This window comes from Mesoplodon densirostris, chromosome 14, assembly GCF_025265405.1.
Source record: "Mesoplodon densirostris isolate mMesDen1 chromosome 14, mMesDen1 primary haplotype, whole genome shotgun sequence".
In the NCBI taxonomy this organism is placed as follows: domain Eukaryota; kingdom Metazoa; phylum Chordata; class Mammalia; order Artiodactyla; family Ziphiidae; genus Mesoplodon; species Mesoplodon densirostris.
Genome location: NC_082674.1, coordinates 76940304 through 77084482, shown reverse-complemented (window position 1 = coordinate 77084482; position 144179 = coordinate 76940304). Strand labels below are relative to the sequence as shown.

General features: G+C 47.3%; 1 long non-coding RNA gene across 1 annotated transcript; it reads left to right on the top strand.

The window, feature by feature from the left end:
• The first annotated feature begins 42646 nt into the window (after positions 1-42646).
• LOC132501991 (uncharacterized) lies at positions 42647-123899 on the top strand. Its single transcript, XR_009534374.1, has 3 exons — positions 42647-42806; positions 44815-44927; positions 122691-123899. It is a non-coding gene; the product is annotated as an uncharacterized LOC132501991 (long non-coding RNA).
• Positions 123900-144179: the final 20280 nt, after the last annotated feature.

Sequence of the window (144179 nt, the reverse complement as noted above, 5' to 3'; positions counted from 1 at the left end):
GGTTGATTGGTTGATTCTAGTATCTAGAGGGCTCTTCCTCCCTGGGTTCCTAGTAATGACTAGACTGCTGGCTGTCCAGCCAGATGATGAAATAGGAGTTTTTAAGGCAAAGACTGCATGGGTAGTATTACTAAATATAGCTCCTGTGTATGTGCACGTGTGTGTTTCTATCTCGAAAGTGCTTTGCAAAGTTACATAAACACTTGTATGGAAGTTGTGGTGTGCCCCGAGAAAAGTATATTTGAAAGTATTCCTTCCACTGGTAAATAAATCTTCCCCAACAATTCAGCCTTACCACTGCTAGTCACGTTTGAATCTCCTTCAGCTCTCCTCTCCTGAACCCCTGTTAGGAAAAGGGCTCCCCGAGTGTGGCAAATACTCCCTGTTTCTTTTTTTTTTTTGCGGTACACGGGCCTCTCACTGTTGTGGCCTCTCGCGTTGCGGAGCACAGGCTCCGGATGCGCAGGCTCAGCGGCCATGGCTCACGGGCCCAGCCGCTCCACGGCATGTGGGATCTTCCCAGACCGGGGCACGAACCTGTGTCCCCTGCATCGGCAGGCAGATTCTCAACCACTGCGCCACCAGGGGAGCCCTCCTCCCTGTTTCTTATATTGAGTTCAAACAGGAAAATTCTAGTGTTTACTGGAAAAAAAAAAGAAAAAGAAAAAAGTAGTGCCTACTTTATATCTGTTGCACCACACTGGCTTAAATGACAAAACAAACACAAGCCCTGGAAAGCTGGGCCTCTCTTAAAGAAAAGGTTGTGAAATTACAGGGTTCAAATTAGGCAAAACTTTCAAATTCTCTAAGAGTAACATGTTGGGGTGTCATTTAGATCCCCCCCTCCCAGTGCCTGTAAAAATAGATTTGTAGCTTGATTTATGCTGGTGTTTGTAACTTCAGCATGAAAGACGATCCCCTCTGATTCCTCCTTAAATTTAAGGAGAAATACATCTTTCCATCAAATTGAGACATGGAAATAATGTTTATTGAAAACCTTTGAGCATATTTGTCTTAAAAAAGCACTTCCATACACTCATCCATGGCCCATTCCTCCCCATTTTAAGATGGAGAAGTGAAGACTCAAGAGTGGGCAAATGACTTGCCCCAAAAGACCCAGTTAGGAAGTGGCAAAGCTGGTACTCGGAGTGGGTTTATTTAACCAAACTGTTTAAAATGTGAACTTAGTTTGTGAACCAACCTTATGTGGTTGGTATTATTGTCCCCAGTTTATCACCCATCACCAGGCCCAAGGCAAAGTCATACAACTAAAGACCAACAGGACCAGAACAGGGGAGATAAACGCTCCTGAGCGCTTTAGGGTTTGTGCATTTCCTCTCCTCCGGGTCCAAGTGCAGGATGGACGCGAGTAAGGAACCTACTTCCAGAAAGGGGCTCCCCTCTGAGAGTCGATGCCTTTCCCTCACTCTGTAGGTCCAGAAGGCTTGTTCTGTCTAGACTGACACAGAAACATACGGCTCTCCTTTTTTCTGTGTCTCATCACAGAAAGGAGGTACGAAAACTTGGGAAATGGGAGACCTCCCTTTTCTGGAGTCGCCAGCAATCAGCTCCAAGAACCTGAAAACAAACCCTCGGCAGGGAGCGTGGAGGCCTCTGTCGGGGATTCTCCAAGTCTCTGGCGTGGTGGCACAGTGGCCAGATGGTCCTGATTCAACATCGGGCCTGTGTGGATGGCACCCAATAGGGCATCTTGGGCAAAGCAACGCGGTCCTTCAGTCCTGCAATAAACCCTCGTCCCGCTGACAGCTCCTTCAACTGAGCGCGGAACAGTCGGTGAAGGTCAGATACAGGATCTGTTCTTCTCGCCCATGAAGACACACTCATCCCCAAAGTCAGGACCTTGATCACTGTGGACTGACAATGTACTGTGAAGAGAGGGAGGGAAAAGCCTTTCCCTGAAAGTTCCCATCCATCACTGAGTAAACATCATAAATCTATGGCAGAAACAGGCTGCCTGTACTCCAGTTAGCTCCTGCTACAATTTTAGCTTCCAGGCTTAATGCCCTAAACGTGAATGACGTCGTAGCCCAGCACAGGTCTGATTAAGGAGGTGACTTTGCCAACCTCAGGGTCAGAGAGGGGCTCCCCGCTCCCTTCCTTTATTCCCTGGGGCTTAGTAACCACTTCAGCAAATTTCCCCGTTAAATATACAAGGCAACTGAGTGCAATAAAAACTAAAGGATGCGGCGGGTAAACAAACAGCGTCTCTCCGGGCAGACCTTGCTAGGTGACAGAGAGCAGGTCTGCTCCGTTTGCCCTCCAGAATCCTAAATGTCCCCCATCACGAAGGCCAGCATAAACGTGGCTCACACCTTGCTTCTGCCCACTGGCCGTCTTCAGTCTGTGGGTTACACTGCCAGGACCACCTGCTTCCCAGGCGGTCATGTGGTCTATCCATGGAGTAGCTGGATGTTCCCTAGGGACGTGCGACGTGACGGATGCCCACACACGGCATCTGAGAACGGGGCTGAGGGTCACACCCAGGAGGTGACTCGAATTATTAGCACGTAACATCCCATCAGGAAAGAACGGGGCTTTTTGTCTTGCCCAGATGGTGCCAGCCCCTCAAATATGATTACGGGTCCCTTGAATCATTCCTGGATGGAAGCCATATTTGTTGAGCTCCTAACGCATGTTGAGCCACTTAATAAGAAAGGCTGAGTCTTCTGTGGGGTGGCAGAGGGTCTCTGCACATGTGATCTTATTCACTGTCCGTAACAATCCAGTCCAGGTGATGAATTATCTCCATGTTTTTCACCTGAGATCAAGCTGAGGCTTATTATGGGTTGGCAGTAATGGAGCTGGAATCTGAGCCCCACTCTGACTCCAAATTCAACATCCTTCAGCAATAAAACTTTCCTCCCTCCCCATCCCTGTTTCTATTCTCATCCTCCTCACACACACACACACCCCCTTGTGTGGGCCAGTAATACCAACAACTTACCACAGCACAATGGCATTGGTCCAAATTATAGGGATTTGGAGTCTAAATTTTCCATGATATTGAGGCTTTATAGAGTCAATATTCGAAGTAAGTTTTTATTTATTTATTTATTTATTTATGGCTGTGTTGGGTCTTCGTTGCTGTGCGCGTGGGCTTTCTCTAGTTGCGGCGAGCGGGGGCTACTCTTCGTTGCGGTGCGCGGGCTTCTCATTGTTGTGGCTTCTCTTGTTGCGGAGCACGGGCTCTAGGGGCACGGGCTTCAGTAGTTGTGGCACGTGGGCTCAGCAGTTGTGGCTTGCGGGCTCTAGAGCACAGGCTCAGTAGTTGCGGCTCACGGGCTTAGTTGCTCTGCGGCATGTGGGAATTTTCCAGACCAGGGCTCGAACCCTTGTCCCCTGCATTGGCAGGCAGATTCTTAACCATTGCACCACCAGGGAAGCCCTTCAGGTAAGTTCTGATTTTCTCTTAAACCAGGGTTCGGCAAAATTTTTCTCTAAAGGGCCGAATAGTAAAGGTTTTAGGCTTTGTGAGTCTCTGTCATGACAATTCAACTCTACCATTGTAGCACAAAAACAGTAAGAGGCAATATGGAAAGGAATGGGAGTGGCTGTGTTTCAATAAAACTTGATTTACGAAGACAGGCAGTGCCCCAGATTTGGCCCAGGGGCCACAGGTTGAGACCCTACAGCTTGAAACTCAAGCCATCATTAAAACACCCTAGGGTTTTAGACACTGGGTCTGTCTAACCTATCAGAAGCAAGGCTGGAAGCCAAGGCCCTTGCAGTAAGGAAGCAGAAGTTGACAACTGTTTAAGAAGCACTGCGGCCAACATTGCTACTATCCCCAGATAGCCAGACCAGCAGGTCTCAACATGTGTTCCACAGAGAGATAGCAACAAGCATTTTGCCAGAAAAGAGTTCTCTGAACTATTAAGTTCTGGAAACATTGTACTAGAGAATTAAAGTTTCCATTACTGAAAGACTTCTCAGGGCCTTTTATGTGCTAATAATCCTATTAATCTCCAGGAAGGGAAAACAGTTCAAGTCTCCCCTTCTGGCCTGACCTTGTGTACAGTCCTTTGTGTGTAGAGCATGATGTCTGCACTCTGGGAAGACTGTTCTAGACCCAGGTCCTAAAGTTTTTCATACCGTCTTACTTTTCTACCTCTTGTCCCACCTGTTCCCACTTGAGGGAACACACCTCAGTTGCTACCATGCACACAATAACCCACTTCATCCTCAGAGCAACACTGCGGTCTGGTCAGGGAGTTTGGACACTGTGTCTCCCATGACCCAGTGGGGATGAGCTCAGCGTGGAGGGTGTGAGGAGGACAGGGTTGGCGTGGAGGCTGGTGCATCTCTTTCCTCAGCTTGAAGGTCTGGTACTTATGATCTGCTAGAATGTTCCAGAACCTCAAGAGTCTCCTGTGCTCCTGGTTTGAGAGACTAGGTGGAAAATCTCCATAAGAACACAGACTCAGAGCTTCATGAAGCCTGACACAGGAACAGTTGGCTTTAGCCAGGAAATATAGGGACTCTGATGGGAGCACGGATACGGGACATTTATGCCTGGAAGGTCGTCACCTCCTGAGACCTCGGTGAGAAGGCAGGACTTGAGGTCAGGAGTCACTGCCATTGTGGAGAAACCATCCAGGGAGGGTAGTTTGGGGCAAGACTCTTAGCTCTGAGGAGCTTTTGGTGCATCATCTCTACAATAGAAATGCTGATGCCTGCCCGCCTGGGCTCGGAGCATGGGGGCTGGTGGGGAGGTGTGTGAGACAGCTTTGCAATGAAGGCTGAGTGATTGTTTGGAGGAAGAGTCTGGGAGCAATTCAGACCTTTCTGGGTCCTTCTGAGGAGCTAGGCATTGTGGCAAAGCTTGGAATGTGACTTACAGGACAAGCTTCTTTAAGCATATGCTTTAGTCGCCAGCTTTGAGCCCACTCTTGAAAACTAAGCAGTGAATAATGAGAGGCCTAAAAAGCTCCACCCAGTCCGAAACGACCTCCAGCATATGGAACGCAGCGGTTGATGGGGGGAGGGCCTCTGCCACTCCATGGGGCAGTGGTCAAGGGGTTCCTGAGCCTTATTTATAATGTGTAGTATTTTACGAGGAGGCTGTGAATTATTTCTGTAATTGAAAGTTGGTTTTTAAAAAAGACAAAGGGAATCAGGAAAACAGATGTGACTTGAGGCTCAGATTCATTTCCATCTCAAAAAGATGGGCGAGTCCTATGAAAATGTCCTTAGATTTGTTGATCTGTTGTTATCACCCCGTTTTGTTTCTCTCTCTCTCTCTCTCTCTCTCTCTCTCTCTCTTTTTTTCCATTTGTGTGGCCACCTGACTTTCCTAGCGGTGATTAGTAAGAAAACTCCTAAACTGAATCAAAACAACAATGACAAAAGCAAAAACAAAGACCCTAGTCACCAGCAGCACAACTCAGACCCTTTTGGCTAGTGTGGGTTTTCCACGGGCCGTCTTTGTGTTTCAAATGCACCTGTTTCCTTTTTTCTTTCTTATTTCCCCGAGAACCACTGAGAAGCCCTCCCTCTTTCCCAGGGGCCCAAAAGGACCTCCCTGTGGTGGGACCCACAGCCTTGGGGCCATGCATTTCTGGCAGAGCTGGGGAGCCCCATCCTCCTTCCCCCCACCTCCCCACCCCAGGATGAAGGGCCTTCCCAGGTGAGGCTCGCCCTCCACCCAGGCAGGTGCCGGCTCCTAAAGCCAGGTTTCAGGGAAAGCCTTTTGTGGCTCTCTCCCTCATCCTTGGTCTTTCAGAGGAGACTTTTTTTTTCTTTTTTTGGCCACACCGCAGCAGCCTGCGGGGTCTTAGTTCCTCCGACAGGGGTGGAACCCGTGCCCCCTGCAGCGGAAGCGTGGAGTCCTAACCACTGGACCTCCAGGGAATTCCCTCAGATGAGACATTTTATGGGCAAAGGGACCCCCTTCTTATGAGGAATCAGTCCACAGGGAGATACTACCCCTATCAGTGGGGCCCTTGTATCTCCTGCCTAGAAAGTACAGTCCCCTGTTTCCTCCTGGGTTGTGAGAAATGGGTTCTAATCCTTCCATTTCCATAGTCTCACCTCCCCAGCGTCTCCATTTTACAAATGAGAGCTTCCAGGCCTCTCTCTGACCCAGGCAGGCAAGGTGAACGTGGCCTCCCCTCACCACAGTGCGCCCGGAGAAAGAGCGTGCAGGTTAAGAGCCAGATAGGCATGAGTTCAAATCCCAGCCGTGACCCTGACTAGCTGTGTGATCCAAGGCCACTCACCCAACCTCTCTGAGCCTCAGTTTCCTCATTTCTAAAATGGGGACAAGACCAAACCCTGCCCCGTGGGGTTGTTGCAGGGGAGAAGTGACGCAGTGCCTGTGCAGGGCCCGGCGCTAGTGCCCAGTGGAGGGGTCTCCGAGCGGGGCCTGCCAGCTCACCAGGAAAGGCTGCGGCCCGTCCATCCCGGGGAGGCCGTGCCAGATCAGAGGGAAGCTCAGCAAGCCACTTGAAAGGGACCTTGACTCATTTTGTGGTAACTGAATGTGCAGTTCAGGAAGTGCTTTGCAAGAGCGAACTGGGCTCCAGCCGCCCCCTCGTACCCCTGACCTCTGCTCCGAATCTTCGGTGTGAGGATGCTGTTCCCAGCAGCGTTCCCGGCCTGAGCTGGTGCGCATGAGCGTGGACCGCAGGGCCCGCGCATGCGCACTGCCAGCCCACTGAAGGCTCGCAGGGGTGGGGTCCGTGGCTGGAGGACAGCCTGTCCCACCGCTTGGGTCCACCCCTGAGGCCAGGCGCTCCGCTTCCTGAGCCTCTTGTAACTGGCGCTCCCACGTGTCAGCCCAGCGCCCAGCACTTGACATTTAATAGTCACAAGCAGCTCCCCTGGCAAGTACTAAACTTCTCACCACTTACGGATGGGGAAACTGAGGCACACAGAGGTTATGAAATGCCCAGGCACATGGAGGATGATGTGTCTGGAGCTGGGATTTGAACCCGGGGAGTTGGACTGCAGAGGCTGCCTCTTAACCTAGCCGCTGGCATCTAGAGCCTGGCACAAGGTAGGTCTCAGTGGTTCCTGATAGGAGTGGAGATGGGGCCACTGCACGTCATGTTGTGAGTATGGCGGGAAAGAAGGGTGTAGGGTGACCTCAACCCCTGCTGCTGTTTCCTGGTGGGTGGGGAAGGGGCTGTGAATGTGGAGGAACCTCAGGGCATGTGGCAGGGTCCCCTCTGGCTCCTGGTGGGCTGCCCCCCAAGCCTCTGGTGTCAGCTGCCCTGGGAGTTGGCATGGTCATGTCCACTGCACCCTCTTAGACCCTCCAGAACCCCGGGCTTCCCACTGAACACCCCAAGGACACCGGCAGCAGGAGCCCATGTAGTAGGTACTGAGGCCATCGGAGAACCATGTGGTGACCTGCTGGGAAGCTGGTGCCACTGGGGACCAGAGACTGGATGAGGTGGGGAACCTCTGAGAGGAAGAGGCTGCCTGGCCGTTAGTCCTGATCCATCCAACCCCATCTGCCATCCCCAGGCTGGCCACGTGGGGTTTCCAGGGAGAGGGAAGTGTGGGAGTGAAGTGACGTGGGAAAGTGGGTGGCACAGAATTTCAGAGCTGGCCCCCAGGCTCTGAGAAGAGCAGATCCTCCTCTGTCCCCTGCCTCAGAGGCCTTGGGGAGGGAGAACTCTGTACACTGAGCTGTACCCCTGCTGGGAAGTCAGGGCCTGTCGTAGTTCCTCATTCAAGGCGCACACGCTTATTCCCAAGGCAGTTAAAAACCCCAAGTTGCCCAACTTGGTCCGGGGAAGCCTGGCCCATCGTCCCACACATCCTTACAGCCCGAACCCTGGCTGCTGGCCTCCAAGGCCAGACAGTGACCTGCATCCTGGAGTCCACGTGTCGAGGAGGAAGCTGCCATTCTGACGGCCCAGAAACATCTGTTCCCCATTCGTCATTGTCGAGCTCTGATGTCTTTGGGGGCTAAGTTTGAAGGACAGTTTTTACTGTTGTAACCAAAAAAGCAAAAGGAAACAAACAATTACAGGCCTCCTTTATTTCAGAACTTTTTTGTGTGTCAGTAGAAAGCCATTCCAGTAAACAGGAGCTTTGACCAAATTACCCTCCCCCATGATGAGTCGCTGGGGCATCTCCTCTCTCCTCTCCCCTGCTTCACACCCCACTGTGCTGAGAAGTGTCGAGATAAATACATTTGGGCTGAGACTGGAACAAAATGAGCAGAAAATGTTTCATTTTCACCTGGGCTTGTCTGTGCATCTTTCAGAGGATACCTGTGATGGGACCAGTGTGCCTGATGCTCTGGGATCAAAATGCCTTGAGTAACAGTGGCTATTCTCAGAGCAGCGCCATCGTTTACCTCTCTAGCCTGTAGCTCAGCTCCTACTCTGATCTGGATGTTTCCAATACACGCTTGTTCATACAATGGATACGCTAGTTCAGACTCAAAGGAACTGTGGCGTCACCCAGATCAGCCCTGAGAGCTCTTACAGCCTTCCCACCCTGGGCCCTGGCAAGCGTGAGTGTTGCCAGATTCAGAGCAGCCATAAGATACCCTGTCTGCTGGAGGCTGAGGGCAGGTGAGCCATCCTTTTGGAGCTAATGAAGGACCACCGCTTGTCCCAGGGCTCTACTGAGCCCCGGAGGACTCTCCCACTTAGGGAGAGGTTCTGGGTTGGGACACTTGGAGGATGCTCCCCAGCAGGAGGCAGGGTCTGTGTTGCTGGGATGTGACAAGTGAGCCCCTTGGTCCCTCTTTACTTTCCTGCTTGTCATGCAAAGTGTTTTGGTTTCCTGTGGCCGCTGTAATACCCTTGGTGGCTTAAAACAACACAAGTGTATTCTCTGACAGTTCTGGAGGCCAGATGCTCAAAATCAGTCTCACTGGGGTCAAGGCGAAGTATCGTTCTGTTTTGAAGGCTTTAGAGGAGATTCAGCTTCCTTGACTGTTCCAGCTTCTAGAGGCTGCCTGCAGCCCTGAGTAGTACTGATACTTGGAGAAGCCTAGTTACAAAGATGCAACCAAACCCTGTCAGGAGAGCTGCAGTGTGTTCGGGGCTCCCCATCTCTGTTGCGTCCAGTTTCCTGTGGGGCAGGGCCCCTTCCTTCTATTGTAATATCTTGGGGAGGGGGATGGTTGCAAAAGCCACACCAGAGCGGGAGGTACCAGTTCTTCCCCGCCTCTTTTGGTGCAGCCGGTGGGGGACACATCACCACGCTCCGTCATCGGGATGCTGTTTTCTGAGACTTGGGCACTTACCTTGTTCAGCTCAGCAGTGCCCCCCTGACCACATTAGTCCTGCTTCGTGCCTGTTTTTGCCATTCTCTTCTCTTCCCTGCCCATTCCCAAACCCAGCGACCCAGGCTTCCCCGTGATTCAGGGAACTGCCATTTTCTTAGCACACAGGCCCTTTGTGATGGAGTTCAAAGATGAAAATTCTGTTGCTTGCACTCAAGACCTCTGATACAAGGATTGTGTCTGTCTACTGTGTTGAGTAAACGGAGGATTCATTTTAGTGCCATCTTACAAATGGCTTGATGCGTCTTGGAAACCAGGTCCTGGCATCAAGGCCCCGGCTGCTGTTAAGGAGGGGTGTGCCGGGGGTGCTTTGCAGGGGAGGGTCAACGATAGAGGATGGAGTTGGCTTTACTGATCTCTGCCCCTGCTTATCTATTGTACAACAACAGGCTCTTCCATTACATACAATAGCATCATTATTGCCAGAGCTGGGATGGGGTTCAGAATATGCTACTCCAAACTAGCGCACCTGGACGTATCGAGTATTTTAAGCTGAAGGGACTTGAGAAAATGCAGCTGGAAGCTTACTCTGCTCTCCACCCGACTTGCCTTCTTCCCCGAAACAGGTCATAAAACCCTCATGTGAGAGGTGCCCTCCCTTTACCTGGAGGAAAAGAGCATCCTTATCTCTAAAGACAAAGAGACGCCAAGAAGAATTCTAACAAACAGACCTTGTTAAGATTCCCCCAGGTTAATACACTCATACTCCTTCACCTGTCATAGTCCTCCATGCCTGGATACTCCTCATTAAGCCCAGCACAAAACACTCAGGTCTAACTGTCACTTTGGGTCTTCATTTCCTTATGAAGGCTTCCAGATCACGGAAAACTTCTATTAAATAAATGCGTATGCTTTTCTCCTGTGAATCTTTGTCTGTTTAGTTTTCAGACCCCAGGACCCCACAATGATCAAGGAAAGACTTTTTCCTCTCCTTCAGCCCTATATTTTCTCATTAAACTCCCACTTACCCCGCTACGAGCAGGACACAGAGGATACAGAAGCGGGCATGAGGGTTGTAACGGCAGGCCAGAGCCTTAGTGAATGCTGGCAGCGTTTTTGTTTAGTTTCATCTCTGATGCACCTCAGTGTGCAATGCATATTTGTTGAATGAATGAAGGAAGGGAGGTTGCTGTCCAAACCAGCCTTCTTGCTGGTGGACCGACGTGCCCATCTAAAGCTGCAGGCACGCTTCAGCAACAAACCCCCAAACCCAGCTGAAGAGCAGTGAACATTGCTCATTTCCTTTTTGTTCTGTTGGTATGTTTTACCCCTCCAGGACTTCCATGGACCAGAAACAAAACCAAAACTCGAATCCCCAACTCAGGCTTTTAACTGAAAGTAAGAGGGCTCAGAAAAGGGCAGTGAATATTGGTGCTGTACAGTTTTCAAGCATTTTGGAATGACATACATCTAAAGAAAACAACAACAAGAAGTAAATATTCTTTATCATCAGAATGGATAGCTGTGAAATTTATAGGTAACTTACAGTTGTTAAAAACTCTTTCTAAACTATGGGTCTTCCAGGAAACTAACCTGGTGTCCTTGGGCTGGAGGTACCAAGAAAAGCCAAGAGAGATTAATTGTAGCTGAGATCCAAGGAGTCATGGGATGGGATGGATGATATCAAACAGAACTCAAAGTCAGGAGGACTGGCTGAAGCAGGCAGGATGTAGGTGGAGGCATCCACATCAAGAAGCCTTTTGAACAGAGGCTCTAAGTCAGGAGGCAGCTGCCCTGCGGAGAGGGACAGCCTCTGACCAACAACTCTTGACCTGTTGGCAGGGTAACTGAGAAATTTCCTGAGATACTGGGCTTTCCGTGCTAAAATGGGGACAGTCTCAGGCCAGCTGGGATGGTGGGTCACTCAAGTTCCCATCTGTCTCTAGCATTCTCTAGTGATGAAAGAGCCTCGGTCCCTGGGGCCACCAAGATGCCCCTGTTGTCCACTGGTTATGCTTGGGGTGGGAGTGGGGTGAGAATAGGGTGAAGGATCACCCTACCATCCCCTCCTGGAGCAGAAGGGCTTTTCTAGGAGTTTGGACTCTGGAGTGGAAGGTGAATGCTTAAAAACCTTTAGGATTTCATGGGAATATAAGATTTTCTATTTAACAATAAATTTTAATATTCAAAAAAACGCAGACACGTTTCTCAGAGTTGGGACTGAGTTGGTGTAGATAATACCCTTTCTCAGGGAAGGACTGGGGGTATGGGGTTAGCAGATGTAAACTATTATATATAGGATGGATAAACAACAAGGTCCTACTGTAGAGCACAGGGAACTATATTCAATATCCTGGGATAAACCGTAATGGAAAAGAATATTTTAAAATGTCTATATGTGTGTAACTGAGTCACTTTGCTTTACAGCAGAGATGGGCACAACGTAAATCAACTATCCTTCAATTTAAAAAAATAATTTAAAAAAAAAGAAAATATCCTTTCTCTAGAGGTGAAACTTCACTGGAGTTCATTTGAATTTCAAAGGGAGCGCAGCTTACTTTGAGCCAACACAGCTCAATGAATCCTACTGTGGCATGTCTTATTACCAGGCGTACACCTCAGTGGAGAGGGACTCTGGAATCTAGATTTGGAGTCGTGAGGTCTCTGGCCACTGTTTCCCCTTCTCTCTTCCCAGAGGCTGCTTCTCTCATGGCCCATCTCTCATATTTTGATCCTCTAGAAATGCACAAATAACTCAACTGCATATCAGAAGTGCAAAACAATTTAACTTTCATCTTTTTTTTGTTGTTCATATCTAAGCTCATCTTGCACTCAAAGCCCCTTTCCTATTGGTAGCAACAAAATTTTTCATTTAACTAACTGAAGAGTCCTCAGTTTCTACTGCTTTAAAACTTAGACTCGGTGAGATCTAAGATTCTGATGTCACCCAAGGTTTCTTTTCCCCTTTTCCTTTTCCAAGACATAGTCCAGGTACCAGAAGTGGACCTGTGTGCCCTGTCACATTCAGAAAGGAGTGTCTGGCCTCCCAAGGAAGCAGAGTTCCTCCCTCCTGGTCTTTGGTCATCAGCCTCTGACCTCACTGTGTCCCCCACCTTGGCATCTATGTCTGGGGTTACTTGTGGGCTGTTCTCACCATGGGCACAGCGCTAAGGGCTGCTGTGACCTGTGTGTGTCCTCAGATTGGCTGGGAAGTCATCAGTGGTAGGATTATACCACAATTTGTTTATCTAGTCACCTGTTGATGGCAGTTTGGGCTATTTCCAATTTTGGAGTCCTGTGAATAAAGCTGTGAAGAATATGTGCAAGTCGTTTCGTGGACAAATGTTTTTTATTTTTTTCTCTGGGGAAAATACCTAGGAGAAATACCTAGGTCATACTGTAAGTGTATGTTGAATTTATAAGTAAAAGCGATTGTATGTTCCCACCAGCAAAGTACGAGAGTTCCAGTTGTTCTATGTCTTTGCCAACATGTGCAAGGGTCAGTCTTTATAAAATTTTAAGCATTCTAACACATGAGAAATGATATCTCATTGTGGTTTTAATTTGCATTTGTCTAATTACTAATTATGTTGAACACCTTTGCATGTGCATATTGGTCATCTGCAAAGTGTCTATGCTTGTTCTTTGCCTATTTTTAATACTGGATTGTATATCTTTCATTATGGATTTATAGCAATTCTTTATTCTGGATACAAGTACTTTGCCAGCTAAATATATTGTGAATATTTCCTCTCAGTCTATGGCTTGTCTCTTTTTAAAGAGAAGAATTTGATGGGGACCAATTTATCATAAAAAATTTTGATTAGGGCTTTGCATGTCCTAAGAAATCTCTGCCTGCCCCAAGATTGCAAAGATCTTCTATGTTTTCTTCCACAGGTTTCATAGCTTTAGGATTTTACTCTTAAGTTTATAATGGATAAACCTAAATATGTGCTGATTAATTTTTATTTGGAGATTTTCTAGATACTCTGTTGGTGATTTCTAATTCCCGTGTGGTCAGAAATACATGCTGTATGATATCGTGTAGATCATAGGCACAAACAATTACTGGTTATCTCTAAAAGAAATTACAGAAAGACAAAAAGGTAGTCTTTTATTTTGCTCACATGTTTACCATTTTTGGTATCTTCTTCCTCTGTTGAAGACCCAGGTTTCCTTCTGGTGTCATTTCTTTTCAACCTGAATAACTTCCTTTCACATTTCCTGATGAAGAATTCTCTCAGCTTCATTTAATTAAAAATGTCTATTACCTGAATTTTTTGAAGGATTTATTTAACTGGATGTAGAACTTTAGCATTAATCATTTCATTATCTTATCATCCCGTGATCTCTGGCTTCGTTGCTTCTGATAAAAAGTCAAATGTGATTCATCTTTGTATCTGTGTCATTTTCTTCTCTGGCTGCTCAAAACTTTTTATTTTTCAGCAGTTTAACTATGACATGCCTTTCTGTGGTGTGTGTGTATGTTTATCTTCCTTCGAGTTTATTGAGATTCTTGGGGTTGACAGGTTAATGTTTTCCATCAGATTTAGGACGTTTTCAACCATATTCTTTTAAATACTTTTCCTGCCCATTTTCCCTCTCTCCCCCTCTGAGATTCCAATTACACATTTATTAGAATGCTTGGTATTGTACCAAATGTCACTGAAGCTCTTTCATTTTAAAAAATCTGCTTTGCTCTGTGTTTTTAAGATTGGCTAATTTGTATTGGCCTGTCTTGTAGGTCACTTACCCTTTTTTCTGTTGCCTCCAAGATGTTAGAGCTATCCACTGAATTTTTCATTTCTGAGTCTTGTCAGTTCTGGAACTTCCATTTGGTTCTTTTTAAAGAATCGTTTCTGTTGCTCTGCTGAGATTCTCTACCTCTTCACTCATTATGGCAATGGTTTCCTTTAATTCCTCAAATATATTTATAATAGCTGTCAATACTATACATTTCCCGTCTGCTAATTCCAACATCTGGATTACCTTGGAGTTCTGTTGATTGATTTTTTTCTTGAGTAGGGGTCACATTTTTCTGTTTCTTTGAATATCTAGTAGTTTTTTAATTGTATACTGTTTTGGTGGACAATGGGTTTAGAGATTCTGTATCTTTTGTCTTGCTTTGATGATAGCAGGCAGTTAATTATGGCATATCACCTTGAAGTTGTGGAAGCTTGATTTTAAATAATTTTTTGTTGTTGTTGCTGTTGGCCGCACCACACGGCCTGCGGGACCCTAGTTCCCCGACCAGGGATTGAACCTGTGCCCTCTGCAGTGGAAGCTCAGAGTCTTAACCACTGGACCGCCAGGGAAATCCCTGGAAGCTTGATTTTTACTCTTTAACATGGATCTTTTTTTTTTTTTTTTTTTTTTGCGGTATGCGGGCCTCTCACTGTTGTGGCCTCTCCTGTTGCGGAGCTCAGGCTCCGGACGCGCAGGCTCAGTGGCCATGGCTCATGGGCCCAGCCACTCTGCGGCATATGGGATCCTCCCAGACTGGGGCACGAACCCGTGTCCCCTGCATCGGCAGGTGGACTCCCAACCACTGCGCCACCAGGGAAGCCCTAAGATGGATCTGTTTTGATAGTTTTCTTATTCTGAGGGAAATGTCTTTAATCCTGGGACATAATCTTGGCTCCCCTCCCCTCCCCCTTCCCTGGATATCAGTAGAATGTCCAACATGTTTATGAACTCTCTCCTGGAAAAACTGGCAGGATTCAAACTCCAAACTCGGTCTCTCATTAAACGGGCAGCAGTTAAAATCTCTATGCAGCTTTTAAAAGTTTTAGCTTCTTTCAGGATCTAGCTCTGCAATTCCCAGCCACTCTGGCAGCCCTGAACTCTGTCCTCTGACACTTCAAACAGTTAAGATTGCAGCTTTCCGCCTGGCAGACGGAGGAGAGCCTTCAGCAGAAAACTGTCTAAACATAGATCTCATCCAGTGCGGTTCCTTCTTTCAAAGTTCAGAGTCCCCTGCGTGCTTCTGCTTGCTCTCCAATGCTTCCAAATCGTTGGTTTCTGATATTTTGTTTGGAGTTTATACTTGTTATCTGCAGGGGGGTTGGCCCAGTAGGAGCTACTCTACCATCATCAGAACTAGAACTTCTTCTATACCCGTTTTAAGGATTTTAAAATGTATTGCAAAACTGGCCTTCACAAATATTGTGCCAAATTACATTCTCACTGGTGGTGGGTGAGAGTCCTTGATAGCCTGCCCCCTTGGCAGCCAGAATTTCTGAGGCTAAATACCATGGAATGCCAGAAGCTTAGAGACCACCAGATACAGTAATTCCTGGTTCAAGGTCCCTGGATCCCAAAAGGATTCATGAAGGTAGTACAGGGTGGAAGGGCAATTTTTATAAGTTACAAACACTATTTCCAAATATAAAAAGCAGCGTTACCCATAACTAAAACTTTAAGCGACATTACTTTTGGTTAAAATGACATATTTTTCATGGAGACTTTGGTTTCTTTTTCTAGTCAGGACTTCTGCTTGGTAGTTAGTTATGTTTTTGGCCAATCCAAATTGGCAAAATGCATTATTACTGATAAGCAAAGTGTGGCTTTTAGGACATAGGAACCTTGGGGAGAAAGTGAGTCAGAGGAATTGCTGGTGGCCCTGGACCCTTTGAGCAGTGATGGGCGTTTCCTGCAGATGAATTTAGACTTCATCACTGGATCTCTCTTTGCCTGGATAGCTTTGTTGGCCAGAGCTTTAGCCCCTTTATTTACTGAGGCCCAAGGGAGCTCAGAGAACTTTGCCTGGAGTCGCACAGACTTACTCCCACTGTGGATACAGAGATCAAAACCCAAGATCAGCCTTTGTTCTGAACACAGAGACACATCTTTTTTTTTTTTTTAATAAATTTATTTATTTTGTTTATTTTTATTTTTGGCTGTGTGCGGTCTTCATTGCTGCACGCGGGCTTTCTCTAGTTGTGGTGAGCGGGGGCTGCTCTTTGTTGCGGTGCACGGGCTTCTCATTGCAGTGGCTTCTCTTGTTGCAGAGCGTGGGCTCTAGGCACGCAGGCTTCAGTAGTTGTGGCTCGCGGGCTCTAGAGTGCACGCTCAATAGTTGTGGCACACGGGCTTAGATGCTCCGCGGCATGTGGGATCGTCCCGGAGCAGGGCTCGAACCCGTGTCCCCTGCCTTGGGAGGCAGATTCTTAACCACTGCGCCACCAGGGAATCCCCTACAGAGGCACATCTTAACTGTGAAGGAGTAATTCTACTATCTACCATGGTTCAGAGAGGAAAATAGAAAAAGGTAAACTCAGAGAGGAGTATTTTGGAGAACTGTCTTGGGAGCCTTTTAACAGATGGGCAGCTGCGTTCTTTGAAGTGCCTGTGATTCCCGTGTCACTAACTTTCAGAGGCAAGAAAGATCCGGTGGAATCCAGGTGAACAGATTTTCACTGAGCACGGGAGCCACTGTATCTTACCAGGTTTTCCTTTATTTGCTACAGTGTTCATTTCATATATTTTGATGCTGGATTTGGCTTTGTGTGTGTGGCTTCACTTCAGTCCTGCTTCCTAGATTTCCAAAGGCAAACACTTGGCATCTTTCGTAAAAGCCGGAAATGACTGGAGCCATGTAAATACACAGATTGCTTTTGCTTTTATCACTCCTCCAACATCCAGGCAAATGTTACATATTCCTTAGTCTATATTTTCTGTAGCCAAACTTAGGTTTATTTCACCACGTTTTTTTTCCAGGGAAATCAGAGTCCCCCATTGGAGGCAGTGGTCATGAAGCCATGGAGACTTTTGTCAAAGTCTTATTGCTTCAAAAGGACTTAGGGCAACCTTTAATTGCCTCTACCCAGAGAGATACGAGGTGCCTTTTGCTGCGTGTGTACGTGTGTGTGTGTGGTCATGTGTGTAAGAGTGAGTGTGAGTGTAACAGGCCAGGCCTCTTAGCCATTTTACTTTTACTTGTGCTCTCAGAAGGCCAGCCGGCTAAGCAGGGTCAGGTGAGTCCAGGGCACTCCTGCCCGGTGCTGTAGGGAGCTGTCTTAGAAATCCAGGACCCAGTTCAGCTGCCTCAGACCCATCTCAGGGGTCTGGGATTGGGATGACCAGCTCCCCTGGGAGGCAAGGAAGCAGCCTCACAGGAAGGAGAAGCTGGTCAACCCGTGGGGTGGAGAGGCCTCTAACCTCCAGGACACCATAGGTTTTTATCCCCTTCACCTCAGGAACAAACCCTTTCCCACTTGTTTTCCATCCCGCCAGGCCAGCGCTGTCACAAAGAGGGAAGACCCAAGGGCCCCATATCCTGGCGCTGTAGCCAGGACTAATTTCAAGAGGACACCTTGGAGACTTCCCTGGTGGTCCAGTGGTTAAGACTCCGCCCTCCACCGCAGGTTCGATCCCTGGTCCGGGAACTAAGATCTACATGCAGCATGGCCCAAAAAAAAAAAAAAAAAGACACCTGGAATGGTGCTGGGACAGGGTGCAGCGAGGGGGCAATAGCCCTGGAGAGACTGGCTGCGGAAGGAGGGGGCCGGAAAGGCTTCCCAGAGGAGGGGGATTCAGCCATCTGTGATGAAAGGTGCAGGACACCGGCCGCAGGAGGCCTGGAAGGCTGTCTCTTCTCCACCTTGAACCCTGTGAAGTCAGTCAAATCCTTCCCTTCTCAGTCTTCTATCCAGAGAACAAGGCTGGAAGCACATGAGGCCAGGGGCCCCTCCAGTTGTGCAATACTAATCCTGAGGGCGGGGCAGTTGCAGATAAGATGTGAAAGGGGTCTGTTCTTGGTCCAGGCCTTGCAGCCCTCTGAGCAGGATGCATGATTCCTTCTGGGGCTTCAGATCCCCTCGAGCCATCTCTTCCTCCTCCTCGACCTCGTCCACTCTCCTGCAGCTGGAATTGAGGGAGCCTTGCTTTCTGCCTCTGCTTTGTGCTTGTCACCACTTGTGACAATTATATGTGGGGTGAGAACAGGACCAGGGGACCCTTTAGACTTTAGGCCAGTCCATTTGGATCTGTAAATTGTGGGGGTTTTTTCTACTTTCATCCGAGCTCTTCAAATAAAAAGATTTGAGAAGCTGAATGCTTTGGACTGCCAACAAAAATAATCAACAATTTATAATAGGACTAGAAAAGAGTTTTATTTGAGCCAAACTGAGGACTATAGCCCAGAAGACAGCCTCTCAGATGACTGAGGAACTGCTTCCCAGAAGCATGGTTTTCAGCACAGTTTTACATGTTGTCAGAACAAAGAACATTACATGAGTCGGGGATCCATTCCTTCAAGGTACCAGACCAGGTCACCGTGTACATAGTGAGTCAGTATGGCTTTGGCACCTGGGAAGGGAGTCTTACCATCAAAAAGGTACCAGCATGGGTGTCCCAGGAAGAAAGGCATTTGATCTTTATGTTTAACACGGACATTCTTTACTTTTGGTCAACGCACCCTTTTCTTTAATAATTAAAGCAGATGTACAATGTATGTTTGGTAGGCTGCAAACAGGCTGTTTTAGTCAGCATAAAATTCAAGGTAACTCATATATAAGCCAGAACAGCTTCCCCATACCTCAACATATGAAAATTTCTTTTATCAGGACACATATAAAAATATGTGTGGGCTCTGAAGCCAGACTGCCTGGTTTAATCCCAGCTCCAACTCATACTAGCTGTGTGACCTTGGGCAAGTTACTTCACTTGCCTGGTCTTTGGTTTCCTCATCTGTAGAGTATGGCAATAATAGTAGCTATCTCATCATTATTAGGATTATATTAGCTATTATGTATGAAATTCTTAAAAAGTTTCTGGCATGTAGAAAGTACTATATAAGTGTGAGCCATCATCATTTTTACATTATTTTGCTTCCTTTCTCTTTGTTGATTTCACATTTCTAATTGCTAAAAGAGATCCCAATTTTCTTTTCATTTAGGTGAAAGGGAAGTTTGGCTACCTCCTGCCTCCTTAGCCCTGGCCTGTACACACTCTTCACCTTTGCTTTTCTTGCTGGAGCCAAAGACACAGTTGTTGTCCCCGTGCCCAGTTAGGGGCGTTGAGACACAGAGAAGATGTACTTCCTAGACTGTGGTTTGGGTCCCTGTACTGTCTTTCAGCTGTCTTTTCAACTCTGTGTAATTTTTGTCATCCTCATTATCAAGGATATTCTTTTGTCATAATTATTTTTTTGAAAATTAACATATGAACATTGTAAAAAACTTCAAGTACAAAAAGCCCCCTAACCCTTGTCCGAAGGCTGATTTCCTTCCCTTGACTGGTAACCACTGTTACCAGTTTCCTGCATGTCCTTCCAGGCTGGTTCTAGAACAGCATTCATTTGTTAACATCTTCTCTGCTTACCAATCGACGCCATTGGTACAGGTGTGTAAATGAGTGTAGGTGTACAGGGCTGGGTGAGAATGACCTCTGGGCTAAGTTGCCCACCTCCCCACAGCCAAGGCCATCTGCAGGCACCTGCAAGCCACCAAGGTTACAGGCCTCGGGCCTGGGCCTTTCTTAGTCCAGAGGAATTCAAGAGCCAGTTCAGTGAGTTGAATGTCTTGGCACCAAGGTCATTGCCTGACCTTGGAGCCCAGTTCTAAAATCCACCCTCAGCCTTTGGTCTGACACCCACAGCCTGGTTCCTGAACCCCTCCAGCCTCTTCCCTTGAGCCTGGCTCTTTGACCTGAGAGTTTGCTCAGGAGCTCACCCTGTCTCCCTTCCAATCTTGCCCAGAAACCCACACGAGAGACCAGGGCTGACCCACCGCAGCCACAGCCCACCCCTCGTGTCTGGTCCCCCTTGTCTCTCTGAGTCACTGGGCTCTCTCTGCCAGGACCCTTGCTGGAACCCACTGACACTGCCCCTGTCCTGCACTGCCACTGATTCTGTGGGCTCCACACTCTATGGGGAAAACTCCCTCTCCCTGGCTTGTTGCAACCCCAAGCACCTTAGAATTCAACACCTAACGGTGTGACTCAGAGAGATTCACTTAACCTCTATGAGCCTCAGTTTCCTTATCTACAAAATGGGCGTGATATTCCCTACATACCTCACAGGGTTGGTCCGAGCCTAGTATTTAAGTGCTTCTATGTGGATAGAAGTCCCTTTGGCTTCCTTCCACCCACTTCGTGGAGATATCGAATTTCCAGGTCCTATCAGCTCCCTCTCCAAATGGCCCTCATGGCTCGCCAAGCTTCAGCCTTCCATTTTGATTTAAGGATTGAAACCAGTGAATTTCAGGTGACTTCACTTTCATACCTCCCAGACTGTTTGGCCATTAGAACAGTTCCAGGAGAAGATCATCTCTAAGTTTCTTGGAGGGTGGGGAGCAATGACATAATAATAAAAATGGAGGTCAGTATTCATTGAGCGGTAACTGTGTGCCAGGTATTCTGCCAGGAGCTCTATGTGAATGACCTCACGAATCCCTGTGACAAGCTATGGAGGCAACTACTGCCATTGACTTGTGATTGAGATGCCCAGATAGAGGCTCAGAGACCAGAAGGGATCTGATAAAGTTGTGCAACTAACAGATGGGAGACTGGCATTTAACCTGTGGAAAGTCTCGAAGATCAACTAATTTATTCAGAGCTTGCAAGAGGAAGGGGGTCAGCCACCATCACTTGCATGTGGCAGAAACTCAAAGACAGACAAGGGAGCGGGAAAGCTTTATAGTGGGGGAGAGGTGGGAAGGGATTGGAGGCTATTGGCCTGGGGGGTCTGGAGACGGGCTGTATAGGACGGGTCATCCCATGTGAGGGATCACGTCTGACTTTCTCTTGGTGGTCCTGTGTTGGAAGTGGGCATGAAAATTAGGGAAGCTGCAGTGATTCATCAGGTCCTGGCCATTTTGGGTGAGTGTTACAGAAGTCACTGTTTAGCTTCCCGGATTGTCAAACAAAATAGGAATCTGGGTTCCTGTGAGTGTGACTGAACGCAGGCTCGCTTCCTGGGCTGTTTACTGCGGATAAAGGCTTGGTTCCCTGGGCAGGTGGCTGCAGGTGATGAAGCAGAGTCTGTGTTTATATACGGTCTGGTCATTGTCCATTTGGATATTCAATCTCTTAAACCCAGAAAGGAAGTCGAACTCTGTATTCTTGGAATCTGGAAAATTCCATAAGGGCCTTTCCAAGAGCATCTCAGAAGAGAGCCCCAGATCCTGAAGCTACCGGGAATCAGCCTGTCCCGAGCTGTTGAGCACCGTGGCTCCCACGTGGGCAGGGTTCTTCTGCTTCAGAGGCCTGATATTCCACCGGCTTCCGACAGCGGTAGCTGTAGCGTTTCTCGGGGGTCCAAGCTCCTCTCCAGCCAGAGGCCACGCACAGGGTGAGGTTAACGGCCCCACCCCCTGGGTCTGCAGAGACCAGCTCCCCAGACTGGCCGACTCGCCTCGCCTAAGGCTGCCAAGACGGTTTCTACTGGGCACGTTTTCTGTGTGGTGTGTTTTTCTTTCTTTGGGAGCTCATAAAATTCCCCCGTCTGCCCTGGGCCTCTCGGTCTTTAATCTTCAGCCTCTCCTGGAGCTGTCCCTATTTCTATTTAATTATGCCTGTTTTTTTTTTTTAATGGAAGTTTCTTATTGACTTTTTACGAAGGTACAGAGACGTGGATAGATTCCAACAAAAATGAAATCTTTATGGAAGAGTCATCTCTCTCCTGGAGGCTCCTGACAAATGTTCCCCCTTGGATACCTAGACATCTGTACATATTGGTGGGGAGTTGGGGGCAGGGGAGATAGTCGATCTGGTCTTGGCTGGAGCTCAGCCAGCCGAGTGGCAGGCAGCTGAGCGGGTTATTACTACAGAGGGAGTGGGGTACAGCTCAGTGGGGGGCGGGGCATGGCAGTGACCTGAGACACGGAAGAGGAGAAGTAAATCTTTCCCAGGTACAATCCCTTTGCCTCGGTGGCAGCTGAATTAGCACTGCTCCCTGATCCCAGGCAATCTGGCTACATGACTGCACAGGCATGGAGGTGACACGTTCAGTGACCCCTTATTCAGCATCTCCTGCCCTGGTTCCCCACCCCGCCTGGCCTGAGAAGCCTTTGTCTTTGGGCCTAACACCAGACGTGACTGTCTGGGGTCACTGGCTTGTTTCCCTTGGGCGAGCTTCCCAGAGTGTGGTCTGGGGACGGCTTGGGATCCGCAGATGGTTCTCCAGGGATCAGGGGCCTATACAGGGTGTGAGTACTTGTGCCAGGAGGGGAAGGAACAATTATTCACTTACAAATCAGTATTAGAAACCACACACACTACCTGCCCGGCCCAGATCTGGGCACCAGGGACTTCAAAGTCATGGTCCCTTGTCCCATGGAGCTGACATTCTTGAAGGAGGAAACAGGCAAAAATAACAGGCAAAAAAGTCAAGTAAATATGTAAATGACGTGACGATTTCAGATTGTGGAGAGAGCATATGGAACAAACAGGGAGAGAAGAGAAGGCTGTTGGAAACGAGGAAGGGCATCTGTTATAGACAAACAGGGAAGGCTGCCTGCTGACACTGGAGACGAGCAGGTCTCAGGTCAGGGGAGAAGTGGTCCAGGCAGAGGGGCCGGCACGTGCAAAGGCCCTGGGGCACTTGTGGAGTTGAGAAACAGAGAGAAGGTGAGGGTGGCTGGGATGGTATGAGCCCCCCGGGGAGTAGAGGGAGGTGAGGCTGGGTCAGGTCTGGGGGCTTTGTAAACAAGCCTTCCTGATTAACAGCTCTTATTTCAAGGACAACATGAGCCACTGAGTGGATTTAGGGAGTACAGACGTGCCACAAACTGATGTTCATTTTAAAGATGCCATTTTGGCTGCTGGGTCTCTGGAGAATGGACTGTAGAATTGTATTAAAAGCAAGATGCTGAGTTTTCGGAGCTTCGAGAAGGCAGCAGGGGTTTTCTGCTCTCAGGGGATTTGGGGAGGAGGGAGATGTTGGGGTCACTGTTTCTTCAGGTTGTTTGGGTCAAGAGCTGTTTCCTTAAACTGCAAGGCTTCCTGCAAAACTTGTCCCCAGCCTAAGTTTTGAGGACAACTGAGAAGTGATAGTTATGTTTGCCTCCCTGCAAGTATATACTTTCAGGAGAGGACACAGCACTGTAGACCTCACATGTAAATTTTGTCAAGGAATGGAATCTCCTATGTGCGTGACAGCTGTCTACGCTGTAGGAGGAACGGTCATATACATCCTAATAAGGGAGGAAATGAACATATTTTAGCACCTATCGTGGCAGACTCTATCCCGTGTGTTAGGTCTTATAACTACCACCACTGCCCTGAAAAGTACTGTTAAGTATGAGATCTGGGACCAGAGAGGTTAAGTAACTTGCCAAAGGTCACACAGCACTAAAAGGCAGAACTGGGGTTTGACTCAAGTCTGCCTGATTCCAGTGCCCTTGCTTCTGTCACTCACCACGGTGAGCATCCATGTGCTCCCTCCCATAAATACTGTCATGGTTCCTCAGGGAGAATGAAGATCATGGCTGGATGAGGCTAGGGCACCCTCGGGAGACCCTTGTGTCTTCCTGCCATGGGCCCAAGAGCACAGAGCCTGCCTGAGGCCTGCAAGCTTTCAAAAAACATGCTTGATACTGGCACAAAAAGTAGCTCCAAGGTGTAAGAAGAAAGCTGCAAGACCAAAGCTAGGAACTTAGATCCATAAAGAATAAGAAAAGCGAAAGGTTTTATTTTACCTTCATTTCTTCCTTCTTCCACACTCATCTCTGCCTTGTGCAGCCCCAAGTTTCTGACCTGTATCACTTTCCTTCTGCCTGAAAAACTTCTTTACACATTACCTGCAGGGCAGATCTCCTGGCAGTGAACGCCCTCTGTTTTTGTTTGAGAAAATCTTTCTTTCTCCTTCGCTTTTTTCCAAGTAAATTTTTATTTTGAGATAACTGGAAATTCACCTGTGTTGTAAGAAATGAATCAGAGAAGTCCTGTGTGCCCCTTATTCACAAAAGTAACATCTTGTAGAACGATAGTAGATATCACAACCAGAGTATTGACATCAGTACACTTTTATGTATACTCATTGGTGTGTGTGTGTGTGCATGCGCACGTGCGTGCACATGTGCACATTTAGTTCTGTGCATTTGTATCCCATGGGTTGGTTTGCGTATCTATCACCACAGTCAAGGTATGTTTTATTTCCATCACCACAAGGATCTCTCCTGTTGCCCACTTATAACCCAAGTGCACTCCTTCCCACTCTCCCCACTTCCTCAACCCTGCCAACCAATGGTCTGTTCTCTTTTAATAATTTTATAATTTCAAGAATAATATATAAATGGGGTCGTGGTACATATGCCTTCTTTGCTCAGTGTAACTCTCTGGAGATTCATCCATGTTTGTTGGGTGTATTGATACCCAACCTCCCTCTTGATTGCTGGGTGCTATTATGTGGTGTAGGTGTACCACGGTTTGTGTGTTTAACCACTCATCACCAAAGGGCATCTGGGCTGTTTGTAGTTTTTGACAGGGAAATCAGGGAGAAAGTGGTCCAAGAGAGGATGGAGAAAGAGACCCCACCAAACCAAAGCAAACCAACCAAGAAACAAAAAAAAAAAAAAAAAAATGAGAGAGAGAGAGAACAAACAAGGCTGCACAGAGAGTGAGGATGGAGAGAATGACAGGGGGGATGGGGGTGTGGGATGGAAGTGGCTGCTCCAGGAGGGGCCATCGGGGATGAAGAGAGAAATACATAGAGTGGAAGGTCATAAAATATATAATCACGCCCCCATAGATCCCTTATTTGCAGTAAGACTCATATTCTCAAACAAACAGGAACTTTCACGATGGACTCTTCTTTTGGGAAGAGGAAGCACAGGCCCTGGCTGCATGTACATGCGACACGCTCCCTCGCTCTTACACATGCACTTTTGCAAGCACACAGTTTTTCACGTGTGCACGCAAGGCCAGCCCCAGTGTAGCAGCGTTCTGAGGGGCCCTGTCTCCTCCTCTTTTAAGGCAGATGTTTTGGTAAACATCAGGGAGTGGTCTTTTCTTGTGTAGATGTCATATTAGTAGCTCCTGGTCACCAGCCCCCTTGCCCACTGATGCTTCTTGGGGGTTGGGAGGCGAGGAGGAAAGAGCCATATTCTTGGCATCCTGATTAGAACTTGGAATTTAGTGCCCACTAGAAATAATGCACGGGGCATGGAGTTTTAGAATTAAGTCTTTTGTGGAATGTCATAGGACTCTAGTCACCCCAAAACATTGTGTCCATGGGAAAATGCACCTTGAGTTCCATCTTGCAAATGAATTTTTATGGGCTTGAGTGTTATGTAAACTCTTCATAGTATCCTAGTGATATGTATTTATTGTAAAAAAAGAACTTCGAGGATAAAGAAGAAAGCAAATATAACCCATAGTTTTTTACTGCATACATTTTTTTTCCTTACAGAAATGTTATCATATTGCACATACTGCATCATATCTGGCCTTATTTGGTGATTGTGTGAGGTAGAATTCTAAATATGGCCCCCCAAGATTCTATGTCTAAATCCCAGAACCTATGAATACCATGAGTTATCATGCCCATGAAAATATTACCTTACATGGCACAAAAGAACTTGGTAGATTTAATTAAGGTTATTAGTTAGTTGACTCTAATATAGGGAGGTGATCCTGGATTATCTGGATGGGCCCAAGGGAATCCCATGTGCCCTGAAAGGCAGAAGGAGAAGTCAGAGAGTCTCGAAGCATAAGAGGGATTTGATGTACCACTGCTGTCTTTGAAGATGGGGCCACAAGCCAAGGAAATGGGGGAGGCCTTTGGGAGCTGAGAATGACCCCAGCTGACGGCCAGTAAGGAGATGGGGATCTTAGCCCTAGATTCACAGAGAAGAGAATTCTGCCAACTTTAAAGCATCTGTAAGCAGAGGCTTCTGCAGATCCTCCACATAAGAGCATAGACTAGCTAACACCTTGATTTCAGAGTGTGGGACCCCGAGCAGAGCCCCAAGTGAGCCCACCCAGACTTCTAATCTATAGAACTGTGAGATGATAAATGGGGGTGTTGTTTTAAGCTGCCAAAGTTTGTGATAAATGGTTATGCAACATGAGAAAATGAATCCTGTCATAAACCACAAGCATTTTCCATGCCAGTGAGCTTACTTGACATGTCTTAGTGGCTGCAGAGTATTCTATCACGTGGATGTCCCATACTTTGGTGGGTGTCCTTTTAACGACGGACACTAAATCATCCTTGAGTTTAACACACTCACCTGCAGATGAGACTCCCAAGCCAAGTCCTCACATATCTCACTCTTATTTACTGGGCAGAGGGTCCTAAGAATCACCCTCCCTATCTGTGGGCCCCAGCCGGAGTAGACTAGGTTCACTATTTCCAATGTGTGCGGGTCTTGCTGACCCTGTGCCCTGACTTCAAACAACAACTCAACCCATGCCCCGCCTCACCTTAGTAGACACACTTTTAAAAAAGCAGATCCTCTAAACGTCTACTTACCGTCAAAAGGAGTAGCAGGGACCAGATTGATCCTCTATCATGAAACAAACAAAAACATGGCAGAGCTATATGAATCTACAAAAAGTTACTAGAACTGACCACTGAGTTCAGAAAGGGCGCAAGTTATAAGATCAATATAAGAAAATCACTTGCATTTTTATGTACTAGCAACAGACAATCAGAAATTGAAATCATAAATACGATTTATAGTCACCTAAAAAATAAGAAATACTTAGGAATAAACCTGACAAAGGATTTGAAAGGCTGTGTGCTGAAAACTACAAAGTATTACTGAGAAGAATTAAATAAACCTAAATAAATAGAAAGATATACCATGTTCTGAGTCAGAACACTCTGTTTTTAAGATGGTGATTTTCTCCAAGTTGATATATCAATTCAACACAATCCCAGTCAAAAATCCTTGAAAGCTTTTTTTTTTTTGTAGAAATTGATAAACTGATCCTAAAATTCAAAAGAAAATATATAGACCTGGAATAGCCAAAAGGTTTTGAAAAAGAAAAGAACAAATTTGGAGAACTAACACTACCTGATTTTAGGTCTTATTATAAAGTTAACAAGAATAAAACAGTATGGTATTGGAATGCAGAGGGACAAATGCATCAACAAAACAGAATCTGTAGTTCAGAAATAGACCAACTGATTTTCAAGCAAGATAAGAAGACAGTTCAGTAGAAAAAAGATACTCTTTCCACAAGTCATGCTGGAACAATTGAATATCCACCTGCACGAAAAGTCGAACTTCAATCAATAACTTGCACTCTATACAAAAATTAACTCAAAATGAATCATAGGTCTAATTTTAAAGCCTATAGCTACATAAGTTCTACAAGAAAATATAGAAGAAAATTCTAGACAGAAAGGGGAGGTCAGAGAGCCTCTGAAACTGAAACTGAAACTCTGGGTTAGGCAAAGACATTTTAGATATGACAGCAAAAGCATGACATACGAAAAATTTGATACATTAGACCTCACAGAATTTAAGGACTTCTGCTCTGTGAGAGGCACTGTTAAGAGGATGAAAAGATAAGACATAGACTAGATCATATTCACAGGTCACGTATCTGACAACAGACTCGCATCCAGAATATTAAACCCCCCAAACTCTCAAAATCAGTAATAAGAGAACAATCTAATTTTATAAATGGGAAAAAGAATTGAACATACACTTCATCAAAGAAGATGTATGAATGCCAAATAAGCACAATATCATTAATAATTAGGAAAATGAACATTTAGACAACAATGAGATACCACTCCACACTTATTAGAACATCTGAAATGTAAAATACTGATCGTACTGAGATGTGGAGCAACTGGCACCTTACACACTGCCAGTGGGCACGTAACATGGCACATCCACTGCGGAAAACAGATGGGCAGTTTCTTAGAAAATTAAACTTACACTCATCCTATGACCCAGCCATTCCACTCTTAGGTATTTGCCCAAGAGAAATGAAAGCACACAAGAATGCTCACATGAATGTTAATAGCAGATTAATTAATTAATTTATTTATTTATTATTATTTTTAATATCTTTATTGGAGTATACTTGCTTTACAATGGTGTGTTAGTTTCTGATTTATAACAAAGTGAGTCAGTTATACATATACATGTTCCCATATCTCTTCTCTCTTGCATCTCCCTCCCTATCCCACCTCTCTGGGTGGTCACAAACCACCTAGCTGATCTCCCTGTGCTATGCGGCTACTTTCCACTAGCTATCTATTTTACGTTTGGTAGTGTATATATGTCCATGCCACTCTCTCACTTTGTCACAGCTTACCCTTCCCACCCCCCATATCCTCAAGTCCGTGATCTAGTAGGTCTCTGTCTTTATCCCCGTCTTACCCCTAGGTTCTTCATGACCTTTTTTTTTTTTCTTAGATTCCATATATATGTGTTAGCATACGGTATTTGTTTTTCTCTTTCTGACTTACTTCACTCTGTATGACAGACTCTAGGTCCATCCACCTCACTACAAATAACTCAATTTCGTTTCCTTTTATGGCTGAGTAATATTCCATTGTATATATGTGCCTCATCTTCTTTATCCATTCATCTGTTGATGGACACTTAGGTTGCTTCCATGTCCTGGCTATTGTAAATAGAGCTGCAATGAACATTTTGGTACATGACTCTTTTTGAATTATGGTTTTCTCAGGATATATGCCCAGTAGTGGGATTGAGCAGCTTTATTTTTAATGGCTCAGAACTGGAAACAATCCAAAGGTATAGCCACAAGTAAATAAACAGTACCATGTCCATATAATGGAATACTTAGCAATAAGAAGGAATAAACTATTGACACCTGCAAGAACATGAGTGAATCTGCAACTAATTACTCTGAGTGAAAGAAGTCAGAGAAAAAAGATACGAAATGCCTGATTCTATTTACATGTAATTTCAGGAGATGCAGACTAATCTACAGTGACAGAGAGGAGAAGAGTGCAAATTCATAGTGTTAAATGCATTAAAAAAAAAAAAAAAAGATCTAGGGAATTCCCTAGCAGTCCAGTGGTTAGGACTCCGCACTTTTACTGCCAAGGGTGCGGGTTCAGTCCCTGGTTGGGGAAGCTGCATGACACAGACACGTTAGGAAGGAAGGAAAGAAGGGAGGGAGGGAGGGAGGAAAAAGAAAAACAGAAAGATCTAAAATCAACATTCAGGTTCTTAGGAACTTTTTTAAATGTATGCACATTTTTAAAAATGCTTTAAGAGGTTGAAGGGTTCTGGGATGGAATGCTGAATGTGACCAAAGAATCTAACTGTATTGCAAATGTATGAAATCACCTCACTGAAGGGGTGGGCGGAAGAGGGTCCGACCTAAGTAGCATTGGAAATGATGGGAGACTGTGAGACCAAAAGCAGGAGGAATCGTACGTATCACTGTATTCTAGTCGAGAAAGTTGTTTCCCATGGCGGTATGGAAAATGAAGCCACCACATGAAATATGGAGCTGAAAAGTTAAACAAATGGATGGCAGATTGTGGGAGCCAAGTTTCTTACCATTGGAGTGGGAGGTTACAGACAAGGCAGGGGAGAAGGCTGGAGTGATCCATGGGGTAGAGGAATAGCAATGGAGTCTTCAATAGGGACTCATGTTTAGCTTAATAGAGATACAGACGGATGCATACAAAGTATTTGTAGATATGGGTTGGTATAAATACCCATATTGACTTGCTCTGTCAGCTAAGAAGTCCTGAGAGAAATGATGCCCCTGTAGCAATGAGCACACCTAGTGCCCAGGTCTTAGATTTTACGACCATTCTCCAGTAAAAGGGACTAGGACTTCTTGGAGACATGGCTGTTTCTAGGATGGGCAGGGACTATACAGGGTGAGCCTGGAGCATTTTATGGTGCTAGAGAGTAAGAAAGTGCTCAGAAAAACACACAGCAATGTGTGATGATGGAAGTGTGTCAAAGGAACACAGCAGCCATGCAAAGGAGCTCTCGGTGGCCAAAGGTGGAACATTCTGAGCAATAAAATAAATTAGTATTGGATTATAAATAATCCAAATATCAACTAAATATGGATAATTTCATGCTGATAATATGAATAAATAAATGGAGAATAGGTCAATCTTCCACCCAGTGGAATTTCAAATAATTGATATAGATAATTTGCCCCCAAGGAGCTAGAGCGTAACTCCCGCTCCCTAAGTGTGGGCTGTGTGCAGGGCAACTTCCTTTCAAAAAGTACAGCGTGGAAAGGGAGAAAAAGAAGCTTTAGAGAAACTCAACAAACACTCCCTCGGCCCGATGACCAAGGTCAGCATCCAGAGTAATAAGGCATCTTGAATGTTTGTATCCTTGATGTAATGTGATGGGAATGGGACTCAGCTTCTGGGTCTTCCTCCCATAAATCCGTAATCCCAACCTAATCATGAGAAAACACGAGACAAATCCCAATTTGGGGACATTCTGCAAAATACCTGACCAGTACTCCTGAAAAATGGCAAGATCGTAAAACATCAGGAAAGTCTGAGAAACTGTCACAACCAAGAGGAGCCTTAGGAGACAGGACAACTTCATGTCATATGATGTCCTGGATGGACTCCGAGGACAGAAGATGGAGATCAGGCAAAAACTAAGGAGATCTGAATAACGTGTAGACTTTCATTAACAGTGTATCTATATTGGTCATTAATTGTGACAAATGGGCCATAGTAATGTAAGACATTAACAACAGAAGAAACTAGATGGGATGGACTCTTTGGACTATTTTCGCAACTTTTCTGGAAACCTAAAATTATTCCGAAATAAAAACTGGATTAAGTAAAAAAGCTACACTCTTCCCCTCCCCCTCTCTCCTCTCTCCTCCCTCCCTGGTTCCCTTCCTTGGAGAACAGCAATATCACACATGTTCCAGTACCTTGCATCACTCTGCAGGAGCTTCTCCAGACCCTGTGTGTGTGCAGTCTGCTCCAATCCCCAGACAGGCAAATAGGGCCAGGGAGGGGAAGTGACATGTCTGGGTAGCAAAGTGTGAGCAGTGACCCCAGGACTCAAACTGGGCTCTCCTGGCCCTACCCCATCACCTTGCCACGCCACTTTCCACGTGTCCCTCTGAGCACAAAGCATTGGAATTGTACACTTATACTCCAACTTGACTTGCCTCGACTTGACCTACAAGTTGGGGGCACCATCTTGCTGTTCCTTCCCCTTGGAAGCAACCATCTCAGAAAGAAGACAGCCAGGAGCTGGCACTGGTTCTGGAATGCCTTCCTGTCCACAGAACTAGCCCTCATCTCTCTGTGCCAAGCACTTTCACAGGTAACGATGTCATTTGGTCAACCCCCAAAATGTCATGAAAGGAAGTGATTATTCCCAATTTGCTGATGAGAACACGGAGGCTAGAAAGTGACTACAACTGGATCCAAACACTTTTCCTTTTTCCCGATCACCTGTCCACCCTGGCTCTGGCTCTGACCAGCACCCACCTGCCCGGGGTCCCAGATAGAAGCTGCTCATTCCCCCAGGTATGAGCTCATGACATCCATCACCACCCATGGCTTGACATGGCCTCCCTAACAGATAATCAGCTGTTCTCTGCATACGAGTGTGCCTTAGGGAGCTTATCAAATCCCAAAGGGGAAAATGCATCCTCTGGGGAAAATATCTGTGGCGAGGGGACCGTCTTGTGTCCTTTAGCTGTCCTTCTGGATCACAGCCGAGTCCCCCAACGCATGCACGTGGCACCCGAGAGTGTGGGCAGAAGCGCTTCTGCTGAGTGGGATGAAACCTTGCAAGCACTCTGAGGGTTGAAACTTTGAAGAGGTTGACATCTTTGAGAGCTGAAGAACCTTTGAATCTCCCTTCGGCTCCCTCTACCCCGACCACAGCCCTTCTCTTGATGTCAAACACGTGCTCAGATTGAAAACAATGAGGCATGTGTCTAAGCCGACAGGACTGTTTTGCTTGTTGCTTCCTCAGTGGTTGGAAACAGACCTGCCTCGGAGATCCCCACGATACTTTAAATGGAGGACACCCCCTGTCGGCCGTATCCACGGATTTGCGAGAAAGAGCAGGGAATGGCATCTCTGCCGCCTGAAACGGTGCCTGTGTGACCTGGCAGCGTTGGGGGTGGGTCCCTCTTCCACCTGCGGAGAAGAGGGGACAAAGGTGCCTGGACTTACTGGGAAGCATGTCAAGATTAAACTGAAATGTCCAGGAGCCCATAGAGGGAACCTTCCAGAAGAGTGTATGACATGACCCCCTTCACCCACACCAGCCATACGGGTGACATCCTCCTCTACATGATAAACAGCCTCCCTTCAAACCAGAACACCTGGCTTCCATGCTCTCTTCTGCCACTGAACCAGCCATGGCACCCTGGGTGAGTGCCATGGTCTCTTACCAAATAAGCAGACTGAATATTTTCTGAAGAATCCCAGCTCTAAAAGTCTATGAGTTCTTTTGTTTCTGAGTTAATGGGAAATCGGCTACATCTCGTCCTCCTCTCTATATGGTCGAAGTTAGGAAACATTAACAGCCAGAGATGAGCTGACCAAATTCTGAAGAGGGAAGGATTTGGGGACCAAATGGGGAAGGATTGGGACCAAAACAGGTAACAGGAGTATATGAACAGAGGAAATTCAGGTTGAATCAACTTTCAACACATCTTTATTGAGTAACTTCTACATGACAGTCACCAAACTGTCAGAGGGAGAAAAGATAAAACCAAGATTCTCTCCCTGAAAATCCTACATTCTAAGTGATGCATTCCGTAATGCTCAGCAGAGGAAAAATAACCCAGAACTTGCATATACAATAGGCACTGTGGGGAAACAGTAAGACTAAAAGAGAGACACATGTAGAGACAAATTTTAGGCGTAGAGCAACGAACGAAAGAAAGGGAGGAAGGGTAGCCTTCAAGCATCAAGCCCAGTAATAGGGCCTTACTTTGTGGTCGATCCTAGCACTCCAGAATTTAGCCCTAGGTACCACCATGCCCAAAGCTCCATCACTAGGAGGGGCTGCCAGGATTCTGGGGATGATGGCAGGTTTCGAGAGGATGTTGGGGTCACTGGGCTGTGAGGATACTGGAGAGAGAGGGGAATGGGGTGGGGAGGCCGAGGCCTGATGCAAAGTGGGGGCTATTTTACAGTAAGGACTACATGGCGGGTCAAGGTATGAGGCAAAGTGGGCCCCCTACACCCCCGCACACCTGTTTACTGACGCTCTGTAGAACCTAATTCCTCACCGGCGTGAGCTATAACGCCAGAAGCTCCTGGCCGTCGCTCGTAAGTTTCATCATGTGAACGAGTTTCCAGGTCACCTCCTGGAAACAAGTTGAGATAACTGGGAAGTTCGCAAGAGGCTGGGTCTCTAAATTGGCTGGACGAGAAGGATTGTTCTATGGGATCATAATTTGCAGAGGGTCCCACCTCTGTCCAGAAGGGTACGTGGATGCTTGTCTTGCTTTGGAGACCTCATGGGGGAATTAAGCAGAATATAATTTCTGTCGAGAACAAAGCAGGGTTAGAGTTCCGAGAAGGAAGTCCTCCTTGCTAAGGGGATGGTCTGAGCTGAGAACTCAGGGGCTGTGCTTGCATTGCATGGTTCTACCCTCTGCTCCAACAACAAAACGTAGACCCAGTGTCTGTAGAACAGAGCTGGAGGGGCCTTCACAGTTGGTTTTAAAGGTAAACTAACCACGACACCTGGGTCCCTCATCTGTGCCTTTTCATCATCTGTATCAGTTTGCTGGGACCATAACCAAGTTATCAAAGCAGGGGCTTAGAACAGAAACTTACTGTCTCAGTTCTGCAGATCTGAAGTCTGAGATCAAGATGTCGGCAGGGTTGGCTCCTGAGGCTGGAGGGGAAATCTGTTCCAGGCCTCTCCCGGCTCCTGGCCGTTGGCTGGCTGTCTTTGGCGGTCCTTAGCTTGTTGCTGCATCACCCCAATCTCTGCCTTCATCTTCACATGGTGTTCTCTTTGTGTGAATGCCTCTGTGTCCAGATTTCCCTTTTTTTATTTTTATAAGGGCATCAGTCATGTTGGATTAGGGGCCCACACTAATCCTGTAGGACCCCATCTTAACTAATTATATCAGCCATGACCCTATTTCCAAGTAAGATCACATTTTGAGCTTCTGGGGGTTAGGCTTTTAACATGTGAATTTAGAGGGACATAATTCAACCCATAACAGCATCCTTCCGGCACAGGGAGCCTGGAGGACCCATCAGGTCACAGGAAAAGTGATGCAGTGGGCTGGGTCCCTCCCTGTTTGAAGCAGCTTTGGAGGACCCATCATCCCTGCATCCCAGGTGTAGATTGAGCTCAGATCCACGGCAGAGCCCGGGGTGAGCTGAGATCACTGGACCTCCACCCCCCTACTGGGGGCAGGCACTGGGGCAGGACTCCCAGACCCACCCTGACAGGGGGCTACCCCAGGCTGAGGATGACCCTGTGATTCTGGCACACACCCAGAGGTGAGAACCACTGCCCCGTGCGGCAGACCCGGAATAATGGGCTGCTCTGGGCACCAGCGGAACCCACCCAGGTAAGACGTGGCCCCGCTGTGCTTCAGCTTCCCCCACTGTAAAATGGAGGTGATGCTCTGTCCTGCCCTGCCCACCTCGGGTCAGGCGAAGCCCCAGGAGGAAAACAAGATGGGACGGCTCTGAGAAGACCCCACACCTGGCGACACAGAGAGTACTGATGCTCTGTGCAGCCCTGGCCAGCGGGCGCCAACCGGCTGTCTCATCTCCTCGGGGCATCCCGAGTGCCTGCTGGCAGGGACACTGTCTGATGACTAAAACGTACCTGGCCTTCCCCAGCCCCGCTTCACACGCAGCACAGGCTCAGCCAGTCCTCGTTGGCAGCCTGCCCCGCCTCTCCGGCTGCTCAAGGCAGAGGCTGAAACCTACCTGGGTTGCATTTCAGGAGTCCCGGCCTGCCCTCCCGGGCGCTGAGCTCTGAGGGCAGCAGCCTCTGGGGCTGGGCTCTGGCCAGGTGAGCCGGCTGCACCTGTGGCTCCGGTTTCCCCCTTGCCCCACCACCCCCAGCTTCTTTTCCAGAGTGCCTCCATCCTGCAGGACTGACAGCTGACTCTGGGCTGGGAACAGAGTGTAGGAAGTGGTCTTTTCAACCGTCCCTCGCAGCCCCAGCTGCTAGAAGCCCCGCTGCCGCCGCGTTGCCGTATTTACTCTGGCCACCAGGCCTCTCCTGGCTGCCCTGAGAAAACAGATTGTGGTCCAGAGCCAGGTCCTTGCGTGTTTCCTCTCTGGAGGTGAATTGAGTTTTAAAAGAAGGGTTTCCTGCCTCCTGTGACACCGTTTTGGTTCGTTTTATCTGTCTCCACCTGCGGGGCAGGGAATTAACCTGCTGCCCAGGGCCGGGCCAGCAAACGTTGTAAGGCGAGCAAAGCTCACCAGCGTGGGTCTGACACCACACCAAGGAGGCCTGTTCTCCTCCACAGAGCATTGTGTGAGGGAGGCCCAGGCCCAAATCTGAACAGGGCTCTGCGTAACTCGATATGTTTCCTTTCGTTGCTGTAGTCACTGTGTGCCAGATTTAACTCTGCTGCGTCTGTGTCTGTGTATGTTGGGTTGTTGCAGGGGGAGGGGAGGAGGAGGGGGGCCACCGGAGGGGGAGGGGAGTGTATCCGTGTTTGTTTTTTTTTTCTCTCCATCTTCCTTTTCTCCTTTGCCTGCTTTGCTCACTCTTTGCTATATGTACCCTAACACGACCGTCCTCATGTCTCGGTCCTTAACCCTTTGGCGATGAGCACTGCGCTTTGTGCATCCTGTAATGCATCTTCAGAAACTCCCTCAGGCGCCCTGTCTGGGAAGTGCCAGCCCTGTCAGAGTTAACAGCAGGCCTCTGGAAACTTGAACTTCCCCAGAAGTGCTTGTGCAGTAATTAGCAGAGCCCCACTCAGATACAGAAAAAGATCCCATTGATTATAAACAAACAAGCAGCAAAGGACCTCAGAGCCAAGAGTCACCAGTGTGCCCCAGGCCCACGGCGGGTACCCCCTTTGCAAAAGGCTCAGATCCTATACCTTCCAGAAATGGGATGGAAGGATAAGCTTGATGCTCCAGCAAGATTCAGAAGGAAGGTGGGAATCTGTTGTCCAATGAAAACCTATCAGGCTGGGCCTCACTCCTGAGATGCCCAAGGTGAACCGACCCAAGGATGGTAGTAAGAGTCCCTCTTCGCGGCCTGGGCTGATGGATGGATGTCCTTTCCTGGCTGAATAGAAGCCTTGCTTCACATTGCTGGAGGGAGAGGCAGGCTGGCAAAATATTCTGGTACCTGCTAAATGGTGGTGGCCAGAGACAGCTCCTCACACAGGGCGGGCTCTGCTCTCAAGGGGGGTGGACATCATTCCTTTAGGCCCCAGGGCCCCGCGGGATCAGGGGATGGGAGTGAAGAGCCTCAGTCTCGCTGTTTATTTCTCCCGGCCATCACAGAAATGCTGAAAAATACAGAACTTTGGGTCTCCTTGCGAGGGGAAGATGTCTTGGCTCATCCTGGGCTATATTTAGAATGGAAAATGTGCTGGCTCGGAGAAAACTGGTCATGTGCCCTTCTCCAGGCTGCACACTGAGCTGGGAACCCCGCCCCATCCTCCCCATCCTTTACACAGCTCTGACACCCGCCTCCTCCTCCAGGGAGCCCTCCCAGCCTGTGGGAAGACCCCACAGGGTAAGGCCCGGTTTTCCTGGTTAATAAACTTCACAAGTGTCCCCCTCTCGTGAGGACCATGAGAACCTAGCGTAGCGCTGTTTGCGAGGCCGGGTGTGAGCTCAGAGCTCAGAAGGGCATGTTGGACCTGAACGTGGAAATTCCGCTACCTCCCCCTACTCCTGCTTCTCCAGGGGTGAGGGCTGGAGACAGTGTGGCAGGGAGTAGACACAGGGATCCTGGCCCGAACGACAGTCCTGGGTCCAGTGCCACGATTGTACTCTGGGGAGTAACGTCACCTTAGACGCAGAGAGCTTCGTGGTGGTGATGATTCAGCCGGTCCCCATCAGCACCCAGTTAACTATCTTTGCGTAACCATCAAAAAACAAATTTTTTAACATCTTTATTGGAGTAGAATTGCTTTACAATGGTGTGTTAGTTTCTGCTGTATAACAAAGTGAATCAGTTATACATATACATCTGTTCCCATATCTCTTCCCTCTTGCGTCTCCCTCCCTCCCACCCTCCCTATCCCACCCCTCTAGGTGGTCACAAAGCACCGAGCTGATCTCCTTGGGCTATGCGGCTGCTTCCCACTAGCTATCAAAATGTTTTTAATGCACCTGGAGGTTTGTTGCATCACTGTTTTGCTTGTGAATCTGCACATGATTTCTCAGAAAGAACAATCCAAACCCTCCCTGTCGCCGATGCTGGCCCAGCACTACTTCCCATTTTATTGGGGACAGGGGTCAGAAGAGGCACTGCTGAAGACAGGCGTCTGTCACCCGTGCTCGTGGGGACAAGGGGGACAAGGACGCAGTGGATACACAGTGGTACTCTCACCTCTTGGGCACCTGTCGTGGGCCGGGGCGCCACGCACCATTTCTGATCCTCACATCCCCTCTGAGAGGTGGGAATTATTGAGTCCTTTTTCCGGTTCAGGAAACCAGGGGTTAAATGCCTTGTCCATGGACCTTTCCCCCACCCTCCTCGCCCAGCTCCCCACCATGTCTTGCTGGTTCTCCCTGTGAAATGTAGCCCCTTGGTCTTCCACAACATCGCACCCAGCCCAACTTCTCACCCCGCTAGACTCATACTTCTCACAGACCAGCATGATCTTTGGGAAATGCATGCTCCTCCCTGGAACCTGACAGTGGCTTCTTGTTGCTCTTAGAATGGAATTCTGACTTCTCCCTGTGCATGGCCAGCACCTCCCCTAGGTCCTAGCTGTGGCTTACCCACTATGCTCAGGCTGGTCCTGCCTCAGGGCCTTTGCATGTGCTGTTCCATGCCCCTGGTTTGGACCCTGGACTCTGAATACACTTCTGGTCTCTTCCTAGCGAGGTCTGAGGCGCTGTTCTAGCTTTTGGTTAACTCTGCAGCCCACTCTTGTACATCTGTTCTCTTGGGCAGGAAGCAGGCATTCCAGCTCTCACACTGTGGGGCTGGTACCTCCATCCCCAAGGCTCAGGCCACACCAATACCCTGTAGTCTGCTCCCTTGTCCCAGGGTGAGCCACGCTCCCAAGATGCAGGGCAGCTGCCTCCTTCTTGCACAGGCTCTGGTGGATGTGATTTTTCCACCTAGTGCCCCTTGGCCAGAGCTCAAGGCTCTGCGATTAGGGCGAAATGGTCCCTCATTCGTGGGGCTTTAGCACATGAACTGACACATCATGTCCTAGAGGCCCGTCCAGAGGGGAAGAGGACAACCTTTGCCTGCTTTAGACAGCCTTTCTTAAACCCAGTGCATTCTGCACTAGGATTTTCCTATTCAATTATTGCATCATCTCAGAAGAAAACTCTCTTATAACTAGTGCAGCTTGGGCTGGTTTGAACATCTAGCACCTCCCCACACGCCATTTGATCTATTGCTTCAAAATAATTTGTGTCCAGTTATCAGGCTACTGAGATCCACCAATCACCTGGAAGCAGCCCCATATTTGTTGCTCAGAAAAACTGGCCCTTTCAAAGAGCTACTCAAAGGTGGCCTGGGACAGTAGCCACTTGGAGGGGACACTTTAAGACAACAGCTGATCCTTTGCACAGGATATTTGAGGCCCCCAGAGGGCAAATAAGGTTCCCTTCCTTGTACCCTCCACTGATTTCACCAGCCTCCCCCTCTGAGGTCTACACAGCTTGAAGTATGTGCCTTCTAGCTCAAAACTGAAAATTTCAAATGAAAAAAAAAAAAAGAAAAATAAGAGACAGAGAGAGAAGACAAATGTGAAGTAACATTGACTAGATCATTGAAGCAGCCTGTCAACCAAAATTTGCCTCTCTGACTTTTTTTTTTAGCCCTGGTGTCACACCTTCCTTGTCATCAATTTTTAACACGTGAGCATATTTTAATTAAAATTCAGTGTCATCGAACAGGTCATAGAGTATGAGCAATATTCTCTTTGTTCTAGAAATCCACATGTAATGAAGCTGTCGTTCACAACTGTTTTCCACTGGGCTGCTTAATTTAAAAAAAAATGCACAGAAATAGGTGCATTTTCCCATCATGGGGTCCATCAGGAATGAAAAACTTACCAATCATAGCCCAGGCCCTGGGGGTGTGTGTGTGTGTGGCAGGGATGTTGTCAGATGTCAGTTTGGGCTGATTGTTTCTGAGGCCACATGACTACGATTCTTGGATTTCCTGTGGTGCATTTCATAGACTGATGTCCCTTTTTAGAGATAAATTATTAGATGAATGTTTATAGATGAACGCACATTCAATGTGCTGGAGTTGAGGTGGGGAGCCCTGCAAAGCTGCAGGAAAAGGCTTTAGAAGACAGACAGGGACCAGGGCGCTGAGCTGGGGTGCCCGTTGCCTGTGACCAAGACCTCCTGCACTGGAGACAAGAATCCTGATAGACCCCAAGTCTCACCTGGAGAATGAGCGAAACCAAAGCAGCCTCTGCCAAAGGCCCCAAAGGCCCACCATGGGGGTCACAAACCACAGTAGGGCCTGGTTTTTTGGTTTGTTTTCAATACCTGAACCAACATGTAAAAATCTAGTGGCTTCTGGCTCTCTTTACAAAAACAGAGGATTTGGGCTCACAATGTCTGATGCCCCAGTATCAATCTGCTGAAGCTGCTTATTAGCTGCCCACGGTCCCTCACTCCTTAGCTACTGAGCCCCGTGGGTCTCTGAGTTGTGGCCTGGCCTCATGGGACATTTAGATAGGAAGAACAATCTTTCTTCCTTTGGGGCACCTCACTCCCTCCTACTGGGGTAGTCGTGGGCAAATCATCCTAGAGCCTCAGTTTTCCCATCTCTATAATGGGATGACAATGGGCCCTCATAGGGTGGTCCATTAAAAGCTCCCTCCCCTTGGCCTGCACATCCTCAGGGGCCACCGGTGTGTTTTTCTGGAGGGAAGTCAGCTGGGTACCCTGTGTGTCAGCAGCCTGCATGCCGTCATCCTCCTGAATGGCTTGTTGGAGGAGCGAAGACAGAATTAGTCAGAAACAAGTGATTTCCCAGCTGCGGTCTCCTCTCTGATGACAAAGGACTCCCTCGGCCCACATGGGAGGTGAGGCAAGAATTACGTGCTGCAGAAAGAAAGGCTGCTGGGACCATCTTGAGTTTGTTTGTAACTAATCTCCAGTAATTTAGATCTTTTTAATTCACAGTAAATCCGATTCCCTCGACAACATCTACGGTAAAATATCAGGAGTGAGTGTGGAGACCAAGTATGGGGAGGCTTTTTGTTTTCCCACCACCAAATCCACAGTTACCCTCCAAGTTGAAATCTTATCATATTTAACTGGTTCCACATAAACAGAGCTGTGTATATTTTCAGTAGTTTCAGCTGAAACCTGTTAAGAACAGATGTGCAGATGGTCGCCCAGCACTGATCCATTTAAATGTATTTTTCCACGAGCAGCGTTTTCTCTCTGCCCTTCCTTGAGGGGGTAAGAATAAGAAAGTGGGACCGTTATTAAGATGGATATTACACGCTTCTGAGTCTCTGCAACCAGCGTTTGCTGTTGGTTTTCCAACAGCAATGTGGCTCACGAGGCTGTGAGCACAGGGTGTGCCTATAATGGACGATGTTTGAGCCCATGTGGCTGGGAGGATGGGCCCTTAGCTCTCTCTGGCTGCCACCCATGTAAGGGTGCTTTCCCGGCTGCTGGGGAATCAAGCAGTCCCTGTCCAAAGGCCGGAGTAAATAAGTTATTCACCTCTTTGACCCTTTAGTTTTTTTAAGCAGAAAAAAAAAATGGTGAGGGGGGATATAAAAGAACTCCTACAACTTAGCAACAACCAAAACCAAATCATCTGATTTCTAACTGGGCAAAGGACTTGAAAAGCTATTTCTCCAAAGGAGACAAATGGCCAAGAAGCCATGAAAAGATGGTCAGCATCACTGAGAATTAGGGAAATGCAAATCAAAACTATAAGGAGATATCACCTCACACCCATGAAGAGGGTTAGTATTAAAATTAAAAAAAAACAGAAAATAACAAGTATTGGCAAGAATGTGGAGAAATTGAAACCCTCATACACTGCTGGTGGGAAATAGAGGTTCCTCAAAAACTTAAAAATAGAACGACCATCTATGATCCAACAATTCCTCTTCTGGGTGTATAGCCAAAAGCTTTGAAAGCAAGATTGCAAAGAGACTTTTTCGCACTCATGTTTATAGCAGCAGTAGTTGCAGTAGCCAAAAGGCGGAAGCAACCCATGTGTCCATCAACAGATGAATGGATAATCAAACGTGCTCCCTCCATACAATGGAATATTATTCAGCCTTTAAAAGGGAATTTGGACACACACTACACCAGAGATGAACCTCAAGGACATTACGCCAATTGAACTAAGCCAGTCGCCAAAAGACAAATCCTGTATGATTCCACTTACCTGAGGTATATAGAGTAGGCAAATTCACAGAAACAGAAAGTAGAAGGGTGGCTGCCAGGGGCTGGGGGAGGGGGCAGTGGGGAGTTACTATTTAATAGGTAGAGAGTTTCAGTTTTGCAAGATGAAAAAGTTCTGGAGGTCTGTTGCATAACAATATTTATGTACTTACTACTGAACTGTACACTTAAAATGATTAAGATGGTAAAAATGAAAATAGGAGGAGAGAGGGTCAAATCGTGATACTGATCCACGGATGGGTGAGAGGATTCCATGACATAATGCGCACTTAGCAGGACTTTATCCTGTGGGCTGCGGAGATTATAACTAAGATGGAATGAGATAAGGCGGGTTGTTTCCCCAGCTTTGAATTTTTGTTCTCCAGAAGTCTCCTCTCCCACCCTCCCATTGCCCACCTGACAGAGCTCATCCGGCCTCCCAGGTCCCCATCACAGGCTGTAGCCATCTTGAGGACTGTCCCCATGGGCTCAGCCCGCGCCTCTGGGGCACAGAGTTCTGCCCTCCCGGCCTGTTTCCCCAGCTGGCGCTGGCTGTGAGAGGCTGCCTGGCTGCTTTCAGTGGCCTCTGAATAAACCACAGGACCCCCAGTTCCTTCTGTCTGCAGGCTTTCATCCCACTGAATTTGTCCTGCATTAGGAGGGAGAGGGAGAGCTTCGGTGGGGGAAGATGATGGCAGATGAGCCTCAGGGGTTCAATGCCAGCTGCTTCCAGTTCCAGTTCTGCCCCAGTCGAACCCCTTAGCCCCAGTGTGTCATGGGTAAAAGAGGGGTGAGGGCACAGTTGGGCTTCATAATCTCTAAAGATTCCAGATCTTTGGGGGTGGGGGTGGGGCTCTGTCCTCCGAGTCCTGTCCAGCCTGGTCCCCTCCACGGGGCACAGCATCCGACAAATTTAACATGCCTGAGTTTGCTTGGTACCTAACAGGCCATTGTGAGCTGAGCGTTAACACAAGCACCTCTGTGTTTTTATGTGAGCTGGGACCTGGTGGTGGTATGTCCTGGGCTCTGAGAGCAGCACGAGGCTTGGAGGCCCTGGCAGAGCCCTGGCAGAGAGATCTTCGGCAAGATAGGCATCTCTGCTACCTGACAGGAGGAGACCCCCAGCAGGGCTTGGACTCATCTGAATAGAAGGATGAGCAGCTGGCTTGGGAGGTGAGATCAGATTCCCGGGGCAAAGGGGTGCCACATTTGTCTTAATGAGGAGGAAAGCACAAAATCAAAGAATTTGTTAACACTTCAAAGAACTTAAAAGAGCCCATTTGGTTCCCAAGTACTACCTCTCCTGGCCGGCTAAGTGTCTGGTGGAGAATCCCATTATCCTACTCAGGGGGAAGATGCCAGGGGCTTCTCTTGCTGGCTGAGAATTGGTGGGGGGGGGGGTGCCTGCTCTTGGTGGGGGGGTGCTGCTTCCGGATCCCAGCCTCTGATCTGTTTAGGAGGTGCTTCTAGGGATCCATACTTGTCTGTGGACATCTTGGTCTTCTCCAGGCTTTTCATATCCCTTCTGTATTTCTTTCCCCAGATGATTTTCTTACCGGCTCTATTTGCTGTCGTTTCCAGAAGTGAATACTCAAAAGCCTTGATTTCTAAGTCCAGTTCTGGACTTTACAGGAGCGAAAATCAATAGGCTCAAAACTTGGCTTCATTATTCATTTGACTCAAACTGGTTTGGGGCAACACCTCTGAACCCCAGCCAGAAACATCCCCAAACGGGGCTCTTGCCTGGAATCTCACTGCTCACACAGGAGACTTGAGCGCACTTAGCAAGTGAGAAAGATGCCGTTCCCCTCCCCCCGCCCCACCCCGGGGGACTTTCACTCCAGAGCTGCCCCTCCTGAACAGAGACCCCCGAAGTGAGCTTGATCAGACTCTCCCACTCTGCCTCCATCTTCTCCAGACTGCTTCTAGATTCCCTTCCTTTACGCATGTTGCTACCCCCCAACCACCAATATTTTCAGGATCTACACTCACATTCACCCATCACTCTGGTTTCCAAGTATTATCTTTATCAATACAGTGGTGTTTCCCTAAAATGATTGGCAGCTGCATGACCTTTCTTTTCGGCCACAAATGAAAGGGGACTTAAAAGATATGTGTGTGTGCATGTGTGTGTGTGGGTGTGCTCGAGTGCACGCCCGCCTAACGCACACACGCCTAATGGAAACCGGGATAAATTACAGAGCACGGCAATGTAATGATTACAAAAAGGTATACGAGGCATAACCCATTAGCGAGCTACATTTTGTTCAAAGCTGAGATACTCAGGCAGAATAACATGCCTTTGTGCCGGAATGCAGTCAGCTGTAGCAATGACTAATAATATAGTTGAAGATCTGTTCGCATTTTTCCCCTTTTGTGCCTATTTTCATAAGTTAATAACTCAAGCATGAAATTGTTTCAGGCTGAAAACTGGTGGTGAGAGCACAGCAAACTTTGTGGGAAACAACTCTGTGTTGTTGTTGTTACTTAATTTAGTTGGGCTGTTTTTAAGTTAGGGGAGTGGAAATGTCCATGCGAGTTTTCTTGAGCCATGTGTGTTCGTGAAGCCCAAGAAAGTTTGGGATTGTGTTATACAAAGCACATTTTTACTGACTACAGATAGAAGTTTCTTTTCATACACGTGTGCTTCTGCTTAGGACAGGTCGGGATGGTTGGCGGCAGGGGGTGGGTAGGTTTGGAAGAAATTGAATCAGAAGGTTATAAATGACATCATTCTGGACTCACCTGCCTTCAACTAGAAAACTTCTATCCCAAGTCGAAGAGCCTGGTGAGCAAACAGCTGCCTTACACAGCTGGGGGTGGGAGTAGGGGTGAAACCTACTGCTGGGTCTCAGTAAATTCCTGGAACAAAGGAAGAGGCAGAAACGAGATGAGTGATAGTAATGCTGCTCATTCCTCCAGGAGTCCGGTTTACTGAGCATTTCCCTGTACCCAAGACCAGAGAATGTCCAACTGCAGGAAACCAGATTTTCTACAAGTCTTTAAACATTTTTCCTTCCTCTTCTTTTATTGGGGCAGGTGACTGAAAAATACAGAAAAAGGCAGAGAATAATATAACAAACACCTAAGTACCCACGTTCCAGAATGAACAAATGTTAAGATTTTGTAATGATGACTCTAACATTACTGATACAGTTATTTTCTTTCCTTTATTTCACAGATGGGCAAAGTGAGGAGCTGGAGGGGATAGGACATGGCTGAAGGCTGAGGTGTGCAGCCTCCAGCATCTCTCTTCTTTACAAGCTGGATCCCTACAAGGACATTCTCAAGCTGGTAAGGCAAGCATTATTGTCCCACTTTACAGCTGAAGAGCTTGGGTCCCCAGTGGATGTGGACGAGGGCCTCCGTTGTTCTAAGCCCTGTGCTGGGCTCAGGGGAAAGAACAGACGACAAAGCCCAAAGCAGCCCAGATCCCTGCCAGAGGGAGGGATACAGAGAGTGCCTGCGTGGATGGGAAGCAATTTCCTGCAGCCAGGGTCAGCTTCACCAGGCTCCTAATCCAGAAGCAAGCCAGCAAATTTTACTTGGGGAGACATTCCGTAGAAAAATGTGTACTTTGTAGGGTATATTTGAATCAATGACTCAGTTACGGATCATTGCCAAAGAAAAACAAAATATCCTGCCACCCTGTGAGATGATGTGATGATTGTTATTTTTACTAGTAGATTGCTCCATTTATAAATCTTTGATAAACCCCTTTCCCCAGCCAAACGGCATCTGAACCTGTGGAGAGTTTAAAAAAAAAAAAAAAAAAAAAAGTGAAATTGACGAGGGATGCGAGCTGGCCTTCTGTGTGTCCAGGAGCTTCTCAGGCTACAGCTCGGTGCGCGTTGCATCGGTTGAGCCCACGCTGGGTTGCATCATATTCTGCAAATCCACGTGCTCTCTGAGGGCGACAGGAGCCGGCTCGGGGTCCACCAGCTGGAATCTCAGAAAGCGCGCTCTCTAAAAATACCCAGCTCTGCAGATTCACTTGAGGCCCAGGGGGCTTCTAGATTGACAGCTCCCGTTACGCACCAACCACGGGTTCAAAAAGAAAGGAAAAAAAAAAAAAAATCAGCATGCTTTTTTGAGTTGATTGATTTCTAGCTCCGGAGAGTTTTCGTAGGTCATTTCAGAGTGATGGAAACTCCCCGGAATTATTTTAGGAAAAGTAAAAGACAGCAAAACTTAACTAGCAGCCAGACTTTGTCCGGGTCTGGGGCTCCGGCGCGCGCCGGCGGACGCCCAGCCTCACCGCGGCCAAGATCAAGGTTAGGCTGCGCCGGCACCTCTGTGCGGTCTGGCACGGACGGACGCGCTCCCGGCAGGTCGGTGGGGCTTCAGCCTGCCCCTCTCCAGCCCAGCCTGGAGGCTGCCTTCCCCCGCGCATCCCCGGAAGGCGAGGGGCAGGCACGGAACTCGAAGTTCCAAAGTGTAAGGGAGAAAACTGTGTCCAGTTCGCCTGAAATGAAGCACACAGCCCTGGGTGTTCAGGGTCTCCCAGCCCGATGTGTGCGAATTGTTCCCGCGAGCAATATACAGGGCTGTGTTTTGGGGGAAAGGTACTTCCTGCTGCTTCCAAAGACAGAAAAACCACAGGGTTCCTGACATAAGGGCGTTGGCTTTATCGGCTTAGAGCAGGTCCTTCCTGGCCTCAGCCCGGGGCCCGTCCTACCACCTAGGCAGAGACACAGTCAGACAGAAACGCGCAGCTCAAGCGCTGACACACACCGAGAGTTGTGTTCAACCCTCAAAAAACTGTTAGGAACAGATTGCAGAGTCGGGGTGCATTCTGCCTTCCTCTCTTCCGTTTCACTGGGCACGGTGCCGCCTTTGAAGTCACCTCAATCCAAGGACAAGCAAACCTAAAGAGGGCAGTCTGGGGCCTCCAAGAAAATACCAGAAAGATTGTTTTTAAACTAGATCTACTCCAGATTGCTTGATGTGAGAAGCTCACTGCTGCTGGGGGTGACCTTGTGTGACCCTGGAAAGCTGGCTTTACCGTGGCCCTGTGAAGAGGCAATGGGGCAGGGAAGAAGTTAAGACAGTTCCTTGAATGGATTCCTTGAGGGGGTTTGAAAAGATTTGGTTAGGGATCTCCCCATCATTTCTAAAAACCCGCTATAGCCAAATGTGAGAATTCCAGTTGCTCCCTGTCCTCACTAGAGCTTATTACAGTCAGACTTTCTGTCATAATCATTCTAATACATGCGTAGTGAGAGCTCTTTGTGATTTTAATTTGCATCTCTCTGACTAATAATAACGAGCATCTTTTCGTATACTTGTTTGTCATTCATATATGTTCTTTGGTGATATGTCTGTTTAAATATTTTGCATATATATACACACATATATATGTATATATTTATATATATATATTTAGAGAGAGAGAGAGAGAGAGAGAGAATTTTCAGTAAATACAAGCTGTTATTTAAAAGATCTTAATCTGGGTTTCTCTGATAGTGGTGATTAATATAGTAGAAGTGTGGTTGAAACAACGCCATAGTGAGCCTGACCTTGACTCCCATGGGACTTCTAATCCATGTTCTTAGGAAAAAGAAGTTGCATTCATATTTGCATTAAGGAAGAACATTACCCAGTTTATTAAAAAAAAAAGAAAAGACTTTTGCCCATTTTTTAAAAATTGGGTTGTTTTCTTATTATTGAGTCTTGGCAGTTCTTTATATATTATGAATATAAGCCCCTTATTAGACATGATTTGCAAATGTTTTCTTCCAGACTATAACTTGTCTTTTCATTTTCTTAACAATGACTTTTTGTTTTTAATTTTAAAGAAGTCCAATTTATCATTTTTTTCTCTTATGGATTATGCTTTTGGCTTTGTATCTAAGAAATCTTTGCCTAACCCAGGGTCATGAAAATTTTCTTCTAGAAGCTATAGATATTTCAATCTATGATGATCCATTTTGAGTTAATTTTTGTAAATGGTATGAGGTACAGATCAAAGTTCACTTTTTTGGCCTTTGGATATCCCAGTGTGCCCTCAACATTTGTTGAAAAAATTATCATTTCTCCACTGCATTGCTTTGCACCTTTGTTAAAAATCAGTTGTCCATAAATGAGTCTAATTTTAGACTCTTGATTCTGAAGTTCCATTGGTGTTTGTGCTTATCTTTACTCCACTGTCCTGATTATTGTAACTTTATAATAAGTCTTGAAATCAAGCGATGTAAGTTCTTCAACTTTGCTTTTCTTCTGCAAAGTTGTTTTGATTATTCTAAGTCCTCTGCATTTCCATATGAGTTTCAGAATCAGCTTGTCCATTTCTACAGAAAATCTGCTGAGATTTTGATCAGAATTACATTGAATCTACAGATCAATTTGGTGAGAATTTACACCTTAAAAATATTGAGTCTTCTCACAGATATAGAGAACAAGCTAGTGGTTACTAGTGGGGAGAGGGAAGTGGGGGGGAGTAATATAGGGGTAGGGGGAAAAAGGGTTATTATGGGATTATATGAAATCATGTGTGTGAAACTTTTGAAAACTGTAAAGCACTATAGAATTTAAAGACTCATTCAGTTAAAAAGATCTTTTTAAAAATATTGAGTCTTCTAACCCATGAACTCAGTATCTCTCTATTTATTTAGGTTCTCTTTAATTTCTCTCAGCAATGTTTTGTAATTTTCAGTGTATAGATATTGTCCATCTTCTGTCAGATTTACCCTAAATATTTTATACTTTTTGATACTGTAAGTGATATTTTTAAATATTCAATTTCCAATTGTTCATTGAAAGTATACAGAAATACAATTGACTTTTTGTACATTAATCTTGTACCGCATATCTTTACTAAAGTCACTTTTTACATTCCAGTAACTTTTTGTTTCTATAGGATTTTCTACATAGATTCTCATGTCATCTGCAAATGAGGACGGCTTTACTTCTCTAGTTCCAATGTAGCTCGCTTTTATTTCTGTTTCTTGCCATATTGCTCTGGATTGAATCTTCAGTACAATGTGGAATAGAATCTGTGAGAGTTTCTGATCTTAGGAGGAGGATATTCAGTCTTTCACCATTAATAATGATGTTAGCTATTAGTTTTTAGTAGATGCCCCTTATCAGATAGAGAAAGTTCCCATCTAGTCTTAGTTTGCCAAGAGTTTTTACCAGGAATATCTGTTGGATTATATCAAATGATTTTTTTGCATCTGTTGAGACCGTAGTTTACTAGCGTCATCATTTAGCAGGTTTGAGTCAACTATAGAACATTTATCTCTTTTTATGTCCCTTTCCCCTCCCTGTTTATAATTGTCTTAAATATTTCTTCTATATACATTTTGAATCACATTAGCAGTGTTACAGTTTTTGCCTCAACTGTCAACATAATTTAGAAAAATTAAGAGGAAAAGGAAAGTCCATTGTATTTACCAGTATTACCAATATGTTTGCTTATTATGTTGTTTCTTCCTTACTGACATTCCAGAAGTCTTTCTTTTATTGTTTCTTTTCTGTTTAGGAAACTTCTTTTAGCCATTCTTCTGTGGTATTGATATATCTGCTAGTGGTAAATATTCTTAGTTTTTCTTTTTGTGACAATGTCTTAATTTCCGTTTCATTCCTGAAGGATCCTTCATTGGAAAGGACCTTTCAACTGAATATACAGTTCTGTGTTGGCAGTTCTTTTCTTTCAGCACATGAGAGTACTCTGGCCTCCATGGTTTCTAATGAAAATGTGCTGTCATTCGAATTTTTTTCCCCATAGGTAGTGTCATTTCTCTGTGTTTTCAATATATAAAATTTTCTCTTTGTTGTTCTGAAGTTTGACTATGATGTACCTTGATATGGATTTCTTTGGGTTTATTCTGTTTGAAGTTTGCTCAGCTTCTTAAATCTGTGTATTTTTGTTTGTGCTTTTGTTTTTTGCAAAACTTGGGGTGTTTTAAGCCCTTATTTAATTGAGTACTTTTTCAGTTTTGCCCTCTTTTCCTTTCTTACCAGAACTTGGATAGCACAGAAGTTAGATCTTTTGCTATAGCCAGACAGGTCCCTGAGGCTCTGTTCCTACTTCTTTTTTTTTTTTTTTTTTTTATCCCCCAGCCTGTTTTCTTCTCTCTGTTGTTCAGATTGGATATTTAATGCTGTCCTATCTTCCAGGTCACAGTGTTCCTCTATTTTGCTGTTGAGTGCCTCCATTCAGGTGGGTGTTTTGGTTGTTGCTGTTGTTATTACTGTATTTTTCTGTGATAAATATTCCATTTAGTTCTTTACATTTTATCTCTCTTCCTATTTTTTAATTTGTTTCAAGAGTATTTGTCATTGCTCTTTGAAGCATTTTAATGGTGGTTGCTTTAAAATGTTTGTCAGATAATTCTAACATCTCTGTCATCTTGGTGTTAGCATTTATTCATTGGCTTTCTTCATTCAGTTTGAGGTCATCCTGGTTCTTGGTATGATGAGCAATTTTCTACTGAAAGCTTGACATTTGGGGTATTATGTTTTGAGACTCTGTATCTTATTTCGATCTGTTTTCACTGGCTTCCTCTGACACTGTGGGTGAAGGTGGGCGGCGGGGGGAGTGGCAGTGAGCTCTCTCATTACTGCCATGTGGGGTGGAAGTCCAGGTCCCTCACTTGGCTTCCTTTGACACCCAAGGAAGGGGTCTCCTTCTTACTGCTGGGTGTGGGTACAAGTGCTAGGCTTCCACTGATAGCTCCCCCATGTGGTGGTGTCAGAGTGCCTCGATGCTATTCCTCACGTGGCCTTGCTACCCCTGCAAGGTTAAGAGGGTCCTGACTCCCCACTAGGTCTCCTAGATACCACCCTTGCTCCTTGTTACTGCTGTGTGGGGATGAAAGTCCAGCCTCCCCGCGTGGTCTCCGCTGACACTGGGGAGGAAGTTGTGACCACTGAGTGGGGATGAAAGTTTCAGCTCCCTGCTCAGCCTTCTCAGACCCCACCCTGGGGTGGGAGGCAGGCAGGCTGGGGCAGGGTGGTAGGGGCATGTTTCAGCCTGGTGATGAGGGTGGACGTCAGGGCTCCCCTTGGCCTTTGCTGACGAAAGTAGGGCTGCAGTATTTTCTGTGGTGTTTGGCTAGAGTGGAACAGTTATTGCCTAAAACTTTTCTTTCTTGCTGGGCTGGCCCTTTCCGGGCCATTTGGCTAGAGAGAGCAGGCTTTTGTGGGAGCTTCCTCTTTGTTTGCTCTCTTTTGGAATTTCTGTGTTCCCGGCTTCTTCAGTACCTCGCCTGGGATACACAAGGCAAAAAGAAACCAGAGAGCTCACCACTCTGTTCTACCCGTCCCAAGGTCCGTATCAGTCTGTCTTCTCTCCACCTTCCAGAATCTTCTTATGTTTGTATTGTATATAATGTCCAGGGTTTTTAGTGGTGGGTGGCAGGAGGAATGCATAAGTATGCCTGTTCCAACTTCCTGGAAGTGAAAGTCCTCATCTCACTTTTAGGATGCATTTTAAAGTAAGTTGCAAATATTTACCCTTAAATACCTCAGCATGCGTGTTATTAATTACAGTGCAGTATTTGTTTATATCTTTCTTTTTTAAGATAAAAGTTGTACATACATTAAAATGCACACATCTTAAGTGGACCACTTGATGAGTAAAACCCACCCTCTATCGAGATATAGGGTCTGGTCCATCACCTGAGAAATTCCCTCATCCTCCTTCCCAGTCAATCCCTATCCCCAGCCGCGCCCCAGAGGCAAACATTGTTTTGCTTTTTAGCATCCTAGATTGTTTTGTTTGTTCTAGAAGTCATGTGAATGGAAACATGCATCAGACACTCTTTTGTGTTTGGCTTTCTTCGTTCAACCTAATGTTTTGAGATTTATCCATGTTTTGTCCTTCATTCTTTTTACTGCTGAGTTGTATTCCATCACACGGATACACCACAGCTTGCTGATCTGTCCTCCTATCAAGGGATACCTGAGCTGTTTCCAGGCCCTTTTAATCTGAGCATTTTTTTTTTTTTTTGCGGTATGCGGGCCTCTCACTGTTGTGGCCTCTCCCGTTGCGGAGCACAGGCTCCAGGCGCGAAGGCTCAGCGGCCATGGCTCACAGGCCCAGCCGCTCTGCGGCATGTGGGATATTCCGAGACCGGGGCACGAACCCGTGTCCCCTGCATCGACAGGCGGACTCTCAACCACTGCACCACCAGGGAAGCCCATTAATCTGAGCATCTTTTTTAATGGTCTGAATAAACCATCAGAACACAGGGTCCTATTTGAAAATGTCACTTACAGCTCTGACATACTGAGTTTTGTAGTTTTCTGAAATGATATAAAGAATCATTCCTTCATTCGTTCATTTGTTCTTTTAACCAGTATTTACTGAGCTTGTTTGCGGTGCCAGGAGTCATTCTAGGCCATGGGATTAGCAGGGAAGAGGATAAACTCAGGTCTCTGCCTGGTGCAGCTGGCATTCTAGTGGGGGTCATGGGGAGGCACAATAAACTAAACATGAAATAGACATATAAGATCAGTTAGCAATGTGTACTATGAAGGAAGCATAAAGCCAGGTCCATGGGTGGAGCCTGACAGGGGGCCCAGGGGTAGGTAGGATGTCATTTTAGCTCCAGAGGTCAAGGGAGGACCTCGGAGGAGGGCAGGGAGGATTCTTAGAGAAGGTGAGGTTTGAAGACATGAGGACCTTTGTTTAAAAGTCTATGTTTGTACAGCACCTTCGTGCCTGGGAATTCATGAACTTCAGAATTGACTTCCCCATCATCCCTAAAGGGTGGGAAGACCCAAGGCCTCGAGAGGAGGCAGCTGGCCAAGATGGCACAGGGAACTCCACAGCAGCCAGATTAGAGGTCTGTGCCCACCGCCCGAGTGTGGGTGAGCCCACCTTCTCCTTGGCTTCCTGAAGGGGAGCCTTCAGTCTCCCCAGCCCCTGTGCCCACCCCCTTCCCACTCCTGCAGGTGTTTCCCCAGGAAATGCTAACGTGGAGTGAGAAAGCCACGGCCAGGCTGAGGTCTGAGGGTTCCTAGTGTGTGTGTCCTTGAGCAAACCCTCTCCTGCTGGTGGGAGATTCTTAAAGTCAGAAGTTGGGGACGGAGTGAAACTTGGTGGCCGACATCCACCCACATGTCCTCCTTCCCTTATCACATCTGTCACTACACACCCCCTTAACAGAGCTGCCGCTCCTGTGCAAACACCGGCTGGGAGCTCTTTCTGTTTTATCATGTTTAACTCTCACACCCACCCTGTGGGTAGGTCTCTATTCTTACCCATGCGAAACAGGAGACAGGCATTTGCTGAGGCTAAAGCAGAATGCTAAGTCGGGTCTGTCCGACCCTCACCGGGGTGCTTTGAGCCACTGCGTTTTATTGTTTACTCAGTTCTGAGCAAAGGGAACCCCTGCCCTTTGGGGATATGAAATTGTAGAGGTCGGTGGGAGGGATCTGGAAAAAAGCTAGAGGATGTTTCCAGGAGAGGAGTGAGGTGGGGTGGACCTGCGTAGGTCTGAGAGAAGCCTTGTGTGCATGTCCATGTGGAGTGGGGAGAACAGGGAGTTTGGTGAAAAGGAGCTGGGATTCAGAGTTGAAAAAACCTGGGTTCAAGCCCAGACTCCACACTCATTCCACGGATGGCAGGATTTGGGGCAAATCCTTTAAGCCCTCCAGCTTCCACTTCCACATCTGTAAAATGGGGTAATAACGGTATCTCTCTCAAACGTTGCTGGGTGGGTCCAATGAGGCAATACAGATAAAGTGCTTAGACGGTACCAGGCTCACAGTAAATGCCCAATAAGTGCTGGTTTGCTATTGCCTGAAGAATGGTGGCACTGCAGACCTGGAAACTTTAGATGTGGGGAAGGACAGCAGTGCGGTGCAGGCAGGGGCAGCGCTTTACCCAGGAGCAGAACCCAGGCCCTTGCAGGAGGATATCTGCAGGGACCTGGGCTTCCTGCATCAGAGGGGTGAGTGACCTCTGGGGTGTCTTCCAACCTGGAGATTTCGAGTCTTTGCTACGGTAGCAGCGACGGCTCCAGCGAGGCAGGGAGCAGCAGCTTCTGTTGGCTCCCAGACACCCCAGCTGTGGTCTTTGGGAATGTGTTTATCCACCCCGGAGGGAAGTGGACGAGGGAGAAGTGAGGGCTGGGCTTTGCAAACGCTGGCCTGTGAGCTCCGGTGCGCCCGGGGTGGCCACCGGGCCAAGGCAGCGTCACACGGGTTAGGACGCTCTGCGCGCTCACTGCATCGAGATGTATTTTGCAAACGTATTTGAAACAGATTACATCTCTTATCCTAATGTGCCTGTTGGCTACCTGCCCGTGAATTTTAGCCTCCAGGAGAAAAACAATTGCTTGAGCTGAGTGTTGGGTACTTTTATTTTCCATACACTACTCAGGGGTCCTTGGAGTCCCCTTCACCCCAACACACACACACACACACACACACACACACACACACACACACACTGGCCTTCATACAGACATGCGGTCGTGGACCGTCGACCCCCTTCTGCTGCTACAGATGTTCCTCCACCCACGTTTGTATCTGGGGATCCAGGACCTCCTAATAGCACTGTGGCAATATTTTGTGCTTTCAGGAAAAGTCCCCCGTGTACGTGCACACCGTGCATTTCCGCATTGAACAAACTACCCCTGGCTTCCGCTTCCAAACCCTCCATTCCCCTCAGATAAATACTTTAATAGTCCACTTTGCAATTAGAGTTCAACATGCCTTTTATAAGAAGGTGAAGCCCAGGGCAGGAGCGTCATTTCCCGGAGGTCCCCAGCAGGTTAGCTGCAAGGGCTCTCCGGTCCCCCCAAACAAGCCAGGACACCATGGTGGTGAGGAGATCCTTTCGGCCACCTTGACCGTCTCCTTGAGGCCATAGTCTAGAGCCCAGAGCTGACCAGAAATGACTGCTGTGGATCTGAGACCCAGCCAGCCAGACACGGAGGAGGCCCGGGTAGCGGGGCCTATGCTGCTTCCCGCCAGCCTGCATGCGAGTGATTTCCAGAGAGAAACGCAGGTGTGGGTTTGTGCCAAGCTCCCTGCTTGCCCTCTCCAAATCTCATCGGGGTCCCCTCCCCTCCAGTCCAAGTTGGTAGACCCTCCTCTTCCCCTCCCCCACGCCCTCTCTCCTTCTTCTTTTCTTCCTCCCTCGTCATGTCCTTAACCAGAAATGCTGGCAGCTGCGCTTCCTGCCCAGCAGCGTGGGCCTACTTTCCTCCTGAGCCAGAAAAGTGGGCACAGAACAAATGCCCAGGCTGACCCCTCAGGGCCCCAACATCAAAGGCACAGGAAACAACTCTGTTTCCCTGTCCACTGACAGGTCAGCTGATGTCTCGCCAGGCAGCGCCTCTGCCCGCGGAAACAGCCCTGTTGGCCACGCCAGGCACCCAGATGTTTTGATCTCGCACGGCAGGTGGCCAATTTCTCTAACCTTTCCGTGTGTAAAACCTCTGATGAACGGGAAGGAGACGCTAGTCAGACCACGGAGCAGACCTGTGCAGCTGCCGGGGGATGTCTGCACCTGCCTGGTGCCCACGTGGACACAGTGCACACACGTGCACGATCACGCATGCACACTGAGCCCACGTGCAAGCATTCATGCACATGCACTTGTGCACAGGTGCGCGCCGCACGTGCACACACACACCCACGTAGGCTCATCCACAGAGGGGCTGCTCCAGGCCTCTTACTCAGCATTTCCTTACCTCATCGAAAAACAGTCAGAAAGACAAATATATGATATCGCTTATGTGTGGAATCTAAAAAAAAAAAAAAAAAAGATACAAATGAACTTATTTACAAAACAGAAATAGACCCACAGACCTAGGAAACAAACCTATGGTTACCAAAGGGGAAAGGCGGGGGAAGGGATAAATTAGGAGGCTGGGATTAACAGATACACACTACGGTATATAAAATAGATACCCAACAAGGACCTACTGTATAGCATAGGGAACTATACTCAATATTTTGTAATAACCTATAAAGGAAAAGAATCTGGAAAAGAACATATATGTATGCATTATATACATGTATACGTGAATTGCTGTGCTGTATAGCAGAAAATAACACAACATTGTAAATCAACTGTACTTCAATTTAATTTTAAAAAGATATAACCAAAACAAATCTTCCCCTGCTAAAAATAGATAGATAAACAAACAAACAAACAACAGTCTCCATCTGGTCATTTGTAAGAGTAACCCAGGTTCTCTGCTGGACTCCTCTGACAGCCAGCCTCGAGTGGGCCTTGAGGGAAGCCCTGAGTAGATGCAAACCTTCCAGAGGGGTCTAGACAGCCTTCAACATCTGCACACATCCACAGGCAGTTGGCCAGGCCCTCGAGGGCCACAAGGACGCCCGTCCTTCACAGCGTGATTGCTGGGAGCTCGCCAAGGAGCCGAGTGCCAAGCTGGGCCCACTAGGGATTTAGCAGCAGGCCATCACCCACAGCTGCTGGGATTCAGAAGACAGACTCTGAGCCAGGAACCGGAGTGTAGTGACGCTGCGACAGAGCCCAGAGTCACAGTGCAGCCCTGTCCTTGAAGAAGCCGTGGGACCCTGCGATGGGCTCACCCCCGCTCAGGGTCCAGGGTCGGTGAGAGTTTGTTTCTAACTGAGGTGCAGTGAAAAGAGCAGATTGAGGGGTTTTGTTTGAAACCTGCCCCGGGGAGAGGTAAAATGAGGGGACCTGGAGCTGCGAACAGTGCCCTGGTCATGAACTGGCTCAGCATCCGTGAACCCCTCCCCTTCCCCGGTACCTAGGGGGCACAAGTAACTGTGCCATTTTAATTATTTCAGATTTAAAACATGTTCTCCTCTGCCTGCCTCCAAAAGGATTTTGAGAGGCTATAGGATTCACCGCTAATGTGTACTAATTAATTCACAATTAGATGAAAACTTCCGAGCAGAGGAGTGGGTTCCAGCAGGCCCCCAGACGTGAGGTGATGGCCACAAGTGAGCGTGGAACACGCCTCCACGTGGCACACAGCTGAGGTCCGGCCCCAGACCTTCCATCCTGTGGTCTTGACGCCTAGGGTATCTGGCCAGGCCATGGTGACCTGGCCAGGATTCAGGGGTATGGCGTCCACCTGGGCACCCAGCTACTTACCTGCTGTCTCTGGATGCCCCTGGGGAGAAAAAAGAACACAGGTATCTTACTTTTTAAATTTTAAAAAGTATTTTTAATCGATAAGCCTTGCCCATGGTCCAAAGTGTCAGAGATTCAAACCAGCATGTGGAGAACAGTCTCCCCCTCAGCCTGACTCCCTGGACCCCCAGAGGCAACCACCAGTGTTAGATTCCTAAGGATCCTGTCGGGGCTATTCTTTGCACAAACTACAACTTTATTTTGCTGCATAAAGGACAGCATACTGTACTACTGCTTATTTAACTCGTTACAGAATGTTAGACGTTTGGGTTGTATCCCGTCTTTGGCAAATATGAGTGATGTTGCCTAAATATCCATATATGTGCGCGCCGCTCACACGTGTAAGAATTTCTGTAGATGAACTCTCAGAAGCAGAGTTCCCAGGTAAAGGGATAAGTGCATTTGCAGTTTTGATGTTGCAAAATTGCTCTCCATCAAAACCGTCCTATTCTACAAACAACTAGAATGAATAGAAGTGCCTGTTTCCAAACACCTTTTTGAATACGGCATGTGCTTAAAGTTAGACCATCTGAAAGATGAAAAATGGTATCTTGGTGTAAATGTAAATTGCATTTTCTTTCCTTGAATGATGTTGAGTGTTTCTTCCAATGCTTCAGGACCATTTGTATTCCCATTCCTGTATCTTGTCAGTTCACATCCTTTGCCCTTTTTTCTACTTGACTGTTGGTCTTTTATTGATGTAGAGGAGTCTTTATAGATTAGGGATATTTGTGCTGTCTGTGATATTAATTAAAATAGTTTTTCTCAGTTTGACCTTTGAGTTTGTGGTAGGTTTGGCCATACAGAGAAAACTTGATTTTTATGTAGTTATTTTCATCAAATTATTTTGCTTTTTGGTTTTGTATTTATGCTAATAAAGGTATTCTTCCCTCTGAAGTGAAAAAAGTATTCTTATTTTCTTTTAGTACTTGTATGGTTTCATTTTTTTACATTTAACTATTTGATCTGTGTACCTTTTGGTTGGATATGTAGTGATTGAAGTGTGGATTCACCTTGCTACCGAATGTGAGTTTGTGTGCTCGATGCACAGTGAGACCAAACAAACCAAAATGTCAGAGTTTGGAGCAGAGAAGGGTTTATTGCAGGGCCATGCAAGGAGATGGGTGGCTCGTGCCCAAAAATCCCAGAACGGAAGGGTTTCAGCAAAGCACTTTTTTAGAAAAAAATTATTTATTTATTTATTTATTTATGGCTGTGTTGCGTCTTCGTTTCTGTGTGAGGGCTTTCACTAGTTACGGCAAGTGGGGGCCACTCCTCATCGCGGTGCGTGGGCCTCTCACTATCGCGGCCTCTCCTGTTGCGGAGCACAGGCTCCAGATACGCAGGCTCAGTAGTTGTGGCTCACGGGGCTAGCCGCTCCGCGGCATGTGGGATCTTCCTGGATCGGGGCACGAACCTGTGTCCCCTGCATTGGCAGGCAGATTCTCAACCACTGCACCACCAGGGAAGCCCCTCAGCAAAACATTTTTAAAGGCCAGGTGAGGGGGGGTGATGGGTTGTTGCAGACTTCTTGGTGTCGGAATCCTTTGTTCTTGCAGCTGTCCATGTAGGTCAGGTCACCATGTTCCTGCAAACCTCCAACAAGACAAATGGTATTCTCTGTTCTGCAACTTTTAATCTCTATATGAATGGAAAAGTGTTACACCCTTAAAGGTCAGAGTCTTGAGCATGGGCTGTCCTGTATATTTTAGGCTATAGGCAACATTCTTAACTCAGAGCAAAGGCAATAGAATACAAGGGTTAAAGTAAAAGACACAAATCTAATATGGAGTCAGATTTGTTCTTCCCTATTACAACCTTTTTTCTCCAGATGGCTGCTCTGTAGTCCCAGGTACTATTCCTGAATCACCCATCTTTCCCCACTGGCCTTGCTTGCCCCTGGCTCTCTCTGGGCCTCCCACTCCGAGCAACACATAAGTGAGCAACACATAACTCACAGGTTCAGAAGGCCAGGCCAGGAAACATCCCCAAAGACCTTCCTTTTTATCTATGGTTTAAAATACAGAGAAAATGCTCCTCACTTTAGAAAATACAACCTTTTCTGTTTGCTTACCTTCCCATTCTGTCACATTTTAAATCTGCCTCCATCACCCAGCAGTCTGGCCCCCCATGGTTTGAAGGTGATCATTCACACTGCTGGCCCTGTATGAAAAGTCCAAGACTGGCCAGACTTGGTGACGTCAGCAGGACTGGGTCTTAGTCACCCCATCTCTCTGCTTTGCCTCCCTCTTATCCTCCACCTCCACCCCCAGAGGTGGCTGTGAGTTGGCTGCCAGAAGCTCAGCTCACAGCCTGCCCTCTTAGCAGCCCAGGTGACAGACGTCTGGGAATGTCAATGACAGGACCAGCTGCCCATTCTGGACTGGTCACTGGGAATGGGACATGAGGTGTGCTGGTTAGTGGTTCTGGGTCACTTATCCACTTCTGGATCAGGCAGCCCACCTAAATGATGTGGGACTTCTGGGAAGGTATATTAAAAAGAGTTGACTCAGTTGTGGAGATATTCCCTTCCTCCCTCTTTGGGACATGGATGTGAAAGCAGGAGCTCCTGCAGCTGTCTTGTGACCTTGAGGATAGAAGCAGAAAGACAAGAAGAAACAAGCTCTTTTATGGGTACATATATTTAGGGACCTACACGTTTGGGTGGGGAATGGATATCGGGTGCCAAATCTGCTTGCCTCCAATATTTACCTCAACAGTCACATTGACTCTGTTGTGGCCAGTGATGTGGATCCTTATTGATGATTAATTGACTCCCACTTGGAAACCTGTGACACAGCCTCCACTCCTGGGGTTAGGTTTGATCTGTATCATTGGGTTACCTTCTTCTTCTTAACCCAGCTTTTACAGACCTAGTCCACTGAGAAATTATTTAAATTTTACTCAACTGTGATGAAGCAACTTCTGGACTAGTTTTATCTCTGCTACAGTAAGTCACAGAGCAGCAGGGTGGAAAGTCTCAGAAATGAATCCAACATTCATTTTTTCTGTGCAAGGTAGAATATTCCTGAGTTCATGTTAACCACTCCCCCCTTTCATACTCTCAGTCCGTGGATGATTACACTGACCCCTCCTCTTTGTCCCATAATTAATCATCTTACAGTTCGCCATCTTAAAGAGAAGGAAAGAAAGAAGTTATCAAATCCATACCCCCAGAAGAGTTGGGTCCATGCCTGCTCCCCTGGGCCAAGATGCCCACCAGCAACTGGGAGAGTCTCCCCAAGGGCCCAAGTGTGACCTCAAGTCCCGTAGACCTTGGAGTCCTAATCTTCCTTGGATGGTACTGTCATTGAGAGGCAGGTGGCATGCTGTTCCAAGGGGCAAAATCGGGACACACCCTGATGTGACATCCATCAAACATTTGCAGACAGACGTTATGGCCCCCACACAACCTTGTCTCTTCCAGGCTGCACATAATCATGTTCCCCAACTGCTTCATGTAATTCAAGGTTCCCAGCAATCTAAACATGCCAGTTGACATTGTCAGGGCACAATATAAGATATTTTGCTTCATTTTGACTTTGTTTAGTTTCAATACCGTTTTTGTCCTTATAGCTTTTGTTTTTGCTAAAAAAAACAAAAAACAAAAAAAACAAAAAAACCCTGTAAAGCCCATCACCTAGAGATGAAAGAAGAAACAAAATGTTGGCTATTTTTTTTTCTGTATATAAAAAAGTATATCATATTTTACTTTACAATACTGGGATCATAATATCTCTAGCAGTTTTCATTAGGAAATAGTCTTTTATAATATGCTTAATGTCTGTGCAATAATTCACCTTATAAATGTATCATGAATTATTTAGCCATACCCGGCTGGCTTGCCTCTAATTAGAAAAAATTTCACGAAGTGTCACCACTGGGTGAGAGTAATCTCAGCCAATCCTCCTGACAAGGCTGTCAGACAGGAATTATGATTATCTTCAGTTTATGACTTGGAAGGCTAAATAAACTACTCAAAGACACTCAGCTACTGAGTGCCAGGAGGGAGACTCTAATTAGCAACCCCAGCTACACTGTTGCCCTGTCCCTGGGCCCTTGTATATACCATCATCTATTTTTGCCATCTTGAAAGACACATGTTAGCTTACTGTTGTTGTTTTGTTTTATTTGATCTTTTTAAAATTTGTACTTACTTTTTTGCTGTGTTGGGTCTTTGTTGCTGCGTATGGGCTTTCTCTAGTTGCAGCGAGCGGGGACGAGCGGGGGCTACTCTTCGTTGCGGTGCACGGGCTTCTCACTGCAGTGGCTTCTCTTGTTGTGGAGCACGGGCTCTAGAGCATGCGGGCTTTGGTAGATGCGGCTCGTGGGCTCAGTAGTTGTGGCACACAGGCTTAGTTGCTGCACAGCATGTGGGATCTTCCCGGACCAGGGATCAAACCTGTATCCCCTATATTGGCAGGTGGATTCTTAACCACTGAGCCACCAGGGAAGTCCCTAGCTTACTGTTTTTATTTGCATTTATTTTGTTGTTGTTGAGTTTGAGCATCTTTTAATTTCTTATAGACCATTTGCATTTAGTTTCCTTTAAAGTACTTGCTTGTGTTTTTTGGCCTGTTTTTCTGTTAGTCTTGTGCTATGTACACACACACACACACACACATACACTCACACACACACAAAATTATCCATTATCTGTCATATATGTTTCCCAGTTATTTTCTTGTCTTTTAATTTTGTTATGGTAATTTATGACTGAGAAGTTTAAAATTTTTTATGTCTACCAATATTTTCCTTTATGATTATTCCCATTAATTTTATCTTTAGGATGCTTTCATCCCTTCCAGGTGCAGATAAATGTTTATTCCTATTTTCTTTTAGTGGTACAGTGGGTTCATTTCCACATTTGATTCCTCCATCTATCTGGGAGGTATTGTTAATTTTCTTCTCAAAAGGTCAGTCCAGAAGTATACTTGAATCAGTTTGTGTGGGATGGCCACACCCATCACCATGTTCCATCACGCCTGTTACCTGGATGGGCTCTTAGGAGATTGCCATACCTGGTACCTGGACCAGCCCCTGGGGCCAGCACATTATAGAGACATTATACTTCCACTGATACAACTAAAGCTACATCAGCTTTTAGCAGTCCCATGCATTACTCACTGACATTAACTCCATGGCAACGAAAACTACCAGACTTCCTTTTGTTCTGGGGGTGAGGGTACAACTTTTAGAGAACATTTCCACCAACTGCTATAAATTTGCATGTAACACTTCTACATAACTATGTCTATCAAGTAGATATTATTTGGTCTTTGGCTTTTTATCTTGTAGCATAATTTCCATTTAAATTCCAAGGTGTCAGAATATTCTGACACCTACTTCTCAGCCTTCAGAACTGTACATGGTTTCCCAGGTCACTTTGGTTCATTAACTATTTCACATGTTACTTTTGGACATTTGGGTTATTCCCTAGATCTTATTTTCACACAGGCAGCTGACAAAATAGCCATGCCCCTACCCTGCATGTTCTGCTGTGTTTCATTTTTAATTCTCAGTGTTTTTACTGACATATATTCTGACTCGATTTTTATTGATCTTGTTGGTTTGGCCTCTTATTCCATCCAGATGAAATGAGTTTGCGTCATTCACGATTTGGTTATTTATTACATTTATTGTCCCTCTGAGCTTCTAGTTGCCCACATATTTGACACAAGTGCCTTTGACATCTTTGTTCAAGGCTTTGAAAGCTGTGTCTACAGATGAGGAAACCAGGGCTTGGAGTGGTGGAGTGACTTGACCAAAGTAACAAGGCTATTGTGAGTTGGAGCCAAGACAGCAGGGATCCAGGTCCCGTGCCTCCCAGGTTGGGGCAGTGGGGTGGCACAGAGATGGCCAGCACTAAGGCAACAGCCTAGTGATGACACAGGCGTTAGCTGTCATGGCCGGACTCCGAACTGTGTGTTTCACATCCCCGGCCTCAGCCCTATGGATGACATCGCTGGGGGCGGGTGGGGAATGGGGTTGTTTTTATCCCCATTGCGCAGACAAAGAAAGAAACTGCAGCTCTGAGAGCAGAAGTGAGTTTCCTAGGGTCAGCAGGGAGCGGCTAGCTGATGGATTTGCCTCAGTCCCCAGCACTGATACCCTCGACCGTGGTGCGGCTCTGATTCCTGCACCATCAGTGGCGTCCAAGGACACTCCGGGGACACCATTAGGGCTGGGCGGGTGGAAGGACACAGCCGCTGGCACAGATCTAGGATCCCCCCCTCCCCGACCTCAACAAGACTTCAAAGTGTTCATCTTTCTGTTTGGGCTCTGTTTTTCAACTAGCTAGGGATCCACCTCATCTTATTTTCATCTGGTCCACATTCCTCCATTTCAAGAACGAGACTTTGTCAACTGCTCGGCTGATGTTATTTTAGGTATACAATGCTTACCAGATTGCACCTGTTGGATCACAAAAGAGTCCCAGGTGTTTGGTGGTGGGGGGCAGCGGTGGGGGACTTGAACCCATGTTGTTCCCCGTGTTCTTTTGTTTTTTTAAATAATTTTTTTTCAATACATGAAGGAGCTGAATTGCTTGTTTTTAGTTTTTGGCTGTATCCTGAGGCATGCGGGATCTTAGTTCCCCGTCAAACCCGTGCCCCCTGCATTGGAAGGCAGAGTCTTAACCACTGAACCACTGGGGAAGTCCTCCACCCCCGTGTTCTTTTTGAAAAGTTTTCAATCTGCATGGTCAAAAGTTCTAGAATATTCCCCCAGGGATTATCATCAAGCAATCTAGCCTTTTACAATTTTTGAAAATGGACAGTTTGCCCAGGGGTCAGCTGCCCAGTGTTTAATCACGGTGCTTCTTTGAGGTTATCTGAGGGCTTCCATCTTTGCCTGGGCTGAAGACGAACTCATTTAGCATGTCTGGGTATCTGAGCACTGCCTTGTCTTCTCACCAGCCCCGGGTTCTACCTTTGGAGGAACACTATGAAGAACTAGAAAACAGGGAAGCTAAATTGAAATTGCTGAATCTGACTCCTTTTAGTCAAGTCTTTACACTTTAGCGTCTTCTCCATGCAGAGCCCTGTCCCTTCCTTGTTCTACTCTTCCAGTAGCTTTAAAAACCCTCATAGGGCTTCCCTGGTGGCGCAGTGGTTGAGAGTCTGCCTGCCGAGGCAGGGGACACAGGTTCGTGCCCCGGTCCGGGAAGATCCCACATGCCGCGGAGTGGCTGGGCCCATGAGCCATGGTCGCTGAGCCTGTGAGCCTGTGCGTCTGGAGCCTGTGCTCCGCAACGGGAGAGGCCACAATAGTGAGAGGCCCGTGTACCGCAAAAAAACAAAACAACAACAACAAAAAAACCCTCATGACATTGTGGCTGCACAATAGCCTCTGCTTATTCTGGACATTAGCCCTTCCCAGGACTGTTCTCACAGGTATGGGCCCCTCATGCATGTTCTCCTTGATTCTGTGCCTCTCTCCACCTTTGGGTGCCTTTCTAAACATCTGAGATCACCAGTGATCACCCTTTGTGACCACATTGGGTTTTTTTCTAGGTATTTCCTTTCTTTTCGTCCCTCACTGGGATTAGTCGCTATTATATAAGCAGAATTTGGGATTTCCCCCAATCTCTTTCCTCACTTGGGATCAGACACTCGAACCCCTGGTCCCTCAAGTTAAGACTGTGTGGCACTAGGAAATTTTGCCCATCTTTCCAGGCTTCAGTTTCTTCATGTCAAAATGGGCGTGATGATAGCTTTTTTTTTTTTTTTTTTCTTTTCGCGGTATGCGGGCCTCTCACTGCTGTGGCCTCTCCCGTTGCGGAGCACAGGCTCCGGATGCGCAGGCCCAGCGGCCATGGCTCACGGGCCCAGCCGCTCCGCGGCATATGGGATCCTCCCAGATCGGGGCACGAACCCGTATCCCCTGCATCGGCAGGCGGACTCTTGACCACTGCGCCACCAGGGAGGCCCGTGATGATAGCTTTAACCTCCTAGAGTTGTTATGAAGGAAATAGTGCACAGTCATGATCAATATCAGTATTATTACCTATCTATTACTGAAACCCTTTGTGGTTACAATCGATAGAAATCCAACTCAAACTGGCTTATACACAAAAAGAGAGTCTATTGGCTCAGGGAATTTTCCCCAAGGGCTCACCATCAAACAAAGTCCAAAAGTCGATCGGCTTCAGGCACAGCTGGATCAGAGCCCTGTCAATGTCCCCAGGACTCGGGTCTCTCCATCTGGCTCTGCTGCTGCTTCATTTGGGAGCAAGACGGTGCTCCAGCCCCTCTCCCCGCCCGCCTCCTCCCCCAACCCCTCCCCCAACCTCCTCTCGACCAGGGCCCCCAGCCCAGCAGAGCTATGGTGAGGATCAGGACCACAGAGCCTGGCTCCTACCCCTGGGAACTGGCACCATCCCCAGAAAAGGGGGAGCTGGGCTCTGAATTTGGGAGATGTGCTCCCCAAAAAGCAGAGCTCAGGAGCCTTCCTGACTGTGTGATTTCACGGACACTCCTGGGCACCTCCTCCGCTCTGCAGCTGATGGCAGCTAGCCATTAAATGCTGCTCTTTTCCAGCAAGACAAACCCCATCGGAGTGGAAAAAGATGACCCTGAGCCCTGCCCACAGGTCCCACTTTTTACTCCCTCCTTCACCCTGTCCCTGGCCCTGATGCTCGTCTCTGACACCTGCTAGACTCCATCCTGTACTCCCCTCAGCTTGGTCCTGATGGCTGGTAATTAACTGGCTTTTTCTTTGCCCTTTAACCCCACCCGTGCCTTCCAGATGGGTTTTCCACACCTGGCAATTAACCTTGGAATCACCCTCAACTCTGCCCAGTGGGCCTGCTGGACCGGATTTTATGTTTGTTTGGTACTTCTCTGCAATGCACTCTTGGGCTGTCCTAATACAAGTCTGGTCACTCACTGTGGTTATGGTGTGACACTGTCACATAGAGTGCCAGGCACCATTTTTTTTTAGTAGCCTGGCTTCCCTGTCTCCTTCCTTTGTGCAGCTCCGTGACCCTCTGTGACCCGACCTTGACCCCTGTGCCATCTCAGTGGGTCAAGGAGTCCAGGTGTTGTGCCCCTTGCAGGGAAGTAGAAAAGGTGTCCACAGTGTTGTCTGCTGAGCCCCCTGCTCTGCCCCAGGACAGTCCCGAGCCAAGCTGGGTCAAGCAGCCTTGGACTGAGCAGCGGCAGCCCATTCATTCCCCACGGAGACGCCTGAGAGTGGAAGAGTTTCTGTCCTGGGCTGAACTGGCTCTCAGCTCAGAATCCAGCTTTCCTGTTGACTCCGTGAGCTTCTCTGTAGCTTCTAATACGGTTCCCTTTTTGCCTGAGTCAGCAAGAGCAGTTTCTTTGACTTTCAAGGACATAGCTGATATTCTAGGGCTGTGCTTCATCTTTTCTGGTTTTATAGATTTATTTGAGCTTTTTAAAAATGCCTCCCTCTGAAGTTTCCAGTTAAACTCTTTCTGGTCACACTAGCAAGTCTCCTGCAGCGTGTTCTTCTCGGATTTGGGTTCATACATCTTGCTTCCTGCCAGGACCCCACTGTTCTGGGATGGATCTGGGCTGCGGTCCAGAAGACACAGTTCTGCACTCTGACACCATCTACATGCCCAGATGTTCCCTCCGTATACTTCCTCTCTCCTCCTTTTACTGCCAAAGTCAGTGAAAGAAGGAATGAAAACACCACCTGTAACACCAATTCCTTCAATTTCCTCCCCAGAACTTCCACATAAATAGAAATAGATTGGATTTAGACTCATAGATGCATAGACCATCACACTTGGAAGAAAACTTAGAAACCATCACAGGTCTTTACTCAAGTGCCATCTGTGATCGATTGGTTATGGCTGACTGGGTTTCACATCTGGGCACTGAAAGGTGCTGTGAGGGATTCACAATGCCTGCATGGGTATGGTAAAGGAAAGTACCAGCCTATGATCTGATGATTCGCTCTCCTCCAACAACCTGCTCTGCATTTTACAAATGAGGAAAGCTGAGTTACACACATATTAAGTTGTCTAAAGCTATGTAGGAAGCCAGGGCAGATTTGGGGATAGAATCTAGGTTGTCACACCTTTCCTATCAATGACAATGACTTCTCTTCAGGTTGGAGTTCAGTCTCATATGAGGTCATCAAAGTCCTCTTGCTGGTTGTATGGTGTGGATTCTATGCTCAACCACTTCTGTGCATTACAGCAGGATCCTGTGGATGCCTGTGGGGCTAGGGGCAATATTCATGGAGAACTTTCAGGATCAGAGTTCCGATGCCCTAGGGCAGTCCAGGCAGTGCCGGCCCTCGGCGCTCACCCAATTAAGTGGGGTTGTTTTATCAGACTGCAGCTGAAAACTTCAGAAACTAGTGTCCCAAATGGAATGTACTCCAATTCATTCCAAGTGGGGAGAAAATGAATAACTCGGTGACCCTCCCCAAAATGTTAAAGTTCCTTACGCTTGAGATGGGAAATCAGGTCCAAATCCAGAGCTGGCATGATTCATGAGAGCTTGCTGTGGAAAGAGGGGGACAAACGGTCTTCAACTTTCCTGTGAAAGCCAGCTCCTTATTTTTAAACCCATCCCGTTTGACTGTCAAGGTCGGAGCCCTCATAAAAGCCAAAATGCACTCCTACAATTAGCAGGGCAGCATGCTCAAGGATGGTGAGGACCCTGCAGAAGCAGGCAGCTGCAGGATCTGGGGCGTCCGCCTGCAAACATTCACTCAGCAAGTTCCTGGGAGACGGGCCTTTCTCCTGGGCCAGCAGCCCCAGAGTGGGCGTTCCCGATAAGGAACAGGGCTGCTGCTTTGGGGGAGGGAGTTCTTCTGGATAGGGGCCCATTCTCAGGACAGTTGTCAGTGGCCTTAGTAATGGGACAGCATTCTGTTTTATTAAAAGCCTGTTGCTGGCTGGGAAAGCTGTCTGCCTGCTGTGTGGGCAGGGGCCCAATATCGCTGCGGGCAATTCCAAGCCAGTCCTTCGAGCTGACATCAAACCAGGAAAGAACATGACTGAGTTTTAGCTGATGTAGCAGTACTTTTTCTTTCTTTCGTTTCTTTCTTTCTTTCTTTTTTTTTTTTAACAGTTCTCTCTACCAGTTCCACTGTGTACATTTTGTGTGTGCGGGCATGCATGTGATCTTGTCAACGGGCTGCAGCTGGAGTTCACCCCTTGAGCACACCTCCCCTGGCTCTCCCCTTCTCCCCCTCCCTTTCCCCTTCCCCACAGCCTCACCCTTGCCTCACTGGCCTTCCCTGCCCCCAGCCCCCTGGTAGACACTGGGAGTAGAGGGAGGCCCAGACTGTGGCCTGAGGCTATTTACAGGGTAGGGGTTGGGAGGGGAGAGAATTTGACTGCTTTGTTTATCTTCTGAGTCTGGAAACTCTACAGAATTCATCCATTTTCAAGGAAGCCTTCATTTGCAGGTTTCCCAAAATAAAAAATAAAAGGAGCCTCACTTCAAAAGGAACCAGAGGAAAAGCAGTTTTCTCTGTGAGCTGATTTGTTTATTATTATTATTTTATTCTTTAACATTAGATTTGTTGAAGGTAGGCAAAGACAGTCACTTTTTTTCATATTTTTATTTTGCTTTTGTCTTTTTTTGCCTTATCAGTGTAGAGGGCAAATAATATGTGGAGAGATTGATATAAAATGCTCATTTTACACGTCTACGGGAAATAGAAGTTTTGTGTAAACTTTTATATCCGCATTTTCTGCTGAGGTTATAGATGTCTCTGGGACTCTTCCCTTCATTTGTAAATTAAAATCACTCAAATTGCCCCTCTTTTACAAATTAAAAGAGATTAAATGTGCTTCAACACAGATTTTAAAAATAATTTCAAAAAATTTATAAAAGCAGTTTTAATATGCTGGTTAGTTGTGTGTACATGATTTCTCTGGGTCTTTTGAAAATTTGGAGTGAGCAGTGCCCATATCAAGTAGAGCATGCTAATTTACTGGCTTCTTTTTAACCCTGTACTCAAGCAAAAAACTTTTCCTGTAGTGCCAGAAAATGGTATATGTTTTGAAAAAATATTTCTAAAGATGGTCAGGGGAGATAAAGGGAATTCAGAAAAAAAATATAAAATGTGTTACTTCACATGTGAACATTCAATTTCAACTTAAGGATAGACATTCCATTTTTAAAGCTTCTTTTATTTACCACATTGTATGAATCACTGTACTGATGTAAGCCTAAAATCATGTAAACTCACAAGTTTTGCCACATATTTTAATTCATTTTATAATTGTTTTCAAAATCTTGGGAAGAGTAATATATGGCACAAGAAAAGAGTGGTATAAATCATGTTAAATCCAGTATACTTTTTCCTAAACTGTGTCTTCAAAGTATAAGATATTCAGCAAATTGTTTTGTTTTGTTTTGTTTTTTCTCTACTCTCTGGTTACTTAAGAGAAACCAGAAGATTATCTCTATGGTGAGGGTATAGAAAGCAGTATTTTTATTTTTTTATTTTTTTGATGAGGGGAAATCTCGATCAGCTGGCATAGTGTACTGGCTACTGTGCCTGTGGTAAATTCAAAACATTAACTCCAGGTTTTAATACTGCACTTTCCCGCAGGTCACTGGGCCAAAAGCCCATCCAATATTGTCAGGCAAAGGCCCAAGATGAGAAACAAGTAAAACACAGATACGAGGTCTTTACTGGTGCAGCTAAACATTTGTAATTAAGAAACTCCAGTAGTTCCATGGTAATCTGTTTCTAGATAAATGTAGTCGTAGCCTTCGGCTCCAAAGGAAAACCTCTTCCTTCAAGACACTGGGTGAGGAATGGGAAGAACTCAGAGAAAAGCCGTTTTCTGTGTTACAGGCAAGTATTTACATTATGAATCAACTTTCAATCCAGGAAAGAAGTGATAACCTGTTTGGGTTTTCCAAAGGAATTAATATCATGCGGACTAAATACAGAGTAGGCTCAGAGAAACGTTGAATAATGCAATTGATCTCTTCCAAGAAAGCAGAGGGCGGAGTTCTGATCATAGGAAGCACCACTGACAGTATTTTTTTCTGCTTTCTGGAAAATCAACCAGGAAAGAAAATATGTCTGAAACATTTAAAAAATAGGCTGTTTTGGCAACTGGTTCTGGAACAAGATGGTGTAGATTCACTTTCCCTACTCTGTTTCTCTAACTACAACTAAAAACTCTGGAAACTATTCAATAGACAATGATAAAAGAACTCTGAAAGTTGGAAAAGAAGGAGGTAGACTGGCAAGAATCCTCAAGACTTGAGAAACAACAACTTTTTGAGTTCCCTGAGCTTTTTTATCTTCCATGTACCCTGAACAGGGCACAGGAGAGGCTTGCAACCTGGAATCACCAACAGGCTCAGGCAAAACAAACAAAAAACCCCCAAGAATATCCTAATCTTTCTGGCCAAAGTCCAGGAAAAGGGAAGCACAACAGAGACCCAGTAAGAAGTTCCAGCCTCCTTTGGATTGTCTGCAAGGACCTAGGGTCCAGACAATCCAGTCCACTGGCAGCAGCAAAGCCCTGGACACTTCTGGCTCCTGGCCCAAACTGAGATACCATCAGGTGGTCTGAATCACCCACAGCTGCAGCAGCAGTTGAAACCCTACGTCTCCTTGGCCTCTACACAGTGGCATAAGGAGACCCAGGCCCACCAGCAGCTTCTTCCTCATTCTCAAAGGTTTCCCAGCAACAGAGTCTCCATACAAAATAATCACTAAGAAAACTGTATGAAGAGATATACTGAAAATATAATTAAATCAAAAAAGAACTCTAAAAATGTTCAAGTAACCCAGAGGAAGGCAATAAAAAAGAAACAAAGAATGATAAACAGAAGGAACAAACAGAAAACAAATAATAAAATGTCAGACTTAGTCCTAATAGATCAGTAACTACCTTAAATATAAATCGTCTAAGTACACCAATTGAAAGGTAGAGATTGGCAGAATGGATCAAAAAGCATGACCCGACTAGATGTTATTTACAAGAAACCCACTTCAAGTTCAGTGACACAGGTAGGCTGAAAGCAAAAGAAAGGAAAAACATACACGATGCAAGTATTAATCAAAAGGAAGTGGCTATGTTAATATCAAAGTAGACTTCAGAGCAAAGAAAGTTACCATGGGCAAAGAGGGAGATTACATGTTGACATATAGGATTAATCCACAAAGAAGATACAGCCATCCTGTGAACCAAACAACAACATATTTCACAATATATGAGGCAAAAACTAAGACAGCTGAAAGAAGAACAAGATAAACCCACTACTGTGGTTGGGAGCTTAAATTCCCCATTCACCTCCCACTCAGGACTTATAGGACTACTAAAGAGAAAATCAGCAAAAATATAGAAAAGAAAAAATATAGAAGAATTCAACAATACCATCAACTGAAAAGATCTAATTGACATTTATAAAATGCTCTGTCCAGCAACAGCATTTAAAGGGCCCATGGAGCATTTGCCAAGATAGACCACATCCAAACTTTAACAAATTCGAAAGAATTGAAATCATATAGGGTCTGGCCATAATGGAATTAGAGTAGGAATCAAAACCAGGAAAATCTCCAAACTCCTGGAAACTCAACAATAAACTAAATAATTTATGGGTGAAAGAGGTGATCTCAAAGGAAATTTTAAAAGTACATAGAATGAAAGAAAATGAAGATAAATATATTAAAATTTGTGAGATGCAGCTAAAGCAATGCTGAAAGGGAAATTTATGGCACTAAATGCTTACATTGGAAAGCAGTTATCTCAAATAACTAATCTAAGTTCCTACTTCAAAAAATTTAAAAAGAGCAAAGTAAACTCAAAGCAAACGAAAGGAAGGAAATACTAAGGAGTGAACATCAATAAAACTGAAAGCTGGAAAATAATAGAAAAAATAATGGGAACATAAAGATAGTCTTCAGAAAAACATCAGTAAAATTAACAACCTCTAGCAAGATTGGCAAAGATAAAAAAAAGAGAGAAGACACAAATCACCAGTATCAGGAATGAAATGAGATACCACAACAAATTCTGTAGCCATTAAAAAGATAATAGGAAAATATGACAAACAATTTTATGCTTATAAATTCAACAATTTAGAAGAAATGGGCCAATTCCTCAAAAACCACAAACTACCAAAACTCAGCCAAGATTAAATAGATAATTTATTCAGCTCTATAACTATTAAAGAAGTTGAGTATGTAGTTAAAATACTCCCCCAAAATAATCTTCAGGCCCAGATGCTTTCCCTGGAAAATTTTACCGAACAGTTAAGGAGCAATTAATGCCAATTGTACACAGTCTCTTTCAGAAAATAGGAGAGGAGATTCTTTTTATGTGTCATCATTTCTGACACCAAAACCAACCAGAGGCAGTTTAAAAAAAAAGAAAGAAAGAAAGAAAAGCTAAAGATCAAGATCTGTCAAGCACTTAGATGCAAAAATTATCAACCAAATTTAATCAAATACAACAAGTTATAAAAGAATATGACACCATGACCAGAAGGATTAATGCCAGGTATGTAAGACAGATTCACTATTTGAGAATCAGTCAATATAGTCCACTGTATCAACAGATCAAAGAAGAAAAAGCATGTAATCATGTCAATTGATGCAGAAAAATCATTTGACAAAATTAAATACCCATTAATGATGAAAAAAAAAAAACCTCTCAATACACTACGAAGAGAGGGGAACTATTTCAACCTCATAAACCCTACATCAAACTTTGTATTTAATGGTGAAAGACTTAGTGCATTCGCTCTAAGTTCTGGAATAAAGGAAGGATGTTTGCTGTCATCATTCTTATTTAACACAGTACTGGAGGTTCTAGCCACTGCTATAAGGCAGGAAAAAGAAATAAAAGTCATACGAATTGGAAAAGAAGAAATAAAACTATCTTTTGTTGCAGGCAACATGATTGTCCACATAGAAAAATAAGCTGTCCTCCTTTCACTGGCTGCACTGATCAAGCAAGTGCTTCCACTTGTTCTGAGGGTGGTGCTGCAGCAGACAGAAGCACAGGGGCTGAGAACACAGTTTGGGCATGGTAGACCAGGTGGACACCCCAACTCCACCATGCCCAGCTGTGTACCCCTGGGCACCTTCCTTGACCTCTCTGAACTTTGGTCCCCTCATCAGAAATGGAGGTTATGACAGAAACAAGAGCCTATAGTGGTTGTGAGTTTTAAGTGAGAGCAATGTACAGACAACTGAGCAGTGTACTTGCTGCAGGTATTACTACTACTTGCTGCTGTTGTATGTGATCCTGCACTGTCTGCTGTGCTGCCCCCAGGACTGTCACTACAGCCAAGAAAACTCAATTCTCCTGCTCAGTGGTCCTGTGACTTGTCAACTCACACATCCATTCTGAGCTTCACGGCAGAATGGTTTATAAATGGTTTATTTATAACATAGGGACAATAACCCCTCTCTCATAAGATTCTTGTTAAGACAGGATGAAACAACACATAAAAGTGCTCTGAGCACTTTAATAATAATAATAATAATGATAATAATAATAACAGCAGCTAAAATTTATTGAGCACTCCCTATCACCAGCACCATGCATTGCTTTTTACTTACAACATTTTACTTAATCCTTATCACCATGAGTTATTAGTCTGATTTATGTAGATTGGGAAACTAGTCCCCAAGAAGTAATCTGTCCAAAGACACAGCTTGTGAGCCATAGAATCCAGATTTGGGCACCCCAGGATCTGGCTGTGTTCTCATGCTTCCCAGAAAAAGTAAGCCAGTGAGGGAAAGAACAGCGTGACCTGGGGCTCACTTCCACTGGAAAGGTGGGTATAATCTGGTGTGGGAGGCTCAGAGCGCAGTCTGTGACGTGCAGTGGGAGAGCCAAGAGTCAGCCTTGGCAGTGGCACCTGGCTCCAAACTAACAAACTGTCTGAGAAATAAGGTTCCTTCTAGCAGGACACCAGGTAGGATATTACTCAGAAAGTCAGCTTTTCATTCCCTTGAAGGATTCAGTGATTAGACTGAGGCCAACTTTGGGCCCAGCTCTAAAAATAACTCCATCCCTTCTAACAAGGACTCAGTCTGGACTGAAGTCATTCTTTCAGGTGCAGAAAAGGAAAGCTTGACTGTACGTCATGGACTTAAAATAGGAGTAGGGTCAGAGGGCCAGCTGGGGCTCACGGGTGCCAAGTGGGCAGTTTGTCAGCTGGTGTTTCCTGCTTTGGACAGCAGGTTTCTGCCTCCTTTTTTGAGTTGAGAAGGAGTGAAATTGTATGTTTGAAAAGCTCACTTGTTTTGTTTTTTCTCTTCTCCACGTGTGCCCTTTTCATCCATAATCCACATTCATCTTTACTGCGTGTTCATGCGTTGTCCTGAACTATACTAGTTACAGAGATTAAAATTGGCTACTCTGCTTCTTTCTCCCTAGCTCTGTACGATGGATCCATGATGTTTTCCTTGACTATCTCTGCCCAGAGTGCAACAAAGAGGCCACTAGTTGAATAATTCCCACAATCCCATGATATGGTGGAGGTCCATATGTGAGGGGTGGGTGCTCTATGGAAAGGTCTCCTTTGTGAAGGAAGGTGGGCTAGAGCCTAAGAGCCTACCAATTCTAAGAGTCTGTGATTTGTTTCCTTTTTATAGCCTGGCTATATTTAGGTCAATGAATTGTATTCAAGATGGACTCATCAGTGATTCATTCAATGAATTCTTTCATTGAAAAGTTATTGAAAGGACTTCTGCTCCAGACAGGGTAGCATAAAGTCATTCCTCTCTTCTCTCTGCTCAGCTAGGGACAATGATAAACTCTGGAAATACTGCAAGAAGCAACCATTAAGAGAGGGAAAAGGCAAGCTACAGAGTGGGAGAAGATATTTGCAGATCATAAAACTGATAAGAGACTTGTATCCAGAATACATTAAAAATTTCCATACATCATTAATAACCCAACAGAAAAAAATGAGCCAAAGACTTGGATAGGCACTTCACAAAGAAGTCACATAGTTTATCAGTAAATATGAGAAGCAGAGTGCACAGTGAAATCCAAAGGAGACACATCTACACGCCTGCCAGAGTGGCTGAAAATGAACAGACTAATAACCTAAGTGCTGGCGAGGATATGGGGCAAATACACCTGCCATCCACTGGCTAGTGGGGGCATAAAGTGGTACCATCACTTTGGAAACTTGTTTGGCAGTATTGAGTGCTGAGTGTTGTAATACCCCCATGGCTCAGCATTTCTACCCCTCTGTATACACCCAACTGAAACACGTACTTATTAACACTGAAGGCACGTACAGAGCTGCTCATAACCATCCAGTTATAGTAACCAAAGACTGGAAACAACAGTGGAATGGATTAATATATTGTGGTGTCCTTAACAATGAAACTGAACAATCGAATGCAGCACACGGTAACACAGAACTGAAATCTTCATGCTCAGTGAAAGAAGCCAGACAACCAAGAGGGTACCATGAATGGTTCTACATACACAAGTTCAAGAACAGACAAAGCTAATGAAGATTGAAGTCCAGACAGTAGTTATTTGGGGATGTAACTGGAAAGAGGCATAAGGGGGTCTGAGGTGCAGTTAATGTCCTGTTTCTTGATCTGGGCAGTGATTTCATAGGTTTAGACACTGTGAACATCTGTCGAGCTCTTATGCTTATCATTTGTGCACTTTTCTCTCTGCGTGTTTCACTTCAATAAAGAGTTTAGGGCTTCCCTGGTGGCGCAGTTGTTGAAAATCTGCCTACCAGTGCAGGGGACACGGGTTCGAGCCCTGGTCTGGGAGGATCCCACATGCCGTGGACCAGCTAGGCCCGTGAGCCACAACTACTGAGCCTGCGTGTCTGGAGCCTGTGCTCCGCAACAAGAGAGGCCGCGATAGTGAGAGGCCCATGTACCACGATGAAGAGTGGCCCCCGCTTGCCACAACTGGTGAAAGCCCTCGTACAGAAACGAAGACCCAACACAGCCAAAAATAAATAAATAAATAAATAAACTCCTACCCCCAACATCTTCTTTTAAATAAATAAATAAAGAGTTTACTTAAAAGAATGGACTTGGGTTTGCAAAGTTGAAAAGAGCCACAAAATCCTCATGCCTCACAAAGAGTATTTTATATGCTGGTCAAAAACGTGAGAAACCAAGATGCTGGTCTCTCCCTCTGAGCCAATAAGCAAACAAATTAATAGAAAAGTAAGTGGGTTCACAAATGACTTACTTATAGACAGTCTACACCAAGTGTCCTGATATCTTCCATCCACAGACAGGCCAGGCCCCTTTTGACAGAGTGGCCTGCTCCCCTCTCAGCCCGTCTGCTTCACTGAGTCCATGGAATTTGGTTACCCCCGCCTCCAGATGCTCAGGCCTTGTGCTGCTCCGTCCATCTGCTCACCAGACACCATGACCAGGGACAAGGGAGTCTGGGCCACAGTCAGCCCTCCCTTGTCACTGTACAGCTCACTAGTGACCCATTTTTTTCATCCCATGCTGATGCCCCCTGACATATAGAATTGGGGACAGAATTCTTTGGGAATTTCCTCTCTCTGGAAACATCTAGAGAGCTTTTGCTGAGGTCCTAAAGATACTAAGGCGTCTTTGCCGAGATACGTGGCTAAAATCATCCAGGCACTTTTTAAATGAGAAAAGAGGCTCCAATTTTGAAGGTATGTCTGGTGAAAGAAAGGGCCCTACACAAAAAGGCTGCTTTATTTCATCATGAGATCTTAGGGCCTTCCAATCCCTTACTCCTATCAACCCACAGGGTGAGAGGTGTTGGTATAACCAGCTGGACATTTTTTACAGACCATCTTTGTGAGGTCCAACATCTCCCCTCCCCAGTAGGATGCTGAAGTTACGTTAGAGCGGGTGGGCCTTTGAGAGCACCCAGCAGGGCCCCCTGGTTTGCAGAGGAGGGCGCCAAGGCCGAGGAGGGCAAGGGGCTTGTCAGCTGAGCAGTAAGAACACCGGTCTCCGGGGACACCTGGCAGCCACCCCACATCAGGGATTTGAGAACAGAGCGAGTCTCGTTGCTCCAAAGTTAGCTGTCACCTCCTCCCCTTGGTTCCTTTTCTTGTCTTCCTGCCATCAAAGTCAGGTTCCAAAAGCCTCCTTAGGAGGGCCCAGGGAGCTGGCTGTGCCTCCTGCTAGGGTGCAGGCGGCCTCATCTGGATGCGCTGGAGGAGAGAGGCAGCTGTGTGGACGGGCAAGCCAGAAACGCATGTCCCTGAGCGGCCTTGCAGAGGGCTGTGTGAGGGCTGTGTGAGCATCTGGGCTTCTGCAAGTGTACCTCACGGGTTCAAATCCCACCCTCACCTCTTTTTTTTTTTTTTTGCGGTACGTGGGCCTCTCACTGCTGTAGCCTCTCCCGTCGCAGAGCACAGGCTCCGGACGCGCAGGCTCAGCGGCCATGGCTCACGGGCCCAGCCGCTCCACAGCATGTGGGATCCTCCCGGACCGGGGCACGAACCCGTGTCCCCTGCATCGGCAGGCGGACTCTCAACCACTGCGCCACCAGGGAAGCCCCCACCCTCACCTCTTATCCTCCCTGGACCCCGTCTCCCTACCTGTGAGGCAGGGATAGTGGTGGAATCCACTTTGTCGGCTTGCTGGGAGCAATGACTAGCATGTGAAGCACTTAGAACAGCATCTGTGATGCTGAGATGAGGGTAGATGACCACTCGCAAAGGCAAGGGGACATTCTTCCAATTTCTTAGGTGAGAAAAAGAGGCAGACACATAATTTGCTCAGGGAGGTAGAGCCTATCTATTGCCCAAGCTAACACTGTACCCCCCGGCCTCTGGGAAACCCTGGCCTCTTGGTAGGAACAGCTAGGTACCCAGTGACCACATGATGCAGAGACAGAAAAGGGAGAGTCTGATGGGTGGAGCCCTGGCTGGGGCTGGGAAGGGTGCCAAAGGCAAACCAATGTCACCTCCTTGACTGGTCAGCCTCTAAGGGATGCTTTTAACCAACACCCAACCAGGCAGCTGGTGCTGGGGGTCAGGGAGGGGAGGATGGAGAGCCTCTCTGTAGAATGGGCAGGGACAGCCTGTGATGCTCTAAAAGCCAGGGAGGGACTTCCCTGGTGGCGCAGTGGTTAAGAATCCACCTGCCAATGCAGGGGACGCGGGTTCGAGCCCTGGTCCGGGAAGATCCCACACGCCGTGGAGCAGCTAAGCCCATGAGCTACAACTACTGAGCCCACGTGCCACAACTACTGAAACCCATGTGCCTAGAGCCCATGCCCCGCAACAAGAGAAGCCCATGCACCACAACGAAGAGTAGCCCCTGCTCACTGCAACTAGAGAAAGCCCGCGTGCAGCAGCGAAGACCCAACGCAGCCAAAAATAAATTAAAAAAAAATTATTTAAAATAAATAAATAAAAGTCAGGGAAGTCTTTCCCCTGGAAAACATTCCCTCGGGGGATCTGTCAGGTGATGGCTGCAATGTCCCCTGTTAGAGAGCCATTTCTTTGGCTTAATGTTTGATTTTCTCTTAAAAGCAGAGCCCTCACCGGCAGAGGAGAAGACGAATTAGCCTTGATTCCGAATTCTGTGAGTTGCATGCAACAGGTTTTAAGGAAAGTAAGGGAGAAAGCTTTAGGCATGCCTCCTGTCTGAAAGGAAAGAGCCATGACGGCAAAGGTTACAGAGACCAGCCAGGTTTCCACACTGCCCCAATTCCAGCTGTGCTGGGCTTGGGTGGCTCCTCACATTTTACACAGTGTCTTCTCTGCTGTGTCTCCTGTGAATCTCTGAACAACCCTGTGAAGCAGGAATCATCCCCATTTTACAGCTGAGGAAAGAGAAGGCTACTCCCCATTCTCTAATGGTTGCAAGCAGAGCAGCCAACATTGGGAGATGCGGGGCTCCTGGGCCCAAGTGCTTCCTACCTCACCTCTGCTTTGTGTCATGGGGGACGGGGCAAGGCTGGAGGAAGGGGGAGGAGGCACAGAAAATGAAGGCCCCATAAATGTGACAAGGGTCTGCCCACCCTAGAGGGCTGGGGTAGTGCGCTGCATTCAGGCTGGCAACGTTAAACTTGGTTAGTTAATTGCTGAGACCCACGCTGACGAACGAGGGGGCCTCTGCCTTGGAGCCTTGTCTTTGCCTCTCCCTCTGCCTGGAGTGCTCAGCCAGGCGTCCCTGGCCCTCTGATCCCTTAGCTCTCAGCGGTCACTCTCCAGACAGGCTTCCCATGCCACACCATCGCTCTCCACCTTGCACCCTGCCTAACCTTCATCAGCGCCCCTGACGGCTTCTTGTCTGTAATCTGTTCCCCTCACTAGCATGTTATTCTTCCTAGCACCTGAATCAGGGCCTGGTACGGAGGAGGTGTTCAGTAAATGAATGAATGAATGAATGAGCAGGTGATGAATGAACTGGACAGTTTCTCCTGCCACCCCACACTGACCCTGGGGGAGGTGTCCGAGGGGCACACGCTGATTCCAGCCACTTAATTCTGATAGCCAATAAAACAGAGTAGGTGGTGTCCTTAGTCACAGGCCATGTGGGCCCTCCTATAAAGGCTCCAGTGGAACCTGTGAAGTGTTGAAAAGACAAAGATGTAGCAAACAACTAACTTATGTGGATGAGAAGCTGTTCGGGGGATGACACGCAGCTGCGTTTTCATGAACATGACATTGCAGGATTCTGATCGGCTCTCATCCACTCCATTTCTGCTTCTGTTTCTAGGGTTTAGTGTGATTGTTTAAGAGACTAAAGGAAGGAAAAGCAGTCTCTAGACGCTCATAATAAAACCAGGACCCATGGCAATAGCTACTGTCTGTGGACCGCTCGCTGCATGCCGAGCACCAGCCCAGGAAGCTGGGTTGTGTTATTCTCACCTAATCCTACACCAGCCCGTGTCCAGATGAGAAAAGTAGGGCTTCAACCAGCTGGCGTCCTGCCCTCACAGTTTCCTTTTCTTTCCAGTTACTGGGGCTGCTCAGAGTGGACCGTCAGACTCACCCAGGACATTGTGCCCGGTCACCTCAGTTTGCTCTTTTCTAAGCTATGAGGGTCATCCTGCAAAATGGGGGCAATAGCGCCTCCTCCTTTTGGAAAACCTGCCTTGTTCTCCGGCATCTTGGGAGTTTCCCAGCCTACTTTGGTCCAGGTCTGGCTTGGTGTGCTCAGCAAATCAAATGCAAGTAAGGCTCGGCCTTCTAGCTCCCATCTCCCCAGCCCTGTCACAGTCCCTGCCCAGCAGTGCCTGCACTGGCTTATGGCCACGTCTGTCTAGTGGGCTGCCTGCCAGAGGGTTTTCACGAGCTGTCTGGGATCATATGCTGAAAGCTCAGTGCCTGACAGGGAGGACACTCAGTAAACCACAGTTGCCCTGCACGATTTTTCTGTTTCTGATTCATTTCCTAGTCTTGCTTATGCCCCTCTGTGTCACTTTTCCATGCCACCATCTAAAGTGACACACACGCTCCCTCTGAGGGGTGGTTAGGACTCCATGCTTTCATTGCCAGGGGCACGGGTTCAATCCCTGGTCGGGGAACTAAGATCCCGCAAGCTGCATGGGGCAGCCAGAAAAAAAAGATACAAGAGGTATACTCCAATAAAGATGTTTAAAAAAAAAAAACAAAAACGATACAAGAGGGAGGGATCCCGTGTCCCAGGCATTGGCCAAACACAGAGTAACTTCCTGCAGAGGGCTCAACAGCCAGCAGCCTGAAGGCATCAGGCCTCCCAGGAGCCCAGTTGACAGAATAGGAACATTCCGGGCTCCTTTCAGCAGCGTATGGACAGAGCCCCACATGGAAATGTACACAGGAGACCAGGATTCTGTTCCTGTCTAGCTCTGAGGTTTATTCCCTAGGTGTCCCTAGGTGATTGTTGGGGGCACTCCTCCCGGTGGAAGCTGACATGGGAGAGGATGGCCGACTAGCTCTAACCTCCAGCTCGTAGAAGACTTACTTTCTCCCGACTTGAGGACATTCCTCAGGACATCGGAGTTCTCACCCTTCTTCTGCTCCTAACTTGTTATGTGACCTGAGGTAGGTCACTTAGCCTCTCTGAGACTCAGTTTCCTCTCCTACAGGGGGAGGGTGATGGGTTGGACTCAACTCTAGAACCGTGAGACTCAAGTCTGCCTTTTAGGGTCACCTGTGGACATTTTTGGCAGCCAGACTCCACTCCAGGCCAATCAGAGTGGTCCCTCGGTACCCGCAGGGCATTATTCCCAGGACCGCTCCCCCCCTCCCCCTGTGTATACAAAAATACGGGGATGCTCAAATCCCTTATACTAAATGGCGTAGTACAGTCGGCCCTCCATATCCACAAGTTCGTATTCGCGAATATGCAGGGTTGGCCGACTGCCCCTGAGAATCTGGGGGAGCGGGCCCGGGGGTTCCCATGCACTTGGGAGGGAGGGGAATTCTGGAATGGATGGCTCCTCCCTCCCCCTCTCCCAGCATTGACCTTGGTAAAGGCCCAAGCCCCACCCCCCGCCCCACCCGTCTCCATGCCCACCTTGTACTGTTTGCCACGGATACGTTTCCCAACTCAAGGATGGATGTGTTTAAGCCCAAAGCCCCTGAGAGTGGAAAATGTCAACTCACTTTCTCATCCTGCTTCCGTGGGTGTCTGGATGTGGGCTCTTGCGGGGACAGGCCCTGTGGGCCCAGGTTGCTGTGGGGCTGACTCAGGGACTGTGGGCTTCCAGGAGAAGGTGGGCAGGTCCTGAGGACATCTGAAGGCTTCACAAAAGATGGTGACAACAGACCTCTGTATTTGCGAGTTTTCAAAAGGGGGAATTCCTGCCTGTCATAAATTATCCTCCTCTGATGCTGACGATCTCTTATTGTTGTTAGAGGTGATTATTTGCACACAGGAATGAAAAACGGCCTCTCTGCTCTTTCTCTGCTGGCTGAGAAGCAGGACATCTGCTATCTCCAGGGTCACCATCGGTGGGAATGGAAAACATCAACTTTCTTCTATTTCCCAATCTCTGTCTGGCCTTGTTTTTCTTCTTCTTTCCTTTCTTATCATTTCTTTGGCCTTTCATCTCCTTTCCCATTCTTCTCTTCATTCTTCACACCCTAATGTTTACTTAGTTTTGAATGTTCTCTTCTGGTCGAGACTTGGCTTGGTCCAGACTAAGTGGAAATAAACAGGATTAGATCTGTTCTGTGCTGAGAGGGCTGAAGACAAAGATCGATGCCAGATATTGTTGTAATGATAAAATTTGGGGGCAGAGGGCACCAGGAAGGGACATACCGGTTCACAGGAGACGTGTCATTCACTCTCATTAGCAAGTGCAGCACAGAGTGAGGCAGAGATGCGATTCCAACATCCCCCAGTACAGCGCTTCTCAGAGTGTGGTACCTGGACTAGCAGTGTCAGCATCACCTGAGAACTTGCTAGAAATGCACATTCTCAGGTTCTGTCCCAGACCCGCTGAATCAGAAGTTCTGGGGGTAGAGCCTGGGAATCTGTTTTAACAAGCTCTAGGTGATTCTGATGCATCTTGAGATTTAAAAACCATCACTTCTAGTGCGTAGATCTCTCGATTATTATCCTTAAGTGAACGATTTGTTTGATGATTTGGAGATGGCCATGGGGCACCCCAGATGTCTGAGGAAGGCTGAGTAGGAGGCAAGGGGGAGGATCAAGGAGGAGTGAGAGGTGGGGTATTCATAGCAGGGGAGACTGTTGTGTTCCATTAAGGACTTGCATTGGTTAAGGGGCAGCCTGATTGGTTAGGGGGAGGCTGATGTGGGGAGTCAGGAAACTGGGAGAATTTAATCCAAAGAAAAAATCCTTGTTCCCGAGGGTGATTTTTGCACTATCCAAATAAAATAACTCTAAATAACTCTGCTCGGTTCCACAGCAAAGGCTAAGCAAAGAAACCACTTGGTTCTTAAATTATTTCTGATAAATCAAGAAGAGTGTTGCTTCCAGAAATTATGGACCTTTCAAATATACAAAAAACTTCAGAGAGCAATATAAAAATACATGAATAGTGATTTACTAGTGACAACATTTAACACACAGTAGATGAGAGCATTTTATTATATTGGCTTCAGATCTTTTTAAAGAAGATGCAGTTGGATGCCCCACCAGACACCCCCATTGTTTGCTAGGTTTTACACATTAACATAAATGCAGGGATTCTGCAGTCCTCTTTCTTCTCTCCATGTTGTTGATTCTGTCTTTGTTGCCGCCCGTGGATGTGGTTCATTTTCATTGCCAGGTGGTAGGTATTTCGTCATATGGACCCTTCTCATCCTGATGGGCATTTAAGTGAAGAGGCTGTTCAGTGTTTCCATGTATTCATGTGGGATAGTAAACCCTGGACATGGGAAATTAAATTTGAATATATTTAAAAAGAGGTTTTGGGGGTTTTTTTCTTCCAATTTAAGTATAAATGTCTCTGGATACACAGCTGGGGCTACGTTATCAGTTTTCCAAGAAAAAATTTCTCTGTCCGTAAACCCATTCTTTTCTTCCTACACTCATTCAGCCAACAGTTGTTGAGCAGCTACCCTGGGTCAGGCACTGTGCTGGGTGCTGGGGAACAGAGGGCCAAATCCTAGAGGTCCATAGAGACGGCAGGGTCGGGATGCCTGGAGCTTCTGCCTTTGCGTAGGCGGCAGAATATCCATCCAGTTGCCTAGGCAACTCCAACCTGGAAAATGAATGAGCCCATCACATTCCATCCACGTGTTTCTAGTTTTGCTAGAACCCAAGCTGCTTCACGGAAACAGACCCCTACCCCCTGCCCCAAGAGTCCCAAGTGTTAGAACTGATGGCAGCTCCCTGGATGTGGAGGACCCACCCTCCCCAGGGCGCTGGACTCTGCCTGCCAGCTGCTCCAAAGTGAACTATTGACTCTGTCCTGTATTCAGTGAACAAAGGTTCTTTCATGCATTACTTTTGAGGGTCCACTATTGCCAGACCCTCTAAGGGGCACCAGGGATGTATCCGTGACTCAGACTGACTTGGTCCTGCCCAGGGAAGACCCACAAGGGGAGGACCACACCGCAGCGATGGGGGTGGGGAGGACAGAGACCATGGGAGCACTGAGGGGGCCCTAACATAGTCCTGGGGGGACAGGAGAAGCCCTGAAGCCTGGGACGGGAGGAAGGAAGGAGGAGACAGGCTGTGGTGTTAATTTGATGCAGCAGTGTGCCTGGGCTAGGGGATGCCCAGATAGCAGGCGAAATATCTCTGAGGATGTCTGTTAGGGTGTTTCCGGAAGAGACTAGCGCTTGAACCAGTAGACTGAGTAAAGCAGAGGTCCTCTCCAGTGTGGGTGGGCATCATCCCCCCACCCCAAGGCACCCGAATAGAACAAAAAGGCAGAGGTAGGGTGAACTCACTCTCTCTCTCTGCTTGAGCTGAGACATCGTCTTCTGCTGCCCGCAGACATCACTCCTGGTTCTCAGCCTTTCAAACTCAGATCAGGACTTAACCATCAACCCCGCCCCCCAGTTCTCAGGCCTTTGGACCCGGGCTGAATTACGCCGCCAGCTCTCTTGGTCCTTCAGCTGGTGGACACCTGGTCACGGGACTTTTCAACCTCTGTAACATGTGAGCCAATCCGTAGAATAAATCTCCTCTTGTATATGTCTCCATATGTCCTATTGGTTCTGTTCCTCTGCTGACCCCTGACTAATCCACAGGCCAAGGTGGAGGAAATGAGACCCAGCTGGAGCACGGGCCAGAGCCTGGCCTCTGCAAGGATCTGAAAAGAATTCAAGGGCAGGGGCCAAAGGACTAAGGGTGGCAGGGAAGTCCGGGAAGAGGCAGGTCTCCTCCTAAATTCTGTTCCTGATTTGCGCCGGAAGTATCCCTGGAAAGGCAGACAAGCAAAAGCAGGGCACGAGTCAATTCTCAGCCTATCTATCCCCTGTGCCTGGAGCTCTCTCCTGGGTGGGGCGATGGCATACAGAGCACTCCTGATGAGTCGCCTCTTGCACCTTTCAAAGCTTTCCAGCCACTGATGGGGGTGGAGGAGCTGGGGAGGGTGGGGAAGCGCCATCACCTCCCGGTGGAGAGATCCCGTGCTCAGCACACGTGTGCACACGAGTCTTATGCCCCGTGTTTATTTATAAGGTTGTTTCAGATGCTGGTCCATTTGGTGACCAGACGCTGGGCCTGTCCTTCCGTGTAGCTGACAGTGGGCCGATTGGCAGGTGCTGCGGTTGAGGCTCAGGGCTGCAGACAATGGAGGCTTTAATCCTGTGAGCGGTTCGAAGCCAAGTCTGGAATTAAGGGTGACTCTTCACCCAACTCACACTCTTACCCAGCAAATCACTGAGACGGCGTCATGTCTGGAGACCTGAAGCTTGTCTGTCCATCTCAGACTTGATGGAGCTGGTGGAGGCCACAGGCTCAGGTCGTAAACTTTACACTTTACTTGAAGCCCTTTTCTGATTCTGTTAGTGGCTCTAACGCCATACTTACACTTAACTTAAAAATGATTTTAGGGGGCTTCCCTGGTGGCGCAGTGGTTGAGAGTCCGCCTGCCTATGTAGGGGACACGGGTTCGTGCCCCGGTCCGGGAAGATCCCACATGCCGCGGAGCGGCTGGGCCCGTGAGCCATGGCCGCTGAGCCTGCGCATCCGGAGCCTGTGCTCTGCAACGGGAGAGGCCACAACAGTGACAGGCCCGCGTACCGCAAAAAAAAAAAAAAAAGATGTTACATCTGCAGTTTCCTTGGGGTGTGCAGATGAATAGGCCCAGATTGAGTGGTTTTCATGTCCAGTTATCATTTGGGATGAAGCTTCCACATCCTGCTGCAGAAAATAATCAAAGCTGACGGGAAGCAGCCTTTCTCCCCAAGGGGAGAAAGAGCCCTTGGTCTGCCTTGGGGCTTGGGGAAAGGCTGAGCTTCCTCCCCCAAAAGAAATCGTTCCCTGCTGACTGCAAGTTTCTGTCCTGTTTATTGTTCTGGTTAGAAGTCTGGGAAGACAGGAGGAAGTTACAGAAGTACCTCCAAACCGTTGATTCTGGGGCCTGGTGAGGGGAATCTGTCAGCCTTCACTGCAGACTCCACCCGGACCCGCTGGGATGAAGATTTTCCCAGGGATGGGTTAAGAGCCACCTCCAGGGGTGGCTGTACTCGCTGGCGTTGATCTGACAGTCACCGACCTCTCTCTTTGCCAAGATCCCCTCTGCCCACTTATGAGACCCAAATTCCCCCTTTACCACCTTCTCCTTCTTGTTGTCCCAGAATGGGGGGCAAAGTGGGAACTGACCGAGAAAGAGAGGAGCAGCTCAGTCCACTGGCCAGAAGCCTGTGCAGGCTTCGAGGCATCATCATCCAGGCACCATGCCTTCTGTTTCTTTGACAAGCTCCCACTTCGTGGGCATGGAGGGTCAAGGATGGTTCTGGATGGCGCCATGACCCCAAGGCCAGAGTCTGGGGAGGGCAGGACCCCAAATCCAATAAAAGGAGGGGACTCTGAACTGGGTAGGCATGCCTGAAGAACCTCCAGGACTGGGTGAGGGACAAAGGCAGGGCAGGTGTCAAGACCACAGGGCGGCCTGGACAGCCTACCTGCAGCGCCCGGCTTGCCCTTGACTCAAGGTGACCACACGGGGACACAGGTCCAAGAGTAGACTAGACAAATGGCAGCAGGAAGGGAACTGCAAAGGGGTTGATGATTGCATCAGTAATCAGCACGAGTGCAGCTCTGAACTTCCTGGTAAGGAAAGGGGAAAAGAAAGGAAAACAGAACGGTATGCAGCCCTCATTGTCTAATAAAAGAAAACACACCAGTTCTTCAGGGAACTTTTTTTTCCCCTGGCAACGAATTCTTGGAAGAATATATGTGACAGAGCGCTCCAGGGAAGCATCCTTGTGTGGGGAAGGAGGCCACCTAGTCTGAGGGGCTTTGGAAATTCCAGGCGTGTACATGGGAGGGGGCCAGGCCAGGCCGCCATGATGGTCCAGCGGGCTCCAGGGACGGGGGGTGATCAGAGGATGTTCCCCCGGGATGGGGGAAGGAGCTGGGGTGATGCCCCCAGGGACTAGAGGCAGAGGCCGGGGCTGTGACAGAGACCAAGTACCTCTGTTATACCCTCCCTCAGGGAGCGGGCCTGTGACTATCCTAGGGACAGCACTGAAGGGGGAGCCGGGAAGGCGGGAGTTGCTCCCTGGCCTGGGCTGGCTGGAGCAAGCGAATCACAAAGCTCAGAATAAGTGGTCATCGATTCACCAAAGCCAGAAAAGCAGCCCTGGGCATCTGGGAGAAAGAAAGGAGCCCAGGGAGCTCCTGAGGGATAAGGGCTGCAGGTCTCGGGACTCTTCAGGGTCTGGGTCCTAGGGGGGGTCAAGGCTGAGAAAGTGATGCTTGAAAGAAAGAAGAAAGAGGGAGGGAAGGGAAGGGAGCAGGGGAGGGAGAGGCAGAAAGAAATGGGAAGCTGGGAGGAGGGAGAGCAGGACAGAGGGCACAGGGGACGTGGGTCCAGGCAGGAGACAAGGCCGAGGTTGTGATGAGGCCTTTGGCTGCTTCTGCCGTCTGGCTTCCGGTGACCATCCAGGGGCATCACGGAACAAAAACTTAGCAGCAAGGGCGGGCTGGGGGTGTGGAATGTTGTCCGGGGGGAGGCTTCAGAAGCTGTCTTCTAGGGAGGCTCCAGGCTAAGAGGGGAGACCAGGGCCTTCAGGGGAAGTATTGCACAAAGGGGTCTGGGAAGGATTTTCCTGGGGACGTAGACCTGGGTTTGTGGGTGGGTCTTGTAGAAGCCATGGGTGATTCTGGCTCATGTTCCCCTCATGCCCTAAACAGCCCCCCACTCCCTGCTGCAACATGTGTTAAAGTCACGTCCGTTTTGGGGGAGGAGGGAAGAGACATATCGGCAGACCAAAGGGTTAAATAAGTGACTGGGAGACAGAGGGTGTGAGGATTCATCCATCTGAGGAGTCAGAGAGGAGGGGGCCATGGCTCGGGCCTCGTCTGAAGCATGCGGTGAGGCCTCCACCTGGCTGGGAGGTCTAAGGACAGATGGAGACAGGAGGCAGTCCACCTGCTTCTCTGCCGCCTGACTTCTCCACCCGCTGGTGGGGCTCAAGCTCCCCCAGGGCACCCCCAGGAGGGGCGGGCTCTGGGGCCCTTGGTCCCCCGTGGGGCCCTCCTACCTGGGCATTGGATGGGTGCACAGCCCAAAGTGAGCCCACCTTCCGCCTCAGCTCACATCTGCGGAGCCCCCTGCACAAGGCAGAGCTTAGGAAATCCACTCCAGCTGTCCCCACAGACCCTTCACGCCGCCCGGACGGCACAACCCAGCCACCCAGGATTCGAGAGGATTCAGCATGGCTGAGGACCTCCCCCCACCCAGCTCCCCACCAAGCCAGAAGAAGCAAAGATGCTTCAGGGAACAGAAAAGCATCTCAAGAGACGCTCAGGGACTTCCCTGGTGGTCCAGTGGTAAAGAATCCACCTTCTAATGCAGGGGACTCAGGTTTGATCCCTGGTCAGGGAACTAAGATCCAACATGCTGCGGGGCAGCTAAGCCCACGTGCCACAACTACTGAGCTCGTGCACCTCAATTAGAGAGAGAAAACCCACCGCCACAACTAGAGAGAAGCCCGTGTGCCACAACGAAGAGCCCGTGCGCTGCAACGAAAGATCTCTTGCACCGCATCTAAGACCCTTGACGCAGCCAAAAATAAATTAATTAAATAAATAAATAATAAAATAAATCTTAAAAAAAAAAAAAAAGAGAGAGAGATGCTCACTTTGACTCCTTTGAGATTTCCGGAAGAGGTTCTATCCCCAAACCAAACAACTCACCCACCAAACTGCAAATGTCAACGTCATTGTAGACAGGAAAAGAAAAGATACCTTGATCACATTTTGCGTGAGCTGTGAAATCTCTCACCCCAGGGTCTTCCCTGTTCTCCTGTACCCACCCCTCCCTTCTGTACCGAATTTAGAGCAAACTGTAATTTGCAAGTAGATTTTAAATGTTTAAATATATGAACCACGCTTTGTTTAGCAGGAGTGAAAAATTAATTTTTCTACATTTACACATCTTGAAATTTATATAGAAACTTACGTTTTCATCAGAAAAATAAAATGATCTAGTTCTACTAGAAATCACATTTTCTAGAAACTTCTGAATTTTCCCCAAAGCCCCCAGGTTCGAGGTTTGCTGTTGGTGTCAACAGCTGAGCAGTGCCCTCGAAGTAGCCATGACTCAGCTGATTCAAAATAAACCTGAGTGTGAATTCTCCTCTCCCACGATTCGGATCTCATCCTCGGTACCCACCCCGTGGCCACCGCGTCACCTCCATAACATCTGCTCAGGAATGTCGCAATTCTCCCTGACTCACGGGGGAAGCACAGGCTGCAAATGGCCGAGGAGCTCACACACGTGGGATGGGCAGCACGTCACCTGCAGGGTGAGTCAGCAGCCAACACATGCATCCCAGGAAGAGGGGCAGAAAAAACAAGTGAGTGGCTCGTCCCTGGGAAAACGCGATGGCATGTTTGTCTTATGATTTTGGTGGAATGCCGCTGGTCAGGAGTGAATTGTCATATTCTTCAACCAAGTTGGTCAAAATAGAAACAGCTGGTTCTTTGGGCAGGCAGAGGTCAAGGCTGTGTGCCTTTGAGCCCCGGACCAGCCCGTGTGCTGGGGTCGGGGGTCGGGGCCTCTCCTTCCCTCCATGGGCTCGGGTCGGCTCCTACCCTTGCAGTTCCTCCTGCCACATTCACAGGGCCCCTTGTGACTGCAAAAAGGGAACTCTCAGCCAGGAAACAAAGCGAGTGTTTTGAACTCACTGTCAGGGCTTCCTCTGACCCTGCCCAGCCGACAGTCCCACCACCTGCTTTGGAACTAGGACACAGGGTCAAGTAGCAGGCTCCCCACCCTCCCAGGCCCATCACAATGCAGAGCTGAGAGCCGCAAGAGTTTGAGCTTCTGCATTTGGAAGGTCAGGGTGATCCCAGCTCCGGAGAGCTCTGACCCGGTGTCGTCATGGCCAAGGTTTCGGCGGGGGCGGGGGGGTGGGGCGGACGTTTGGCACAGCTTAGGTCTCAAATACACACACAGAGGAGGGTGTCAGTGCCCTAGTCCATGTAAGCCATGTGACAGCCCAGTCCTCCAGAGGGTCCCCTTCTGAGAACGAGAGGGTCCTCGGCCTTTGGGAGTGCTGGGGGGCCAGGTGCAGCCACTCAGAGTATCTGTTATGTGTCAGACCCTCTCTGGGCCCAAAGCTGCTCAGGGCGGGGGGGAGGGGTCGCTGTTCTGGAGGGAGAGCCCAGGAAGTGGGGGGCTGGTGCTCTCAGGAGTCCCTGGAAGAGGCTCCGGGGCTGAGGGTCAGGCGATCGTCATCAAGGCTGGGCTTCAGACAAGGCCCATCAGAAGGAAGCTTTTGCCCTGAGCTTTGAAAGTTGAATCCAAAGCTCCCCGATTTGAAATCTTTTTCTTTTGTCCATCTCTCAAATTCTGGCTTTCTCCACCTGGTCCCTCTGCAGCCCAGGGCCTTAGTCCAGCTCCCTGATACCTAAAGCCTCCTACCCGGGTCCTGCCTGGGCCTGCCCGTTCGTCTGCCTCTCACTCTGGGGTTGCATCTGTCGTGTCTCCTCACTGGGAGAATCTGCCTTCTGAGAGCCCCCAGTGCTTAGTTATTACGGTCGTGACTTCTGACCATTTCCCGAAAATGTACACAAATCAAAACATAAAACAAAGACACAATTTTAGGACGTTGAAGGCAACTTGAATCTAGGTTAGGTGCCACTGGATGCATTAACCTCTGATCCATACACATAACTCCCCACACCCACGCCGAGTTTTCTAGCAGCAAGTGTGAAACGCCGAGTTTTCCAGCAGCAAGTGTGAAATGAGCCCTCGTTAGGAAGGATCTTTCTTGAGCCTGACTTACGTTTTTGAGAATCTAATGAAAACCATGGATTTTTTCTCCCATAAAAATGCACATATCCTAATACATCTAAAATTTAGCATTCATTTTCAGAAGTTTCACACTCCTCCTGCTGTTCATGAAAATTCAGCTCTGCTTTCTGATGGCATTCAATTAATTCTGAGTCTAAGCACCCCCCTCCCCTGATGCCCCAATTAGGATGGTTCCTCCACCATGGGGTCTCCCGTAAACCCCCAGCTGGAAATCCTCTCTGCTTCCTTGGGTTTCCCCACTTGTTCTGTGGCTCTTCACCCTGTGACACCCCAGGAGTCAAGGCTATGTGTTCCCAGTACCTCTTACCATGGCACCTGGATATATGGTCAGCACTTCATTTCTGAATTCATTCAATTTTTGAATGGGTCTCAGGGAATGAGGGATTATGGTTTTCTTCTTCAATACATTGGACATTTTTTTTTGTCCCACCCAAATGTTAACACAGGTTGAGCAGAACACAACTTGGTTGGATTTAAGTTTGCTTATTGGGTGAGAAATATAACAGAAACTAGGAGAAGGGCAACTGATAAAACTTGGTGTAAGGAGACACCAAAAAGTGTGAGAATTTTTCATCTATGGAGATGGTGACTCAGAGGGCATGTACGTATTGATAATATCAAGGAAATCATGAAAGCAATCGATAGCCCATACTGGGATTTGCTTACCAAACTTGAAAATACTGAAATTAAGGGGGCCTGCAAAAATGGAAAGAGATAGCATCTTCTATTGGCTTTAACACTAATTTGTGTTGTGAGGAAGGAAAACATATGGCTGTCATTATCCTGAGAGGTTATGTAAGTCATAGCCACAAACAGGCTCAAGAAAGGTTTAGAGGCTGCTGAAAGAAATTAAAGAAGACCTAAATAAATGGAGAGACACCCTGCGTTCATGAGTAGGAAGACTTAATACGGTCAAGATGTCAATACTACCCAAAGCAATGTACAGATTCAATGCAATCCTTCTAAAGTTTCAGCAGCCTTTTTCAGACATGAAGAAGCCTATTCTCAAATTCACACGGAATCTCAAGGGCCCCTAAATATCCAAAACAATCTTGAGAAAGAAAAACCAAGTCAGAGAATTTACACTTCCTGATTTCAAAACTTACAAAAAAGCTACAGTAATCCAAACAATGTGGCACTGGCGTAAGAATAGGCATACAGATCAATGCAATAGAATCGAGAGTCCAGAAATATACCCATACATCTTCGGCCAGTTGAATTTTTGACAAGTGCCAAGTCCATCCTGCAGGGAAGAAGAGTCACTTCGACAGATGGTGCTGGGACAACTGGATTTCCACAAGCAAGAGAATGAAGTTGAACTTTTACCTCATACCACGTACAAAAATTAACTCAAAATAGATCAATGACCTTAATATAAAAGCTAAAACCATAAAGCTCTTAGAAGAAAAATAGGAGTAAATCTTCATTGTGTCATATTTGGCAATGGGTTCTTAGATTTAACACCAAAGCCATAGGCAACAAAAGAACAAAATAGTTCAGTTGGACTTCATTAAAATTCAAAAGTTTTGTGCATTATCAAGAAAGTAAAAAGGCAATCTATAGAATGGGAGAAAATATTTTAAAATCATATATCTGATAAGGACTTGATATCCAGAATATATAAATTACTCTTACAGCTCAACAACAAAAAGACAAATAGCTTAATTAAAAAATGTGCAGAAGACTTAAATAGACATTTCTCCAAAGAAGATATACAACTGGATAATAAGCATATGAAAAGATGCTCAACATCATTTATTATTAGGCAAATAATGAATTATTAGGCAAATCAAAGCCACAGGGACATACTATATACCCACTTGGATGGCAATAACAATAAAAAATAATAATAAAAACAGAGAAGATGTGGTGAAATGTAAAACTCTTGTGCATTGCTGATGAGAATGTAAAATGGTGCAACTGCTCCAGAAAAGAGTTTGGTGGTTCCTCAAAAATCTAAAGCTAGAATAACCACATGACTCAGCAATTTCACTCCTAGGTACACAACCCAAAGAATTGAAAACAGGGGCTTACACAGATACTTCACTGCAGCGTTGTTCACAATAGCTAAAAGGTGGAAACAATACAAATGTCCATCAACAAATGACTAGATAAATAATATGTGGTGTATACTTACAGTGGAATATTATTCAGCCTTGAAAAAGAATGCAGTGCTGATCCATACAGCACCATGAATGAACCTTAAAAACATTGTGCTAAGTAAAGTGAGCCAGACACAAAAGGACACATATTATATGATTCCACTTAGAAGCGGTACCTAGAATAGGAAAGTTCATAGAGAGAGAAAGTAGAAGGGTGGTTACCAGCAGTTGGGAGAGGAAGGACTGTGTCGGGGGGTGGGTTATAGTTTAAGGGCACAGAGTTTCTGTTTAAGTTGATGAAAAAGTTTTGGAAATAGATAGTGGTGATGGTTCCATAACACTGTGAATGTACTTAATGCCACGGAGTTGTACACTTTTTAAAAAAGAAATGTTTAGAGAAATGTGTGTCACATCATAGGCAGTGGCCTTTGTCCCAGAGCTTCATTCCTCACCATTGACAGGCTCTTGTCTCAGCTACGAAGGCACCCCTGGGGTCCACAGGACTAGGTCGAAGGTGAGCTTTCAGTTCTGCAGAGACCTGTCCTGGGATGCCAACAGATGTAGTGATTGCAGACATCCCTCAGGCAAAATGGAATGGCCTTGTGCATTTCTGGAAAATCCAGAGGTGCTGGCCACTGGAGTGTTTTGGAGCATCACATGTTTTCCAGGTAGGGAAAGTCCTCCTGGCATAAAATTTTCACTCCTTTAGAGGACGAGGGACAACAAAAGAAGCTACATTTTATTAATTTACTGGTAAGAAAGAAACATACACACTGACACACACACACAAGCTCTCCCAAAAGAGAGAGACATCAATGGCAGATATTTGCAATGACTACCCTCTATTAGCAATGACTACACGCATTTGGCATGCTTGCAGCCCAGAACTACTTATCTTGTTCCCTGATGACATGCCCACCCAGGCTACTGTCATGGACCCCATGGCGTTTTAGGGTAGTTCACTGCAGGCTCGGCAGTGTCCCCGGCAGTATTAGTTAAGATTCCATCATTGCTAGAGATGGAGTCCAGCCAGCTCAGACAAAAGAACGCAAGGGAAGTTGACAAGGAAGCTCAGGGAATTTGCGAGTGGGGGAACCCAGGCTGCTTCCAGAGGGCTGGGAAAGCACCAAGCACAGCCCTTGCCTCATAGAAGAGGCTGTGTGTCCCGGGTCCCAGCTGGACCCACTGCACCTCTGTCCCTGCTTCACTACTGCAGATGCCACACCCTGGGCAAGGACCCGGTTGGGTCACACACCCCTCTGGGAGTGGCCAAGGGCAGGGAGAGAAAGGATTTTGCTTCCTAGACTTCCATGGTGGAGGGTGACACCTACAATATTCTCCCACCTGCCCAAACACGATGGGGGAGGAGTCATCCCCAAAAGGAGACTGGGGAGCCAACCGGAAGTAGGACTGGACTGGAAGAGCCAGAAACCCAGTACATACAGTAAATCATAGCCCTCCCAGATAAATATCCAATTCCCACTGGACTGAGAATCAAGGGTCAAGACCCATACAAGGCTTTATAAGTATTTCCTTTCTAGGAGTCTCAGGGTATGTTTGTGCATTTGGAGTAGCTGGTGCCTGATGGAGAATTCATGGGTTTTTTACTTCGGCAGAACACCCTAAGCTCTCTCTGCTCTCCCGCAGAAAGGAGACGCCCCAGCTGCCTTACTCTCAAAGTCTTGGCGGCAGTGGCCCCAAGTCCTCCCCACCAAGGCCAAGGCCGAGGAGACTGCTCCCGGCACATCAGGGGCAGGGTGATGCTTCCCCAGGGCAGAGGCACGGAGGGACCCCTTGGGCAGAGACTGTGGAAGTCTGGGGATGTCACCCCCTTCTCCTTGTGCAGCTGACCACTGGGACACAGAAAATGACTCAACTGGAATGAGTGACAAGTGCAACTTGTTCCTGGTCTCAGCAAGCTGAGCTTCTGCGCTGGTGCCAGGTGAGAGGTGGGGCAGGGAGCCAGGAGCGGGCTCAGGGCCCAGCTGGCAGAGAAGCGCAGTCAGCGCCTGGGGGTGGTGGGTGCGGTGTGGGAGCTTGTTTGCCCACAGTAGGGCTACAGCAGCAGCCAGGGGCTGAGATCCCAAGGGGAGGAATTCCAGAGGAGGGGTCAGGCCAGGTCGTAGATCAGGAGGCCCGTGCCAGGCCTACCCCCAGATAGTCCCCAATGGACAGATGAAAAAATGGGCACATCACCTCCCTTCCCCAGGGCAGGGCACTGGGCCAGTGAGCGGCAGAGCCGGGGTTCAAACCCCAGTCCCTCTTGGTCAGACAGAACAGCAAGCAGGATGTGAACGGTGATGGGTGGAGATGTAGGGACAGTGTTGTGACCTGAGGGGAGGATGGATTTGCTTAGCCAGGGGACAGGCCTTCCTGGGAATTAGGAATGGAGGGTGGGTAACAGGGAAATGAACCTGTTGCCCCAGTGGAGAATGGCCTCAGCGGCCTGAGACGTTGTCTCTCCCTTTCCTGTCTCTTCCCACAGTGATTGACAGTCATAGCTTCCAATGACATTTGAACTTTGACCCCAGGGCACAGCCAGGTTTCACCTCAATGAACTTTGCAAAGGTAACTGGAATTCAAGGCTGCTTCAAAGCTTGGTGTGCATACTTCAAGCAGAGGGGTGGTTCTCAGTGTTAGCACATGGCAAGGAGATTTTGTGCACGTGGGGAGGTGTGGGCCTCAGGCCCTGAGTGCCTGACACAGGATGCCCCCCCTCTCTCTGCAGGCCTCCCCAAGCACATTCCCCGGTCCCCCAGCTCTGGTCCTCTGGTCTGTGGAGGCTGGCAGGGAATGCCAGGCGGAGGGTCTGAGGAAGGTACCCTGTGATGGTCTTGCTGCCCCGCTGCTATCACCTGAGTCAGGGTCAGACCATCCTGGGCTTGTCCCCTAGAGAGGTGTTTGCGGCAATTTGCAGGAACATTTTACTATGGTTTCTAGCCTGCCCTAGATTCATGTTTTCTCTCTTGCACTGATACTCCCTTTTCTCTCTGATATTTGAAATCATGCAAAGATGAAGCCAGGTCAGATTACAGCAGTGACTATTAAAGTTTGATTCATATTTCCTCTCTGGCCTTCTCAACCCACTATATAAAGCAAGAACTGCATTAGAACAAAATGTTGATATGGTAGCTCCTAATAAGAGTTCTGCACATATTCTGTCCTAGAGACCATGCCAAACTCTTCCCAGGACTGTCCCAGGAGTCTCATTACAACCCACACAGTAGGTTCCGTGACTGGTCCCATTAACAGACGAGGACACTGAGGCTCGGAGAGGGGAAGCGGGCAGGCCAGGGTCACACGGCTGAAAACAGCAACATGGAAATGAATCCGCCATGTTGGACACCCCCAACGCAGGCCGTGCTCTATTTCCCTTGGATGCAAAGCTACCACCTCCCTCCACCCACACCCCTGACCCTAGTGGTCTCTCTCATTAGAAAAGATTCTTCAAGTGAGAATTATCAGTATTACTGGGGACACACTTAACTGTCACACTCCACTCCTGCCCGTAATAATTATATCCTATTATTCCCAAAGCTCCCAGCATTACAACCCAATGCTCTGCTGGCATCAGAGAAATGCATTGCCTTCAGGATAGCCCTCAAAAGAGGAATACAATTGGTTTACCTGGTTCCCAACTGGCTAATTGGTTAAGAAGTGTGAACACCAAATATTTATTTGCTGTGTTTTTGCTGAGCAGGCCTATTCAGAGTGGGATGGGGAGAAGAAACATTTAGAAAGATAAGGGGAAGATGCAGGCAGCATTGTCAATTTCAGGATGAAGCAGTAAAGGAATATCACATGGGGGAAAATCACTTCTGATGTCGGTTGAGGTTACGAATGGAGCATTGCCCGTTTTTAACTCTCTGGTTAACATCAGAAAAGCGTTGGCCTGTCCTCAGGGTTTAGGGCACTACCTGGCTGTGGCCAGTTTGGGGGTTTTAACTACCGATTTGGCACCAGCTTGTTCAGAACGGACTGCCTTACTGACCAAGGGAAGAGGACTCCACACTTCTGGTAAAAGAGGCCGTTCCTCGTGTCTCCAGGACCCCTCAGCTTTGCTCTCAGCGGGCAGCCCCACTCCACTGGGGTGCTGAGATCTTCCAAACGAGCCCAGACCCAAACCAGGTCTGAGTTAGGGGTTAAAGTTGCCACATTCTCGCACTACCAGCAAAGTTAAAAAATAATGATGATAATGAAGGTACAACAGGCAAGCCGGCATCCAAAGTTCTCGGTGTGAACTGTGCTCATCCTAGCAGCCAGAAGGAAACGGCCTTTATAACCGGGGAAGGAGAGGGTGTGGGTAATGCAGTGAGCCTCAGGTCTCAGCGATGGACCCTGGTTCTAGTCGAGTCTATTGTAGTCTGGGATCCGGGATCACAGGAGCTCCTCCCCGTGGGGCTCAGGGCCCCACGAGCACTTTGGGCTTCTCTGGGTTGGGACTGGACATTCATTCCAACGCTGCTGCTGTGCTGGGGGCGCCCCCAGACCTGCCCGCTGGCTGGGCTGACAGCGGCCAGGTGGAAGCAGGGGAGGCGTCAGGCCCCGCATGCACCACTTCCACACTGGCCCAGGTGGACCATGGAAGACGTCCTGAGTTCCCTGCGAGTCTCACATCACTCCTGTCAAACCCCAAACCTGGCCTCCGCCCCTCTCAGCTGCTACAGGCGCAACTGAAAACCTACAATCCGAGGGACCCCGGAAAGACCTTCAGGCACCTTCCTCTGACCTTGTGAAGGTGGGTGCAGCCTCCTCCATCCCTGCCCGGAGTGCCTTCCTGTCCCAAAGGGTCCCAGTGCCTACTCTGTGGTCTTCATCTCACACTATCTCGGGGAACTGAAGTACAATAGAAAGCTCACTTTTTTCCCTGTTTGAGCTCCTTTTGGATCATTTTTAATACCTTCCTTTTTGCTCTTCCTCAACTTCAAATGTATCAAGATGCCCTGAGGGCAAAAGAACGGATTTAACTCTCTGATTAGAAGGAACGCTGTTGGCCTAAGCCTCACTCATTTTGAAATCCTGACATTCAGGGGCAAAATCACTCAAGCTCTCTTGTTACTTCCTGTGCTTAATTAAGTGGCTCTGCATGTGACTCAACCCTTTTATTTTGCAGAATGACATCAGACTTATTTTCCATTTTAATAGCCTGGTTACTTCATTGATTTTTTTAAAAATCCAATTTCACTTTCTAGTGCAATTTTTTATCTGTTTCTTTTCTTCCCCCCACCCCAGGAAATGCTAATTCCCTCAGTGGCTAAACTCCAACTGTTACGAGTACCTCCGTCTTTTTTGAGTCCAGGGTCCAAAATCAGAATTTGAAGAAGGAATGAGAGGTGTAATTCTTGTTTGCTAATTACCTATTGAATACATAATTTCACAAAGTGTTGGAGTTAATATAATTAACTATCTGATGCTATTCCTGACAGGGGTCCCTGAGTCCTGGGGGTGGCGTCTGGGTCCCTGCAAGAAGCCACATCTGCTCTGAGAGCCCTTCCTGTGCACAGGACCCTCTCCCCTCTCTTCACTTGCCCCTATTCATTGCAGGAGGATGATTCCAATCTCATAAGTTTGTTTCCAGCTTCCTTAATATGTATCAGGCAGCCATGTGACATTTATTAATCTGGATGTGAATTGTCATGGCTGTTGGGTAAATTCTGTAGTTTGAGGGAGACATGAGGATGAATCATCTTACTATATAACGCAGTTTGGACTCAGGGCTTTGTGAAAAAGCAGACATTTCACATGGCGCGTGACAGTTCTTGTTTGTTTACCTCCTGACTGGGGTTTTGTTTGTTTGATGCTTGGGTGAGCTGGGGGTTTCATTTTCTGCCCGCCCTGAGGGGTTTTCCTCATTGAATCTTCATGCCCTGCTTCAGGTTCCCAAAAGGAGCCATCCTGGTGAGGGCAGGGAGGGCCCTCGTTCTGGGCCTGGCCCTGCTCATTCCTCAGTGGTAGCACAGGGGACCGTGGCACAGACCGGCTAATGGTGGCCCACGGTGGCCCCAGCCTTGCCTCCTACCAGGAGGAGGCCTGGACATGAGCAGAAGATGCATTTTGTGCTGCCCAGGGCTCTTCTTCCCGAGTCTCAGTCACAACTAGAGAACGACCCAGAGCTGAGCACCCTGCAGGATTTGAGTGATACTTTTTTTTTTTTTTAAATCCAGGAGGAATCAAAGATATAATGCATGCGATAGGCACTCATTAAATATGTTTTCTTCTTTTTGAAATATTTGCATAATGACAATTTGAGGAAATTAATTGGCTGCACGACTGGAAAAATACACACCCTCCTGTTTCTTTTCCCCCTGAGAACAATGTTAACTGTCTGCTGTTTACTTTCTTGCTCTTCAGATGAGATGAGTCCTTGACTAATGCCCCATTTGAAGCAAAGCTGCATCACGATGAAACTGATCATAGCTGCTGCTTCGAAACCTTCTTTCTAACCTACTGACTGGGATGAAAACTTGTCCTAAGCACACGGTGGGGACAGAGAAGCAAGAGCTGGGTCCCTGCACTCGAGTTGGTGACAATCACGCAGAAAGATAACTAGTCCAGAGACATGCGTGACGGGAACCGATGGATGGTGGTGGGAGAGGGAGAGATGAGACATTAGGGTGTGGGTTAGGTAAGGTCACCCCAACTTGCTGTGGGCTCTCGTAGCTTTCCACAGCCCAGTTCCAAGCTTCTGCTGGCTTAGTCCCATGTGTGACGGTCCCCCAGATCGCCCAGGTCCTCAAACCCAGAGACAAGCCCCAGCCCCTCCGTGATGTCACACAAAATCTCAGTCTCAAAAGACATCTGTGTATATAATAGAATTTACTGAGTGGTGGGTGGAGGGTACCTGGCTCATAGAAGGTATTCAGTAAATATTTATGGGAGGAATTAATCCAAAGACTCAGTTAAACATTAGACACCCTTGTGCTTAGAAGTTTTCAGTCCCCCACCCTTGAGGATCTTACTCTGGGTGCTTCATCCTGCATCACAGCCCTCCCGCCCCTGCTAAGAATGCAGGGTGACCTGGGTTTTTACTGCTCAAGGTCTCAATGAACCCCTCCCCTCTCCTAGTCCTGCCTGCTGGGACTGATGTGCTCAATCGCCCGAAATGCTCTGGGGGTATGTCTGTGTGTGGGATCACCTCTGCCCGATGCCCCCATCACCGATGGGTAAAGAGGCAGGATGGGAAGGCTGTGGGGTTTTCTCAGGACACCAGCTGCCTTACTCAGCCCCTTTGGGCCTCTTAGCCCGGGTTTCTCTGCTGCACTTGATGTTTTGGCAGAACGGCCTGCCTCTTGGCCCGGTTCCCAGGACACCAGGTAATCGGGTTGTTATCGGGGAAGCTGAGGCCAGGCTCTGATGCAGACACTCTGCCTCATCTGACCTTCTCCTGGGCCTTCTGCCTACTGGGGCCCTGGGGCCCTTTCTTCGCATGCCTGGGCTTGTGTGTGCCCCTCGCCTTCCCAAAACTTTCTCAAGACTGAACAATGTGTTGTTTAGAGACCATACGTACGTAGTACACCTTATAAAGGAAAGCAAGAGGACGGCTGACATAGAAGTCAGGAGGGTCATTACCTCTGTTGGGGGGAAGGAGGATGACACCATGTGGGGGAACACAGGACTCTTCTGTAAGAGGCTGGTATTTTTTTCTTTTTTTTAACCATTTAAAAAAAATTGAAGTAGAGTTGATCTACAATGTTGTGTTAGTTGCAGGTGTACAGCAAAGTGATTCCATTATATATATATATATATATATTCTTGTACAGATTCTTTTCCATTGTAGTTTGTTGCGAGATATTAAATACAGATCCCTGTGCTGTACAGGAGGTCCTCGTTGTTTATCTATTTTATAAATAGTAGTATATATCTATGAATCCCAAACTCCCAATTTATCCCTCCCCCCTTTTCCCCTTTGGTAACCGTAAGTTTGTTTTCTATGTCTGTGAGTCTGTTTCTGCTTTGTAAATAAGTTCATTTGTATCATTTTTTTAGATTCCACATATAAGTGATATCATATGATATTTGTCTTTCTCCTTCTGACTTACTTCGCTGAGTATGATAGTCTCTAGGTCCATCTATGTTGCTGCAAATGGCATTATTTCATTCTTTTTTTGTGGCTGAGTAGTATTCCATTGTGTATATGTAGCACATCTTCTTTATCCATTCATCTGTTGATGGACATTTAGGTTGCTTCTGTGTCTTGGCTATTGTAAATAGTGCTGCTATGAACATTGGGGCGAAGATGCTGTTATCTTTTTTAAACTTGGGTGTGGATCCTCAAGTGTTCATTTTATGATAACCCTTTAAACTGCTCGGATCCATTTTACGTGCTCTTCTGTACGTGAGATACATTTCAAAATGTGCCTGTGTGATATAGTTCACAGTAAAAACCATTTATAAGGAGCACCCCTGCCATGATTACCTCCCCTGCCATTTCTCCAAGGCCAGCAGGCCCGGTAGGTCGGGGGAGGACTTCCCTGCCGCCTTCCCTGCCTTCCACACTGACCCGAGCTGCATCCTGTCCTGGCCACGGTCACATGGCAACTTTCTGGACAGCCACTGTCTTCTCCCCTCACCACCGGTTCAACACAATATGGAAACTATAAAAAAGAATGTGTTGCAGAGAACTCTGCTTCCGATTGGAAGCCACCTCCATCCGAGTTCCCTCCCAGGCTGGTAAGTCTGTTTAGGAAGGCACGGACACTTTCTAGAACATGCAGGGGGCTGAGTGACCACCCAGGAAGAGCCCGAGGTTTGGAGTCAGGCGGCCTGAGCTGGCCCCTCAGCTCCGCCTGCAAGCGGCACACGTGATTCTTCCTCTGTGCTTTCCCTGGTCATCTTTTTAATTTTTTTTTTAACGTTTTATTTATATTGGCATATAGCTGATTAACAATGGTGTGATAGTTTCAGGTGCACAGCAAAGCGACTCAGCTCTGCATATACATGTAGCCATTCTCCCCCAAACTCCCCTCCCATCCAGGCTGCCACATGACACTGAGCAGAGTTCCCTGTGCTACACAGTAGGTCCTTGTTGCTTATCCTTTTTAAATATAGCCGTGTGTACATGTCAGTCCCAAACTCCCTGACTATCCCTTCCCCCACCCTTCTCCCCTGGTAACTGGAAGTTCGTTCTCTAAGTCTGTGAGTCAACTCTCCTCCAGGACCTAGACCTTTGCTGCTCTTGTACCCCACCTTCCAGGTCACCCCTCCACCTCCGTTCAGTGCGCCTTGTCTGGATTACCCACCCCACTGTGCTCCTTGTTCAGGGACCCCCTGGCCTCTCCTTTGCCTTGCCTGTGAACTAGGTGAGCATTTCTTGACGGTTGTGGAGTCTTTCTGCAAACCGATCAATGCCGAAGTCAGTCTTGGTAAATGAACGTCTGAACTGCCACCTCCAAGTTCACACAGCTGGCCACCGGGCTGGTGCTAAGAGCCCTTTGGACCCTGAAGCTGGGCTGTTGATCCCACTGACCAGACACACACTTTCCCTTTGACGTGCATGTCTACAAGGTGGATGTATCGAACCAAAGCTAACATGTGGACGAGCGGAAGGGGGAACGTGCATACCTGTTGGTTGCAGCCAGTGCTTAGTTTGACAAACACGTGAGGACCTTCTAACTGGAATAGCTCTCCTATGTGTCTGCAAATCCTTAGTGAGGATCCCAACTCAGTTGGGACAGGGCAGGGGCCATAGGCTCAGACTTGCTCCCCAGGCCATCCTCTCCCGTCCGTGGGATGCAGCCCAGTACGGACACCTCCGATGGGCCTGTGTGCACATCTTACCCCTGCCACTACCTCTGTGTGCTCTTGGGCAAGTTGATTAGCCTGTCTGAGTCTTCATTTCCTCAAGTGTCAGATGGGGGTGACAATCTCCGCTTCACGGGGTTGATGGGGCTTAAACGAGATTGTCGAGGTCACCCACAAGCCCAGGACGGGGCACTTCTTGGTCCTCAGGCTGGACCAGCTTCTTCCTCCTTCCCTCCATCTTTCCTCTATACTTCTGGGGACACTTACCTGTGTAAAGGAACATGAGGCTACCTCAAAGGACAGCCAAGATTGGCCAGTGTCTCTGCCATTCCCAGGAGCCAGGTAGTCTCTGGCCCAGAGCCCATTCTAACCCCTCACTCTGTGGCCCCAGTCAGGGGACTCCCCCCGTCCTCAGACGCCCGACCCTAAGGAAGCTCTCTACCCAGCATCCTGGCCTCATGCAAAGAGCCCTGACTGAGGTCTGAAACCACAGCAGCTGAGAGCCAGAGGCCACCGAGCTCGAACCTTCAGTTTGCAGAGGCAGAAACAGACCAGAGAGGGCAGCAAATCCACCCAGGGCTGCCCAGCTTGTCAGCATCATAACCCAGGATGGAATTCACATAGCTCGACCTTTTGGCCACACCGCCCTGTGCTTCCCTTCCAAATATCCTTGCAGTTGGATTTTGCTTATTTCCCTTGGGAAGTTATTTCCCTATGGAAGCCATGAATGTCTTCATGGGGATTTCCTAAGACAAGCCAGGTAAACTTTAGAACCGTAGTTAAAAAATAAAATGGCACACTGTGAAGAAAAGACTGTGGAGGGCGCCTGCTGGTGACAAAAGATGCTGTCAAAATGCTGGCAGGGGCCTGTCCTGTTGGCTGCCAGGCTTGCTGACCACCCCGGCTGTGCACAGATGGAATATTCACCCAGGTTTCCTTCCCACTAAGAAAGACTCACAGATTCCGTTATTTGGTCACGGTTTTGTACAAAGCTTGGAGGGGAGGAAAGATTCACTTTCCTCGAATAGTTTTCAAGTCAACAGACAGGACTGATGTGGGAACAACATCCCGAAGTGAGGGTGCTTGGGGCAGGGCGGGCAGGGCTGCAGCCGACCTGTCTGTCCTCAGTAGGGACAGTGGCTGTCCTGAAGGTTCCATCCTCGGACTGACCACCAGCTCTCGCTCCTTCGCTACCTCGGCTTTTAGGATCTTACACATCCTTCCTGGACTCTGGAACTCGTCCCCACAATGACCTCCCCAGCCAGAGAGTGCCCCCCTGGCCAGGCAGACCATCATCTGGGGAGGCAGCCACCTCCAGGGAAGTTGGAGGCTAAGAGCATCATGTGAACTTAGACTTGTCACGGAGTCTGCCTGACACTACACGGTGCAGCCTCCCCGGCACCTGGCACGGTGCCTGGCATACAGTAGGGCTCTTTCTCTTTGAGAAGGTGGGTGAGTGTGTCAGAGCTGGAAGGTGTGGTAGACTTGCTTGGGTTTCATGAAGCTCAGAAAGTAATGGTGAGTCACCGAGGTCACACAGCTGGTTAGGGACCATGCTCCAAGCATTTCAGGATGGATCCAGCATCCAGCCAACACATTTTTATCAAGTGCGTACGATGTGCCAGGCACTGTGTTGGAGCTAAAGGTCCAGTCAAGAATAAAATTGCTTATTTTTGCCTTTCTAGGGCACAGAGTCTATTATGGCAACAAAGGTTAAACAAATAAATAGAAATACATTGTGTACAGTGAGTCCTAACAGAGTGGGTGCCCAGGTCAGGGGAGGGGTCTCCCAGGTGGTGGGGTTTAAGACTGAGTAGTGTTGGTCATGTGGGGAAGTGAGAGGAGGGTCTCTGGGGAGGGAACAGCTTGTGCAAAGGCCCTGAGGAAGCCTGCATAGTGGGAGCTAGGGAGAAAGGAAGAGTGGGAAAAGGCGAGGCGGGGAAATTAGGGGCCATATCACCAAGGGCCTCAGGACAGGTAGGAGTTTGGGTTTACCATGACATGTGTCAGGACACTTCTGAAGGGCCTCATGATGGGGTAACATGGTCTGACCTGCGTTTTGTAAAGGGCACCCCAGCTGCTGCGCTAATCAGAGGGAAAGAGGGGAGTTGATGGATCCACAGGAGATGCTTGCAGAGGCTGGTGACACTTACCAGATGTGTGACTGTGACTAGCAACAGGCTTCTCCAGCCTCAGTTTCACCCGTGTGACAGTGACAGGACTGCTTTGGGGGTTGGATGTTTGCAAGGGACCTAGTGGCCTGCCTGGCACAGGGACACTGCTGTTCTTTCCCACAAGACCCTCCCTCTCACTTTCAATAGGAATTATTCGGAACCCAGGAAACTCAGACTTAAGATGCTGGTTTTCCTTTTTGTTTTAAGATGGAGAGATGTTCTTAATTTTAACGTGGTTTGTGCTTTTTGTGTCTGGCTTATAAGGCCTTTCTTCCCCATCACGAGATCATAAAGATAATTCTCTTACGGTTGGAAAGTTTCACTTCTACATTCAGTCTTTAATCCATCTGGAATTTGGATCTGACTGTGTGAAGCCCAGCTCCCCACTACTTGGCTGTGTGACTCAGAGCATCTCAGGACCCCCGTGTTCCCACCTGACAGGTGAGAGGTTAGGTTATGTCATCTCTGAAGCTTCTTCCTAACCTGTAGTTGTGAGAACTCAGTCCTCCACGATCCAACCTGAGACTAGAGTGATGCTTCAGCTAGCGTGAGGATAAAATCATTCCACAGATTTCCACCTGCCCTGCAAAGACGCAGCCGTGTTCACACGGGGTTGGCTGTCCTCCCATCTCTCTGCTTTTTTCTCCTCCACAAATAAAACAAAGCACTTCAAGGCAGGTTTCCCAAGGCCCACTTCCTAGCCAGAACTTGGCTTTAAATCATTCCTCTTTGACATTTTAGTTTTAACTATCCTGCACGTACCAGGCCAAGGATGGAGGAGAAGCCTCCGTAACTAGAATTGTTATGAAAACCAGATATCTGACTATACTGGCATTTCTGGACACACCAGTTTGCAGGACTTGTAAGTTTATCCACTAAAATCTTTCAAACTTGCACTGAAGAAGGCTCTGAGAGGTGCCCCTGCTAGTTAGTGACCACAGGTTAGTGACCACATGGGTGGAAACACGCCTCTAGAAGTGAGTGGCTGGTGATAAAAAAAAACAAACAAACATACAAACAAATAAAAACTCAGTTTCCGGGCTTCCCTGGTGGCGCAGTGGTTGAGAGTCCACCTGCCGATGCAGGGGATGCGGGTTCGTGCCCCGGTCTGGGAGGATCCCACATGCCGCGGAGTGGCTGGGCCCGTGAGCCATGGCCACTGAGCCTGCACGTCCGGAGCCTGTTCTCCGCAACGGGAGGGGCCACAACAGTGAGAGGCCCGTGTACCACACACAAAAAAAACAAAAAAACCCCCCAAAACGCAGTTTCCAGTTTTCACCTTGATTGCTATCACAAAACGGAGGGTGGAAGACTCTGTGTCAGGCCAGTTTGCTGGGGGTGACCCAGCCCAGTGGTAACAGCTTGGTGTAGGGGAGGGGTCCCCAAAGACCCCATGGCGGAAGGAGGGCCTGATGAAAAGAAGCCAGTGTTCACAGGGGCCCCAGGGGTGGTACAGGTAAGGAAACTCAGCCCAAGTTCGTTTAAGGAAAAAGGTGTGCACGTGATCCAGATATAGGGGCAGAGAGGGGTGGTGTCTTAAGGGACTCAAGGGTTGAGAAGGAGACTTGGAGGGAGTCTGTAAAGAAAACCTCCAATCCACTGGGACCCAGGTCTGCCCAGGCAGAGACCAGCTGGTCTCCCCCTTCTAGTGGGAAATTCTTTTGGAGAGGGAATCTGATTGACAATTGGATTGGGCCATGAGGTGCCCAGATGTTTGGTCAAACGTTACTCTAAATCAGGTGTTTTTGAGAGGGCTTTTTTGCATGAGTGCCATGTTTAGATCAATAGACTGAGTAAAGCAGATTGCTCTTCCTAATCAGTTGAAGGCCTGGCTAGAACACAAAGGCTGACCCTCCCACGAGTAAGAGGGAACTCCTCCTGCTTGACTGCCTCTGAGCTGGGACTTTGATCTTTTCCTGCCTTCAGACTCAAGCTGAAGCACAGGTTTTCCTGGGTCTTGCGCCTGCTAGCTTTCACACTGGAACTCACACCATCAAAGCCCTGGTTCTCAGGCTTTTGGTTTGGACCAGGACTACATTTGTGCTCCCCTGGGTCTCCAGTTTACTGACTGCAGTTCTTGAGACTTTTCAGCTTCCATAATCATGTGAGCTGATTCCTTACGACAAATCACTCTGTGTGTGTGTGTGTGTGTGTGTGTGTGTGTGTGTGTGTGTGTGTCCTATTGGTTCTGTTTTTCTGGAGAACCTGACAAAGGCAAGGTCCTCTGGAGCACAAGTGCTACCTAAGGCCCATCTCTGTAAGGGGGAAGCAGTTTCCAGATAAGAGGACATCATGAGCTGAACAGACACCCAAAGGGGTCTACAGTGGCTATGTCGCCCCAGGAGCAGCGGGAAACCCCTCCTCTGTGTTTCAGGAGCATGTTGCCCGTACATCCATGTAACCATATGTGTGCATGTATCCAGTCTCTGCACTCCACAAGGCCAGTGGTTCACTTTGGGACAGTCTTTAAGCCTTTGTATGTCAAGGCCTAGTCCAAGGCTGAACAATGCTCAAGTGTGGCTTTTGAATTACTGAGGACTGAGGTGGCCGTCAGCACACAGAGCCAGAGGATCACAAGCCACCCTGAGTAGTGGTGACAGAAAGAGCCTGTGCTCCAGATACTTCCCACCCCAGGCACGGAGGCCACACCATCTGTCCTTGCTTTAAGTTAAAGCATCGAGGTGTCCCCAGAGCCTCCAGGCAGGTTCTGCAGGGTCAGGGAGGAGCTGCCCAATGGGACAGTGCAAGACTCCAGGGCAGCCTTCCTCTAAGCCCAGCATGGGGGCTGATTGTTGCTATTTTCAAATGTTTTTAAGTCTGGTAGAAACCAAAGGGGCCTCGCCAGGGCTGTGATGTTCTGTTTCACACAAGGCTGACCTGTAGGATGAGTGACACCAGTCAAACTCCAGGGCAGCCTCCGCCAGCCGTGGGCGTGCCCCAGTGGGCGGCCGCTCACCTTGCACAGCCCCAGGATGGCAGCGTTCCCTCTGCGTCCTTATTTCTGGAACTCCTTATTCAGAGCCCAGCATCACCGGAACCACAGTGGGAGGAGGGGTCAGCAGGAAACAAGAGGACGCTCACCCCTTGCCCTGCCTGTCCCTCTAAAGGCAGCCACAGTGGGCCCCGCCCCAGGCCACAGTGAGCACCCTTGGCCTGGTGCCTGTCCACTTTGGCCCCTTCCCTCACCCTGTTTCCTCTTTATCCCGTCCGTGTGTGTCCACCCTCGGTGAACTGCTTAATGACATCAGCTGTGGTGTGGAACCCCGCGGCTCTGGGTCATGCATTTCTGTCTCTGATCTGACAGTTTTGGATGTCCTTGGACACCAGAGTTGTGTAGACATAGAACTTTAAAGCCTGAAGACCATCTGGGGATCTCCGATCACCTCTCTTGACAAAGGTGGAAATTTCTAGAAGAACCCAGCAGTGAGGGGACCAGAGACACTCGGAGTGTCCCCATACATCCTCTCCAGGGTACCTCTCCCCCACGGAGCTGCTTCTCACTGACAGGCACCTCTCATCCTCCCCTCCCCGCACTGCCGTTGAGTCATGTACTCAGGCACATGCTCACACCGTCCATAGATGAACAGTGTCCTCCGAAATCCATGTCCACTCACATCCCAGCTGGGTGTTTCCCAGAGCATGGTGGATGTGGTGATTGGCAAGATGGAGGCAGGGTGTGTGTGCATTATTTTATTTTGAAAGTCATATATATCCAAAGTATACAAACAGCTTATACAGCTCAATATCAAAGAATGAAACAACCCAAACAAAAAAATGGGCAGAAGAACTAAATAGACATTTCTCCAAAGAAGACATGCAGATGGCCAACAGACATGTGAAAAGATGCTCAACACTGCGAATTATTAGAGAAATGCAAATCAAAACTACAATGTGATATCACCTCTGACTAGTCAGAATGGTCATCATTAAAAAGTCTACAAATAATAAAATAATAAATGCTGGAGAGAGTGTGGAGAAAAGGGAACCCTCCTACACTGGGAATGTAAATTGGTGAAGCCACTATGGAAAACAGTATGAAGGTACCTTAAAAAATTAAAAATAGAGCTACCATATGATCCAGCCATCCCACTCCTGGGCATATATCTGGAGAAGACAGTGTTCATTGCAGGGCTATTTACAATAGCCAGGACATGGAAGCAACCTAAGTGTCTGACAGATGAATGGATAAAGAAGATGTGGCACATATATACAGTGGAATATTACTCAGCCATAAAAAAGAATGAAATAATGCCATTTTCAGCAACATGGATGGATCTAGAGATTATCATACTAAATGGAGTAAGTCAGACAAAGACAAATATCATATGATATCACTTATAGGTGGAATCTAAAAAAATGATGCAAATGAACTTATTTATAAAACAGAAATAGACTCACAAACATAGAAAACAAACTTATGATTACCAAGGTGGGGGTGAGATAAATTGGGAATTTGGGATTAACAGATACACACTACTATATATAAAATAGATAAGCAACAAGGACCTACTGTATAGCACAGGGAACTATATTCAATATCTTGTAATAACCTATAATGGAAAAGAATCTGAAAAAGAATATATATATACATATTTATATATATATATATATATATATATAATGTATAACTGAATGACTTTGCTGTACACCTGAAAATTATAAATCAACTATACTTCAATAAAAATAAATGAATGAATTTTTTAAAAAAGAAAATCATATATAAATTTTAATGAGATTTGGAAAAAGTATAACATGCACATCAGATCCATCATTTCAGGGATATTTTTGCTTAGGACAAAGTTAAGTAAAAATTGACTTAATTTAAAGTTGATCCTAAGGAATATATATTAAGTAACGTTGGCACATGGTGGAGCATGAATTGCTGAAATGTGGGCAGTTCCGGAGTAGAAGAAACCATGTGGTTTTGGGGTCTGACAATTCTGAGTTCAAATTCTGTTTTTCTTACTGGTGCTGGGACCCAGTGGCGATTGTTGAATCTCTGAACCTCAGATTTCTCTTCTGCAGAATGGGATCACAAGACCTAAATTAGAGGCTCTCTCTGAAGGATTAAGACAAAGCATGACTGAGGATGTGCCTGGCACATGGGATGCTCAGCAAATGAGGTGGCCTCCACATGCTCTGCTGTGAGGCCTCCTGCAGGGTCCCCCAGGCTCCTACCTACGGTCCATACCGCTTCCATCCTTCCCCTCCAGAACCCTGTCTGCATCGTGGGAAGCAGCAGGCTTGTCCTGGTGGGAAGGCAGAGGCCCTGCCAGGTTGCCTAGACAACCAGAGGAAGGCATGTGGGCACCTGGTGATGAATGAGAGCTCTCCCTGCCCCTAACTCCTGGGTCACCGTCAGACCTGGAGCCGTCACACTGAAACCCTCCTTCCACTCACTGTTGGAGCTTTGGAATAAAGGCATCGTGGGTCACCCTGGGGCTGAGCAGGGCAGAGAGATGCCTGTTGCACTATGAGATTGGGCTGGAGCGTGCTTTCTGGAAAGGTCTGGAAAGAAGGCAGGTAGGCCTCTTGCTTAGACAACCTTGGAAATATCCTCCTCCAGACATCTGCCCAGGAGGCGGGGCTTGTCCAGAGGCCCGAGTGCATCGTCCCCGGGGCCACCAGCTTGTCCCTGGTGCAGTAGCACAGACTCTCCATCCCAGAGCTGCAGGGGGCCCAGTCTCATTAGCATCTCGCCTGGACACTTCCCAGATCCCCAGGCCCACCGTGATCCCACTTCCAAGGTCTCTTCCAAATGTCAATGTCATGCCCCAGACACACGGCTCGGGGATCACTCATTCAAGTAATCCTATCATTAAAGTGTGGACTTCGTTTAATGCATTCCTGATACTTGTGAGATAAATATCTGATATTAATTTATAATCTTTTTTTTAGTGTGGTGAAATATACATAACATAACATTTACTATTTTAGCCAGCTTTAAGTGTACGGTTTAAGGCCTATGATTTCTAATGGACCTTAATCTACTGATATTGAGTAAGGCTTGGGTAGGTTGGGGAAGTTCACCTCTGCTCACAGGACTATTAAGGGGCTAGATGGAGACTTGAACCCAGGCTGCCTGATTCCAGAACCGTGCTTATCATAATGACAATGAGAACCAGAGGAAGAAGAAAAAGCAGCACAATTAATCTTTATGGAGCCTTCACTATGTGCCAGGCATTGTTCTAAGTACTTTAAATATGTAGTTATAATCTCATAGACATTTATATATAACATCTCATTTATATTTATATAGCTAAAGACTCATATATAGTTCCTTTATATTTATATATATAACTTCATATATACACACGAGTGTGTGTGTGTAGCTATGTCTGTGTATATACATAAAACCTTGTTTAATCCTTAGGTCAACACAGTGAGGTGGGTCCTATTTTCAGCCTATTGTACAGATGAGGAAACAGGCCCAGTGAGTTGAGCTACCCAAGGTCACGTGGTGGGTTAGAGGAGCTGGGAATCTAGCTCAGACTGGCTCAGGGCTGGTGTTTGTAGCCCCGCCTAGCCCTCTCCTGTTGTGGGCTGAGGAGGGTGGATTGATGGTCTCTCCTGAGACCCTGCCATGGCACCCTCTCCAAACAGGGAGGCGAAGAGACTGCCCTCACTGAGCCATGTATGTGACTCGGTCACTCTCACCTCACGTGTGCATCTGTGCACTCAGGGGCTCTGGAAGGCCAGCCCATGGCCATGAGGCTTGCAGAGGGAGCAGTCCTTGAGGGCTGACCCCGTGACCCTCAGCTCAGCATCATGGTGCCTCCCCAGAGATGCGTGGGCCCCTACGTAAATCAGTGGGTGGCCCCTACCAGCTAAACCCTTGGAGAGAGTGGATCTGTGGGTAGCCTGGACCGTTGACGGTCCCCAGGTACTTTGAGATGATTCTGCATCCTGCCCCAGCCCCTGGAGTGAGGAAGGAAGCGGTGAACAGGGCCCGGCTGGGTGTGGGCCCATTCTCCCAGCAGCGCCAGCTTGGCCTTCCTGTGGCAGCCACCGCAGGAGCACAGCCACCACTGCTGCTGCCGTCTCTGTGAGCTGGTGGCAGCTCGTGAGCTGTGCATCTGGGGGTGGAGGTGGGAAGAGTATTCTGGCTGGTTTCTGGAGAGCCTGTTTCTCCATAAGGCGCATCTCTGTTACCTTTCAGCTGCATCAGCACATGAGGTTTCTGGCTTTGTGTATTTATGTTCCGGTACTGGCTCCTGGCCTGTATCTCTATTCACCAGGAAAGCTGGAGTGCTGGGCTTCTAGAAACGTGTACCTGGCAGCCCTCAGGAAAATAAAATGATAGCCCAGGAGATGGGCACTTGAGCTCACAGCTGGCTGCTGTAGCATGAAGAACTGACACTGGAGGACAGTCCTGTGTACTGCCTGCCTGTCCCCGCAGAGTACAATGTTGCAATCATTTAGGGGGTTTTATGGTGCTTTTACAAAACCTACAGTTAAGTCCCCTACATACGAACCTTCAAGTTGTGAACTTTCAAAGATGTGAACGTGCGTTCGCGTGTCCAGTCACGTAAGTTAGTTCACATGGCTGGCACATTGTGTGCATCCTCTACAGGTGGTTGTGCTTTTGTGTACTTTGCTGTATAGTAGTGTATAGAATACAGTAGTGCAGTATCTTTATTTCAAGCCCAGGATGTCCGGAAGCAAGCGTAAAAGCAGTGGTATATAGCGGATTGTGTTAGTTGGGTACCTAGGCTAACTTTGTTGGACTTGCAAACAAATTGGACTTATGAATGCGCTCTTGCAACAGAACTCGTTCACATGTAGGGGACTAACTGTATTTTAATTAGACCTTCTAAGAGTCCTGAACTTAGGAGCAAGATACAGGAGGGGCGGAGACTCTGCCTTTTCTTCTCTGGTGCTCAAGCCACCCCCGGTTCATACCCAGCAGAGCCCTTGGCCTCGAAGCTGATCCTCATTGCTATGCAGCTGAGAGGAAAGAGATGGGCGTGAAGGTGGGGCTGGGGGAGGCCCTCCTCTTCTCTCCCCAGCACCAGGTCCCACTCGCAGAGCAGAGAGAGAGGGGCCTGGAGACCCTAACCTTGTCAACCATGCGGGGGCTGGCAGTTCTGCACGGCCATAAGGAGGCAGAGGGGGCTCGATGCCCCCTGTTTACAGAGGGTGAGAGACCCCTGCCCTGACGCTGGCCACCTTTCCGGAAGCGCCGTGTGCCCATGGGGTGCTTGCACGGGCAGGCGTGGAGCGAGCGCAGGTCCTGCTTTCCCCGAGCCCAGCTCAGATCCCGACAGGCCTGCCCACCGTGGGGAACCTTGCTTCATGCCCCTGGGTCCCCGCGTCCAGACCTAAAGAACGGGCTAATCGTGCCGATCCTGGCAGGACGGTTGGGAGATGAAGCGATGAGGTGTGTATGATGGGGCTTCGCACAGACCGGGGAGCTGTGTAAATGCACAGCTCTCTCAGCAAAGCGTCCACTGCGGGCACTGCCATGCTCGTCACGTCAGCTCACCTGGGCTGGACCCGAACTTCATGTCTGAAACATGGTCCTTATCCTCCCAACTCAATAGCCCCCTCTACAGCCCAGAGTAGCCCAGCCTCTTGTGAGGTCAGTGGAGAAGCAGGCTGGGCTCCAACCAAGACGCGGGTGTGTATAGGCCCCGGCCGGCAGCAGCCCGAGGCTTCCAGAACTGCCCCCAGGAGAGGGACTCAGTGCCACCCACCTCTCACCACTGCCACACACGTACCTGTGCACAGACACAGACGTGCGCATTCACACACACATTCGCACATGTGCACACACACACAGAGATACATCCATCTACGCACAGGCAGGCACATAGACACACATTTATACACATTCACACACAGACATTCACACACATACACAGACACACCCATTCAAACACATATTCACACATGTGTAACAAAGACACACCTTCACACACACATGCACAGACACACCCCTTCACATAGACCTTCACATATCCACACACGTGTTCGCACACAGATACACAGACATGCGAATTCACACACACACATACAGAAACTCAAACTCACTCATGTACACACTTGTACACACAGACATACATACTCACACATATATATATACACATACAGACACTCAGACATAAACACACATGTACAGGCACACACAGACATTCACACTCACTCGTGCACACACACAGACACACTCACACTCACACCATCAACAGGGCCTGGCTGATATGCAGGGCTGGCCTTAGTAAAAAAAATACTGACCTTTGTCCACCATCCTCTCCTGTTCCCTGCAGGCACCAAGGGGTCTGACCCAGGGCAACCTCAGAGTCCCCAGGCAGGGCGTCTCCAGGTAGGGCCCAGCAGTGGGTGCTGCCCAGTTGGACGTGGCGGCATCAGGCTCCTTGCTGTCCCCTGGCCACACATGTGCCCCTGTGTGAGGTGGACCATGCAGCCCACAGGAAAAACCATGAAATGTTGGATCCGGGTTACCCACTGGCCAGTCCTAGCATGGAACTTGTTGTGAGTGGTCGCCTCCTGAGCCACCATCCGCAGGACCCAGCATGGGAGCCAGTGGACTCCATGGACCACCACTCCAGAGTCTGCGGCAGGCGGGGTGACCAGTGCCCACCCCTGGCCCCGCAGGTGGCTGCACAAGGCAGATTCCCGCTAAACCTCCCGGGCCCAGGTGTTCTGTTCTCCCCTCTCACGCCAGGTCCTGTCGCCAGGAGAACGAGGCAACAGTGTCCTCAGTTGGGGTCCTCCCTTGTGGCCAGAGGTGCTGGGTGAGTTACAGGAAGAGGCACAAGAAAAAGTGGTCACTTCCACTCCATCCCTGGTCGTCTTCCCTCAGGCATCAGCCTCCAGCTGTGCTGTGGACCACTGGCCTCCGCCCCTCCAGCCTCTGCCCCTCCAGCCTCCACCCCTCCGCCCCTCCATCCCTACTTCTCTCCCCTCCACTCCCACCCGCAGTGCTAAGTTCTGATCCTTTTCCACACAGAGCAGATGATCTTTATTCCCAGGTCCCTCTGGGCTCCAGACCTTGCTGTTCATATTCCCAAAGGCACTAAGATTCTTTGCTGAACAAAAGGACCCTAGTCTCCCACCTTAGCTGTTAAAAAGGAAAAAAAAAAAAAAAGAAAGAAAGAAAAGAAAAAGACAGATGCTTATAATTGAATGGCTTTTCTTATTGTTTTGCTTTGGTTTTGTTTCCTTAACATTTCCCAGATCAAAGTCTGAGGCAAGACTCCTGTCCTCAACCAGATAAAAATCCCAAGGGTGATTTTTCATTTAAGTGAGGGGAAAAGTGAAGGTTACTGGTGTTAATGTAAGAATAAAAAGATAACTCACACAGGTAACAGAATGAAAGCCTCAGGTATAGATAAGTGGTTGGCTGAGCGCAAATGAAGTTGGTCTATCTCAAGGATTACGGAATCACATTGTGATTCTTGGTTCCCCTGCTGCTACTTCTTGAGGAATTGCTTTTGGTTTGGTCTTTAAGGATCTTGCCGCTGAATTGTCTGGGGAAAAATGTCTATATCTGTTGGAAACTTTTCTCTTACTGATGAAAGGGGGGATCTATTGGCACTCTAATTAACAGGGGAGGGGGAACACTTGCATTCAGACCCACCCCTGGCTGGATGAGACTCTGGAACCCACCTTCCCGGTTCAGACCTGGGTTCATCTGAGAGGTTAAGAAGGCTCCCAAGTGGAGGGGGCATCTATCTGACCAAGGCCGGTGGCACCAATACTCCAAGTTATGGCGCTCAAATTTGGGGGCCCTTTGAATGTAAGGTTGTATACGTGATAGATGAGAGACTGGCTCAGGGCTCCAATAACCTTAGGCCCTGGTTAGGAGCTGAACCAAAGGAGAACAAGGTAAAACAAAGGTGTTTGGGCCCAAGAGAGGCAGGTTCATTGGATGTGGGGAGCCTCTTTCCCAACCCCCTGTCAAAGACGTGTGATGGCCTCAGCGGGCCAGACTTGCTGCCTGTCTTGCTGCCTTCTTGGCCTGGCTCCATCCCAGCCTCTCCCAGTCAGTCGACTTGGTGGGGTGGCTTTTATTAAATGGCTGTTTCACCTTTAATCTGTTAAAGCCAGTCCATGAAAGTCATTACCTGCAGAGAGACAGAGAGCGGCAGTGCAAATACACATGCACTCATGCACGTACACATGTGCACACGCATGAACAGTAGTATGTTGGGGGAAGTTCATGCCAATGAAGGAAATGAAATATACTCGTTGGAGAGAAAACCCAGCCACTGGCGTACCGTTCCCATCACAGTAGAGATGAATCAGGTGGTTGGTGCCCCGTGGTCTGCAGTTGAATCACAGGACTTGTTTGACTTTATCCCTAAATCATCACAGAGGGCCACCGGTGCCAGCTTCTGAGCTTTTTTGCAGACTCTACAGATCACAGGAGAGAATAAAACAACCTTTCTTCAGCTCCGGACCACAGTGTGGGAAAAGCCTACCCCGGCTGGAAAGGGGAAAGGGGAAGGGGGAGGAGTCAAGGAAATCTCTTCAAGAGAAAAAAAAAAAAAGGAAGCATCTTTACTCTTTCCCAAACTGACAAATTTGACTTGTCAGATGCAAGTTCAACTTATGGACAGCGCACTCACAACTGATAATCTCCACAGTAACTGCTGTGTCACGTGACAACACAGAGGCAGTGGAGCCAGGCGAGCTGCTCTCCAGACTTCTGGCAGATTCCACAAAGTCCGCCTAATTAACAGGCGTGGAATGGAGACCTCGGTTTAGGTCCTTGGCAGCCGTTCTTAAAGAAGAATGAAGATGTTTTCGCGCCTTCTCTTCCCGTTCACGGGGCCCTGTGCTGGGGTCAGGGAGGCTGCAACCGACTACGCCCTCACCCTCCCTCCTGATCTCCCAAGCTCCAGGCAGCACTTCTAAATGCGGCTCTTTGCAGCATCGTGTCTGGAGAAAAACTCTTAATTCTTCTCTTGAGGCTTTAAAATATCAGAAACTGGTGAGAGAGCGAGCGAGCCAGGAATACACCTCCAAATGATCCCAATTCTTCTTTTCATTTAAGATCATAAATTTCTAGGGACTTCCCTGGTGGTCAAGTGGTTAAGATTCCGTGCTTCCACTGCAGAGGGCGCAGGTTTGACCCCTGGTCAGGGAACTAAGATACCGCATATGCGCGGCCAAAGGAGAAAAAAAAAAAAAAAAAAAAAAAAAAAAAAATATATATATATATATATATATATATATTTCTACTTTAATTTCCCACTGCTTCTCCCAGCAAAATACAGGTCTGATATATTTAAAGCTGTCCGTCCCTGATGTCATTCTGTTCTTTGTTTGTTTGTTTGTTTATTTGTTTTGAGGTACGCGGGCCTCTCACTGTTGTGGCCTCTCCCGTGGCGGAGCACAGGCTCCGGACATGCAGGCTCAGCGGCCATGGCTCACGGGCCCAGCCGCTCCGCGGCATGTGGGATCCTCCCGGACCGGGGCACGAACCCTTGTCCCCTGCATCAGCAGGCGGACTCTCAACCACTGCGCCACCAGGGAAGCCCTCATTCTGTTCTTATATGACAAAATGCTGTCTCCTTCCCGAGACCTACTCTTTTAGTCGAGTTTAATGTAGGTCTGGTGACTTGATAAAGGTGGAAAGTTGGTTCATTTTCAGAGGCTCAGAGAATGAGTTGCCTCTGGGCTGCTAAGAATCTTTGTGACTTTCTCCAACGAGGAGGTGACAGGGCTGCCGGCCCTTGTGGCCCAGCCCGTTCATGGTCAGTGGCTGCCCTTTCCACTGCCAGCTTCGACCTGCAGAAATCTGTGCCCAGGCCATCCAGGCAGCTCTGCTTGTCCCAGACTCCAGCATTTTGCTTTGTCTGCCCCTGGACAGTTGCCCCATTGTCTCCAGGTTAATAAAGTTTTGGTCACAACACGACGCTTTCAAACATCTCTTGGGCCCCTTTGCCCTTCATCTGGGACGGGCTGGTCCATCAATTCTGTCCGAACTGTCTCTTCCGAGTCAGGTCTGTGGAGTTAGTGTGAGCCTGGGGGTGACCCCGACTGCCAACCAAACTGTGCGTGTGAGTGTGCATGAGCTGTGGAAATGGACAAAAACCGCCTGAGAACAAGCAAAGGCTGTTTAGTGGGGGCTTGTCCTAGCCAGGGCGTCAGACACCATCACTTGCATTTGGCATCGCTGAGGCAGGCAGGGCTTGGGCTGGGGACAGGGGAGGGGAAGATTCATGGGGGAAAAGAGGGAGGGTTTCAGGTGCGCCCTGCTTGGAGGCTGTCAGTAGGGGAAGCTGCAGGCGGCAACTAGCTGTAGGTGGGGCATCCTTGTGGGATGGGTTAGGGATGCACATCTGTCTTTCTCTTGTTGGTCCCTAGTTGGAAGTGGGGACAACAGCTAGGGAAACTCTCAGTTATTAATCAAGTCCTGGCAGTTTGAGGCCAATTGCTATGGAGTTGTTTGACTTCCCGGGCTGGGTGCTGCACATGGTGGGTCCGAGTTCTATCTTATCCATGCACTGGCCATTATCCTTATGTATGTTCAGTCTCAGAATGTGTATAAGAGTGTCTTCTCCCAGAACTTGCTTGATATTAGTAAGAAGTTGAACAGGTCGGGGTAGGGGAAGGAAACTCATCTTTTTTTACAAATAGCCACAGGTGGAAATTCAGGGTGCTTTTGAGAGAAATGAGTTTGAGGGTTTCTATAGCAACTGTTCCTTTGGCCCAGCCGAAGGTCACCTCATGGTCAATGACCTTTCTCAGGCGCTGCTGGGAATTGAAGATCGTACGTTGGAGGCCAAATTTGGGTCCCACATGGGCCAGAATGGAAACCATGAAATAGATCAAGGTAGCCTCCAGATATGCCCACCCCCTGCCTTCTCTTTCCTCCCCACTTTGTCCCACCCCAGGAAGCCAACTCACTACCAAACCCACCACGGGCCCAACTTCAGGGCCTTATCTTCAGACTTACTGCTTTTTACCAAGGGAAGAGTCATTGAGAAGGCAGTCAAGGCTGATCTATTTTTAACCAGGAGACAAAACTCAAAGACAAGAACTCTGTCCCTGGTTATGGACTGTCACACCCCATGCAGCAGGTGGTGGGTTCTGAAATGCCGTGGTCCAGATGGCAGCCAACTCCACCCACATGTCAGGTGGGCGACAATGATTCCAGATGTACTCCTTGTTTAGACAAGGAGTTTCTGCCCCCAGTAACATGACTTGGAGCAGCAAGATGATTCTAGACCTTTGCAGAGGTCACAGACTGGAGGCTTGGGGGCCACGTTCAGTCTGAAGATGTGTTTTGCTTGGCACACTTGTGTTTTAAGTTTTTTAATTACTTGTCAAGATTTAAAAATCAGCACATAAAAACAAATCTGTATTTTTAAACTTCTGTTAGAAAATGGGACGATCTGGGTCACCTTCCCACCCAAGGATGCTCAGCAGAAGAGCAGCTGCCCTATTTTCTTCTCCACCATGGTCCCCGTTGGGCCTACAGTTTTTCCCTGTTTGTGGACTAGATGTGTGTGTGTGTGTGTGTGTGTGTGTGTGTGTGTGTGTGTGTGTCCTTTCTCCCCCATCCCAGCCAAATTCATGTTGAAATGCTAACTTCCAATGTGATGGTATAAGGAGATGGGGCTTCTGGGGAGTAATTTGGTCTTAAGGGCAGAACCCTTATGAATAGGATTAGTGCCCTTAAAAGAGAGACCCCAGAGGGTCCCCTTGCCCTCTTTCTGCCATGTGAGAATATAATAAGCAGTCTGATCCCTCTCCTGGGCATATATCTGGAGAAAACCCTAAGTCGAAAAGATACCCCAATGTTCATTGCAGCACTATTTACAATAACCAAGGTGTAGAAGCAACCTAAATGTCCAGCAGCAGAGGAATGGATAAAGAAGATGTGGTACATATATATAATGGAATATTGCTCACCCATAAAAAAGAACAAAATAATGCCATTTACAGCAATATGGATGGACCTAGAGATTATCATACTAAGTGAAGTAAGTCGGCAAAAGACAAATATCATATGGTATCACTCATATGTGGAATCTAATTTTTTTTTAAATGATGTAAATGAACTTATTTACAAAACAGAAACAGACTCACAGCTTTCGAAAACAAACTTATGGTTACCAAAGGGAAAATATACTGGGGAGGGATAATGTAAGAGCTTGGGATTAACATACATACACTACTATATATAAAATAGATAATCAACAAGGACCTACTGTATAGCAGAAACTCTACTCAATATTCTGTAATAACCTATATGGGAAAAGAATTTGAAAAAATATCAATATATATATATATATGGATAACTGAATCACTATACTGTACACCTGAAATTAACGCAACATCGCAAATCAACTATACTCCAATAAAATTTTTAAAAAAAGAAAAAGAAAAAGAAAAAAATACAGCAGTCTGCAACCCAGAAGAGGGCCCTCACTGGAACCTGACCATGCTGGCACCCTGATCTTGGACTTCCAGCCTCCAGAACTGTGAGAAATAAATGTCTGTTGTTTACAAGCCACCCAGTCTACGGGGTAGTGGGTGGTTAAGGTGCCCGTTTCAGAGTCAGCTATGTGACTTTACCTCGTAGAGCCTCGGTTTCCTTATCTGTCAAATGTGATAGGACCCCTGGCTCCCAAATTCATGAGGCTTCCCTGGACATGTGTCCAATGTGGCCAGTAGGGTGTATGGTTGGATGTCAATGATATCCATTTGGATAGGCTGGTTATGCTGTGGTGATAAATAAACCCCAAACTCAGTGTCTGCACCAGCACAGGTGTATCTGTTGCACGTACTGCATGCCTGCCTTGGACCAGCAAGGCTCTGCTGGGCATCACCCTCACTGAGGGGTGCAGGGTGATAAAAACTCCCTTCTAGGTTTGCCATTGGTCTCTGTGACACGGAGAAGGGGACGTGGTATATCAAGCCCTGGGCTTACGGGCCTCTTCACAGAAGAGGCACTTGTTACCTCAACTGCCATTTCATTGGCCCCAGTAAGTCACAAGTCACAACTAACTTCAAAGAGTGCCCCAAACCTCATGATTCCAAGTGCTGCACTCTCCCCCCACAGCACAGCTGGCTCCCCAGAGAGGACACCCTGCTCCACCACTCACTTCCAAGGAGACCTTCTTGAACAGGTTTGCCCTGAGGGATAGAAGAATGTTTTCCTCCTCAAATGCTAGGCCTATCAGTGAAGTAATAATGACACATCTCAATGAAAAGACCCCAAAGACAAGATGCCTCCTGTGCTTCAGTGTATAAGACCATGGTCTTCATACCCAACCAAGGCTTCTCTTAGGTTTTTGGTGGGACGAGCATGTGGCATATTCTGTGTGCTGGTGCCACGCCCACATGTGACAGCTTGATGCTGACCCTCACAGCAGTGTCCTATCCAGTGAAAGAGGGAGAGCCCTATTCAACCCAGGGTTCCTCCTAAATTAAAGATAATTCTCACGTTGACGGGAGACTGTTAAATGTTCAGGGAATGTTATTGCAGGTAGCCTCCAAGGTCTGACAAGAGTTTGCCTCTTTTTGTTGTGGTGTAAAGACCTCTTTGGAGGATGGTATATAGGTTCTTACGGTGTGACCATGAACTCTGGGAAAGTGTAACCTTGGTCTACTCCCCAACAGGGAGCAGAAGGTGCTGTCTCCTCACTGCCCCGAGACCCATGGGTGTCCATGGGTATGAAAGGCCTCTCTGATATCCATCCTTCAGCACCATTCTGAGGCCTCTCTAAAGAAGGCCAGGAAGAGCCAGCTAAGAAGACTGCACTGTAAACCCAGAACCCAGAGACCCTAACCCTAAGGCACTGTGCCTGGTGGCTATTAGGACATCCTTTGATAAAAAAGAAATGGGAAAATCATTTTGGAAATGCTCTCCCAGATGACAAGAGCCCCTGTGGTGAGGTTGACTACTCATCCTGTCCTGGGCCTTCTCTGCAGCACTTTCTGGGCTTTGCTTCTTTGAGTCACCGCAGTAACCTATCCAGTAGCTACTATCGTGATTTCTGTTTTACAGATAAGAATTACTCAACTCAGAGTGGTCTGAATGTTACAAAACACCCTCAAGCACTGCATCGCCTCCAAAATAACCCACTTTGTACTGTATATGTGGTAGGACAAAAGCTCCATCTCTCCCCAAGCCCCCCTGCTTTCCAACGAGCAGAGCATCACCTCCCCCGCTCCCACTTTCCCCTGGGAGGAGCTGGTGTCCTCAAGGTCTCCCTAATCTGTGGCAGGCCCTGACGTGAGGGCTGGACAGGATTCAGCAGAGACGCATGCCTCTGTTCCTCCCCCCCCTCCTTACATAAAGTCATTTAAAAAGGTCAAAACCACACTGAGCTCATCATGGCAAAACTGAGATTCAAACCACGCAGACCAAACTTTGAGCCGCTAAACTGTCCTGCCTCCTATTATAATATGATTATAGTATAACCCAAATCTGAAAGACCACCCACTGCTTTCATTATTGGATCCTTCCAATAAACTGGTCATGCTGGTAAGCACCATTCCCTAAAGAAATCGAAAATGACTATTCTAAAATAAATCTGGAGGACACACCCAGCCACAAAGTGGGAGGCGTTTTATACCAACACAACCGGGGCCTTTCTCTCCAGCCAGTCTGTGCTCAGGGCTAAGAATCTAGGACTCAGCCCCCCGGGGTGGGAGGGCAGTTTGAGGCTGGGAGAGAAACAAGAGATGCCAGTTGGCAGCAAGAGGCAAACAGGGTAAAGAAAGAAAAGGATTTAAAAGGCAGATGGGAGAATTCTGACAGCTCTGAATGTCCTTGTGAAAGGTCCAGGACTGGTGGGCGGAGCTGGGGGGGGGGCACACTGGGTGGGCGGGGCTCATTTGCATAACACGTAACATCAGGTAGAGGCGCGCCATTGGCCAGCCTCTTAATTGGACCTGGGTCCGGAGAAAAACACTTACCTCTGATCCTTGAGTGCTTTTTCTAAAGAACAGAAGTATGTCGTTTTAGAAATAGAGTCACAAAAAATGCTAGAAGAATAACATGCATTATTTAAGTACTTCAAGGTACTCCTTGATGCTTGACTTACCCGGAAGCACCTTGGCTTATTCTCAAGGATAAATGCGCCATCACAGGCGGGACAGGGAAGGGGGAAAGGTTATTTTAACATTTTATTCACTATCCCTCAGATTCATATGGAGAGCACTTTAAGGATTATTTTAAGCCTGAGGACATCCCTGGTGGCACAGTGGTTAAGAATCTGCCTGCCAATGCAGGGGACACGGGTTCGAGCCCTAGTCCAGGAAGATCCCACATGTCGCAGAGCAGCTAAGCCCATGCGCCACGACTACTGAGCCTGCAACTACAGAAGCCCGTGTGCGCCTAGAGCCCGTGCTCCACAACAAGAGAGGCCACCGCAGTGAGAAGCCCGTGCACCGCAACGAAGAGTAGCCCCCGCTCACCGCAACTAGAGAAAGCCCGTGCGCAACAATGAAGACCCAACGCAGCCAAAAACTAATTAATTAATTAATTTTAAAAAACAAAAAACGAAAAAACTCTGAGTCTTCTTTCTTGGTGTGACCAACATAGCCTGCGAGGTGGCATTATTAAACCTTTGCAGGTGAGGAGACTAAGAGAGATGAACTTCCTGGCGTGGCCCAGTGTAGGGGAATTCTCCACCAGGGCCTGGGTTTCTCAGGCCGTCTGCAGCTGCCACTGTGGGTTGACCCCCATTCTGGATGCATTTCTTGGATTAGCATCGCTGGAGTGGGGGAGCGGGGAGGGAGGAAAAGGACACATTACACTGAAAAGGGGAAATGGAAATGCAAGAGGGGAAACTGAGTGAGAGAAAGTCGGGATGGAAAATGAAGGAAGCTCCTGCCAAGGCACTGAGCTCAGGGAGGAGCTGGGCCCATAGAGGAGAGGGCAGACTTGGTGGGGGGCTCTGTCAGGACTGAAATCCTGACACGGGCTCAGCAAGAGAAACCTGCAGAGTCCCGATGGACTTACAGAAGCTTCCTCTCCGACAGCTAGGTGCAGAGCCCTACCCCGCTTCTACTGGCCCCCCCAACTCTGCACTTCGCAAGACTCTCCTGTCGTCAGCTCCTCTGTATCTGGTGTCCCTCTTGGCTCTGGTGTCCTCTGTATCTGGTGTCCCAGCAGTCACACAGCATTCTAGGAATGCATTCTTTCCAGTTTCCTGCACTGGTTTTCCAGATCACCTCGGAAGTGCCTTTAAATATGAGGCTCTGGACTTGGAGGGCATCATGCTAAGTGAAGTAAGTCAGAGAAAGATAAATACTGTATGTTATCACTTATATATGGACACTAAAAAATACAAAAAACTAGTGAATATGACAAAAACGAAGCAGACTCACAGATATAGGGAACAAATTAGTGGTTACCAGGGGGGTGGGGGAAGGAGGGAGGGGCCAGGTAGGGGTGGGAGAGCGGGAGGTACAAACCGTAGGGTGTAAGATAGGCTCAGGGATATATTGTACAACATGGGGAATATAGCCAATATTTTGTAATAACTGTAAATGGAAAGTCACCTTTAAAAATTGCATAAGAATAAAAAATTTAAAGAAAAAAAATGAGGAGTTCTGCTCACCACAAGCCCCACAACAGGTGGTAGGAGCAGTGTTGGCAGGTTTTGACAATTTTGTTAAACTGCACATCAGGTTAGGTTTTCTGAGGTAACTAGACCTGTCTGAAGATAGAGTCCACGCCGCCGGCAGGGGCTCTCACAGGACAGGCCTTCCCCATGTGGACGTGTGTCAGGGCAGCAAACACACGTAGCTTCTAACTCTGTTCTTCCCTCAGCCCTGCCTGTGGAACCTCTGGGCTCATGTGCTAACTCTGAAGTCAAACGTTCCTCAGACTCCGTTTTAGAAAACTGTAAACCTCAAGACACATTTCTATCTGAAAGTTGGGTTTAACCATACAAAATTTATAAAACTTTTTTTTCTCTTCCAGTTTTACTGAGGCATAACTGACATATAGCACTGCGTACGTTTCCGGCGTCCAGCATCATGATTTAACCTAACATATATCAGGAAATAGTGACCACCATACACATAGTGAACATACATCATCTCATACTACAAAATAAAAGAAAAAGAAAAATCTTATTTTCCTGTGCGAAGAACTCAGGATTCGCTCCCTTAACAACGTTCGTAGGAAACATGCAACAGTGTTCATTATATTAACCCTGTTGTACATGACACCCCAGTACTTATTTTTCTTCAAACTGAAAGTTTGTACCTTTTGATCACCTTCATCCAACTTATAAAATCTTACAGTTTTATTTATTTATTATTATTTTTTGGCTGCACTGGGTGTTCTTTTCTGCACGTGGGCTTTCTCTAGTTGCGGCGAGCAGGGGCTACTCTTCGTTGCGGTGCGCGGGCTTCTCATTTTGGTGGCTTCTCTTGTTGCATAACACGGGCTCTAGTCGCACAGTCTTCAGCAGTTGTCGGCACGTGGGCTCAGTAGTTGTGGCTCGCAGGCTGTAGAGCACAGGCTCAGTAGTTATGGTGCACTGATTAGTTGCTCTGCGACATGCGGGATCTTCCTGGACCAGGGCTCGAATCCGTGTCTCCTGCATTGGCAGGCTGATTCTTAACCACTGCACCACCTGGGGTGTCCTGAAGTTTTATAATTTTAAAGCCCTAAACTTTTATTTTTTAAAAAAAGAACAAAATTTGGTAGACTTGATCAATATCACAGCATATGGGGAAGATCTTCACGACCGGAAGGTTGTGAGGGAGCCAGACGTGAGGCTGTGTGGACAAAGGAGCAGCAAAGGCCCTGAGGTGTCAAACAAGGAAGCACACCAACAATTCCGTATCTTTTTGTTGACAGAGTTGTTTTTCACATGACTTGTGGAATTTTCTAGATGAGATCCTCTCCATTATGTCGATGAGAAAATTGCAGCCCAAAGAGGCAAGGGACTCACCCAAGGGGCCCCAAGAGTGAGGGGTAGAGCAGGGGTTCTCACCCTTGGCCTCTGACCCCACCTACTGTTGTTCGTTTTGCTACATTGCTCCTTCGGGGGAACTGGAGTCCTCCTCCTGGAATGTTTACATGAGGAAAAGATGTAATGCCACGTCATTTCAGAGGGGGCTGGTCTTCACATTCAAGGGTGACATGAACCCTAAATGAAGAGGCAGTTTTTCTTACTCTCCCATGGAAATATCTATGTCACATCTTAACATTTCCACTTCATGTTCCAAGACCTGTCGTTAACTTTTCATGATCTGTGAGTGGATTTTCCATTTTGTGTATTTTTCTGAAGGACCTGAGGCTCTTTGCTTTTTGTGGCAAGACAGGTTTTAAAAATCCTCAGGAGGAGAAGGAAAGTTGGCCATAAAAGATCTCAAAAGTGGGAGAAGGTTTCACCGTTGGCTCATCTGAGCATGGCACATGTATCCCTGATGCCAAAAACTCAGCCTCTGTGCACTGGTGCTGAATTGAATCTCGGAGACAGAGTTTTGGGTGAAGTAGAAAAGTATAGCTTTATTTCTTTGCCAGGCAAAGGGGGTCACAGGAGGCTCATGCCCTGAAAAACTGTGTGCTGCAACCCAGGAGGGATTTGGTGAGGAGTTTTATAGCAATGGTTCAAGGGTGGTTTGCTGATAAGGATCGTGATGTGTGCAGGGCCTGCATTCCTTTAATCTGGGCTCAGGTGGTCTCCTGATGCGCTTCTCTGATTCTCAACGAATGAATAATGCTTCATCAAGTACTTAATATGTTCCTTTGTTGGGGATTTTAGTTCTGTAGAAGAGCTCAAAGATACTGTTATGTGTATCACTTGAGGTGGAGCCAGGACCCTAGCCCAAGCCTGCACCATTGTTTCTTTTCTTTTCTTTTTTTTTTTTTTTAACATCTTTATTGGAGTACAATTGCTTTACAATGGTGTGTTAGTTTCTGCTTTATAACAAAGTGAATCAGTTATACATATACATATGTTCCCATATCTCCTCCCTCTTGCATCTCCTGCCCACCCTCCCTATCCCACCCCTCTAGTTGGTCACAAAGCACGGAGCTGATCTCCCTGTGCTATGCAGCTGCTTCCCACTAGCTATCTATTTTACATTTGGTAGTGTATATATGTCCATGCCACTCTCTCGCTTTGTCCCAGCTTACCCTTCCCCCTCCCCGTATCCTCAAGTCCATTCTCTAGTAGGTCTGTGTCTTTATTCCTGTCTTACCCCTAGGTTCTTCATGACATTTTTTTTCTTAAATTCCATATATATGTGTTAGCATACAGTATTTGTCTTTCTCTTTCTGACTTACTTCACTCTGTATGACTTCTTGGCTGCTCCTCCCTTGTCTCTGCATCCCCTCCCTTCCCTGATTAGCAACTGTTCGAATCTGCCCTTTGGAACTCAGGGAAGGTCATGGAGGCTGGAGTTTATTCCCTATAAACAAGAAACACGGGACACAGAAAGGATTCCGTGCCCAGGAGTCCCACAGGCTCCTGCTTGGTTTCACCCCCAACCAAGAGAGTTGGATGCAGAATCCATGCCCCACTCCAAAATAACCATGTGTTCCACATGTATGAAATTTACAAGTAGTTGCACAGGAATAGCAGAGCTTGTGAAATTATAATATCGAAGAGTAACGAGCGGTAAAGAGGAACGATGAACTCACAGTCTAGGGGCCATGTTTTCAAGTCTCCATTGAGACTGAGTTTGTTTTCTGTGATCTGTCACATTTTCTGCTGGTCAATGTTTCCCTTTGGGGAGCCTGGCCAATGAAAAGTCACGCAGAAAACAGTCACTCCCAGAAATGCCAGAAAAGCAGGGCAGGCAAATGCCCTCGTTTTCCAAGGAGCAGACTGTGTAAACCAGAAGAGGGTACTTCTTATGTTATCTTTGGCAAAACTCTCAGATGAGTTAGCAAATAGTGACTGGAGATAAAGTAAAACTTGGTTCAAAGGTCAACCTTTGCACCAACTCAGGTTACATTCCACTCTCCACCTTAGCAAAGCAGGGCAGACCCCAAAGCAAGCAGCAGACAGCAAAAACAACCTCAAGATTTCCCTGAATAGAGACCCATGGGATCTGGGGCCGATTGCAATTCTCCTCACTTGCAAATGTGCTGGGGCAATTGGCTACCCATGGAAGAAAGACTAAAGTAGTAAAAGAAAAGATAGGACAACAAGTTTATGACCTTGGAGTTAGAGAGGGCACGGCCTCAAGCAAACACAAATCACAAAGGCAAACAGAGAAAGAGTGATGTCAGCCTTTATCAAAATGTGAAACTTCTGATTCAAAATCAGAAATCACTAGAAGCTGAGATAAAAGAAAAGCCACAGAGTGGGAGAAGATATTTGTAATATATTATATATAGATGTGTGTATGTATGTGTATTTACGCATATGTGTGTATACATATACAGATATATCTACATATATGCAGAAATGTATACACATACACATAAAGGCTGGATTATTATCCAGACTCTATTAGGAACTCCTATCAATCCGTAAGAAAAAAGACCACACCATCAACCCAATAGAAAAATAGATAAAAAGATGACCACCCAGTTCATAAAGTGGGAGGGTCCGAAGGGACTCTTGCTTTATCTCTATGGTGCAAATTATGTCCAGTGAGAGCTTATTCTTATATAAATTTTACAAAGAAAAATAAAGAAGAAAATTACCTGAAGATGAACCCAAGCAATGGGATGTATTAGTTTGCCAACACGTAGGAAGGGAGCACTTAATCTATAAGATATGAGCCCTCTGGTGTGAAGCTGGGCAACTACAGGGCAGCAAAGGCCAGAGCTGGACCCAAACAGGACAGAGCGGCAGCAGGCAACAGGGCTGCAAAAGGGAGGCCCAGCCCCTCGCAGCTCTGTGCCTGGTAGCCTGTGCGGGCCTTGGCTAGGCCCTGGGTGCTGGGAAGGATGGACTCCAAGTTTAATACCCTCTGACCACCATTCTACCATTAATGCTCTAATGCTCCATTACAGATATGCAAGTCTTAAAAGGACTTAAAAGAATTTTCACCCCCTTCCAATGCACAATTTAAAAACTACATTTGAATTATTGATGTTGAAGTTGCATTTAGAGACAGGCTAGAATGAGCTAAGTGACCTCAGTTTTCAGGCTGAAAACAGTGCATCAGCTGTAATATTTGTCTTGCCCTCTTTCTTTATTTGATTTTTTTTTTTTTTTTTTTTTTTTTTGTCCATTCACTCATTCCTTCTGTTCTTTAGCAAAGAGTTGTGTGGACCTTCCAAGCACCAAGTGCTGTGCTGGTTTCCAGGAGACCATGGCCACCCTCTCCCTGAATTCAGGGCTCTGCAGAGTGGAGGGTCCCAGCCAGGAATGCGAGGGATGTTGGAAAAATGACACTGGTGGACTTAGGGGTCTTCCTTGCGGGGGGTGGGGGGGTGGCGCTGGGTGCCCTAGAGGACCCAGAGCAGCTGTCAGGGTCCATACCACGCAGGCCTGGGGATCCGGGCAAAAGCAAACTCTGATCCCTAACCAAGCCAGGTAACTTCAAAGGCTCAGGTCTCCGGTGGAAGGAAATGAACATTCTCATGTGGTTTGTGCTGGGACCACACTAAGATGGTTCATTTCGATTGGATGTACACCTCACAACTGTGTGCTGTGTCATTTCTGGTATCAAAACAGCCATTTCACGTGCTTCGTGGACACGTGGGGTCTTGCTCTCGTGCTAATCATGCCGATGGATTCGGGAGCAGGGAACGAGCAGATTTAGTGACTGAGCAGGGATTTTGGTTCTTTTTTCTTCTAAGATGAACAGATACGGAATTCGCTCTGCTTCTCAAGAGAGTATGTGCCTCCATCCACACTTGTGGTAAGTGTTATTATGCCTTAAAAAGAAGAGAAAAATCCTTAGAACATCTTAAGCCTTCAGCTTCTATTACGGGCTCCATCAGGTTGGACCCGCAGGCTTCGGGAGTAAGAACTGTGATCCCCCTCCGGCTCCCATGTCATTCCACTCACCTCCTTGACACCCTCCGTCTCCCTGTCTCTCGAGGGCTCGATTGGAGAGACACACTTTACATTTTATGGGAGATCTTTTATAAAGGAGGCCCCATGAGACAACCGTCCTGCCAACCCCCAAATCTTGGCAATGGGCCGGAGAGACGCATCCACCAATGTACTGGGTGTGCTACGAGGCAGCAATGATTCCTCCTGGTGGCCAGGCTGCCTTTGTGATGGGATTCAGCCATTACTAGGAGTAAGCTCATCGACCACTCTGAAAAAAAAATAAAAATGAGAATCACATTCAAAATCCAATTTGGGCTTCCCTACATATATATTTTTTTTTTTTAAGATTTTTTTTTGATGTGGACCATTTTTAAAGTTTTTATTGAATTTGTTACAATATTGCTTCTGTTTTATATTTTTGGTTTTTTGGCCCCGAGGCATGTGGGATCTCTGTTCCCCAACCAGGGATCGAACCTGCACCCCCTGCATTGGAAGGCGAAGTCTTAACCACAGGACCTCTAGGGAAGTCCCTCCCTATATTTTTAAAATGTAGAAATGTGTGGATCTTACCCTCTCCTTCCTTTTCTCACGTATAGGAGGTTGGGCTCCTGGGCGCTCTCTTGTCAGTAAAGCCTGTGCACCATGGCCTCCCCTGTTCTCGGGAGCCTGGGGACCTGGGCTGCATCAGACGCAGAGCAGGGTTTTGACTGATCCTCTTGTTTGCATCCTGGATCTCAACACCCTGCCACAGAGGGTGTCACTTTAGTTTCCCTGCCTTCACCTGAGGTCACTTAGCCTCTGAAGTCAAGTGTGCCCCTGCCCTGCGTGCTCTGAGCTTCCCTCACTCTCCGCTATCTCTCTCCCCTTGATCCTCAGAACACCATCTCTTTGATTCTCAGTAATCCAGGACTTCCCGCTCTGATGGTAGCACTGATGCCATTATAAACCCATCCTCCTGCTCATCCACCTAAAACATTCGGATGGTTCCCTCCCCTTGTCCCTTCCAACCCATATTCTTCCCTGCGGGGCATCCTCAGACATACATTACGTGCTCCCTTGACTCTTCTGTGCTGAAGGAGGGTCCAGAGGCTGGGCTGGGGGAGGGGTTTCCAGGGGCCCAAGGAAGGCTCCTCAGAGGAGCTGGGTCACATTGGGGTCTGACAGAAGCAGAAATGTAGGCAAGCAAAAAGGTTGAGGGGGTGTGTTCTGAGCGGGATGGAGGGCCAGCCCCTTGGAGGATGGAGCCAAGATGCTTGGAGTGGTTGGTAGGTGCAGGGCAGGGCAGCAGCAAGAAAAAGCTTCGAGAAGAACAGGAGGAAGAGCTGCAGGCTACGGGGGGGCCTTGAAAGCTGGGCTGGGCGGCTGGCACCCTCTCTAGTGGGTGGTGGGTACCTCAGAGGGCCCCCAGCAGGAATCCCTTTCACTCTGATTGGTGATTCATTTTTCTTCCAACTTTGGGAATAAAAATCGTCCAGTCAACTGCTCCTCTACAACAAGCTTTGTCATATTCTTGAAGCATCTGTGCCACCTGCCTTTTCCTGGCCTTGATTAGCCTCTAGCCTTTCTATGAAAGCTTAGTTTCTCAACCCCGCCAGTGACCAGGGTGACCTAGCTTGGCATCTGGGCCACCCAGTCCTGTCCCAGCCAAAGCTGGTGTGGGGTTGGGGAGTGTCTCTGTTGTGTGCATTTTAGCCAGCTGAGCTCAGGACTTTCCTGCATGATCAGAATATTCTAGCTCAGGAGGGCAGGGTTGGTGCCAGAGCCTGGGAGGTCAGGGGATCCAGGATCATGAGAGCTTTCTGCTTCCTCCTCTTTTGGTTCCCGATGAGCCACTACAGACTGGCTGAACACTTCAGAACAAACAATATAACTTAATTTTTTATTTCAAACACAGCTTGAATTTTATCCAGTTTTCAGGTGACCCAAGGGGATACATTCCCCTAATCCTACACCTGATAGTCAGAATTGAGAAATCACCCTGCCTTGGAACACAGGAACTTTTCTTTTGTAACTCCTGTCTCTTCTCCTCAATGCCTGGTTTTCTGTTTGGGAGTCTCCGGGGGTGATGGTGCCTCCAGATAAAAGTTGTAATGAGAGAGGGGCGGAGGGGTCTGGGGAAAAGGCAGGGCAGAGAGTAAACAGACCTTCTCCAATCCAACGTCTAGACTGCAGGGCACTCAGTAGGTCTGCAGAGTGACTCTGACTGCCTATGAATGCTCTCTATTCAGGAGTCCAGGCTTTTGTTTAAGGCTGGGCTACATTCTGAAGAGCAGAGAACTGGCTGAACTGGTCTGGCCACTCAGCAGAGGTGAATACTTCCCCCTGGGGCCAGGACTCAGGTGAATGAAGTCATCGATATTTTTGGGGCAATTCTAATCTGTGATTAACTTTTATCTCTGCTGTGAAATAACAGCCTCCTTTTCAGCCTGCTAACAATAAATAAAACTGGCTGCCTGGAGGGGTCTGTTTCCTGCTAGGCTCAGACCACGGGGGCAGCTCTAAACAGAGGCAGACTTGAGAAGGCTGATGGGGCACCCCTGGGGAGACCTTGGAGTGAAGGAGGGCTGGGTGTGAAGGGGGGACAGGAGCCCTCCTAGTCCTGGCCTTTGTTATGCCACTACACCCAGCTGTCCTGACCTGATTTCAAACTCAGCTTACCCAAAGCAGACAGGTCACTTTCTCCTGTCCTCTCTCCTTGTTTAACCAGGAAGCCTTGATAGAACTATTTAGTAATTTTTGAGTCCTGTCTCATTCAGTCTTGTATTGAATCCCTCAGTGAGCACAGGGACACGTCGGAAGGCCTTCCACTGGCCGCTCTCTCCTCCCCAGGCCCTCACCTTTGCAGGAGCCTTTTAATTTCTCAGCCCATATCAGATCTCAGACAAAAAGAAGCCAGGGTTGTTTTTCTAAAAGACATGTTTGTTCCTGTCATTACTCTGTCTAAAATTCCTACTGTTGGGACCCTGGAGCCTGGCACTCAAGACCCTTCATGGTCCAACCGAGAACCCTGGGTTCTCAAACTCAAGACCATGGGGAATGTCATAGGTGAATCAAGCAGATGAAACCCAGGGCATTTTTTGGTCTCTATTTTGTTTATTCAATTTTGATGAGGACAAAATACCAGAAATAGTTTACTTTCCTCTTCACTCTGTAGTAAAACAACACAGCTAGCAAGGTGTGACCATTCGCACACGGCCTCACTGCTGGGGAGAGAGTAGAGAGTGGTGGGGACTAGGGTTAAGACTAGGACAAGGTCAGCAAGTTGTCCAGTGAACAAATCTTAAGGAGGCACTCACTCTCAGGGCTTTGCAAGTACAGGGTTGGCACCTGCAAGTGAGTGCATCCTTAAATTTTGCTCCTTGGGCCTCACTTCCCTCACCTTAGTCCATCCCTAGTGAGGATAGTGGTAAAATGGAAAGTGGATCCACCCAAAGGGATGGCTGATAATCAGCTTCAGGTAGTTGTTGCCAAAAGGCAACATGGTGGTCCCACTGCTGTCTGCAGGCACAGAGCAGGTGCTCAGTGATGTCATATGACAATGTAGACTTTAGAAATAGAATTTTGGAGCCAGGTGAGTCTTGAATTAGCATCATTCTTTATTCAAGGAATAATTATTAAGAGTCAGCAGCTCAGCTGCTCTCAGCCCAGGGAGCACTGGCTGCTTCAAGAGAGAGTAAGTTTTACTGGTATTGCAGGTATAGTTCCCTCATGATTTCAGGACCCTGACAAACTCTTCTTCATGGCGCTTCACTCTAGGACTCATTATGTAACAGAGTAAGAGGAAGGCAGGAAAGAAGAAAAAAATAATTTTTTAAAAAGCACACGAAATGTGTAATAACAAAACAATAATTACAGTAGCTATAAATAGGCTTAAACTCATCTACCAAGAGAGCAGTTAGCAGATTGGATTTCTCTAAAGAGTCCCATTATATCCTGCTTCCAAGATACCGTCTAAGACAAAACCACACAGAAAGCCTATTTAAAATAGAGGGACAGAAAAGTATACACTAGGTCACTGCTAGCAATAAGAGACAAATTAGAAGAAGAGAAACCACATAATAATCAAGGCATCAGATCAGAAGCCATCTTAGTTCTAAATGGATACTCATCTAATGTATACACACCTCAAAATATAGTAAGCAAATTTACAGAATTACAAGTCAAAGATTTTGACTCATCTAACTTCACCAGGAATTAATAAAGCAAGCAGCTGAAAAAAATTAGGATATAAAGGATTTAGAAAATAAAATGAATGGACATTATTTCATGTATGTGTGTGTGTGTATAAAAGTCTGCAACCAAAGAAAAATCGTCATCATTTTTTTGGAGATACATAGATCATTTGAAAATTTGACCACATGCTAGGTCACAAAGAAAGACTGAACAAATGTCTAGAGTTCACCAAAGTCACACAGATTATATTCTCTAAACACAAACCAATTAAATTATAAATCAATACTAAAAACATAGTCTCAAACTCGTATGTGTGGGAACTCAAATTATTCATAGGTTAAGGAGAAAATTACAAATGAAATTTCCTTGGGATAGACTGACAATAAAAGTATTGCGTATCAGAATTAAACAATTTGGCAACTGAAAGTATACTTAGAAGCAAATAAATAAATTTACTTTTAAAACATAAGAGATTTAAAGTAATTGAGGTGAGTGTTCAAAATAGAAATGATAGGGGACTTCCTTAATGTGATCAAAGATATCTTCCCATCAACGTCAGGAGCAAAGACAAGGATGTCCATTATCAGTAGCCCAGAAGCCTCACTGAGGGCACTAAAGCAAGTAAAAGAAATAAGAAAAATAAGAATTGACCAAAAAAGAAGCAAAAATGTCCTTATTTGCAGAAAATATAATAATCTACATAGAAAATTCAAGAGAATTTCCAAATAAGTTAATCAAATGGAAAGAGAATTCAGCAAATATGCTAGATGTAATATCTATACACAACAATTAGTACTATTTTATGCAGTAGTTAAACCAATTAGAAAGTATACCAGGAAGAAAATTTCATTTATACTAGCAACTAAAGCTATAAGATATTTCTGCATGCATCTAACAAAAGATGTGCAAGTTTTTTTGGTTTGGGGAGGCTTTTTTAAAAAAAAACTTTGAAGTACTGCTAAAGAAAATGAAAAAATATTAAAAAGTGGAGTGATTTATCATGTTCTTGAATGGAAAACTAGACTTTAACAAAGATGTCAATCATCCCCTAATTATTCTCTAAATTCAATACAATTTTGTCCAAAATCACAAAGGGTATTTTTCGTAAAATTCAAAAAGATGATAACCATCAAGAGTAATTTAAAGGTATGATAATGCAGATAGTGAAATATTGGTACAGAGAGAGCATATAGATCAATAGAAGAATAGAACACTCAGAAACTGACCTATGCATATGGAAATTTGATTTATGACAGAAGGATCATTACAGATTAGTTTAAAAAAAAAAGGGACAGGTGAGCTCATTCAATAAATAACCTGGGAGTAATAGGTTATCCCTATAAGAATAAGTTAGTTACTTACATCACAACACATGCAAAAATAAATCCTATGTTTATTAAATACCTAAGTGTAAAAAGCCACTACTTTAAACAATTTAGAAGAAAATAGAAAGACTATCTTTAGGAACTCAGAGGAAGAAATTATTTTCTCAAACTAGTTACAAGAAGACAAACATTAATGCAAAAAGTAATAGACTACTTAGAATAAGCAGAACTACATTAATTTTTTTAAAAACATTGTTTATAAAAAAGGTTAAATGTCAAGTCAGATACAGATGCTTGCAATGCAGTCATGTAACTGACAAAGGGTCAGAATCCAGAACACCTACAAATCACGGAGAAAAAAAATGGCTCAATAAAAATAATGGGCAAAGATGAGGACAAGTCTCAGATGAGGCAAGCCAAATGTCAAACGAATTTTCTTTTTCTTTTTTTTTTTTTTGCGGTACGCGAGCCTCTCACTGCTGTGGCCTCTCCTGTTGTGGAGCACAGGCTCCGGACGTGCAGGCTCAGCGGCCACAGCTCACGGGCCCAGCCGCTCCACGGCATGTGGGATCTTCCCGGACTGGGGCACGAACCCATGTCCCCTGCATCGGCAGGTGGACTCTCAACCACTGCACCACCAGGGAAGCCCTCAAACGAATTTTGACCAGATGGTCAACATCATTAGTAAACAGACAAATGCGAACTCAAGCAACAAAGAGACACCATCTCTGTGTTCGGGTTCTCCAGAAACAGAGCCAATAGGATGTGCATATGTATGGAAAGAGGTTTATTTTAAGGGGTTGGCTCATTGATTATGGAGGCTGGCAAGTCCAAAATTTGTGGGGTGGACCAGCAGTCTGGAGACCCAGGGAGAAGCTGATGCTGCAGTTCAAGTCTGAAGAGCTGATGTTGCAGGTGAAGTCTGAAGAGCAGATTGCTGGAGAATCCCTTCTTGCTTGGGGAAGTCAGCCTTTTGGTCTATTCAGGCCTTCAGTCGATTGCATGAAACTCATCCACATTATGGAAGGCAATCTGCTTTACTCAAAGTCCACCATTTAAAATATAAACATCGAGAAACACCCACCCAGAAACATCCAGAATAGGCCCAACCAAACTGACACATAAAATGAACCATCACAACCTCTTATGCATCAGATTGGCCAAAGTGTTTGTGTGCCAGTACCAAGTGTTGGCATGAACAGGGAGCGCTGGGAATTTATTCTGTGCTGATGATGTAGAGTGGGACCATCTCTTTGGAGGGTGGGGATCCACAATGGGAAATTCACACACATGCATAAATATTCATAGCAGCCTTTTCTGTGACACCAGTGAAAAGCTGAAACGGAACTGGAAAATCATCAATAAGAAATAGATAAATTCAAAGTGATACTTTCATACAATAGAATATTATACAGCAGTTAAAATAAACAAGTGAAAGCAACTCATACCTTCATGGGTGAACCTAAAGACAATGGTGAAGGACAGAACCTAGTTTCCCAAGGATATATACCGTAGGGTAGATTTCCATAAAATTTAAAAACGTGCAAAACAATACTATGCAATATTTATGGACAAACACTCTAGGGAAATCTAAAAACCATGCTTGAGATTAATATACACTAAATTCATGGTCGTGCTGTCTCTGAGAAAGAGGGATGGGCAATGGGATCAAGGAGGCCATCAGCTGTGGCTATAATGTTTACCTACTAATTTTTTTAAGGGTTGAAACAAATGTGGCAAAATATTGACTTAATGAAGCCATGGGGGTGCATGGATATTTGTCATATTCTTCTCTCCACTTGTTCATGTATTTGAAATATTTCCCCAAGAGAAGTGTACAGAGGGTTCTGTGTGTCTGGTGAGATGTTCCAGTAAAGATAAGTGTACAGGAGTAGAAGATATTGGAAAAGTGCCCCAAATGCCAGGCTGTGACCCTGGGGTGTTCCTGCATGCTGGTGGCAATCCGTACAGACCAGCAGTATTGCAGGAGCCCAAGGAGGAGCAAAACACAGAGGTGACAGGTGCAATAACCGCCCTGTGGTACACTGAGTCTGGGCACGAAGCACGGTGGAAACCCAGAGGCTGGTGACCCTACAAAGATAAGAGTGCAACGGAAGGGGTGGGGGTCTGTCCAGCTCGGCACAGCCAGTGCACAGGACCACGCACAAGGCCTTGGGGGCTGCAGAAATTAGTTACTATACAGCGTGGTGGTGCTTTTCTTCAGAGAGGGGCTGGTCCATGTCCGTCCCAGTGCGTTTACGTTTCCCTCCAAGAGACCTATTGACAGGAAAAGAATTGAGTCACTCATGTGGGCTGACCCTTAAGACCTCAGCACTGAACCCTTAGGTTTTCAACATGTTTCTTAAATGGGGCCGAGAAATGAGAAAAGGACCCCGGGATGTAGCAGGAAATAAGACTAAGATTTTCCACTGGGGCTACAGGTCCCTGGGACTATTCTTAAGACCTGAGGGCTCTGGCAGCTGGCACCGCAAGGGTTTCATGCAGGTGAGTCACTGGGAAGGAACAAAATCAGTGCTATGCTCATCTCCCCCTCTGCGTGTGGAGGAGGAGATAGTTTAGAATATTCAGAGGCGTTTTCTTTAAGGATGTTGTTTTCTCTTAGTCGTGATAGGAAGCCATCCAGAGCCAGCTGTTTCTCCATCGGGGCTGGGATGGGCTGGGAAGACATCTGTTGACTCCAAGTGAGTTCAAGGGTCTCAGGCAGCAACTTGTTAACATTTTTCTTTGGAAGGCACATGAGGGCAGTGAATTTTGTCTGTTTTGGGAGCAGAGAGTCTCCTGGATAAAGGTGGTGCCGCATTCAGATCAGACCTGGGAAGGAGGGAAGGATGGACCGCGCAGGGAACGGGCACCTTCAGTTGAGCCCAGACGCTTGGCCCTCGTCACCCCCCATCATGGCCTCGTTGTTATCGATTAAAAGGTGGACATCAAATAAACCCCAGAGGGACAGCCCAGCCAGTGTCTCGCCCACACGCTCTGCATTCTGCCCTTTCCACTATCCGCGTCAGTTCTGGGACATTTCTCCAGCGCCATGAACCCAGAGGTGTGACTCAGCAGAAATCACAGGAATATTTGGAGGGTAAAGTAGATGATCTTAATGAATTGCTTTGAGTCTGGAAACAAAGAAGCTGGCTGGTCATAAAGGAGAATGGAGCCTTTCTAGGTCCTTCCCAGCAAATGCGGAGATCCAGAGAAGGAAGAGAAAGCCAGCTAATGCGACATAAGTAACGTATTAAAGGCCCAGAGGGATGTGATGCTGAGCTTCAGTGGATGTGTGTGAGGGCAGCAAAGACACACCACGTACATGTTTGGAGAAGCCACCCGATGGCCTTCGGGAATGCACCGGCCTGAAACCCAGATTGGAATTCCGGAAGCTTCCCCTGAGGCTAGAGTTCTCGGGCCTCCGACTAAAATGGGAGTGGGGGGGATGGGGGGCAGGGTCCCTCTGCCCACCAACATGACCCTTTCTTCTTGGTCCTCGCTTCGGAGGCTGCCAACCCCCTGGGAAGCTGGCACTTTCCATATTAGTACATCATGACCTTCATGTGTCATTTAGTTCACTCTGTAGGTTGAAATTTATTTTACAGATAAGACTTCAAGCATATTGTAATCAAAAGACTATGGTAACAACCACGCCCAGTCTGTATCCAATGCCTCCCTGGACCAGGCACTGGGCTGGGGCTCCTGCATATGTTATCTCATGGAATGGCCTATTGCCTGAGTATTATAACCAACATTTTTACAGATAAGGAAACTGAGGCTCAGAGAGGTAACTTTAAAATTCAAGTCCCACAGCAAAGTGAGTGCAAACAGCAAGTATAAAGCCAAATTTTAGTCCCTAATCATTCTTTTCATGTCTCTGCATAGCAGTACAAGTGAATACCCACTTTAAGATGAGAATACCAAAATTAAATATTCTCATAGAATCATACATTTGCATAAACATAGACATTTTGTTGTAGAAACGCCCATTTATATGTCTTGAAAGTGACTGGTTGGAAAATAAGCAAAAACAGAAGCGAGCAGAGAGGCTGAGAGGGTGCTATTTTGGCTCTGATGTGAGTTTTAAGGGAAAAGGGACCAGAAAGCCACGCTCTGTCTCCAGCTATCCCCCCACTGCTTGGGTAAAGCTGAGCCATGAAGCCTGAGTCTCCCTGTGTGGTTTTTTCTGACACCAAGTACATTGTTCCAACACCAGTTCTCCAACTCTCCAAAGCCAGCTGGATGTCCTGCAATTCCATCCAATTCTGACGCTAACTATTCAGAGTTAGAGCAGAGCCCACAGGTTAGGGGCTCAGTCCCCCAGGATTGCCCCCACTTCAGATGCCAGCTGCAAGTGAGGAGCCCGGGCTACCCACACTTTTGCCTGGCCAACTACAAACTCAGGGGTTCCCACACCCCCTCCTCAAGTTCAGTAATTTGCTAGAGCAACTCAGAGAACTAAGGATAGTTTTCCACTAACAATCACCGATTTGTTCTAAAGGATGCAACTCAGGAACAACTAAAGGGAAGAGATGTGTAGGGCAAGGCATGGAGGAAGGGGCGGAACTTTGATGCCCTCTGGGTGTACCACCCTCCCAGCACCCCCGTGTGTTCACCAACCTAGAAGCTCCCAAATCCCTTTGCTGAGGGATGTGTACTACGTAGATACGGTTGATTAAACCATTGGCCAATTGGTGATTGAACTCAATCTCCACCCTTCTCCCCTCCCAGGAGGTCAAGGGTGGGACTAAAAGTTCTAACGCTCTAATCCTGTGGTTGGTTTTTCTGGCTGACTAGTCCCATCCTGAAGCTATCTAGGGCCTCCCCATGGGTCATCTCATGAGCATACAAAGGACAGTAAAGTCTGAGCATTTTAGGCACTCTATGCCAGGAACTGGGGACAGAGACCAAGTATTTATTTTTATTATACCCCTCCCTCTCTAAAACCAGTTCCTGTTCACCAAGGCGTAGCATCCCAGGCTCACCAATTCCTAGAATCTTAGGGTAAATTTTAGCTTAATTAGCATAGGTAGACCTGACAGCCTTGCAAGTATTCTTCATGTAGCCAGGAACCATTTCACATTTTGATTTTGCTTATTAATTTGGCCATCTTTTCTGTAGTTGACCCAAGGTTTCTTCCACTGTGGTCAGAGAATCCACAATCTGCTTTCTATCTGGGAAACTTACTTATGAATTTCTTTGTATTCTGGTGTGGTCATGTGTTCTCTGATTTTTAAAGATGTACCTACACACACGCATGCATTCATTCACTCATTCCTTTACTTATTTTTATTTTTTATATAATTTTAAGGGTTACACTCCATTTACAGTTATTTCAAAATATTGGCTATATTCCCCATGTCATACAATATATCCTTGAGGCTATCTTACACCCAGTAGTTTGTACCTCCTACTCCCCCACCCCTATATTGCCCCTTCCCCATCACTGGTAACCACTAGTTTGTTCTCTATATCTGTGAATGTGCTTCTTTTTTGTTATTGATATATTCACTAGTTTGTTGTACTTTTTAGATTTGACATATAAGTGACATCGTACAGTGTTTGTCTTTCTCTGTCTGACTTATTTCACTCAGTATAATATCCCCCATGTCTATCCATATTGCTGCAAATGGCATTATTCCATTCTTTTTAATGGCTGAGTAATATTCCTATATATATGTATATATAACATCTTTGGACACTTAGGTTGCTTCCATAGCTTGGCTATTGTAAAAAATGCTGCTATGAACATTGGGATGCATGTTTCTTTTCAAATTTCACTCATTCATTCATAGTGCTCTTCAAAACCTCTGGATTTTCACGCTGGTTGTCATGTTGTCTGAGGGTTATTCAACTCATTGTTCTTCAGCATTTTGAGATGTGAAAAGCTGCTCACCTCCAGCCCTAGCCTCCTGTACTTACTTTCTCTGGCACTAGACTGTCACTGTGAAGGCAGGGACACTGCTGAATCCCTGGTCTGATACTCATGAGGGTGCTAACAGAGGCTGCCTGTCTCCTGCCCTTTCTCTGTTTTTGGCCGATGGGACTGAAAGAGAGCAGAAAGATGTGGAAGAAATGCACAAGATTACAACTGTAAGGTTATTTTAAAATAATAATGATGAGAAAACCTATCTATTTTAGAGTTGGAGAGAACTAATTTGAATCCTGGTTTTATCCCTTTATACTGAGGAACTTTGAGATTGTTACTTAGCCTCTTGGAGCCTTCCTCATTGTTTAATGGGAAAAATAATGTTTGTGTCATGTGGTTCCTGGGACCTGTGACAAGACATAGAGTGCACCCATACATGCCATACAAGGCAGCTGACCGTGGGCTGCCTATGGCCGGGGTCCTGATGGTGGTGCTCGTTGCGTATCTGCTATCACTGCCACTCTCATTCCCCTTCCTCGCTGGGTCCCATCAGACTCGCCTGTTTTCAGAAAACTGACAGAGACTGACCAAAACTATAGCACCTTGAGGCTGCTGTAAGCAAACACAGATCAGCATCAAAGACACAATTTCTTGTCTTATAAAATGAGGAACACTTTAAAGCTTACTAACAGTAACAGCTACTATATATTGAGTGCTCACTATGAGTCAGGCATGATTCTTAGTGCTTTCCATGTATTAACTCCTTTAATCCTCCCAATGGCCCCATAAGATAGGTGCTCTGACTATCCCCTTCTTATGGACAAGGAAACAGAGGCATCGGAAATCACTAACTCACCCAAATCACTCAACTAGCGAGCAACTCGACCCACGGTGAGATTCCATTTGTAGGAAGTTTAAGAACAGGCAAAACTAATCTATGCTGATAGAGATCAGAATAGCAATTACCTGGGCAGGGGGTGGTAGTGGTGAATATATAAATGTACACACACACACACTCACACACACACACATATATTTCAGTGAAATGTACACATTTTGTAAAAGAAAGAAACAAGAAAAGAAATATATCATTTGAACCGAAAACAAAACAAAACAAAACATGTGATTGCCCAAACACCACTGCTTGAGGTTCTGATCTAATTGAGGTGAGCAGCAGTCTGATTTAGAAGTCTACTCATTGATGCTATTACATTGCTTCAGGGTTGAAAACGTTGCTTTCTGAAGCCTCACTAGAAAGGCTAAGAGGAAGCAGAGTGGCTCTGTGTTGGGATTACGCCATGTGCTTGGTGCAAACATGAGGCCCCATTGGCCTTTTGTTTCTCTGCTCTAACCTTGAATTGCTCTGGAAATCCCTCTCTGAATTCTGCAGATGTTAGCTCTTCACCCGTGACATCTGCAAGTTTCCCATTTTTACCAGAATCACCCTCTCTGAATTCCTCACCCCTTTTTATTCATCACCAGGCTAAGGACCTATATTAGTTGTCTTTAACTGTGCAACAAATCACCCCCAAACTTGGCAACTTAAAACAACAAGCATTTGTCATCCCACACTATCTGTGGGTCAGGAACATGGACACAGCTTAGCTGGGTGCCCGTAGCTCAAGATCTCTCATGATGTTGCAGTCAAGCTGTTGGCTGGGGTCTCATCCGAAAGCTTGATGTGGGGCGTGGGAGTGTTTCCAAGCTCACTCATGTGGTTGTTGCTGTGCCTCCATCCCTCACCACCTGGGTGTCTCCATAGGCAGCCTCAGGACATTGTGACTGGCTTACTCCAGGCTGTGTGATCCCAGAGAGGGTGAGAGAGCACCCAAGATGGAAGCCACAGTCTTTTCATAACCTGATATCAGAAGTGACAGCCCATCACTTCTGCCCTTTTCTGCTCATTAGAAGCAAGTCACTTAGGGGACTTCTCTGGTGGCACAGTGGTTAAGACTCCATGCTCCCAATGCAGGGGGCCCGGGTTTGATCCCTGGTCAGGGAACTAAGATCCCACATGCATGCCGCAACTAAGAGTTCACATGCCACAACTAAGGAGCCCACGTGCCACAACTAAGAAGCTGGCAAGCCTCAACTAAGACCTGGCACAACCAAATAAATAAATAAATAAACAAATAAATATAGAAGCAAGTCATTTAGTCTACCCCATGCTCAAAGGTGTAGATACAGGTGGGTTGGATCATTGAGGGCCATCTTAGAGGTTGCCAACTTCAGGACTGCTAATTGTTTCCCTGAAAACAAAAGGGGAAGAAAGAGAAAGACCCAATATTGTACATTTCTTCTCCCTTCTGAGTCCAGATGGTGGGCCCAGTGTCTATTTCCATGCTTTAAAAGCCCACTCCCATTTCACTGGGTGGTTTTCAAATGGTCACGTCAAGAGAGGGATTACTTTCAAGGAAATTTCAGTCCCTCCTTCGGTTGATACCACCTTTGGCTGGGTCTCTCCACAGAGCCATTCTGGGGTGGAGGGAATACTCTTTCCCAGGGGGTTCTGTCTGAACCCGTGGGCTTAAAAATGGACATGGAAGGGCTTCATGAAAAACATCATTTGAGCACCTACTGGATACCAGGCTCCACGAGTCTGGGGCTGGGAGTGCTGGGCTCCATAGAGAAGCCAGCGTGATGGGTGAGAGAGATGTAGAGGGTCAGCTTGTCAGAACCTCCCTCCCCGAAGTGCTATTATGGGGTGAGGGATCTGGGGGGAGTTCCTCGACCTTCAGGAGCCTCAATTTCCAAAGCTTCTTAACTGAGAGATTATGTCTGTGATGCCCTCAGAGCCACACTGGAGTCGGGGTGCTCCAACTAGGTCTCTGTGAAGCGTGGATACACACATCGTGGCAGCAGAGATTACCCTGCCGAACCGTGTCTCATCTGGGCCAGCCTGAGACTGGGCTCAGTGGATCCTAGTGATGGTTTGAGCAAACCTGTATCTCAACACCACGGGAGGCTCTCAGAGGAGCCGCTTTAGGGAGTGACGGCCCTGGGTCCACGTTCAGGTGCGGATGGGAGCTGGGTCAGGGTGAGCCATGTCTGGCTTCAGAGCCTGGTGGCTCTCTTGGCCGGTTCTCCCAAGACCTAGGAAAATGGAGTCATCCAGATAGAGGGGCCGGTTTTCAATCGTCATCATTTCCTTATGCTGTCTTGCTTGATTCTTGCCTCCTGTAACCCTTCTCAGGGATGTCACCTGGCCACTTCCTCTTGGCTAGAGAAATCTTTAAGAAGTTGCAAATTCTAGGTGGGTCCAGAGTTAGCCTCTGCCATGGGAAGTCTCTTCGGTTTTCCACCCTCCACCCCTGTCCCCACATCCTGCGCCTCAGAC